Source organism: Cebidichthys violaceus, unplaced genomic scaffold, assembly GCF_023349555.1.
Source record: "Cebidichthys violaceus isolate CVI_PGR_0920_01 unplaced genomic scaffold, fCebVio1.0.p SCAF_11, whole genome shotgun sequence".
NCBI classification, from domain to species: domain Eukaryota; kingdom Metazoa; phylum Chordata; class Actinopteri; order Perciformes; family Stichaeidae; genus Cebidichthys; species Cebidichthys violaceus.
Window position 1 is genome coordinate 9788286 of NW_027176274.1, and position 120029 is coordinate 9908314.

At 39.5% G+C, this 120029-nt stretch overlaps 4 protein-coding genes across 11 annotated transcripts; 1 reads left to right on the plus strand and 3 right to left on the minus strand.

The window, feature by feature from the left end:
- Positions 1–35625: 35625 nt before the first annotated feature.
- On the minus strand, positions 35626–64694 carry grb14 (growth factor receptor-bound protein 14). Of its 5 annotated transcripts, none has more exons than XM_068704044.1 (15): positions 64605–64694; positions 59479–59693; positions 58057–58186; positions 44195–44351; positions 42380–42501; positions 42140–42214; positions 41860–41997; positions 40685–40795; positions 40481–40576; positions 40059–40121; positions 38289–38405; positions 37927–37996; positions 37755–37842; positions 37176–37269; positions 35626–37033 (listed from the first exon to the last, which is right to left on the minus strand). In XM_068704044.1, the coding sequence occupies exons 2-15, from the start codon at positions 59664–59666 to the stop codon at positions 36887–36889; spliced, it is 1596 nt and encodes a 531-aa protein (XP_068560145.1). In that variant the 5' UTR covers positions 59667–59693; positions 64605–64694; the 3' UTR covers positions 35626–36886. The 5 variants fall into 5 exon arrangements, with proteins under 5 accessions (XP_068560145.1, XP_068560161.1, XP_068560152.1 ...); XM_068704060.1 differs by lacking the exon at positions 64605–64694 and adding an exon at positions 60106–60191; XM_068704051.1 differs by lacking the exon at positions 64605–64694 and having other exon boundaries at positions 59479–59877.
- Positions 64695–64878: 184 nt separating this feature from the next.
- On the minus strand, positions 64879–84334 carry cobll1b (cordon-bleu WH2 repeat protein-like 1b). 3 transcript variants are annotated; one of them, XM_068704088.1, is made up of 14 exons: positions 83890–84173; positions 83587–83667; positions 72150–72338; positions 70983–71187; positions 70653–70878; positions 70487–70531; positions 70305–70399; positions 69892–70128; positions 69638–69767; positions 67783–68005; positions 67599–67687; positions 66075–67513; positions 65453–65602; positions 64879–65362 (listed from the first exon to the last, which is right to left on the minus strand). In XM_068704088.1, the coding sequence occupies exons 1-13, from the start codon at positions 83928–83930 to the stop codon at positions 65489–65491; spliced, it is 3114 nt and encodes a 1037-aa protein (XP_068560189.1). In that variant the 5' UTR covers positions 83931–84173; the 3' UTR covers positions 64879–65362; positions 65453–65488. The 3 variants fall into 3 exon arrangements, with proteins under 3 accessions (XP_068560189.1, XP_068560206.1, XP_068560198.1); XM_068704105.1 differs by lacking the exons at positions 83587–83667; positions 83890–84173 and adding an exon at positions 84186–84334; XM_068704097.1 differs by lacking the exon at positions 83587–83667.
- Positions 84335–84405: 71 nt separating this feature from the next.
- On the minus strand, positions 84406–89270 carry slc38a11 (solute carrier family 38 member 11). The gene is made up of 12 exons (XM_068704149.1): positions 89191–89270; positions 88982–89102; positions 88472–88546; positions 88248–88382; positions 87962–88027; positions 87726–87832; positions 87566–87645; positions 87326–87396; positions 86323–86484; positions 86112–86224; positions 85711–85842; positions 84406–85615 (listed from the first exon to the last, which is right to left on the minus strand). The coding sequence occupies exons 1-12, from the start codon at positions 89200–89202 to the stop codon at positions 85376–85378; spliced, it is 1314 nt and encodes a 437-aa protein (XP_068560250.1). The 5' UTR covers positions 89203–89270; the 3' UTR covers positions 84406–85375.
- A 2778-nt stretch (positions 89271–92048) lies between these two features.
- On the plus strand, positions 92049–118870 carry scn1laa (sodium channel, voltage-gated, type I-like, alpha). 2 transcript variants are annotated; one of them, XM_068704127.1, is made up of 27 exons: positions 92049–92349; positions 95617–95932; positions 96307–96425; positions 96609–96698; positions 96793–96921; positions 98664–98755; positions 100090–100323; positions 100978–101041; positions 101186–101327; positions 102208–102414; positions 103337–103606; positions 104724–105095; positions 106512–106638; positions 106757–106995; positions 107093–107266; positions 107359–107715; positions 107863–108342; positions 110401–110533; positions 110635–110789; positions 111077–111250; positions 111357–111479; positions 112528–112800; positions 112940–112996; positions 114889–115026; positions 115174–115278; positions 115385–115655; positions 115776–118870. In XM_068704127.1, exons 2-27 carry the CDS (start codon positions 95669–95671, stop codon positions 116966–116968), a joined length of 5982 nt encoding a protein of 1993 aa, XP_068560228.1. In that variant the 5' UTR covers positions 92049–92349; positions 95617–95668; the 3' UTR covers positions 116969–118870. The 2 variants fall into 2 exon arrangements, with proteins under 2 accessions (XP_068560228.1, XP_068560220.1); XM_068704119.1 differs by lacking the exons at positions 92049–92349; positions 95617–95932; positions 96307–96425; positions 104724–105095 and having other exon boundaries at positions 96615–96698.
- The last annotated feature ends 1159 nt before the right edge of the window (positions 118871–120029 follow it).

Sequence of the window (120029 nt, forward strand, 5' to 3'; positions counted from 1 at the left end):
TAAATCACCAGGAAGTCCCACTGTTGGCTTAAAACTAGAACTTGTTCAGTTGCAATTCTGCATTTGTCCCTCTTTAATGTGTATGGAAGTGGATTTAGCAGTAATCTGTCAGTGATTGATTAGGTGTGGCCAAATCCCCTCTCCGTTCTCCTCTACTGGCTCACCGTTCAGCCACAGCTGTGTATTTACAGAAGATGGCTGTATTAGGGAAGAGGCTGCCTTATTTACCTGCAACATAAACATAGGTACTTCCACTTGGGCGACTATACACACAGGATGACCACCAGTAAACAAGAAACAAGAAGTGACATGTTCTCGTTCGTGCTGAATTCATGCACCAATGGATAAACAAACAGGCTTATAGACCCATGACGGTTTTGTTTTGGGAAGGAGAAATCACATCTTAAGCTGTCGCCCAAGTTTTTAACGGTCAGCAATCACACCAATGTGAAGTGTGGACAGCAGAAAAGGAGCACTAATATCTTAATGCAACACAATAACCCTTTATCCTGTGGAGAAAAAAATTAAATGTATTTAACTATGAAAACATTTTTATTTTGTATGTGACACAAGAGGTTGAAAAAGCAATTTAGACAGGGTGCTGGATATTGATCACACTTACCAGCAGATCCATTTTAATTAAATATTAAGAGAGTGTGCTGCATTGATAGCAACTGAGCAGCCAGCGGTTCTTACTTTTCTTTTGCCATCATTTAAAAAAAAAAGAAGATACAAACTAAAAGAGAAGACATGCTTTAATAACACTCACATATAATTAGACTTGAAGTATTAAAGCAGGGCTGGGTTTTATCCAATGAATTTTGCATTCAAAGAATATTTTAGTTATTTAAAAAAAAAAAAAAAAAAGGTCTGAGTATGAACATCCGTGCATGAATTTTAATGGAGATACTTAAATGGTAATTATTCCACTCAGGCTCAAACGTAGGTAACAAATGGAATTCAATCAGTGTCCATGCATAATGATGGTCATTAGGAGAAAGAAAATAATAATGACATCCTATCTGCATTAAACCTGCAGACACTTTACACAATGATCCTGCAGCCATTATTGATCTCCATGGAGATAAGCAATTGTCACTTTTCAGCATTGTGCCTGAATGTTAAATACAGCTCATTTTGTTTTTCTGCAAACTATTTCAGGCAACTCTAAATTTTCATTTAATTTACTTCCCTACTTGAAATCCCTGGGCTCCTTCCATGTGATTGTAATTTTGGCTCATTGTCACAGCTAACTACTTTTTTTCCTCAGATTCAAGGTTTCATAAGGCTCGCACAAAATGAACAGCAAACCTGAATGTGTCTGAAGAGATGGTTTATGAGCTATATGTAATGCAATATAGTCATCAAGACATTAATGCACACATTGTAATGTCTATAGCTTATCTTCCTAATCACTGCATATGTTTCACAGTCTCAAACTGAAGGCAAACACCATTAGCTCATGAATTGATATGAAAGCCACAGAGAAAATAAAATGTTCAGTCTTCAGCCAGATATTTCATCTATACTCCAAAGACACATTGTCTTAGTTTTCATCTTTTTGTGTAACTCATTATTAGTTGAATATTGTAACAGTTGCTTACGCATATTGTACAGTAGGCAGCTTGTATTGAGTCTTCTCCAACATGGCCACTTGGTTGAATAATTAAATAAGATCTCCAATCAAATGATCCATGATTTGCATGCCTTCTGTTGCCAAGTAGCTCCATCTGTTTGGTTTTGAGAGCTCTGACACAGTGGCTCGTGTGAGTGAAACAGCAATAATGTAATTGTGGATGTGACAGATACACCAGATGATGCAGAGACTGTTCGAAAGTCTGGTCCAAGGCATACTGTACAGCACGGTGTCATATGGTCTGCAAGAAAGCATGACAAAAACTTTTTCGGAAAGGCTCTCTACTGGCTCCTCGTCACGATTAACTTTGCAGTGACAACGCTCATTCATTTAAACGCATGCTCCTGATGCTGGGAGGGTGTTAAAAGCATCTCTCGAAGCATGCGTCACAAGTTAATGTATCTTAATTGAATAGCAGGCTTCAGAGCTTGGTGGGTGAAGGACAATAGTAACAGGGCCAGTTTGGCCGGGTGCCAGTGGACAATGCGGAGCAGGCCTCAGCTCTCCGCAGCAGGCAGAGCCCATGCCGGAGTCCACAACAGGAGAGACAGCCTCCGCTGCTTTGATGGATCTGTCATAGCAGCCAGTGTCTGCCCTCAGCTGGGGTTCAGGTATTCACCACCAATAACGCGTTACTATTGCAGGTTAGAGTCTGAGTGTATTTTCTCTCATTTGTCTCCCTTTCCTGATGTGTCTGGAGGACAATGTAGTATCTCTGATCATTTTATTTTTAAGATAACATATCAGTAAGTTGTTGAAATTATTGTTTAATCACAGTACATTTTTAGAAGTTAGCATTAAGTTTCAAACTTCAGCATAATTTGCTTTACAGCTGAAGACACTCAATATGACTTGTTAATCTCCAATAACTTCCTTTATTCAGCTTTCTAGTTAACAATTAAACATTATTTGGGCCTACAATAAACAGCATTCAAGATCCGGTCAAAGATCTAAATGTAAAAATTGCCACTAAGACACAATTTTCTCGAGTTGTCGGATTTTTATATAGAAGTTCACCTGCTTATTAAAACCAGTAATGCCAAGGTCATTTAATTAATGTCTCTCCCTTTTATCAGCTCCAGTAGCTCCACATTAACTGAGTGCCACTTTGCCCATCACACTCAAGTGCTTTAGTGCCAAAGACTGAAGCCCACTACGATCACACAACATATTTTTTATAAATGCCTGTTGATGAAAATAGAGAGAAATAATGAAGATATCTGGAAAATATTTCTTTCTTTTGTACTAAGTGAGTATTATTTTATTGGGTATAATCACCATTCGTATCAGCAATGATAACACTTTAATTACCTTGGTGAACTGTAGAGATAATGGGTCACAGAGACACTGCTGCATACAGCTTTATAACAAAGTAAGTTTTAGTATACAGTTTATTTCAGTTATGAAAACATGAAATAAAAGGTAAACATTAAAAGTCATTGTCCAAATTGATTATTTTCATGTCCAGCTTCTTCTTTGTTTAACTGTGACACTGTACTTGTAATAGCTGTGTGTGCATACAGGAGCACACATTATGCACAACCTTATTGCAGTGACCACAAGACCATTGAGTATCCTGTGTTTAACACAGAACAATATAAGTCAAATATAATAGGCCACATTGAAAGGTAGCAGTAGGTTTGAAAAGTAAAGTTTGTAAGTTGAAAGTACACATTTTTGACATTTGATTGAAACATAAATAAATCACAGAAATGTGTTGTGATTAATTATTTGAATAACTATATTCCAAAAGTTCACAAGCAATGTTTAAATTTGTGTTGAACATGTTACCCTAGGTACCCCATGAATTTAAGAGTTAAAAGCTATGTGACACCCCCATATCTCAGCCATGGAATCAGCAAGTAAAATATGTTCATAACAATTAGAAATTAAAATAAGAAGCAAGTTACAAAAATTCATTAATACGAATAAAACATTAACACTCTATGTGGGAAACATCACCTTATATGTGCTGAGCTTCATTCACAACAGCCTAGTATAGAACAGACAAATGTGAGAGGGGCTTGTGAAACACAGTCCTGCAGTTGGATTCATTTTGCAAGGCAATGCTTTTCCAAACAGCTCCAAGACTTCCTGATCGGCTGTAATCCCCAGCTTTCACACATAAGTCATTGAGAGCGATGGAGTCCCCTCTGTTTACTCACTCCAAACCAAATGATCTTTCACAAGTAGACCACTTCAGATGTGAAATGGAATTTGCCAGGCTGTTCTATCCCAAGTCTATTTCTCTGTACGCTTTACCAATTCCCAAATAGGGTTCAGTCGCTCACAGGTAATGTCTGTGAGGATTGAGCTCGGCTTCTCTGCTGTTTTAATGGCCCACGGGAAAAGGTATTTGACGGAGGTAAAGAAGTACTCTTAAGCACATACACAGCACTGAATTTCATTTTGTTTTAGTTGCTGTAATGCATTTGTTCATTGGACAGGGGAAGTCTATAACAGTGTGTGAATGATTTAACATTATAGTGGTTGCACTAAAATTACCTGTATTATTTCATTCAGATTCAATGCCAAAATGCATACAACTCATCCAGTTAAAAACCTGGGAAAAAAAGAGGATGGGTATTTATATTTCAGTAGATGACTTAAAATATGGTATGATATAAAATATAATTTCTTATCAGCATTAGATGCTTCCTCTGTCATAAGCTTACACGTGAGAGTTTAAAGAGCGTAGCTGATGGCTTTATCTTTCCAGTGGTTGACAGTGTTACTGCTTTGGTATGTAGTTATGATAAATGGTTGTTTTAAGAGGGCTGCATTTACTTTGTAGAGTCATTATGAGAATATTATGTATGAGAAAACAGTCATTAATATTCATTATAATTGCAACCTACTGAGCTGAATGCTGATGGAGTGTGTTCGGATACCAGCACAGGGCCGCCTTTTCTAATGCATCTCCTCGTTGCATCTGTGCAGCAATAAATGTTGGTATTTAGGAGGGTGTCTGTAACATGATTGGACTTTTACTAATTTTTCCACTCAATCAGTAAGCTCATGACATCCTTGTGAGACATAGAGATTAACATACAACGGTAATACCATGTTCTAACAGAACAAACCTCACTAAGATATAAATTTAGAATTTTGACCTATGAAATGCCTCACTCAATGTGTATTTCACTTTTGTAGAATTCAGTGCATAAGCTGCCTCGTAGTCTCCAAAGGATACAGTGTTCCTATTCCATTTGATAAGGGCTCCAATTTTGTTTGTCTCTGGTAATTGGAGCGATGTTGAAGTGAGGAGCACTGATACATTTCCCAGTCTATGTGTGAATGAGGCTGGCTATGGAAGGGAAAGGTCAGGCCCTAGACTTGCCTTTCTCCCCCAGGGCCCTCAGCAGTAGGGGCCGGAGAACACCACAAACAATTAAACATGTTGCTTCTCAGGGTAGAGCAGCCGCACTCCTGTTGGTTAGAGAAGTTTTTACCTTAGTGGGTTGCTGTTGGTCACTCTTCAGAGCAATAATCTGCAGGTCTGAGCAATCAATACAGCCACGACAGCTTCAGCTTCCATTAGCGCGGACATCTCTGGAGTGCCTGTGCATGAGCAGGGGAGCACAGAGAAGGCATCAACTAACACATCCGCACGCACACACATACACATACAAACAGATGTATTCAAGCTCATGCACAGAATCCCCCATTCACACATGCACACGGATATTGACACATATATGTGCAAGGATACCCAGTCATACATGACACATGGACTGACATAGAACACACAAACACTACCTTACACTTTCACACAAATATATTTAACTATAAGAAGTAACGGTTTAATATTGTGTTGATTCATTATATTTGACCTCTGTCTCAGTTCTTCTATCTCAACCACGTCTCCTAAAAAATATGTTTATGTGTACTACTAATATGCAGCAGCAAGTACATTTATTTCATCAAAATATTTCATAAACATTTTAATTAACTTATCTGCCATGTCTTCAAATATTCCTATCTAAACGTATCTGCAAAGCAACAACACATTTAACATTTTCATGGTTATGTTTAGGCTCAAAGCTCTTGGTTAAGGTTAGAGAAAAAATCACTGTCTTGAATAAAGTAAAAAAAAAAAAAGCATGAGACAGGATTTACAAGAGAAGTTTAGTTTAACCTTTACCAAAGTTAACTATACCACACACGGGACTGTGAACCCCTGTTCCCAGTATCAAGTTCTGCACTTTGTATGACCCCAATCATGTACACAAATTACACTACTCAGGTATTTACTAATCACTAATACATACACCAAACATCCATTAATCTACATAAAACCGTTTTCTGTTTTACATAACATATACATTTCTTTATGAATATAGTCATCCGCTGAACATCCCAAGACTTGCAGAATTTGTGGGCATACACACGTAGGCAGAAGTACGATGACAGAACCAGATTTCAACAATGTAAGGATACTGAGCAGCACCTTACTGTGAGCTACATGGTAGTCATCTGTAGTTTCAGTCATCTGGGCCTCGGAGACAGCACTGTGTGCGCTGGGGCTAGTCCGTCTATGCGCTCTTGCTTGCGTTTAGAGCTAGCAGAGTAATTCACTCAACAAGTGAAACACCATTGGCATACCTCCAACAAGACATCGCCCCGAGGAAGGCAATGCTACAGCTTAACAATTACACAAACAAAGAGATACTTCACTAAATGCTTTCCAGAAAATCACAACATTGATATTTTTTTCAATTAATCCTTGATGTGAAAAACACTAATTGGTTCCCTTGCCTATTGTTTGTCATCACCAACGCTAGATAATTGCATTGTCTTAGTCAAAGCTCTTAGCCAGAATACTACTTGATTATTTTGAATTAATATATGGACAATGAAAAAAAAAATGTGCAGAGAAAGATTTTTTTCTAATGCACACACATGTATGCCTTTTCATATTTTGCTTTCTATTATTGTGTGCAATGTGAAGAGCACAGCACATCAATGCTGAAAAAAAACAGTAGAATTAATTTCCTCCTGTTTGTAAAGTTTCTGCCATGATGGTAGGAGAGTAATCCTGTGTGAAAAATACTCAAGGTTGGTTTAAAAGAAGGCTTTTTTTGCATTCTTATCATCAATAGCTTTATCGCTCCACTGACAACACAGTGCCGAATAGCCCTGTGGGAAGGTGAATCACAATCTGGATACACACCACAAAATTACATGCTTTGGTACTGTAGAGCAGATAATGATTAATAAAAGGTTCTGTGTAGTTTAATCCAATCCAGAAACACTTTACACATCTATTGTTGCAGAGTAGAGGTCTGATCGCAGCTTCCAGAGAAGACAGCTCTCTATTTTATGATAATTTTATGTGCTTTTCTGTCCTTTTTTTGGACAGGAATCTGCAACAGGACCTGTAACTCTTGAAACATGGGGTACACTGATACTGTTGTATCACAAGAGAAAGATAGAGAGAGAGAGAGAGAGAGAGAGAGAGAGAGAGAGAGAGAGAGAGAGAGAGAGAGAGAGAGAGAATGATTGGTGTTCCTGCCGTTATCATTTCTCCCCTTTTCATCCATTTGCGAGAAATACACAACTTTTTGTTTGCATAGAGTAGGTTCATGTTTGTGCTTTTTTTCTGTGAGCTGTGTGCTGTCACAGTTCCCTACAGGTTCAATTTCTCTTAATTGTTAAGTGACCTTTCTATATACCCTTAGCAATTATCTGATGAGTTTGTCTGTGCTGAGGGTCAGTATCATTGGGTTGTAATCAACTCAAACACAAGGATAGCTCAGAAGAGCTTGGCTTGCCATTCAAGGACCCTTACCTTACTACATTTTATTAATTACAAAATAATAATCAGATGGTCTTTGATGAAGGGGAGGCACAAAAACAAATGTTTGCCACTGAGACTGTACATGTGTGTAATATTAAGTGTGCATCACAAGTCTTTTAGTGAAAGGACTTGTTGGATAAAAAAGTAATTTTGCAGGTGTTTAGTTTTGGAAATGTTTTTACCTATGGTGGCTTTAAAAGAAAAGAGAGGGAGACATAATCTGGGAACTGTGAATGTCATTGCAATCCTTGTTGGCATTTCAGTCTGCACCAAAATTGTGAACTGTCATGCCACTAATGTGGCTAAAAATTAAAAACACACATCTTGTGCTTCAATTCAACATCTCTGTTCAGTATTTAACCAAGATGACCATATTTTCCTATCCTGCTTGATATTGTACAGAAACCAGATGTAAGACATCATCGGTGAACATTGTGTAATTGTGTATCTTTGCTGATACATTCATTCAAAATGTAATTTCTTAGAGACAGATCATTTTTAGAAAACAATTTTATCGTTATTTTCTAATTCATAATTAGATGTCCCATTTGTGTTCTGTGAAATTTCTTTTTCATGTGCTTTGTCCAACATTGTTGTGTTTTGCACCCTTAGGCAACTGCATGGGCCCATGGGCAGAAATAAAGAGGGAGAGCGAACAACAGACCAACAAACAACAGCCTGCACTCATTATTGTCTAAACCAGCAGTTAGGGTTAGGGGTTTGTGTACGATAGAGTTGAACAGCTTTATTTAAATCAAAGGTTTGGCAGTGGAATGTTAGTGATAATGGCTTCCAGATTTCCTCTCTGTGGTTCTGCACACATACTGTCACCATGCAGGCACTAGCATAGTCCTACTTTGAGGGCAGACCCATTGGGGGCGTCAGCACCAGAGAACACTGTTGTGGTCTTGGTCAGCGAGTGAGGAAGTCATTATTGCGTTTCCATGGAAGAGATGTGTCACAAACACAGTTTTAACACGGGGTGCACTGAGCTACTGTAACTGGGCCATATTGCAGCACTGCTCCATAGCTTGTTAAATGAATTCCTCGAGAACAAAATATCACTGCCTTTCCACAATCCACAAAAAAGCAGTCGAATATCGTCATCAATATAGTGTTCATATAGAGGTTAATGGCAATTAGATGCACAAAGATGTTTGCTAACATGACACACTGTGATCAAATACACCCGCTGTTCTCCCACCACCTGAGTTGTGATATTCCTTTAAAGCTGCAATTATCAGAAGATTATCAAGTTCATGCTGCTACGACAGGATGCTGTGAGAGTGAATTTTGGTTCCAAGAGCACTTGGCCGTTTGCCATCGCTGAAGGTGACAGAAATCTTGCCGATCTTGCACGACAGTGAAGGGGGATGGACGGGGGCGGCTGGGTGGAGCTTGTGAATCTGAAAGTCATTGCTGTTTGGGCTTCCACCCTGCCCTTACTGCCCCAGTCCACCAGATCAGCTTTACTCAGCAGATTCCTCCCTGGTGGGAAGCAGTGGAGAGGCAGCAGGCGGCTGAATGCAGTCTAACCAAGCACGTGGCAGAAGCCCCCACTGTCCTGATGCTAATTATTGATCAGATGATTAAGGCAGATGAAGAGATGTTTTTTTCTTTTAAAGTGAAAGCTGTGATTGTGCATCTCCGACTTGTCTGGAGAGAGAGCTGCCAAAAGATCAATACTTTCAATCACGCCAGAGAGCTCTTCTGTCTGTCACGCTGAGTAAGGTGATTACAATTGAGTCTTAAGACAATGAAGAACTTCGCGGGGCTTCCTCAGACACACTCAGTCTCCTCGCAGGGAGTCTAATGAAGTCAGACCTTCTAAATAGGCCTACAAGCCACTTCAGTGCAGATCTTGAGAGCTCTCACCTGTGAGCACACATGTAGACAAAAAGACTCACCAGGAACAGCAAAACTGTGACCTATCATTATAAAAGACAGAGAAACAGCACTGCACCGAATCCATGCATGGAGGCCTTATACAAATCATTCTTCCTTGTGTGAGAAGTTTGGAATGGGAAGTAATGTGTAAGCAGGAGGTTACATGGTCAGAATCAGCAGTGAAATCGGGCAGAATGATGGCTTTTCCTTCAGTATATAGCACAGTCAAAGCAACCATTGCCTTTCCTCCTTTTTAACAAATTGATTAGTCAAGGATGGTGTGTTTTTGTACACATTTCAAACTCATTACAGGTGTGTTATAATGTTTAACCTTATTTTAAACACAGAAATTATGACAATTCTTGCCTTGCAGAGAATAACTACATGATAATGCTAAGATTGTCATATCAAAGATTAAAGCTGGTAAAATACTTTCTTTTCAATTCCACCTGTCAGAGAACAGGAGAGAGGAATTCAGCTGAAAACATGGGCTCTATTTAAAGCATTTTTATGAAAAATATGCAGTAAAGTTAACGCAATTATTTAACAGTGGCAGAATAAATATAGAACCCTACAGCAAGATGTCACCTACCATTGTAGAATCGCACTAAAGACACTGAGAGGTATAGCCCGACATCTTGATTGCAGTATCATGTTGATTAAAGATTCCTGCAACACAAACAAAATCTAAGATTTCAGTAGTTTTGTGTTGGGGATGTTTCTCTGTCTTTAACAGGCAGCATGTAGCTGCATCCATCCCTCTGTGGCTGACACCAGCCTTTCAGGGAGCAGGTGACTTGTTAGTACTCTAAGCAACAACGGGAACAGATGTGTCCCTGACAGTGGATGGATGGTCAGGGTCCATCTGGTCAGTGCAGCCCTGGACAGGAATGATGAATACAGCTTCATCAGTGAATAGCTGTCATCAATCGCATGGCGTGGCGATGGCCACTGACAGCCACACGCCAGCCCCGGGGCCCCAGGTGTGGTGAGCAGAGAGCGGGCTGGCTCTGGAATGCAGGTCAATCAGGCAAGTCCGAGCCGTCGAGTATATCGCAATGTAAAGTGCATGCATTACAAAGCAGGCAGAGTGCCTTGCTTAGTCTGGGTGCAAAGAATCTGCTGGTTCTTTGATACAGGCACAGACTGGGTAACAGATTTATTTCAACACGGGGCTGTTACTAAGCCGACGTGCTAAGGACAAGCACCAGGCGTCTAGACAAGTCATGGCTCTACATTGTCTTCCCCGGCGGCCCCAAATGAAATGTGCTGCATCCTTGTCAGCTTCAGTGCATAGACATGGAGAGGTACTAAAACACTGACCTTGCTCTGGACCATTCTGTATATGTTATGGCTCCCGATTCCCTTGAACTGTCACAACTTTAAATTGACCACTTGTAATGGTTTCATACACTATGCAGTGATCATTATGCAGGATTTTCCACCACCTCTTTGTCCTGCTTCGAAACAATAATATCCAACTAGAAATCATATTGTACATCCCATTAAATGCTTTTATTTATTTATTGTTGAAAGAAACTACAAATTGATAATTGCTGCAAAGTCTATCTGTCCTAATGGTCAGGCAGGCCATGGTGGGTGTGTTCCAAGACCCCGCCGTCGGTGAAAACAGGTCGCTATAGTCTGGGAAAATAAATGTCTTACAAATAGACAATGTCTTTGCCAAATGTATTATTTACATTAAGTACCAAAACCTCCTTTCTCTTTAATCATTAAAAAAAATTACAAGTGAAAGAGGAAATGCATGCAGCACAATGTTAGACATAAGAGGAGCATCTTAAACATTAATTTATGTCAAGCAGCATAGAACCAGATCCCCCATCACAGCAGCCTGAATTTTTTTTTTAATATACTTTTTTGATCAATTGCAGATTAATAGTCATCTCTACACAGCTGTCACTGGTGTCATCCAGACCTCAGTGTCAGGATAAAAATAGCTTGGCCATGTGGCACACTATCAAGGAGAGGGCCTAAACACAAGTGCACATATGACCTATTAAAGAGGAAAGTCTAATACATATTTATTGTCACATTTCAGCTCTCTTGCTGCATTTGAGTCCAGGTCACTTCTAATCCTTTCAAATCCATATTATTTGACAATTGAATTTAAAGGTAATCAAATTAGTTTAAATTACACATAAAATGGGTCTTTTATGTTCATCAATTAAAAAATAAACCTGTCTTACCTCAGTCTTTTCAAATATTGCTGATGTAAATAACCGTTTTTTCTATATGTATGTATCTAATCTAAATAATATATATATATATATATATGTATATATTCTATATATATTATGTGTGTGTATATATACATATATAAAAAAAATGTATTTTTTATAATTGATAATTAATAATTAAATTGATGCATTGTGTTTTGGGGTAGTAGAGCTGAGTTTATTTGCATGACAGTGGAGAGGATTGCTTGTCAGTGTTTTATTCCTTTGGCTTAGTTCAGGCATTTTCTCTATAAGCAGAGAAAGGTGGTCTTAGCCAGCAGAGAGCTGGTTTTGTACATTTTTGCTGCCCTGTCGTTTTCTCAGCAGGGTGTCTCTTGGGAAAATCAAGTGGAAGGGAAGGCCATGGGGGGAGGGTCTGGCAGAAATCACACACACACACACACACATACACACACACACACACACACACACACACACACAAACACAGGCATCATATCTCCAAAACACATCGAGGTGTCGGCTGTCTGATGCCGCTTACATGTGATTAAGCTTCTGCCTCTAAACAGGCTACGTCTGATGACCCTGCTGGTGTGTGTATCAAATGTGTTGTAGTGCTAGCTCTCACCCTCTCTCTCCCTCTATCCCCACTCTGTTTTTCTCTCCCCCCCGACAGATGCTGCAGATGACCGTCTCAACAAGAATCACTCTTGTGTTCGAAGCTACACTTTGCTTTGTGAGGCTCCCTGAAACTGACATTAATCCACTTTTTCCTCTATAGACTGACAAGAGCATTGAATGGAGGTGTCACACTTTCAGGCAGTGCAGGGGGCAGTTGGGCTTTGACGGCCCTGCTAAAGCACTGCTGCTGCCTGTAACAGTCAGAGCACTGCAAATTGGAAATCCAGAGGAGATCATCTGTAAAGAACACGTCTACCATTGCTGCGTAGAATACAACCAAGGCAGAGAGGGGAGAAAAAGACAAAGAAAAGCTTTCCCGTCATTCCAGCAGAATGTAACCAGGGAATTTTAGGGAAAAAAAATTCCAAACGACACGCACATTCTGCTTACCATTACCCCATGAGACATTACCAGGAGAATGTAACATAATACAGGTAACATATTGTGTCATGTGTGTGGTTCACATCTTGCTGATCTTCAAACAAAAACTCTTCATCTCTCTGACATCTTCTGGGATCTTGAGTTATACCAGGTTCGCTTAGTATTTATTAGAACATGTGGGGCAAATTGCATTACCTGAAAGGATTTGACCAGGTCAGATGCAAAGATTAACTGCATCTATTAAAGTAATATTTTTATATGGAAGGAACATATTGGCTTCTTAGCAGGAAAACCTAGTTATGAGTTCATTCCATCACAAACCAATATGTTGGTATTTCCGAGGCTATTACTTTATTCTCTCACACAATATAAGCTTGTTGGAAGTATTGATAAAAGGATCAAAATTGTTGCTTGTACGTGGGTCAGTTATACGCCTGATTATATCGTTATACGTTTCCACGATTATCAGCTGTAACCATCATATGAGTGCAGTGCAGAGCGGTGATTGTGAGCTAGCCAGTAAGGGAACGCTCACATGCACTAACATGTACTAAAAGACATGCAGGGCTGGCCCGGCTATCTCAACAAATCTAGAAGAAGCTCGGATTACAACACACAGTATTACTTATCAACTGCTCAGGCATTACTCCACTATATCTTCACATACAGATCATTGCTGCTAGATCAATGCTTTGAATATGACATAGAGAGATGTTAAATGGTGCAAGTTTTTTGAATAGCAACTGTTTAATTCCAATGTTAAATTTATGGCAATATTGTGTTTTTATCTTGTGAAGCACCAGCTGCAGCGACGTCTTTTCTCTGTGATCTAGGTCGAGATCTTTGCTGTTGGGTGGAATCAGTTGAGTTATTTGGATGCCTTGCTTATCTAATGGTTTGGTGATGGCAGAAGCGTTCAGCTTGCATTAAAGTAAACATCAGCCCATGAGAGAGAGTGGCCCGAGAGAGAGAACTACAGTACAAACTAACAATGGCAGCTCCAGTTTTTTTTATATTTATAGCGCCCAGCAGGTGTCAGCCACAGCAGTCTCTCTGCCCCCTTTGACACCCCATGGCTGCTCGGCTCCACTGTATGAAAGAAAAGCGAGGGGGAGGGGGGGCAGCTGCCGCCTGGGATTAGGTACCTGAATCCAATCTTGAGGAGCAGTGGGTTCCAGTGGCGTTAAAGTGTTTTCTGGAGAATTTCTCATGTTCCCCACTAGCTGATTATTTCCAGATTTTAGTTCTGCCTCAGCGGAGATGAGCTCCACACAGTTTTGCCAGTCGTGGTTAAGATGTAGCTTGACACTCACCGGCCACACTCAGATGAGTTGTATAATCCCATTCAGAGGAGCACATCCCACAGGCAAATTATAATTCCCACAAACTGATATTAGCGTTTGTATTTTATTTTTTTACCATTCAACCATCAAAAACAAAGCCATTCCCTTTTCACCTCTCCTTGCCGTCTTCTTTCACCAGTGTCAGCACTGCTCAGTCTGCTCTGGCTCATTAACCTTGCTTGTTCTTCCACTTCATAGCCCTGCTACCCCCCCCCCCCCCCCCCCCCCCCCCCCCCCCATGTAACTGCACAGCGATTGGCTTCCAGCCGTAATCAATTCAAAAATATAAGCTTTAAATTAACAGGCTAATTCAGCCAAAACTATCTGCAAATATATGTGCATGTGAAGTAACTGTTGTGATCTGTGGTTTCTGGGTAAATTGTTTTATATTGACAAATAAGCTATATCGTATTGTCAAGTTTGAATTATAGATGAAAAGTAGTACCATTTTTTTATTTCTCGGTCAATCATTGAGTTAAAGGCAGGGATGCTAGATGTTGTTCTGTTGTTAGAAGATGCAGACCTGTTAAATAGTATATATAGGTCCATGACCGTAGTGATTTTTTTAACTTTTGAATATTTTTACATTGAATAAGCTGACGCAGCAGTGACAGGATTCTCTTCATTGGAAGGATTTTGTAAAAAGACTTTCAGGTGAAATCTATAGTGGCCTCGAGAGCAGAATGCACCACAAATTAAGAAAACACATGCAAAAACAAGCAAATGAAGAAACATTTTTACCAATTTGACAACATATGCGCAGCATCTAGAAAAAAGCACCGCAAAAACAAAAAGCGCATTGCAAGAAGTTCACAACACAATAGAAACAATTTCCAGGGGATACTAAAAAGGGATGCACACGGCTAGGACACACTTGTTGTTGTTGCCATGTTTGTGGATTATGAAGCTATTGAATTTAGCTATCCGTCATTGTGATTGCATGATTCAGATAATATAATAATAAGCAAAAGGCTATCGTTAGGTTAACTGCAAAGATCTGTAATAAACTCAGAATCATGATGTCACATTCTGAAAATAACACAAAAAACATTTTAGATCATTTTCCGAAACCACTGACTCAAAAACTTCATAATCCATAAACAGCAACAACAAGCGTCTCCCAGCCTTGTGCATCACTTTTTCCCCTGGAAACATGTTTCGATTTGTTGTAAGCTTCTTGCAGTGCCTTTTCCAGATGCTGCACATATTTGTTTTTGTGTGTCGTTAAGTTGGTGAAGATGTTTCTTTGTTTGCTTCTATTGCGTCTATTTTTTCAAGTGTTTTCTTAATTTGCAGTGAGTTTAGCTCTAAGGCAAATATATAATTTTGCTCACAGTGCCAAAACTGTTTCATCAAGTTAAGCTGTTGTAAAAACTAAATTGAATCCAAAAACAATTACAGGTGATTAATACAAAATTCATAGCATAACAGTGCCTCCACAGGGCTCTCCACAGGGCTCTCAACATGGCGACGGCTGAGTATGTGGCTCAGAAGCATGTCTATGTTCCCTCAGCCCTGTGTTCCATCTGATCAGCACCACTGCTGGTGTCATGTATTGTTCTGACGGCCCATTATTTTGAAACCCCAACAGTCTAAAAATTGTCACATTAGACAAAAAGTCCATTTGTCTGACAACCTGTTATCTTGAAAACAAACGTCCTTTGTTCCGCAAATACAACAAACCGAAGCACATGGCTAATAATTATGCAGAAAGAGATCACTGGACCTTTCTAGTCATTTTTTCTCCTACTATGGCAAAGGCATGATCCTCCCTATACTCTGCCTCTAATTGGCTTACCCTGATATATTTATCCAATCTCACTCCTCATGCCTAAACCTAACCAACCTAATCAACAAAGGCAGCAAATACTAGCCACACTGTCTGTCCCTTCTTTGATACTGTTAGCACGATATCTCAAAACGTTATTGATACATTTTAACATGGGCCAAGGATGATGCTGAGGTAACATGGGGCTAAAGGAACATTGCCTGACCCTGGTGTAAGCTAGTCAGTGGGTGATGCTCACATGCGCTAACATGAAATGAAATGCACGTGTGTTCTGTCAGCAAAGCACAGAGAAGATCGGATGACGACACACACAGAGAGGGAGAGCATTACTTTACTATATATTTACATAGTAAATAGTTGTTTGCTGCTATATTGATGCTCTGAGTGTCGTACAGTAAAAGTAAAACAAACTTGAAGTTTAATTGAACAAAAAAGAATGCAGAAGGTAAAGGTGAAGTGGTGAAGATGAAGTTCCTCCAAACATTGAAATGATGCCTTTAGAACAAGGATCACTTCATTGTTGATGAGTTTTCAGTATTGGTTTAGTAGATGTACCTACTTGCTGCTACTGAGAGATCACACTTAAAAATGTAGATCACAAGTCTTGGCAGTTGACGTGACTACAGCTGCAGCTCAACAAGATTTGCATTTGTATAATGTGAGTGTAATGTTTCATACAGGTTTTATTTTACAATGAAATGCAACATGGTCTGTAAATTATGCATTATTATTAATGATTCTCCAACAAAATGCTGATGTCGCCCTGCTGTAAATGAACTCAAACCAACAGGTACACAGTTTAACTAAAGGCTTCAAATGTTTGACCAGTGCAATTGTCCTATAGTACAAGTTTTCCTCTTTGAAATGCACAGTTTAAGTTGACTTGAGTGGGTGTTGATACAAAAGAATGCAATTAGTAAGTGATAATTTAAGAACGACGTATTGGTGAAAGTCATAATGACTCAGATTAATGAGTCAGAAACCGGAATCCAAAGGACCACGACTTCTGGGCAGAGCTTTAAGTCTTAGCTTAAACATCAAGCGTAAAAAAACAAAGAATTAAAGCTCTTTGATGTCACTATTCATTGCAAGATGATGGAACATTCAGAACAGTAAAAACCTCAGTGTTCCTGCTAATGATGACAGAGGAGGCCAATATGGCAGCAAGATCCAGGGGAATTCAACAAAAATGCTCATTAAAAGGTCTAATAATTAAAATATTGATTAATTAGTCTTACATTGATTTACAGTCACACTTTATCAAAGCGTGAGGCTCTAATTACCGTGCCATTATGCCAAAGGCTGACCTACTCATTTTTTGTCACATGTAATGAAAAAGAACATTTCTTTAACTGCCTTTTAAATTTTTGACCTGTAAAATTTTAATGGGGAGTACAGTGGGTGTCGAATCTGGATTGGCAGCAAAGTCATGGGTGGCTAATGTCTGTGAGTCTGGTTAAGTGGCTGTACACACCGGGAGCTGGAACACCTCTCTAGAGGGATTGGTCAGGGTTACTCTCTTTAAACAAAAGTGCATTCACCAGCCTCAGCAAAGGCACAGTGAATAATTACACAAAACTTGACTTTTCTAGTGTTTCTGTGCACTTTTTACAAAGCATTAAAACATCTGTGAAATGCCCCCCAAACTGTTTTTAAGAAGCATGGAAATGCACTTATCAAAGTTCTTTGATACAAGCACTTTTTGTGGCTGGCATTTGGTGGTTAGTTAATGAAGAGGTGTTGAGCAGGAATTGAATCCTATTTTCCACTCCATAGAGTCAGAAAATGGTACTTCAGACACTCAGGAATCCCAATTTTCCTCCTGAAATTGGAAATGTGTAGACATGAGAGTGAGGTGCAAATCATCAACAAAGTTTTGGCTGACCAGTGGCATTGCTGGATTTGACTGTCTACACGTCTCTCTCTGTCTATCACTATGTAACAAATTCTCGCACATAGGCCTGCAGTATTTTATAAAATGAAAATGTCAGTGCAGCTGTGGTTGTTAAAAAGAGGACTCTACTGATTTAGCGTTGCACAATGGACAGTTACAAAAGAATCAGAGCAGGCAGACCATGGATATTGTCCTTTTTATTCAACGCATTTTTCTTCCTCGTTGCAACTTGGCAGCAGAAAGTTCCAGATTCATGCGTGTTATGCGAGTTGCCTCGAGCCGCTAGCCTCAAGCAGAGATCAGAAAGCTGCAGAGGTCTGGTGAACTCACTTCTTTCTAACTCCACACCCCCCAGATTTTCTTTTAACCATTTTCAGACTTGTAGTTTGATGTTTCCTTGAGTGACCTTCTTCGATAAGATAATCACTTGGCTCACCAAGACCATCAAGATCACACAGCAAACCAAACACGCATCAGTCCTGCAAAAGAGAATCCCCACTAAAGAGAGATATTTAGGCTTTAAGACTTCCCACTGTAGACCTCATTGTTTGTGAACAGAAAACATTTCAAAGAGTGTTTATTTTCCGTAATGCCACAGATGAGCACATGCTAGAAGGAATGGAAATGATACAAGTAATAACTGGTTAATATAATGCATAACGCATAATGGAGCACTTTTCATAAATTGCCTTCACACAATCACTTAAAGCCTCCCACCAACCTCCCACCCGATTTCAAATGCTTCTCAGTGGCCCATTTATAAGATCTGCTATTTGAACGTAGTGATTACCTCAACATTCTGTAGATAGATAGATAGATAGATAGATAGATAGATAGATAGATAGATAGATAGATAGATAGATAGATAGATGGAAATGACACTCTAAAAATGTCAAATCCCATCATAATCACAGCAAATCCATTAATTAAAGGTTGAGGAAACATAGCTGATGTCTTTCATATTTAAATAACATGTGAACACTACTACACCTCCATGATTTTGCTGCATCAGAACCTATATCCACCCCACCTTTGTTTGCACCCTGTATTTGCATTTCAAAGGGAGCCCGGGAAGCCACTTTGCATATTTACATCTTATTAACAACTTTAAATTAACATGTCAAAATCTCAAAATTGTTGATCACTGGCATAGAGAGGACCATGCTTATAACATGTAACGTAAGAAAACGCTGAACACAAACTGTGATTAGAACGACATCGTCACAGTGAATTAAAAGATCTTGTTAATATCATATTTTCAGGGGAACATTTTTATTGTCAAGTATTTTGCACACGGGCAAAAGAGAATAATTCAATTGAAAGGGAAAAATAATGTATTGCTTCCACTGGCCACTTTTTATAAACCCCAAATAAAACTGATAACTAAACTATTTCATGTTTGAAAAAGTCTTAAATGGTCAAAAACTGGTTCTAAAGCAAAGCTTTACTGTTTTAGGTATAGGTCTCATTTCATGGTGTGACAGACTCATTCAAATTTCATGACCATCCCTTAGTGGTCCCATTATTATATATCTTTTTTTACACATCCTGCAAATAATAGGGAATTAAAAGGAGGGTGAAAGATTGGTCAAGCTACCACATCATTAAAATAAATCCCAAATTCTAGTGTTTGGAGGGAAAGAAAACAATGTTCACAGAGTTAAAGTAAAGCTTGGTCATGGTAGGAAAAAAAACAGGCTATAAATTTCTGATCGAGGCTTTGTTCTGCTGAGCTCTCTCTAAGATATAAAATATGAACTAACTATGTGATTATTAATTGGGCCCATTGTAATTTGAGGATTCCGGGCTGCATATTGTTGGCAGCTCTCCACGGGGTCTGTCTGTGCAGGAACGTGTCGAGGGGGTACCAGCCAGGATGCCTCAGCCATTTAGAGAGCAGCTTGCCAGTCGCGCATCGGCATACCAATGAGAGGGGTTAAAAAGGCACGGCTCCTCTCAGAGACAGCCCTCCTTCTCCAGCTCGGCTCCAAAGGGTCTCCACGGACTAATTTCCAAAACCACCTCTTAATGTAGGCTTGTGTCAATCACCTGAACAGACAGCTTCATCCCCTGATATGGAGAAGTCACAGAGTAGAGCCAGGCAGACCAAAGGAAATGCAATAGTGCTTTACAGCAGCAGCTATCTGACAAATACTAAAGAAAGCTCTTTAATACCACATATATTATTATCATTAATAGCTGAAAAATTTTCATATTTACACTACATTGGTAAAGCCTGAATCCAATGAATAGTATCATAATAAATCCAATTTATTTTCTTAAAGTCTTCTGGAAACTTTAATTACAAATTTATGATTACATTTTTTTGTAAATTATCTTTAATTCAAATATTTTTTACATACAACAATATAAGGACAGATTATTGCATTTTTACAAATACAGGTGCATAAAACATGTCCATACATGAATGTGTAATGGATAGAAACGTACAGATGAATGGATATGTACAAAATGTCTGTTTTCTAAAATGCCTTTTTTGTATGCGGTATTAATTAATAAACACTTCTTTCTACACTAATTATAAATAATTCAGGACATGTTTGTGTGTGAATGTAGTATAATTAATTAGTGAAATGCATATTATAGCCGATGAATAATCTTGTGCGCAGTATCAGGGTCACAGAAGAACTTGGCAGCTGTATTACTAAACATTTGGTAGTTTTTTATTTCATAATTAGCCTAATTGGTAGATAGCAATAATGTTGATGGGCTCTGGTGCCTTCTCAATAAAGAATACAGATTCAAAAGCTATATACTATATATACTGTAAAATTACCAAGGACAAAAGATAAAACAGACATTCAAACAGGATAACATGAGGTTCACTGTAGCTGCTGTGTAGCTTAAATAGAGATGCAGCTGTCATTTCTGATCCACAAACAACCACACACTCCACTTAACTCCTAAACACAACTTATCTCACACTTCTTCTGAAATCCTTTCACGCTCTGACTTCTCTGAACATTGAATAGCTGAGAAACCATCCCTCATACTGAGTTTTAGCTTTTTGTGTTACAATCCAAGATGACATACGACACGAGAAATGATGAGAAAACTGTGGGGAGGCTTCCAGTAGATTGATTCTCCCATCGCTTCATTCTTTTCTAGTTAGCCTTTTATTGGCTACAAAGGTAGAGTCGTTGTGAAGCCGAGTAAGAGAGGAGTGAACCAGCCTGCCCTGTTTAATCCACGGGGCATTGAAGGAGGGTGATCACTTCTTAAGAGCACAAAGGCCTACAAGGAAATCAGTGCAGTCTATGAGATCCCAAAGCTGATTTAAAGGAGAGATGTCCCAGCTTGGGCTCCAGGCCTTTAACGGGAATAAGGCCATCCTGTACAATAGCAATCAAAGGCTCCAGAGGAAAGCACTATTCATGGTCAAATAAAATCTCAAGTTTGGATGGAAACACTGTGTCCCTTATAGAAATAAAGACATATGCTTCTTACTGAAATAAAAAGTGAAATATGAATTATTCAACCAATGCATTACACACTTTAATTCCAGATTTATGTAATCATGTAAAAGTAATTTATGATGTAGATCTACTGTGTATATCATACTTTTCCAATTACATGTACTGAATGCACTCTTACAGGCAAGAAGGAAAGCCTGTTCTTTGTTTCTCTTACGGGCAGATCAAGTCCATCTTTATCCAAAACCCTAATCATAGCAGAACAGCATCGAAATGAAAACCCACATCTTCCATTTAGCCACAAAGAGGGAACTGAAGATAAGGATATTAGTTATTTGACTGTATGTTTTACTGAAATACAAAGCCATCAGATGTAAAAAGATTTGACAGTTGGCTAGACAGCCAGGGGCAAATTTTTGGAGATAATCAGTGTTCTGGGTTTTCCTGTGGCTTTGTCATCTTTATTTCAAAGGCATTGATTGCACTTATCAGCTCTTATCTACATGATGATGAGCATTCATTCACACAATGTTAACATTATCCCAAGCTAGCAGTTAAAGTTTATGTAATTTATTGAAAATAACCTGTGTGGACGGATGCGGCTTTGTTACCAACACAGGCTGAGAAACAGAATTATTGTGCTTAAGCGTGAGAGCAAAATGAATGAAGGGGAACTCTGACTTTTAGTCAATGCAAAAATGTCATTAATGTTATTATTCAGTCACCTATGGTCCTGAATTTATATCATAGGGACCTCATGTGTTGAATCCTGATTGCATGTATTTCCATTTCTTCAACATTAGGCGACTCTGAGAGCTGAGAGAGAGAGACACCTGGGATGCTCTGTATGACATTAGTGTATCTGAGTGCTAAAGATCTTTTCTTTGTGTGATACTTATACCCATAAAAGCCATTCATTTATCTGTACATTTTAATTTGTCACATTACTTCATCTTATAATAATGTGTTTGATAAGGAGGAGTCATATATCTTTTACATTACGTCTTTGATGGGTTATAATACAACAGTATACAATTCTTAAGGCAGCTTTTATATTCTAATATGGCTTCAAGTACATTTTTAAACAGGTTTCAAAATTAATATCTTTAGAAATATTAATTTGCTCGTCCATTCTGTGTCTATGTCACATTAAAGATTTAAATGTGCTATAAAATTAAAACAGGAAAATTATTTTAGGGCAGATCCATGGTGACATTTGTATATGACAGCTGAAAACAAACAGACTGCCATATTGCTCGACATGTTGACATTTGGTATTGTATTGAAATGCATTAGTGCCTACTTAGCACTGGCGACCTCAATAGGTAATATCATTTGATGGGATGATTATATGGGAATCTATAAAGACACACTTTGAGGTCTAGGAACAAATAGAATGAAAAAGCCATTTGAATATACAGCACAGTAGTATTGAGTATAACCTGCCACTGGATTGTGAGTATTCCTATTAAATCAATGGTGTTCTTCAGATACATTTGTCATTGATCTTCCTCCAATGTGATCACGGACAAACACTTCCAGGCATTGTCTCCTCAGAAGACAACCACTTTTGTATAAAAGCCCCTTGGCCTTCAGCATTCCTCCGCCGTCGCTGCTTCCTCTTTCGAATGTTTTATCTTCACCAGGAGTGAAAGTAGATTGAATTTCTTGGTACTACTACCCCAACCTTCATCACTTCATATTGTTGTCCTCCCATCCCAGCTGCAGCCAATGCAGTTTTAATATATAAAATTGAACAGTTAAAATAGATAAAATGTTTGTCATGGGTCCTGAAGTAAAGTACGACACGCTATCGGGGGGGCTGGGGGGTCATCTGTTTGACCGGACATATTTGTCATTTAACTTGGAATATCAGACAGTCAGCTGCGGAAGAAGTTGACGTTTGCCTGCAGTTGACCAATACCAAGACTTGGAAAGGTAGCAGGCACAGACTAAAATCCTGCACATCTGTGCTGGGCACAAACACATCTACACTGGAACATTTTAGAGGCAATGACGCAAACGATGGTGCTCTCATGTGCTCCTCGGATTGTCCCTTTTCCAGAGTTGGGAAGTCGTTCTTGTGACTCCTGTGTGTTCATGAGCTTTAATCGGTAATGTGTAAACAACATGAACGCAACAAAGAAGATGTGTTGTATTCTACTGCTTAAACAACATGGTAGCTGTTTTTGAGTTGTTGTTCTGACTTTAATGTTCCGAGTCGAAGGTATGATTGCAGCACAAGTGTCCTGTCTCGCAATGTCAATGAAAGTAAAACACACTGTAATGCATGTACAAGCAAACAGACAAACTGAGCCGAAAAAATAAAACCTCCTTTCCGGAGGTAATTAAATGTATGTTGACCTAACGTTAGCAGATGTGTTTTCTTGTTGGAATCATTAAAACAAATCACGATAACTGATTAATAAAGATTTTTCCAAAAGACCAGATGATCAACATATTGATCATAATGGCCAATACTCAAACTATATCTCCCCAAAAAGTTACGTTAACTAAGGTTATTGTAGCTCCCATTGTACATGTATTGAGAGAACAAACAACAACACTGTACACTTAATATGATTCCCTCATTTCTTTTCTCCGTGAATCATTTCAGTGTAACAGCTTGGTAACAGCTCAAACATTAGCAGCAACCTGCAACTACAGCTGCACAACTCAACCCATATCATTTGCTCATCTGGCATTGTATATAATGGTAACTGCTGGGCTTTGCCTTGTTTTCAGCTTGGCCATACACAACTGCACAGCCTGATCTGGACTTTTACTATATCTAGTTTACATGACCATATTAGGTGTCTCTATGTGCTCTAAATTAAACTAAATATTTACATGTCAGGTGTATGTAAGTATGGTTGGCCAAGATGCTATATTTGTTTATTATGTAAATTAATTACTTGAAGACTGGTTTGTTCATATGAAAATTAGGTTGCACATCTTTTGTCTGCTGCTACACCACCATAATTTGAATTAGAACATAGCACACATAAATTAAATTAGACATTGAGCCTCTTATTGTGAAAGGAATGTTAACTTAAAAAAAAAAGATATTTGATTAATTTATAAGATACAGTAGAGCAGCATCATAAAGCTCATTTGACACTTGTCAAATGGACTGAATCAGCCAGAGGACAAACAGTTGGGTCATATATCTTTTGACCTAATGAGAGGATTACAGACTACGCTGTGTGCTGGTAAAAATCTGACAGACAACAACGTACAGTAGACACAAAGACTAAAATCACAATGCTTCACTCAATGACATCTCCACTTTTAGCTCCTATGAAGCTTCTCTGTATTCCAGTTTACAAATCATTGAATTATATATTAATCATCATTTGAAAATGTTTGACTTTGCTTATTACAGCAATATAATGAATCAAAGTATTTGTTAAAATTAGGTGTGCACATACACAACATACCAATTTATTTACTTATTTAGATGACAACGGCTTATTTCTGGCTCTAATCATCAAAAAGGAGATATCACGGTGAGGTAAGACGTCAATGTGTTTATGTGCCTTTTGTCATTTAAGCCATCATTCAGAAGTCTTTCAGTGAGCAGTATATAACTGTTTATATTTTAATTGAGTGGTAAGACTCAGTGAAGATTAAACACACCCTGACAACAGTGAAAATATTTAGAACTGGTGGAAATTTGTAAGTGAAATACATGCTTTTACTTTGGGGAAATGGTCCTCTGCCAATTGTGCTGAAATGGTGCTATCCTCATCTCAAGTACTGCTTCACTGAGGAGCAGCCTGCTTTGCAAAAAAGTAAAAAAAATTACAATGTCAAATCTTTGCAATTTCAATTTCCTGTGTCAAGGCTCTCCAATCCATGGAAAAACGGGTGGCTGTTTTTGAAGTGGGTATACAGTACTTAGATGGAGAAGGAAGATACAAGGTTATGCAGTTATGCTTGTATCACCCTTGAGGTCGATGAGATGGTATATTAACAAAATACAAAAAAAATAAGCAACAGAAATACATCTCAAAATATAACAGTTTACATCATGAATACACATTATAGTGCATCTTCTAAATAACTTTTTTGCCCACAGCTTTATTTACATGTTTGCCCATTGTTTATACACTATTGATAGAGATAGAGTTTCTACAGTAGCTATACTGTACACAGAGTAAAATGCAGTGTCATTTATAGCAGTAGGGAATGATTTACCAGGCAACATAGTGAATGCTACATTCAGACACTGCATGTTGTATATCAGATTACATAACAAAATTAGCTGACCATACACATGGTCAGTTAAAATGCTTTGGCTGCTGCACGACCATTACAGGCTGTGTCTTGGCTCTTGTCAATGTCTGTCTTTGGCTGATTTTGGCTCAGCAGAAGAAAGGCAGAAGTCCTCCTCAGGACGCATTTTTAAACAAACAAGGTTAATTAGCGAGCTTTCAAGATGCTAAAGGCAGATTTTGGCAAATTTAGCCAGAGCCAGGCTAGCTGTTTCCCCCTGTTTCCAGTCTTTTTGCTAAGCTAAGCTAACTGGCCGTAGCTTCAGATTTAACAGAGATATGAGGTTGCTATCAATCTTAAGAAAGCAAATAAGCATATTTCCAAAAAAATATTTTTAGATAAAAGTGGATGGTGCAACACAGCTAACAAAATACAATTGTCACGATATTGGTTTTGGTTTAGTTTGTTTCCTGATTTATTTTGAAATTCCCTGCCTCCTTGCCTCCTTTGTTTCCCACCTTTGTGGTCTCCCCTCCTTTTTTTGGGCAGCAGTCGTGTTTGTCATGTCTCCTCCTGTTCCCTAGTTAAGTATTTTTGTCATTTCAGTATTTCCTGTTTTATGTTGTGTTACTCATCTCTCCTCTCATATCAGATCTCTTCACTTCCTGCCTTTGTATGTTTTCCCACCATTGTAATTGTCTGTCCCGCCCCTGATTGAATTCACCTGTGTCTAATCACCAAATTTTTTGTGTCGGTTTGTCTGCTATGTTCGAATCCCTCGTGCACAGTCTGATCTAACTGATCCTGTTTCGTGTTGTTCTGCCTGTTCTAGTTTCTTGGAGTTGCTACTTTTGTACTGACTTGGCATGTAAGTTTTGTCTTGGTGATTTCTTTATTAAAATCACCATTTATTATCCTTCTGATCCCCGTGTCTATCTGCATTTGGGTACATCCACAAGTAGTCTTTTTGCCTGACCGTGACAACAATAGCGTCTTCAATTTTGGAATCTCCGGCTCTGTTCCCAAAGGTCAGCAATATCGGAATAGAGCAAAGTTAGCATTTATTTGGAGTCGTGTTTCTTATAGTTTGGTTCTGGACTGTTGGCTGTTAAATACTACACTATGTTATCCTGCTATAGTTGCTTACTATGACTATCATGTTGTGTGAAGATAGTCATTTGGAGCTTCCGAGGTCTTCCGATCCATTTTAATTTTAAGTAGATCGTAAAGGTGCATGTCTTCGCATATATGCGAATGCTCATGTGCTGATGATCCTTTGTGCACCAAAAAAAACCTGCTGTCCACCACTGTTGTTTACACACAGGGACACACAAATATGTGGGCTACACAGAGACTACAGCTAGTAAATTCTTATTGCCATGTTTCAGTCGATGAAGAAATATCAACACCGTGTGAGATGACCACCTCTACAAACCATTACACATAAATATGTTGTGATCCCTGTGTACAACAGTCTGTTATGGACAAAGATGCATTCATTTCTTTTTAGTGTTCAGTCGTGTCTGAGGTCATGGTCATTTTGTCCATATCCTATTTCTTGGTTCATCTTTATCAAACCAACCAAACCATGTGTGGTAGCTCAGAATGAAGTCTTTCTCTGTTGTTGGTATGTGGGTCAAAGAGGACTCTTTTGAAAACTGGAAGATAGGAATACTGCCCATCACTAAATGAAAGGGGTTTAGAAAGCTAGAACTATTCTCTTAAATGTCTGACCAGAGCAAACTGATATGTAGTTGAAATACTCTAAGTGCAAATATTGCTACACCCGCTCCATCACTTTTGTACCTTTTTATACACACAGAAGCATCTGGATGGCTCTGGACTGGGATTCAATTAACTTGTGTTATAATAAGGGGCAAAGACTGGCAGTTAGCAGCACACAACTGAGGTCCAGAGGTATGATTGACGTTAGCCTTCATTCAACCTCAGCCTGAAAGGAAGCGCTAAGTAAACAAATAGCATGCTCTCAAAACATTTTCTGTGTATTAAATCGTCCAAAAACCCTCATATTTTTTTGGTAACATCAAATGGAGTTTGCACACGGGTTACTGTATAAGGTACCATTGCTGTCTACCAGATCACTGCTGGAATGTGTATGCATTGTGGGTTGTTGATGAATTTAATAAGTCTGTGAGCTGTGCTGTAAATCTCTGAGTTGAAGGACGAACTATATCTCATACTGGCCTCTATCTGAGGGAAGAGAAAGCCTGTGGGCAATGATAGAGAGGTAGAGGGGACTGTAGAGGGACAATTGGTAATTTAAACAGTATCTTATTTTGAACATTTACTTCGCAAGAATAATAATGTCTTTGTTATCTTTGCTTTTTTTTGTGTGAAATTTATTATCTTTATCAAAAAATGGCAACCAATACTGATTGGTTGGGGTGGGCTTGCTTAGTACTTTGCACTGTACTTGTGTTGGTATATTTCATTGCAGATAATAATGTAAGTTCCTGTGTTAAATGGGTTTTTTTTGTGCTGAATGAATGACAGTGTCAGATCCTGTCTTCAACCTTTTATGTTTCACTTCACTGCACATTTCAGTCTTTCTCCTTCCTTGCAATAGCCACAGAATATATATTAGTCCTGTTGTTGTGGAGCTTGGTCATGTTGGGGAGACATGTAGTGTAAACTAAACACACACCTGATTAAAGAGGCAAACACTTTCAAGAGGCATGCCATGTTCACTGCAACATATCCGCACAAGCTTAAGCAGGAATGTGGGGTTTGTGGTGAAACACCGGCAAAAATATCAGGGCTCATGAAGTAAGCTACGAAGAGCAGATTTGTGTGGGTTCCTGTGCTGTGAGGCACTTTTTGGTGCTTGTGTGGTTGAGTCAAGAAGCTTTCAGAGTGAGCAAGCAACTGCATAAAGGCATTAAATTAATGCATAGACGCATGACAACCAGAAGAAACTGTTGAACATATTTTGGCAAAGAGCCAGGGAATGTTAAAATATTAAAATTATATGTCACTTGCAATAGTCACTAAAATGTCTTTTAAAAAGCTTAAGCTGCAATGTCTAGCAGTAATCATTATTCAAATTGAAAACATTTATTCACGACTATTAATAATTAGCATGAGAGAGGATTTTCTGCCGTAAATGACACAGCCAGCCGGAGCCGCAACAGGTTGTGCGCAGAGAGCCTGAGAGTCTCAAATGGACTCCTTTTGGACAAATGTGATTCAGTGCCATTCGTGAGGACCTAGATTAAAGCAGGACATTGTCTCTCCCCTTCTTGGTTAACAGGACAGAAATGAGACGAAGCCAAGTCAAGGTGTGTAGAGAGAGAGAGAGAGAGAGAGAGAGAGAGAGAGAGAGAGAGAGAGAGAGAGAGAGGAGTGTGGATTCTGTGGTGGAGCATAGATAAAATAAGATTATCCTTTATTAGTCCCAGCATACAGTATAGTGCAAACAAGAGACATAATAAAAAAAAAAACAAGATCAAAACAAGTATCATAAATAGGTAAATAAGTAACAAAATGGTACAGAATATTAAATAAGTAAAAAATCCACAGTACCTAATATATACAGACAGAATAATTGTTGTATTGCACAGCGTATTGTATTTATATTACACAGATTTTTAGTGTTGTGTGGTCTACTAGGTGTTGCGTTTTGTGAGTGGCCTTGACAATATTAGCCTTAGTGACGTGTGAGCAAAGCGTGTTTAGCCTATTTACTAGCCTTGGCTTGAATCCATGAAATCTTGTAGGCTGTAAGTGCAATTTTATCACATTTTGTAGATGCTTTCATGTTTGGTAATCCTCTCAAAAAGATGCTTGAGACCCTGAAAGCCTGTTCTTGACCAGGTACAATCCCTTCCGAATAACATGTGGGAAGCAAAAAAAAAATGGCGTCCTTGATAAGCCATGTTAGTCATTTTCTTTCTAATTGCTCCATGTTAAATCGATAGATTATTTTTTTTACCAGTGGTTTATAACAATATCACACTACTGGTGAGCTCCAAGGTGTTTAATCTAAAAAAAAAAGAGGCAGATTTTTAAATGTGTACTGTAGATTAGAAAATAATCCACATTGTTCATGGTGAGCGAAGTTACTAGCATCTTCTTTAAAAACACTAACTTCTGCCAACTACAAGCAAACCATGACAGCAGTACTTGGCAAATAGCCAACCCTCTTGGCATCAAATTTGTTCCGTCCACATTCATTGCCAAAGGCTTTGGGCATGCGCATTGTTGTGTTCCCACACTCAGGCCACTTGATATTGCAGCGTGAGCCTAACGCTAGAGATTTGGCCGCTATGTTAAGATAAGCTATCCCCACATAGTGGCCTCATCTAGCCAAGCACATTTAAAATGCCACTTTGGAAGTTTTATCGACACTGACCTTAAATTGTAGAATAATGATAAATAATAGCAGCATCATTTACCAGCATTTATGTCATGCATTAATCCAGAATGATATTGATTTCCACAGTAAATTGTGTGGCCTCTGTGTGTAGTTTGTGTGTGCTACTCTTATTCCTCAATGTTGCGGTGGAATTTACGGGACAGTATCCACCACAACAAACATCGATCAGCATATTAGAGAGCTGATTAGTCAGCAAAGTCTCAGCTCTGCAGAGTGAAGACACAACACTGTGTTTTATAACTGATGGCATGGCTATTATTTTGGAGTTTTAGATTTGTTATACTTTCAAAATTTCCTTTTATATTTCATTTTGAAACTTCTCACACTACCTCCTTTTGATTCTATTTGTTAGAGAGAAAAAACATTTTAATTGAAATCTTTGTTTGGATGAAATTATACGTGAAAACGTATTGTACTAAATACTTATCTGCATAGATCAGTGACAATATTGTCCTTTCACTGTTTCTGATTGAAAGCTATTTTAGATTCTTTATTTCCTGTTTTTGTCTTCATTACAACTGACATTTTAGATTTCTCAAAATGTACAGCTTGATTTCAACCCTTGTATAAACATTTTTTCTGTCAATCCTTTATAATAATATGTAATATATGAGATATATACAGCTGTTATTTAACAACACTCTTATTACTTATAATTTACTTCACTCTAATTGCATAAAGACCATAAAACCAATTTAAAACACCTACAGTAAATAGTGAGTAGCTCTGGCAGCTGTCTGTACAACAACGGCACATTCCTATAAAAATGTGTATCCTCTTAGTAGAAATTCTGTAGGCAAATTATTAGTAGGAATTATAAATGCATTACGTTGTGTCTGTTTGGATTCTTTCTGCCCTCTTGTGGTGGTAGCCCAATTTCACATCAGCTCATTAGTAAGTGAGCAGATATTAAATGATTTGCAACAATTATATAGATAAATGTAAAATAACAAAACAATGAAATAATAATAATAAAGTTGTTGATGCATATTCAGTACTTTTATGAAACCTAAATGAAATAGAAATAAATACTTCTGGATTGCATTAAAAATGATACAAGCAACTGTCTTTTAGTATTCATGTCAAATTCAATGTTTAGCTTTTTGTTTTGTTAAATTTGCAGTATACCACCTCAACCAAAGATTAAAACAAAAGATTTTAATAAAGGCATCAAAGTGAATGTACAAGCAGAATAGATTAACATAATTTAGAGTCGACTGCATGGTACAGTAACACAGACCCTGACTCCGAGCCAGATTAGACGCAGAGTGAATCTCTTCACAAATGCCCAGCAAAAGGTCAGCACGGTATTGAATTTTTTCAAATATTTTTCAAAATACCTCCTGGCATTGCAAATATTTTTGACGACTGCGTAATACTGTGGGGAAGGATGAATCCCCTCTCTCTTGCACGCATACACACAGCTACCACTGCACAATGCCTGCCAATCTGCGCCGAAAAAACACTGCTCTGGGTTATTCATCGATTGACCATTCAAATCCCAGCATATGCTGCTCTGCTTCTATTCTACTGTGTACTCAGAAATGGACCATTTCCTAATTCTTCCACAAGGCTTCCTAACCTGTTCAGGAGTCACTCGCATACCATGTAAATGAGACCAAAAAAAAGTGGGCAGGAATGTAAATTGATCCAATACGTGTGTAAATGTGCTTTGCACATGCCCACATGTTTATCCATTTGTGCCACTGTGAACACTTTGACCTATTTTGCAGAGAAATCATAGGGCAATATGTCATCCTAATCTCTGTTCTGCAACCTTTAAGTAAATTGCCCCATTATTTACTGTATACGTTTTTTGGGGGGGAGTTTCTTCTCCCAACGACATGTTATGGTGTCTGAAGGATAGCGATCACAAGAAAGTGAATCTGAGAGTTTGGGTCTACTTTTACTATGCGATAATATTCACCCCAAGTGCCGCACTGTCAAACATCTCAGCTTTACTTTGCTTTTCTTGTACTTTCTACCTTCAAAGTCCAAAATGTTTTCCTCTTCAAGACCCCCTCCCGGTGCCACCCCTGTAGTTTTCCTTTTCTTATCCATCCTTTTGATCACCTAAAACATCAGTCCATCACCACCAGAAGCTGTGGTTTATGTCTCCCTGCTGTCCATAGCTCACTGTCTGCCTTCCAGTGAGAGCTCCTCCCCGCTGAGCCGCTGCCCGTTTGCCAAACTGGAGTGTTTGTGGGAGAAGTGAGCAGGTTTTACATGGAGGACTGCCTTAATGTTGTTCAGTTGGTGGGCAGCCACACAGGGCGCTGCACTTCAGATTCACTGTTTGTTCATCTGTACAGGGCCAATCCTCCCTTTCTTTCTCTCTGTCTCTCTCTCTGTCTCTGTGTGTGTGTGTGTGTGTGTGTGTCTCTCAATACCTCACACACACACACACACACACACACACACACACACACACACACACACACACACACACATTCTAGGTTACACACAATCAACCCATATCTATCACAAAGAGAAAATGGCTGTAATAAATAACTTAAAAGAAATGAAATGTTTTATGTCTTTATATATCGTGTAAACACTTGGCTTGCTGGATGTTACTATTTCGTCTGAGCAGTAGAGGTATGCCTTTCAACTGGGGATTAGGAGGGGACGTGGCCTCTATAGGGCTCCCTCAGAGCAAAGCCAGTCCTCCCATGTTAATTTCTCAAGGTCAAGAAGAACCTCTGCAATGTTTCAGCTTTGAAGGTGGACACGAAAATACAATAACAGGAACCCTGCTGTATGGGAGAAAAAAAAGAGCACACTGATTCTATACCACTACATCTACCTGTTTGCCAAGATCAAAGAGGCCAGTTACAGAGGTGTTTCCGGCCCAACAACAGCAGACACATATGTATGCTTTATGTGAGTTCATACAGGACTTGGTTAAACTTCTGGCTTCGACATAATAAAAGTAGTAACTCATGTTAAAGAAAAAAAACAAGCTGATCTGCAGTATTATTGCAACAGAGCATCTTTCCACTCTTGTCCTTGTTGGCTCAGTTCCTGTAGGAATAGGCATTAATTTGATCATTCATCACTCACTGTCTTTAACAGTTATTTTACAAGCAGCTCTGTCGAGGTGTAATTGAGCTACTTTACATTGTAACAAGGCAACAAAATGCACCGGATTGAAGCAGACCCTGTTCCCTTATGTATTCAAAAATAGGGCTTTGGAAACATTGCGTGCGTCTCGCCTTTTGAGATTTAATGACTATCCTGTGACTCCACAGAGAATTACTGCCAGTAATTGATTATTAAAACTTCAAATTGCAAACCACATCCATTATTTGACGAGTTTATGTGTTATCCTTGTAATTAACAAAGCTTGGCACTTACTGATTGCCAGTTCCAAGACCCCCAGAAAAAAATATATATCAGAGGTTAGAAAGGCGATTTATGGAGCAAGCACCGTCTGGGCAATTATCTGAGACATAATACATTACCAAAGATGCTCAAATACACCAAGAATATTCCCCTTCACACACCACGGCACAACTACGGTCTTGAAAAATCTCATGCATTGTGTGAAAAGGCATTCATTGTGTGGTAGCTGTTTACAAGAAATGTATCACTATTACTGCTGTTGTTTAAAACTCCATCTGTGTAAAATGAACGCTTATTATGAAGCATAGAAGTACTTTTAACTGCGTATGACCTCGAGGTTTCAGCCCCTAAAAACCTTGCTGTTACAGTGTACATAATGAAAGGTTGAGAAAATCTTGAATATCAAGCAATGTGCAATTGCTTGTATCTGTTATTCATCATGAACGACTACATTTTTCTTTTTAGCAATTCATTTAAAGCGACACATAGAGAATGTACTTTAAGGCTTTTAAAATATCAACGCAACCAAGACCCATAATGCCCTCACTGTATCAATTTCAATTATTTAATATAATACAGATTTACATCATACATAAAGACATAATCAGCACAGTGGCTGGCTTTGCATTTGTCTGCACTGTACCTGCATGACTTCCCCTTCTGTTCTATAATCTATCAAGACAAGATGCTTGTTATAGTTTGTTTGACCAGTGACGGTTTTTACAAAAAATTTAGCAAAAACAGCACTACAACTGTGCAATGTAGACCAATGTTATCACAGTTCATCTATGATTCAATATAATTAGTTCAACACCATGTGTGAAAAGAGGAAACATTTACGTATTTAATATTTCTTTCTTCTCGACCTGCAATAATCTTTGCTCCACTCCTCTGTGGCCACTGTATCTACAGTAAAGAGCTGTTGGATTTGCTTTTGGCTTTAGATACTCCTGATGGGAGAGCCCTTTGCAAAGGAACAGTTAAAGCCTCTAACCTTCACTAAAGCTCATCCCCTAAACAAACCTAGCTTAATTTCCTCATATACTCTGCCTAGACTCATACTCAAGCCCAAATAATGTACCTCTGAGGATCAACAGCAAAGCAAACAGCAAAGTCTTCACTTCATTAGAGATACAGTAATCAGTAATTGGTTAAAGACAGCGTAGCCAGATAATTGAATGCAGACTGGGGGAATACAACGAGAGGGGCATTTTAGAACAGAGTGAAGTTGACAACTCTGAGGTGGAAAATCTGAAGTCATAAGAGTGAGAGTGCAGCCAGGAGTAAATCCAAAGTAGTGGTGAGAAGTGTTATGAACAGTGGTGGTTGTCCATGAGGGCCAGAGATAGAGCGGAGACAGGGTCTTTATTTACTGGGAGAAATGTTGTATCCACAGGCCGTTTGGGCTGGATAGAGCTGGATGAATTCATTAAAGGAAGCGCAGTCTCTCCCAGCTGCCATCTCTCCCCCTGCAGCCAGACTCCGATCAATGGCAGGAATACATCCAAAACAACATTTAGCACAAGACCTCGGAAGCAGGGGTGCATTTAAGACTTCTCTGTGTGCGCACATCTCCCCTGGATGTTAGCACTGTTTCAAAATGTGCTATTGAAGTAGAGGAGGGGAGGAGGTATAGGGGCAATGTGTTTGTACCACAACAGAGAAGATTGTTCAACACGAATGTTCAAGACAAGACGTTCTTCCGTTTACTATTATGTAGGGAATAATCATATCCTTTAGTGTTTTTTTTCATATTTCATATCCGATGGAGCTCAGTTGTAAATGAAAATAAGTTTACCTTCAATTCACTACTTGCACCAGTAATATTACATTACTTAATATCAGAGAAACAACAGGCACACAGGGGGTATCATCCTAATATACACTGACTCATTGCAATACATTCGATATACTGTACGTGTTTCTTGGTATAATCGCAGCATTTGCATATACAATCTTAGATGCTCAATACCAGTGAAGTCTTAACTGCACAACTTTTATACAACAACTTTTTGAAGTCAACGTAAACTTAACTTGCATCTATGACACATTTTATATGTATTATGTCATTTAAATTGCATAAGACACAAATATTTCAAACATAAACCTGGACAAGTAGTACCATCTAGTGGTTATAAAAATGATTTATGAGGAGGATATAAGTGTATGTACACGTATACACATGCTGCCCACAAAATTCATTAAATCATACTTGACAATGTTAGGCTAATGTGTCCCATACATATGCTATATAGTGCTGCTAAATTTAACTATGTGCTGGATCTTATTAGAAAATCATGTAAAAATCTTTCTGAGCAAAGAAGCGCCCCACTGTGTGCTAAAGAGATGGTTCAGGGGAACGTTTCATTGCATTTGTATCATAACCTATTTTTCATACAAACACTAAGCAGTATACTATTTTATATAATAAAGAGATGTAGTCATCTATTGCTCCACACTGTCCCAGATCTCATCTGGGCTTTATAGTTAAGAGTTTACCGTGCTGCGTATTTAACTACAGCAATTGCTGGCAGCTTTTAAACATCATTGAAACCTACTTGCTTTAACTAACAGTGTGTTTATCTTGCAGCTTATCATTAAATGTAACAATAAATCATACAAATCATACATTACAAACAGACTTTGTTTATATAAAACTATGCAGTCCATGACATTTATTGATCAATGCACTGTTGTCCAGCTGAATAAAAAAAATGAAACTAACAGAAGATGGACATTTCAATTATGTCACTGATTGAAAATGCCTTGTTCTTAAAAGCTGATGTATCATTGGCTTATTGAAAACAAATAATATCTGAAACAATATTTATCCACAGCAGTGGCAAACTGTATACCTGAATCTTTGGAAAATATAAAACCTAAATTTCAACACAACTGAATTTAGATATGATCAAAATCAGTCACACAGTATTTCGGATTTCCATCTTAATCTAAAATTAGTGAAATATATATGTTCACCGTTCTCGCTGTAGAGCAAGCTCACAACTTATTTCATGTAATACAAACATCTCATTTAATCACAATCGTTTACAATGAATGTACAGTGCAGGTTGTGTGCCATTTCTCTCCACCCGTACATTACCTCTCCGTTTCTCTCTACAGCAGTCTCAGTCCAGCTTACAGGGCATGCACAGTGACACCTCCTGATAGGTTCTTTAAGCACTCAAATAGAAAACAATCATTTTCTTTTTTTAAAAATACCTGAATGCTTAGAAATACAATGACAATGAAAAAGTAAGATAGCTTAGTTTTACACAAATTTAACATGACAGAGGTGTTGTGTACTACAAGTCCAAGAATGATATGGTTTCAAATAAAAATGAATGACAGGTTTATGTTTATGAAATTACTGTATACATATCGCAGAAGACATTCGATTGAAATTTCTTCAGTGAAAACTCAAATGCAAGCTACTGTATGTATACGAGTAATAAAATACTTTCTTTCACTGATGTCATGATGTTAGAATCACAAGCTGTTCGCAGTACACGTTCAGCTCTACGACACAGTACAATAAGTCATGTTTGGACTTTGCACAATGGATTTACGGCCACACATGGGCACATTACAGCGCCAAAGATTAACGTTCAACAAAAAAAAACTGCACATCATCTTCAGCACATGTAGTCAGTTATCATACAGTCTATTGTCAAATTCAACTTTTTCTGAAATATAAAAATAAGGAGGAACCACGTAGCAAAGTATGAAGGAGGCGATAGTGCATGATAACAGTGGTTTCAGTTAGCACGGCTGTTAAGTCTGTATATCTCTCTTCTTCAAGGCACAAGAACACAGGGAGTGTATGTCCTGAAAGGCCCTGGAGTTAAGGTGCATGTGGGCCCTCGGGGGTCTCTTGGGTCCCTCGTTCACAGGGTGATCCGGGCACAGTGGTGTTTGAGCTTGCAGGGCAACACCCCTCGGTTTAGCTGGTAAAAGTCCACCAACTGGATCAAGTCAGAGAACCGCGTGTGACAGTCATCCAGACTGTAGAATGACTCCCCTTCGTCGTCCATCTGCAGTGGAGTATGCACACATACGTGCACAACCACACACAAAGGAATCACGAACAAGAGATAGATGACTTACTAAACGTCAGGCTCAAATTGGGAAGATTAATAAAAAACATTGTATGTCCAAACAGTGGATTGTACTCACAGGTAAGATCTGAAAGTGTTTGATTTTCTGCATGTGGCACAGCGAGAGTACAAATGTCTTCGGGTTGCTTTGGCTGTCTCTCAGAAGAAATACTCTGAAAACAAGAAGAACGCTTTTAAATGTTCTCACTGCAACCATATTTAAGATTTCCCCAAAAAATATATTAATGTTGTCTCTTGAAGTCCAGTCATTATGGCTCACTAGAGAATATTGTTGTAAAGATACATTCAGATGTTATGATGATATAATAATTCAAACGTTTCATGCGTCTTCTTAAAATAATCTCTACAATTATTACATTTTGTAACTACCCACCACACAATTGCACAAATGTATTGTCAACAGAAATGTATTTGTTCAATTTAAATGTGACTCACATTAAAAGGTATTTTACAGGAAAATCACCCTATAATAACAAAACTACCACGCTTGTCCTTTAGAAAAGTGGATATAGCAAAAAAGCCTCACTGTTGAGGATCATGAACCAAATGCTGTAAACCCAGAGGTCTACCTACTACCTATAAACCTAATGTCTTTAATGACATAATGTAACGACAAAAAAGCACTATAACTGCTTACCCATCGATAAGACCCTGTTGAGTGATTAGACGCTGAGCCTCGTCCCGAGACAGTTTGCCGTGGAACCAGGACTGAGTCAAGTGGATGGCTGAAGCACAAAGAGAAACAACATATTGCAAATTATCCATTTCACTTATGTACAAAAATAATTTTAAAAAAGCGTCGCACAAACCTATGACTGACACTGAGCTCTGTGATGTGGAGGGGCTCCCATGGCTGCTCAGACGGTGGCAGCTCTTCCGCTACAGGAGAAATGAGTTATAGTCACAATGTAAGTTGAAGCAATGTTAACTTATCCTATTATAATCACAACTTATGAGGTGCTTACAACTGTTGACTTAATAAGCTTTATTTTGTTGTATTATGTGTATGAATATACTGTTGAATATTAAAAAGCACTATGTTAATTCTTAATAACTCTTGTTACCCTGGACATTAACAGATTTGATGTTTGTCATTTGTCAGAGCTCATAATAACATTTGAATGATTTGTTTTTATTCTAGAGATTTTCACCAGGTGATACCCAGACTTACCCTCCATGACAGGCCTTCCTCTACAGCCACAGACAGCGCCTCAGATGGGTTCTCAATAACCCGACTCTTTTGGCCAGAAAAGTCCATCGCCACCAGTGAATTCTCTGAGATACTTCTCTGAAATTGTACACATACGTTGAAATGTTATTTTTGTACTGACCGTATGACTTATTTTTGTTCAAATTATTCCCCTGTTGTTGTTTATTTTGCTTTATTTTCTCATAAAAATTAAAAAAAAAAAAATACTGTATAAAGATATGTATTTTATTCTACAAAATACCCAAACGTTTTCCTTTTTGGGTTTGATTTCCTTTGTATACTGTGGAAGAGGAGTGGACTGACTTTTGCTGTCTCATGGTATTGTATTGCCATCTAGTGTTTGAGTAAGGACTCCATTTTTATCATTTCTAGATGATGTAGACAGAAAACTCCATTGAAAAGGGATTAGAGTGGCTTTGAAAAGAATGACACATGGGCACATTTTAGTCCTTTAAGCTGCCATATAGTGAGTGGCTCACTGCACACACTCAAGAAAATTCTTCTTATCAGGATTACCAAGAAGCTTTTAATATTACCACATTTGTTCCTCTACCACCTACTAAGCTTAGAATATAAATGAGTGGTTAAAACAAAGTGAGCAGTGTTTATTTGAGCATAGAGGCATTCCCGTCTGTCTTATTCACTCTGCCCCAATTCCAATGATGTAAAGATACCCATCATTGTGCATATATATCTTACTTAATATTGTATACGATTGCAGCTTTTTATTACTTTTCAGTGATCATATGAAGCAGTTTTCTCAAGGTAGCATGTTTAGCTAAATCTGTCAAGTATAGCCCAGGAGATTCAGCAGCCTGACCGTGCATTTTGGCAGATTCATGTACTCTCCTATCTTTCTAGCTAATCCTCTTGGCGAGGCTGTTGCTCACATATGACCCTCCGACAGCAGAGAAGAGGTGATGAGTTGTTAAATCTGAGAGCAGCTGATCACTGTGTATTTTTAGAAAGTGGAGGGTTCGTGAACATGTCCAAAAGCCATAAATAGATTGTGTTCACTGCCACGAAAATACTCCCAGTAGAGTCTGAGGCTATTCTGAGACACCAAACCCACATGAACACACTGAAGGTGCCTCATTTGTCCTATGCAATTATATTACAACACTGCTATGTGTTGGCCTGTGTATTGGCCCAACACATTTTTAACGCATGAAAACGGATCTTTAAAGCTGCATTAATGGATTTTCTTTGGTCACCTGGGAGCAGTGCAACAAGCTAGAAAAACAACAGACATTGTACTACCTTATAAAGTTGATATGGCAAACTTGTTCACAAACATTTAACTATACAATGTCCCATTTTCACTTTCCTGGTCTCAAACCAACTCCTGAGTAAAATATTTTTTTTAGCCGCTTAATGCTCTACCATGTTCTCCAGCTAGTTGCGAACATTATCAGTCTGCCATTTGGTGCTTGGCAGGTATTATAAGTGGGTATAGAAGAGCTTTATGGTTGAAATACGTTGCCTGCTTGGGTTTGAAACAAGGTTGGTGAGGACAGTATGTGGGCTGAAACACCAACAAGCTAATGCTGACCCAACCAGGTGAAGTTAAGGCAAACTGCAGATTTTCTGTTAACTGTGTGAGCTTTATCACAATCTTTTGATCCACTGTTGATATAAAGCTTACCAAAGTACATTTTTAATGTGAGGATATAAGCTTTTAAGGCATTTTCAAGTGAGTTGCAGGACATAAAAATAAGACCTTCAGCTTACCATTGGCGAAGCTTTTTGTTTCTGGTGTGGCTGAATGAAGTTTTGGTAGAGTTCCATCCCATACTGGAACACACAAAAAAAGTCAGCATTTTAAATTCTAATCTCAAATATCTATTACATCTTAACTTTAAAATACTTTCAGTATCGCTGGAGAGTAGTGATGAAAAGGGACAGATACAAATAAAGAGTGTTAAGCTTTACTGTATATTATTTATAGACCAGCAGGAGAGTGACTAATGCTCTTAAGTGTATCCATCAGATATCCAGACAATGAACACATGCTGCTTCTATAAAGGCTACGAGTGCTAATCCAGCATCACTCAGTAGTTTCCCTTGACCTCCTCCCAAAGCTAAATCTGATTCTAGCACTGACTCAGCATTCCTCCTCTTAGACATCACCAGTTAGTGATCAGAGAGCCAACCTTTAACAAGCGCATGGCTGTGATCCAGCAGGTCCTGGTCTGCTCATCATCCGCACAAAGCAGCTTCAAGTCCCGGGCTGAACTACACTTTGTGGACTGGAGAAAGAAGTTACAAGGAGACAAAAGGAGTTCAGCATGCTGAGAATCAATACTCTACTTCTGCTCCTTTGGTGCAGTTTGCGCATTTCTAGAAAGTGATGGTACCTTGACACAGAAGCCATAATCTGTAGGGGCTCCATGGAGTTTTTTGGCTGACAACACTGTGTAGACATCACTGTCACTGAAATCGGCAATGAACTGGAGATGCCTTGGTTCCTGTGTAAAAAAAGAGGAAGTCATTATAAAACAAAAGCACAGAAAGAACTTTCATGCAACTTCAAATCAAAGTTTTGGTTCTATTATTCAACTCTGCGACATGTTTGTAAATCTGCCGCGTGAGTGATGGAGACACATGTAAGGTCTGTGTTTGTGTGTGTGCGTGAGTCTTGCCTCTTCAATACATTTTATGATGTGGTCACTAATGTGAAGAACACAGTAATTTACTTTAGTAAATGAATTGGACATGAAGCATGCATGCTTCTGTTAGAAATCCATAACTGAACAGTGGTAATTTTTTTCGCAGAAGGAACATAATAAAATGATAGGAGCTGTAACGAGACAGTATCAGTGCCCACATTGTGCCAAAGAAAAACATTTCAAAGAAAGAAAAAGGCACAAAGATTACCATTGTTCTGCTTTCATGTGACGCAGCGGCCCTACTTCCTTATTTAAAGTAATGCCTCAGCCGTTAGCGACTGTGCTGACTGACTAGCAATGTGTCCGACCACAGATGAATGGTAAACCTGCTAGAGTAAAAGTGGGCGCCATAGCAAAGCCTCCCTGCACACGAAAACAAAAGGTCTACTGTTGTAGGAAATGAAAGCAGTTGAGAAATGGTTGTGTTGGCACGCCGTGTGCCTAGGTATAAGCTTCACTTGTCAGCAGCTTTGAGAATCCTGTTTCTGCCTGGATGACATGCCAGCTGACCTAAGGAAAATCAAGCTCAACCTGTTCCACTGCCCTCTCCAAGCACGAGTGAGATATATACAGAGGATGAACTGTTGACCCCACAGTGTACCAACAGTAGTCTTTTCCAATTTTATCAAAAATATTACAACGCAACTACAGTATGTGCATTAAATTCAAGCAAGGGCTCCAGACCAATGTAATGCAACAACATATAAATATCCAAATAGGATATCAAATAGGATTGCGTGCAACAGAATGGTTTTAATTATATGCAACAAATAACCCATGTTGTATTCCGCTTCTTATTTTGCTCTTAGAATTTCGCAAAATGCAGAAAATGTTCTGTAGCCGAGTCATTTTGTTTTACTGACCTTGGAAGTTCCCTTGTTGGAGAAATAAAGCCCCGACCTCCGCAGGACAAAATAAAACTTCTTCCAAGACTTCCTGCTTTGCTCTTTGGCATGGAGGTGTCCATGTATCTCTGGACAAGTGCTGGAGTTGAGAAAGGTCTGTGTTGGGTAGAGAGATATGTGTCCATAGATGGGTGTGTACACTCTTAACGTAAAAACACATTTAGACAGGAGTTTGAGAGCCTCACAATTGGCACTCAATGGGGAAGAGAGTGCAGCATAAACAGAAAGAACTTAATACCTGTATGAGCTGAGAGTGATCCACCACCCCATTGGTTTCACTGGATATGGAGACCATGTGCTCCGGGAAAAAGTCCTACCAATATGAAAGCAACATCATTTGTTACAACACTCTTTAGTCTCCTCAACCCACACAGCAGTCGGAATACAGGTGGTTGGTTCAAAGAGAGACTGCCCAGAGGCAAAAATCATGTGTATGAACTCCTCACCATACCCACAGCATAACGCTATCAAAACTCACCAGGGGTTTCCTGAAGAATTCATATTTAGCATAATTCTTCCTAAAATACAGCCGGCAGTCTGTGTCCATTCCCCAGCCTGACAGCACCTCCATAACGGACTCGTGGTCTTCAATGGTTCTCTCTAGTGAGACCAGGAGGACAAGAAAAAGAAAATCAATGAAAATGAAAATCAATTTTTTCCACTTCTCTATCGACAAAAGATGGAGATGGAATAGAATCAGCTGTAATGCCAAACCAAAGATAAATACATACGTTTAAATGGTCTAATCATAATGCAAAGATGTTTGTAAATTATTTCCTGACAAGAGATTATTGCTTTACATGGAGGCACACAGTTTGATTATCAACCTTATATCAATGTGTAACCTCTGGACGAGAGCAGAGGTCTCAAGAGAATCAGTAGAACATAAATATGAATTATTTCCCAGAACACAAATGTTTTCCCCCGATTCAACAGAGACACGAGAAGCAGCTCTCAACTTTGAACAAACAATCAGGGCAAATACGTCATCAGACAACAAGTAACTATTCATGATTTACATGGCTGATAATATGATTGTGAGAAATTACATAGTGTATGCCTTGCTTTGTTCACAATATGATTTAATAAGCATTTATAGATATGAACTTTGAGTGGTCTGCAAAAAAGCAGGAAAACAGACTACTGCCTTAATTCAGTGAAAACAATACATCTCATTTCATCTGTCAGTTTATCTGAAAAAGTAAAATAACAAATATCTATATACATGTTTTTCACAATAAAGCAATACGTGGCTTTGATGAAAGAAAACATTGATGACTGGAACAGAACAGATGGATGAATTATGTAATGTGTGCAATAGTGTGAAAATGCAGCAGAGAAATCTTGTATGCAGTCATACTGTCCCTCAGCAGATCAGTGTTATTATATCAATGACAGATATGTGTGTGTTTTTCACTGTTGGCTTATTAAGAACTATATTCAATGTCAGTCATACACCATTCTTGAATGCAAATGGTAAAGTGCCTTTGATAAACAAATACTTCTGTTACAGTACATGTTACATAAATGGTTACAACTAACAGCAAATTATTCAATGCTGTGCATCACTTCCAATGTTCCCTAACAGTATCTAAAGCACGCCATTTCTGTAATAACATGAAACCCTTACCCACACCTAACACCTTTAAACAGTTGTATGGCCTTTAAAGTGCTTTAAATTAAAATGTATCAAATTAGCAGCAGCAGGTAATGTGGCTTAAACATGTAGACCTCACGGCAACCTCACAACAGAATATGCAGACAATACTGGTCGGGATGTAAATTGTACAAGTGAGAGAAAATCTCCATACCCCATTGAAGACAGTCTTCATACATGCATTGCACTACCTCTCTTCTAATGCAAAGCCAATGGAGGAAAATAAATTATCTTCTATACAAGGAAGATATAGAATTGATGCCTCGCAGTGATAAAGACACAATCAGTACCAAATATTAGCCCTCCTCACATTCTACACAATGTAATTGGGCACTAAACTTTGAACAAAAACACAGGGCAGTGCTCTGTTCCACTCACACATATCGCCAAGTCACCTGCCCACCACCCCCACTTCCTACCGCCACTCCCATCAAATCAAGCAAACCTCGCCCCTAGTACCAACAACATTTACCATCACATGGTGAATACCAGTACATAATATCAAATGTGTGTATAGTTTGATCAACAACACTTAACCTGAGCTGCCTCTACATAATATCTAATACTATTTGATTAGGATAATGATCATGCATGATTTTTTACATAATGCTATTTATACAGAAAACAATATTTTACCTATTCCCAGATGAGAGACGTGTTCAAAAAGGGTCCAGCTGTGGTCATCAATGCAGTGGTTCTTCAAGACAAACAGCTGGCATATGTCCCGGGCAGTGATGTCACTGGGAACCTCCACTGCCCTGCTGGTGTTATCTTCACTATAAACTTTGATTACCTGAAAACAGAAGCATAGAATCAACAACCACTTCAACCTCTCAGCAGGATGAGATACTTTTTACCTTTGAGGAGCACAAGCAGAGAGTGTTTTTTGACTTGAAGTAATGCAATGAAAAGTATTAAAAGTGAGGCAAAGTATCAGACAAATTACTCAGGTTGACCATCAAACACCAGTTCGGTAGCCCGTTTCCTATTGCAGCAACAACTTATTTAGAAAATTAGCGTTGATAAAGGACATTACAAAGTAGAGAACAATGTGAAAAGCATGTTCCAGGATGTAAACAATTGAGCTTGTGAAGTGTATTAATCTTGCAACACCACAGTGAGACATCAAACACTTAAAAAATGAATCCATCTGAAAGAAGAACTTACCCCCCTGTTTGGAGCCAAGCAGTGTTCTGAGTTTGTACAAGATCTGTAGCCTATGCATGGCTGAGTACACAGCATTGCAAAAGAGAGCTAAGAAACATAAAAACACACGTCTGACAGCACTGCGAGCGTCAGCTGGGAAGGACCGAGACTCTCTCTCTAGCTCTCTCTCTCTATCTCTCCCCCTCTCTCTCTCTCTCTCTATCTCTCGCTCTCCCTCCCTCCCTCTCTCGCTCTGTGCTGCAGTGGAGCTGAAAGGAGGCAATTAAGCAAAACTGCCTCTTAGCACAGCGCTGTCCCAACTCCACCTACTGTATCTGTATTGCTAGGGGTGGATACCAAATCACCTGCTACCTTTCACCACCACTAAGCGTCAAGAAGCAAGAGACCAATCTGCTCATTAACTAGAGTCCCTTTCAGAAATGCACCACACTAGGTCGGATCTTAAACCATCTACGTATCACTTTTCACATAGCACTAGTCTGAATTGAGAGAGAAAGTCAGATTACGTTATGTCTATGTCTGCATCGCCTATTCACAAAATCTATTTTAATAAACTAGGAAATACTGTAAGAGAGTCCATTTTAAGATGTTGAGGAGATCAATTTTCTCATAGCAGATCAGTCTTAAAACTCAAAAACTATTTTTCTCTTTGCGGTAATTAAGGTCTCCTGCCGTAAGGAACATTAACCTAAAAGTCAGAATGACAAAATGCCATAACTTTACAGATAGATGAAGCCAGTAATCCTATTCAATGTCTGAAAATGGCTTAGAGGAGGAGAGAGACTGAGAGCCATAAGGCTCCAACCCCCTCTCCATTCTCATTCACACACCTATGGCAAGCAGAAGTCCAGCATAATGCCCTGTAAGAGCCCACAGAGCAATTACAAAGGTGCTGATTAAATGAAATGCTAGTTGGGTCAACTCTGTCTAAAGTTGACATAGTGCAGAGACGGGGTATGGAGGGGAGCAAAGTAAAGACCAAATGACTGTCTTTTTGTTTTCTTTCTATGAGCGCTATTGGTAGTTCAAAGCTGGGCAGGGCCAGCCTGATTCCTTTTGTGGAGAGAAAAGAGGTCAGCGCTCTCCAGCAGGGCTGAGGTTTGAGCCCTCAAGGAGCCATCAGCAAATAGGAGCCTTCAGCTATGACATCATCTCTCAGCGTAAACCATTTAGTGTTTAATCAACCCACTTGGAGCTTGACAAAGACAGATATCTTTGCTTGTGGATGTCTCACAAAGACGAGGGCGTACGCTAAACAGATTACTCCAGCAGCCCGTGTTTTAATATAGTTAACAATGCAGGTTAATTATCAAACCTCTTTTAAACCACATCAGAGACAAAGACAACTACAGCTGAGAACAGTACAAAATCATATTCATTTAAAATAAACAAACCCCAGATCATAAAAAAAGGTATGAATTTGCTGAACTGCTGATCATAACTGCATCTAGCCTGCACTCTTGTTTAGCTGCTGTGAGGAAGCAGCTTCCTGAGAGTTGGCCAAATCAAATCATTCAGGCATCACATTTCACCAGGGACAGGGTAGGGTTTGTCAGAGGGTGAGGAAACCTTTTTGGGGCATTAGCATTGCAGATGTACTGAATGTTTGCAGTACTTAACACACACCGACTGAGAGGGAGGAGGTGACATTTTTTTAGTTTGGATGTCGAGAAAACACGCGTCCACAATGAATGAAAATTAAATTACATGAATCCATTCCATCACTCAGACCACATCCAATAGCCACTTACATGACCCCTTTACAAGAGGAGGAAGGGAGACAACACAGGGTTGCAGAGCAGGATTTTATGTTATAAATCACTTATTGAAGTTTTGTAAAGACCTCTGGCAACTCTGAGTCAGCTGGTGTTACAAACTGTTGCTTCAGGACCGTGTGGCAAACAGAAAGCCAGAAATATTCACACAAACAAATGTAGGTTCTATTTTTTTACTTCCTTTATACTAAACATTTTACACTGTTTAAACAATGTAAATTATGTTCATGTTAAATTAGAAAATAGAACTTAGAGGCATGATGGAGTGTGGAAGTGTCCTGATGTGAAACCTGGTTCTTGTGACAATATCTATGAAACTAACTCCTAAAGATTGATTTTTTGGGGGGAGGTGCTTTATCACCATGTTACTTCTGAGGGCGCTACATCTGAAGCACACAAGCAGAGCAGTTTCCTGTGCTGTCTCCATGGTTACGGTGATAGTATTATTTTATTTTTTTGCATAATTATCACAAATGATTTGATGTCAGATAGTGGGTGTTAGGCCTAAGGCACCAAAATGGTGCTCACATGGTTTGGCATCAAAAGCATTTAAAAGTGAGGATTTTAATTAGGGATTCTGCTCTGCAGGTTAATTTAGATTCACCAATTAACTTAGCAGATGTCTGAGTCATGAAAATATGCTGTTGGTTGTTTTCCAAACATTGAAAATATTCCATGTTGAATCACAAAGACAGATTTAAATAAAACATAAAGATTTTACATTAGATGTGGTAGTGCAGTGGCATGTTGTATTCAAACTTTCAACAAAATATAAAGTGAAATGACAACTCGCCAATGACATCATCAGATGAGAAATATGCATATTTGCATAAATCCATACTACATAGTGTGTGTTGTTCATAATATCAACAGATAGGTCAACTAATGTAATTGCACAACCCAAACTGTTATTACTTTTACTTCCTAAAACAACTTACTGGATCATTATGCATCATTTCTCATTCGTAACATTGAGTGGAAGATACTGTTAATCATTGGTTAAGAGTTTCTAATGAATGGCCAGGCAAGGTAGCATGCTGTGTGCTCGGCTGCTGTCTTTATCAGTGAACACAGAGCTGCATTCATCAGCCAAGTAACCCTGATCCAAATGTAAACATGCTTTCACCTGAATAGCATTCATGTACGCCTACGTCATGTCAATCAAGTACACCTTTTATGTTGCAACGTCTCCGTTAAGATTATTGTTCCTCACATTAAAAGGGCAAAAGAGCAAACTGGTTTCAGCTGTTCCAACTAAAGATACAAGTTGTTTTTGTAAAAACTTGGTTGCAGCCATGCCAAAACAAGAGGTCACCTTTAAGGCTCACTGGGGTGAGATGTTGGACAGCAATTCAATGTCTCAAAACGGCATAAAGTGAATAGTTTAATTTTGAGCTGATTGTGAATGATATATGCATCATAGGGATCATTCCGTTGGCTTAGTTTGGTGCTAGCTAGGTTGGTTGTGCTTGATATTGGTCTGTAACTTTATTGTAAAATACTTTAAAGCTCATCACCCAGATAAAAAAATGCTGAATGGTTAAATTCACCACTGTCAACATTAAATTATTTTCACAATTTCCACACACTACAGTATTATTAGCTTAGTCAAAACCAAAGCAGAGCAAACATTCAAAAATGTCCTCCAACTCAAAGAGGCAGTCAAACGTGCAGTCTAAATGTTTAAACTGGTTGGTGACAATGTCTCCTGCTGTGGCCAGAAACTTTTTAAAAGCAGTCATTCATGAAAGGATCCAGTACTTAATATTAGTCAGTTAAAAAAAAATCACAAAATATTGTTTTTTCAACATGAACGCAAAAACATAAAACTATAAGTACGCTTGAAAAATACAGACCTCCATTAAGGACATGCCCTATTTCCAGTGACGTGCGGTGAGGTTCGTGTCTGCTGAGGCACTGACACTACATAAGTCAGGTTTACAAATATATGAACCCAATAGAGTAGCTTAATTCACCATTCAATTGGCAGCCTGCACATTGACTACTGGTTGTGTTACATATTTCATATCAGCATTCTTCACACACACACACACACACACACACACACACACACACACACACACACACACACACACACACACACACACACACACAGGTAAGGTACATATTTGATTCCACAGATTCAGAAGCGGAGCACTCGCGGACGCCACCACCCGCGAAAATCGTGAGATTCCGCGATAATCTGCGTAACAACCACGGATGTATAAAGAGAACAACAAACACATAAAAGATTACTTTACCTGTCTGATGTTGAATTGCTGTTGATTTGGTCATATTTCCCTGTCTTTTGAGACATTTTTAAGCTTGGACATATTGACCATTTTTGTGGTCAAAGCAAAATAGAAGAAGAAGAAGAGAAGTGTAGAAGAAGAGCAACGACAGAACAAGCATAAACCCGACCCGTGGGCTCTCGCACGCCCTCTTCTTTGAGGCAGAGTAGTGTTTGCCCCTCTGTGCTTTTTCACTGCGGTTTCTGTCAGATCAGCAACACTAAATATGTTCTACACAGACGTGAAATACATTTCCTATTCTATGGAAAGAAAGGACATATAATAAAAGTGTCTACAAATATTACAGTGGTGACAAACAATGAGAAAGCAAAAGGCACGCGCTCAACCCAGTTTGTGAGGGATTGCGCAATCTGAGGTGAGGCACAGCTCGTCGCTGCCTCACCTCACGTGTCTCCTCTGTTTGAACAGGACATGCGCTAATTCAGAGATTTTGATTATAAAAATGCTTGAAATTATTGGAATCATACAGAAATTACAATTACATTTATAGCACAGATCAGTAGAGAAATATTAATATTTATTTTAGCACTATTTGCTATTTACTTTTCATGATGACATCCCCTGACCGCACGTCCCTGCCTATTTCACAATCTAAGCCGTGATTCAGGCCTGCTCCAGAACTTGGCTCATGCTGCACTCTTCCACTAAGATTCATAAAAATTGGGCCAGTAGTTTTTACTAATCCTGCTGACAAACCGAACTGAAAACATAACTTCCTTGGTGGCGGTGATAAGAATACCATAAGTTTATAAATTACAGAATCATGACCAAGATGTATATAGTCAGATACTTTAAAGTTGGAAAAATAAACTAAATTAATTTCTAAATTAAGGCAATCTTTTTTTGTGATAGTCATCAGCCAACGTACGGTGAGGAGCGAAGCAGAGGGTGAGGCAAAAGAACATATCGTGCTGTGTTACAAAGAACCTTCAATGAAAAGCCTTGTCTGGACAAGGCAGAATAAATCCAGACATTGACTATGTAGCACGACATATAGTCTTGTTGAACATAAACTCTATTAGACCTTCTTATCTCAAGGACAGCACAGTGTGAGACATTTTGGCAATTAGACCGCTTTGGTTTAACCTTGAACTGCACTCTCACAGCTGCAGCTCTATCATGTAGTGGTGGTGAGGAGGTGGCCTCCAGCCTCGTCTATCTAAGAAACCATTAGGAAATGTCCTCACAGTCTGATCCTCATTTCCCTCAAACCCTAACCCTAACCCTATAGCTCATGGCTCCCAAATATTAGCTAAGCACTGGTTCTCTGGGTGCTGAAACAGAAATGGACCAAATGGAAAAACAAATCAAAAGCCAGGATATGGTTTGCTTTACAGAGCATCCAGCGTGCACCAATGAGTAGATGAATTGCAACAGCAGACAAATGTTATCAGGCTACACAGATAAACACGCTGGAAAGCTAGTAGCTACTTTAAACAAAAAAAAAGACTGCTGAGCTGCTGCGGTCTTATCTAAAAAAATAATTTAAATTATTTGGTCGAATTTCTATTCTTCAGAGTTTGTTGGTATTGGATTTTCACAACATATTTGACACAGAGATAGGATGTAAAAGACACTTGAGGTGGCTTGATGAATAAGACAGATTTACTATCATTAGAACATTGCAGATGTGCCTCTTTATAAACACCATATTCATCTTATACCACCTACTGTATATGGTTCACGAGAAGGTGCCATATCTATCACACAGTTCCACATTTCATTGTACGTTTCAGCTTGGCAGATTCCAGGCTTGCCTGTCTGATATCATATGAAATACAAATCGACATCCCCGCGTCAATGTAAACAATAGGAGCAAGACATCAGAAGACGGAAGGCAAGAATCTATAAATCCATAAGGAATAATAGAGCAGGATTAAAAGGGGAGCAGGCCGGAGTTTAAGAATTAACATTATTTTGTTGTTGGAAAGTCCTACCAATGCAAAGCGCTGCTCCACAGACAATATATTAAAAAAAACACTGTATATGAATACTGTGACTTTACGTGTGGGCTTGCTTTGTTCCGATCAGATTTTACATTGTAGAATATTTCCAGAGTCCAGAGAAGCTACTCTCTGAGTTTAAAACACCATCTTTTGCCATCAAATGACACATTGCATCTGTGTCAAAGATTCATTCCAAGAACGTGCTTCCCACTAATGAAAGCTAACATTTTTTAAGAACCCAGTGTGAATCCCGGTGAAAGTTCAGATTGAGCAAGTAACAACAGCACAGAGAAATGATTGTTAATATAACATACTTATGAAGACAAACCCTTGTTGTACACATAGTGAGCCCTTTTAGAGTGCTCACATGATGTTGGATCCAGCGGCATTTAAAAAGACAGCTCCAATTTAGAACGATCTTCACAAATACAGAGGAACATTTTTTTTAAAGAGAGAGTAGAGAAGAGATGCGTGTAAGATTCCTACCCGCTTCTGCAGACAAAGTGGTGTGATGGCAGGCAAGGTGACTCTTCTTGCATGGAAATTCATGATTCTGCCTTAGATACACAATTAACTGCGTGATACGTACATAGTAACTGAAAATAAGGATAATGTACCAATTGTAGTTGTAAGGATAATTAATAATATATTATACAGCACTTAATACTATATGGTAACCCGTTTGAAAGCTGTTAGGATGACATCCCTCACAATGAAAGTGTGAGAAACTCAGTCATGTCGCCTACCCACAACACAAACTCCTCCTTTGTCCTTGGGATTGTAAAAGGTTTTCCTTTTCTCTCTTTTTAGAAAGGCAGTTCCAATAAACACAGAAAAAAAAAGGATTTTCTCATGAATTACAAAGCTACTGTTAAATACTTGGGATCAAAGCAATGCATTCTGCCTGGCAATACTATGAAAAACAAAGCAAATAAGCTGATGATTTCCAAAAGAGTCCATGTGTCATGTTTTTTCTTACTTTGTAGCCAGACACTAGACAGCTATTTTTAGTCTCAGAAGTAAAATAGATTTCACCAAACAAACATTCACAAGCATTTTCATGAAAATCTCGCATTGTAATATGTTGTATGATCTATGTGTTTAGATAATTACAAACTGAAGAGTGTAATGGGGAAATCTGCAGATCATCCATTTATTGTCTTAATTACTTTTACTTATTCAATTATCATTAGTATTTACAATGTTCTGAAGATACTGTAGTTTTTGTTGATATTCATACACTGCTTTGGCACTACTGTATCTAATATGATCATGCCATTTGGGCCCCTTTGAGAGAGAGTGTGAGAGAGAGAGAGAGAGAGAGAGAGAGAGAGAGAGAGAGAGAGAGAGAGAGAATCCAAAATAGCCCACAGCCTCAATTCACAACCCACATCTGTTTTACTGTAAGACTAGACAAAGAGGCCTTGTAAATATGAGTGTGCCATCTTTACAAGACACTAGCATTTTCAAGCCTCAGTCTTAACCAAATCAATGTCAAATAGAACACATTTTTTAAAAAGGTATACAGTAGTTTAGGTCAAACAGATTTGTGAATTATTTGCCCCTAGTTTAACATATTAAAATGCACCTCACTTTCCACTGTTACTACTATAATAAAGTAGTCTTTTCAGAAATGACATGAGCACAAGTATGAACAAGTGCTTGCGCAAAAGATACCAGATGCTGTGGAGGGAGGGGATGCCATTTCAATAAAACTATGAGTGCACTTATAAGGGAGAGACATTCGCAGACCACAAGGAGCCTGAAATAGTTCTCTAATAAAGACCACACACATACAAACTCATTCGGCCCTGCTATGGTAATACTGTACTATATATCTGACGCATTTTAGGACAATGTGTAGGTTAGTATACTGTATATTTGTTGTGGTGTGAAAGCTCTCAGGATGTGAATACTTTGGTTCACTCAGTAAGATAGAAATGCCTCCCAGAGAGGTAAAGCAGCCATGTTGCAAATCTTCTTGTCACCAACACTTTGCGAAGCTACAGTAACAAAAATCTGTACAGTGCATTTCAAAATGTGCATGGGTCTATTTATTTTATCTCCTCACCAGCACCAATCATTGTCCTCCATTTCAACTCATGAGAACCTCCCACAACAGGCTTCATGTTTATCTGGAAACACAGCACACTGGCTTGTGAGAGCGCAGACAAGCAGACGCTGCTAGTTATCACACAGCTAAAATGAATTGGAATTAATGGAGCCAGAATGATAACAGAGTCTCCACAACTCCCATAACAAAGCCAGACACATTGTCCTTGACCACAGTTGATTCAGTGAAGACCCCTTGCAGGCTCTGTCAAAGTAACAAGACGGCAACCAGAGTAGCAGTGGAGCATACATGTAGGTATGGAGTGTACAAACACCTTTGACCGGGGAGATTCACAGTGTACCCATCAAAGAACAGCCAGAGATATAGAGCAGCATTTGTCTTGAGGAAGGCCGCAGCCAGTCATGCTACAATCTTATCTTCTGTAAACTTTTGTTCCCTGAATTTAGCCTTTGAGGCAATGCCTCCTGCTCTAAAAATGGCACCTAGCCTGGAAAGAAGCAAAATCTTTAGCAAATACTGGGGGAAAGAAGTCCCTAAAATAATTGTAGCTATCGTCCACACACGTAACCGCCGAGAGGACGCTTCCAAAGCACTGACTTTAAATTATTTTTGTAGATGTTATTGCTAAACAATGAAATGAAAATAAATGTAGATGTTACTGCTGTTGTGCTTTTGTACACGGTGGAAATGCGAGTCGGACACCAGTGACTACTGTTGTTGGACTTCTAGTCCACTTGTGCTCAGGACGCCACTCAGTCCCCTTACTGTACTGTATGTCTATGTCTTTTCATGTATTACCATTTGCCTTGCTGTAAAACCAATTGCCCTTCAAGGACACAAATAAAGTTGAAAGCACATAATAAAACTGAGCACCATGAAACTGACAACTACAAGCCAAGTTATGGTAGAGGGAGAATGATGATGAGTTAGACGTGTTGTAAGTACAAGGCACTACAACGGCGGCCATAGCCACGCAAGGATTCACAAGTATTGTTGATGATGTGCCACTCAAACTACTGTTACAGATTTGAAATCCTGAAAGTGTAAAGTAGCATAAAAAGGAAATAGTAGTTCAGTACAGGAATTTGAGTAAATGTCTTGTGTGGCACCAGAGTCCCTCTCTGGTGCCACACAATCCAAAGCATACTAACTGTACTTGAGGTGTGCTGTGACATAAACAGTTAACTATGCCAACCTTCAGTGAGGTGAGGGATGCCTTTTTGTTCACACTACTAAATGTTTGACTGAACAAATTCAACTAAGATAAACATTACTAAACATTTTTAGGTGTATTCACATGATATGTAGCGCTGTTTGGATTTGGTAAGATCAGAAAAGAGGGTTAGAGGGAGAGAGTTGCTTCTTGTGTTTGACAGAAACAAACATTCTGCGTTTGGTCTATTCATATCAGACTATATATATATATATATATATATATATATATATATATATATATATATATATATATATATATATATATATATATATCACATACTCTGTTAGGCACAAGGAAGGAAAGCTTTGTTAAGAGATTACAGCATGACACTTAATTCTAACTCCTCTGATGCTCACATTTATCTATTGCATTATCAATGACATACTTAATGTTGATAGAGTTTATAAATGTCAAATGATACATGCAGTGTGGCTTCTGTTTGGTCAGTATAAGCAGCTGTCTGACAAATGATTAAGTAGCTGAATGGAGAGAACATGAATCAATGTTTTATATTGTATTAAGTGTGACCCTGGGGAGCCTATTACATCTGCTGTAGAGGAGAGGCTGAAACTCAAGAATGAAGAATGCAGACATGGTGCATGTTGCATCTGAAATAACATCTCTATAGGGGCAGGCATTTCCTCTGAGTCATATGGCTGAACTGAAAACTCAACACCGTCTGGAAGCAGACTGCCTGTGCGCTTCTGGTTTCTGGTACGAGCCCAAGCATGACTGCCCACTATATTCCTGGAGAGTGTAGGCTTTGCCAGATATCATGAAGATTTGCTGTTTCGTCCATGATGTTACGCTCAAGGTCACCTTACGTTGCCCTAATCCACAATATCAACATGGAATTATCTTCATAATGACCAACTTGTAGCATGACACACTTCTCTCTCCAACATATATTTATAGCATCATCAGGTAATGCTACATGTTGCGTATTTGCAGTGGTATTGTGCTGTGGCTTGGCCAATAGTCTTAGAAGCTGAGGTCCAACTCAAAAGTGCCGGGGGATTTTATTCCACAAAGTAAATCGACAAATGTCTGGGCTGTATGTCTGAAACAGCTGAGGTAGTTTAGGACACATTCTGACATATTCACCATGCAAACCGATCACAGTTGTCTTAACCTATTGTATGCAGAACAATGTATTTTGGCTGTTGTGGTGACAGTAAATCCAAGTTTCTCAATGACGTAATGTGTCAGTGGTGACCTAGTGGTGTTGTTATGGAAATGCTCCATGAAACTGCAAACACAGGGCTAACAGGGGGCTCGGATAAACCAGTTTCTCAGCAGTGAAATATCTTTAATGCCTGTGTAAAACACCAATGTCATGCAAAGGGTATTGCCACAATTCAGCAAAGCCAATCAAATCAACTGCAGTAACATTTTAAAACATGGTCAGCCAGACACTGACGGGCAAATTCACTAAGAATGAAATGCAGCAGCTGCTAATTGCAATTATCCACGTGCCAAATAATACATGTTGCATTTGTGCCATGAGCACGATAGGAAACAAGAACAATGCCAGAGAGAAAGATAAAGGGACGAGGTGCAGAGGCATTCCTTAAAACTTTAGCCAACCAATTTAAACATGACAGAGAGAAAGCGACTTTCGGATTTAATTCCAAGTCCGCCACTATTTTTTACCACCAACTCTTTAGATACGTGCAAATAGCAGAGGAGCAACATTTGTCTACAGTAGCCTGCTCATTATATAATCTAAGCCTGTCTTTAGTAGAAAATTATTATTTTCAAATAGTTGAAATTACTACCCAAAAAGAGCCACTGGGAAGCTAAATGATCTATTTTCCTTGTAGAAAGTTAGGAGAGTAAGAGGGAATCAGTGCTGCACAGTTGGAACAATGATGTCATTGGTTTCTTGAGTGCTACTGAAAGAAGGTCATAACCCCTGTGACATGAGGATTGTGACACAAAAACAGCTGTTCACTCTGACATACTCCCTTTGTCTTGCCGGTACTGCTGCTGAAAAGACTAAGTAAGAGGCTGCCAGGCCCATGAGGTGAAGGCACAGGCCTCATCAGCGAGATACATGAGGAGCACTTTAAGATTTGCTCACAAGGAAGCCACATTGTTGCAGAGTGATGTCAACAGGGTGTCATATTGCTCCTTCACTGAGAGGCTTGAGGATAATTCTCTCATTTATCAAAGAAAATGACGAATCTGTGGAAATCCCTGTTCTTCACAATCGGCTGGTGAGAGCACAGGATAATTGGCACACGATGCCAATCACACATATACTGCTAGTACAATGGAGGCACAACTTTCCATATGTATTTTTTTTCATTCTCAGGATTAAAGCTACACATGAGCACAGAATATTCTTACATTGCTGATTGTCCTTGGTAACTGATGAGCTCTGTAATTTCAAGCTTTCCTATGAGTCATTGCTTTGAGGTGCCCCCTGCTGCTACACACACACACACACACACACACACACACACACACACACACCGCAAAGATACAGAAAAACTTGAAATCAACTTCAGCATACAGTCTATGGATCCTCATCCAGGAAATATCTAGTGGTTGACAGACCAGACTAATTTAACAGCCCTGGAAAATGTATAGACAAAATCCATTTAGAAACCCAGGCTCTTTTGAAGCAGACCCATAATTGTTAGCTTTCCAATGTAATGAATGTGCTCTCTTTTTAGAATTTGGCAGTGAGTTCTGTATAAACGTACAATCAACAACAGATCACAGTCATATTAAGTAATATTTTGTAGTGCATGATAATACATTTTCTCCTGACTTGCACTGATTAGTAGTTATATGATGTTAAAAGGACAGTAATAAATGCATATGCAGATCCCACTGTTCTGATAAAAATAGTACTCAGCTATCAGCAATGCATATGGTGGTGTGTTCATGTCAACTGTCAACATGACAGTTTTCCAAAAATCACATTTTAATAAATCACAATATATCACTTAGCTTACAGTATTGCAATACATCACAATATATATATAAATATATATCGTGATGCTTTTTCATGATGTGTATTGCATCGCCAGATTATTGCCAATACACAGCCCTATTAACCACCTACTTGATGTGGGGTTATAATTCAATTCTCCATTCAGGACGAACACATCCACTTTGTGGGAGCCAATAAGCTACATATACTACATACAGTATATGATAATTTAGGGTAAGTCTCTTTATTTGGTTTTGTGAAGTATACAGACCCCTTTACAAGTCTGCTAGCATCATTTGCTAGCAATGAGAAGTCTTTAACTACTTCTGTGTGAAATCAAAAACCCATTGTTTGTAAAGTAACTATACATTTTGTGTGGTAAATCTGGCACTGTTATCTTTTGTCAACCATGCTGGACCGGAAAGAGTAGACGTAGTAACTAAGAGGGGTGGGGCTTAGTGAATGGTCAGTTGGTGACCAACGTAAGAAATAAAAACTTAACTCAAGATCTAGATTGGAGTGAAAGCTTTGCCAGTAACAGCGGGTACTTCCCCACATCCAGTGCATTACGAATCACACACCCTAAAACAAATGCAGTGTCAACTGAGTGGCTGTTGGTCACTAAGCCAGGTATTTCCTGGGTAAACCAAACAGTTATAATCAAATTTCAAACGCAATGTTTACAGGTGGGGTCACACGTCACATGTATTGCCTGTTTTTATGTTAATTAGTTGCCACTGTATGTAGGACTCTCAAAAAGTAGCACCATTGCACGTTTGGATTTTCTGAGTATGCTGACTTTTATCTCGTCACTTTTATCTGTTCGCTGTAACCAATTACATACTCACACACCATGTGCCCTGAGGTTTCAGATAAATCACAAGACAAACATGTCCTGCAGTTGTTTTTCTGGCATTTGTTCCAATTAAAGTTAATAATGCATAACTATACTGCCTGAGGTAGCACATTGAAAATGTTACAAAAGGCCTTTTTTTTTCTTTCTTTTAAATAAAATGCCTCTTTGTGCCAAAAACACCCTCTAGTGCTGTAAATGGAACACTCACCTGAGTTGCACTACTTTTGGTCCATGGTAATAAACATTCAGAGACAAGGGGGGAGAGGGTTGAGGTGATAAGCTCAGGGAGAGGGTTTGGAACAGGGGAAGGGAATGACTCCTCTTCCTCTTGATTGCTCCTGAAGGGCAAAAAAAAACAAACAGGCACAGAGAGAGAAAGAAGCAGATGCTGCATAAAATGTGGCGAGCATTGTTCACAGCTTATTCCAAAATATATGAGATCCCATCGTTTCAGAAAGAAACAAGTATGTCAGGCTGAATGTTTGTGCATTGTGAAGAAAATGATGCACACATCTACAATATTCTATTTGATCATCCACTTAAAGATACAGAAGGTTCAGTAAAATGTTGGATCAAGCAGATACAGAATGAAGTTTTGTGTGATATTGTAAGAAACTGGGAGAAAGTGCGTTAGAAAATCAAGCTTTTTTAAAGATTAATACAAATAATGGAGTGGATCACTTGTCCCCCTATTTGGCCTGTCAGAGTCAGTCCAGACTGTAAAATCATAATGATGTATTACACTTAATGCAAGACTGATTTTGCAACCTGTAGCTCAGAGAGCTACAGGTTTGCTGGCTTCTCTGTTGCGCGTGTCCCATGTAGTTGAATGGGGAGTATAAATGAAGCAGGTGATAAGCATACACAAGGCTGTCTCTGCATGGACTCCTCCTGCTCTCAACTACTGACTACGACACACCGCACCATCCATCAGACTTTTGATAAGTTAGAGCACATGTGAGCTGCCCCTGATTAAGCAGCTAGCAGACACACAAAACACTTGAACTGGTGGCTGGAGGAAAATAAGCCACATTACAATAAAAAAGTTGCATGATCAATACATATTTTTTGTCATAATCTGTATTATAATTGAGTGTCACTCATCACAACCCCTAAGGGATGCATCTGCAAATGTTTGGTAGTATAGTAGCCAGGATATTTTGTTCTTTCCTTGTATCATCACGATCAGATAAGAGTTAGCTTTCAGCACACTTGGAGATGAGAGGGCCTCAGTTTCTGAAAGCGGCTGATGTCTAACTGACACTTTCTTTACTGCTCTGTAAACACAGCAGTTACTGAGTTACTAATTATCTCCCACAAACTAACAGGTGCTTGATATGATTCCAGGTCTTTAACTGCACTTTTGGAATAAAACATTATACTCCATTGACAGCTGCGTTTGGGTCAAGCTCATTGTGTTTACAGGTACAAAGTCTACCCTACGGCTTTCCAATAGGAGCTTGTGTCTCACTCCTGCCAATACAAAGAGTGTACTATTCTTCTGTGGGGGCAGCTAACATTGCAAAGAGTAGAAAACAGTACTTTCAGTTTTAGTGCAACAGAATATTATTTTTAATTGAATCTTAAAAACAGACTGGTGTCATTCATGGCAAAGAGAAATGAGTCTAACCTGTTCCCCCCGCTGAGCGTAGTCCTGATCTTCTGGGCATTTGGTGTTGGTAAAAGAGCTTGAGTAGGGATGAGGGCTGGGCTGGGAAAGCCACTCGCATTACCCTTACCACTCTGAAAAATCTCTGCTTTCTCTCCGAGGCTTCCAGAAGTGTGTATTCCATCCAACGTGTTATTCATATCACTCATGTGGGCCGGCTAAATCCACGGCATCATCTGGAGCAGAGACAAGAGACGAGCTGTTGGACCGGAGTGTGCAGAGCACCGTTCGAGCAAGCTGGCTGGCGGGGCTCCTCTGCTTACAGCTCAGCAGAGCACACACACACACACACACACACACACACACACACACACACACACACACACACACTCTCACACACACACACACACACACACACACTCTCTCTCTCTGGCTCATCTGCTGCCCACGAGGCTGGCCCAGTGGGGCAAAATGATCCCTCCTACCCAAACCTGATCCACCACAATAAAAGATATTTTTAACACAATGACTCCCAAAACAGCCATGCCCACCCTGACACAGTAGTGTACAAATAATCGCCTAATTTATTCCGCCTTACGTCTTTTTGTTAATATCGTGCTTTAATTTCCCTGCATTTGTTTTAGTTACCTTTGCGAGCTGGAAGCAGAACATATGCATACGAAGCACACTTACACAAAGGGGGTGTCTTTAGCTCAGTAATGAGTCTGTGTGGGCCACCGGTACTATAACACTTTTGTCATGGACTTCGCACAGTGATTTTAATTGCACTTTAAACTCAGTCCATTATTAGAAGACGTGGTTGTACAGAGTAGCCAGCCAAGCGGATTGGTTGTGTTGTGGGCTGTGTCATTCAGTGACAGGCTCCATGTGGGGGATGGTTGGGATGATAACATCTTTCTGAGAGGTAATGTGTAACAGAGTCTGACCAGGGGAGGATAGGCTACTGGAGATACAGGCTAACAGGCAGCAGAGGGTTAAAGCAATACCTCACTACATTAACAGAAGGCACGGCTAACTTGATTACTTTGGTAAATATGGTGCTGGTGCAGTGGTCCAACCCCAGTTGTTTTTACCTTCAGAAGCAATAAATACAAATTAAGGAAACAGTGAAACATTGCATCTCAGAATGATAAAAGCTCATGAATTTCATCTTCCTAAATGCGTATCTTTAGTGTGGTTAGCTGTATTCTCAAAAGGAAAAAGTTTTCAACTGGTAAACCGGTAGACTGACACAAGGACAAGAAACCTCAGGCAGCATGAGAGGGCCAGAAATAACTCATAGCCTGGAACACATTCTTTTGGTATCAGTCAATGCAAATGCTAATTACATTGGTGTACGATGAACGCCAAATTTATTTTAGGAACTTAATAATAGTGTTTCACAGAACTGTAAGACACAGTTTTTAAAAAAGTTTTTAATGGTTCCACCAAGAGTTACTGCTTAGAAAGACCTGGCCAACTTACTGACAGACACGCAGGTTTAATTGTTGTAGTTCTTCTACTGCATCAGTTACATTCCCTCATATTAATGACTGATGATTGATTGTCCTTGTCCACACAACGTCATTTACGTGCAGCATGCAACATTGTTTCAGCCTCCTTGTTTTCTCTATTGCACACATGCTATAGTATAACACGATGCAGAAACTAAACAAAAAAAGAAGAAAGTTGCCTGATCATGGCTAATATATATGGACCACTTAGTTTTAATTATTTTTGCACTGTAATACATTTTGGCTTTAAATTTTACACATTGGGTTTCTTTAGATGCCGTTTTTTTGGGTACAAAACTCTAAAAAGAAAATAATTAAATTATGAATCATTAAGTTAATTTATTTAGTTTTTTAATGATCCGTAGATCATGTTTTAATATAATTTATGAAATATTTTTTTTAGGAATTCCCCTCTGTTGGACATTGAATGACAGGAGCAGTTTTGGCTAAGTGCCAAATATGACATCATGGACACAGACTAATTGGTCTAATGACGCTCTGCCTGCTGCCAATTAACTCTTATCAGCTCCACTTCCAGTGCCACGGTCCCAAGAGTGACCCCACTTAGTTAGCTGTCGTGCCAGAGTGCTGATTGCCAGGTTTGCAAGGTGTTAATAGTAAGGACAGTATTTCCACTGTTGTTCTGAAATACAGTTCAGATAAAAAGAAATGTGGGGTAACAACTCATCCATGCCTAATCCCTCTTCTCCAGTCTTGGAGTCACATCCATCCTGCAGGTCACCCCTAAGCAGAGCATGGACAAGGAGATGGTGGAAACTGGATATTCCACCTTCGTAACGCAATGGTGGCCAACAACCTGCAGCGTCTGGGTGTGTCCCTATCACTGCTGTAACAACAAGTAAGACCTCTGTTTCAGCCAAGAGGTTAGATCTGGTGAAGATGAACAACCTCGTCTGCCTCAGGCTATGTTATGGCAGATAAGTTGCATAAGTGTCATAAGTGTCAACTGTCATTGTCAGCAAACATTTCATTCGTTACACGCTCCTGCAGATTCCTGCTCTACAACATCAGGAGGATTCGTCCCTTCCTGACTGACGAGACGGCGCAGGTTCTCATCCAGGCTCTTGTCATCTCCCGCCTGGACTACTGCAACTCTCTACTCGCCGGAGCCCCGGCGTCGGCCATCAGACCTCTGGAGCTTGTCCAGAAAGCCGCAGCTCGCCTGGTGTTCAATCGCCCCAAGTTCTCCCACACAACTTCCTTTCTCCGTTCTCTACACTGGCTCCCTGTAAGAGCTCGCATCCAGTTTAAGACTCTGGTGCTAGCCTACAGGGCAGTGAAAGGAACAGCTCCTTCCTATCTCCAGGCCATGGTCAAGCCCTACACCCCTGCCCGACCACTTCGCTCTGCTGCCTCGGGGCGACTGGTTGCCCCGTCACTCAGAGGTCCTGGCAGCCGATCGACCCGGTCACGGCTGTTTTCTGTCCTGGCCCCACAGTGGTGGAATGAACTTCCCACTGACGTCAGGACAGCAGAGTCGCTGCCCATCTTTCGGCGCAGGCTGAAAACCCACCTCTTCAGGAAGTGCTACCCTGAGCCTTCCACTTAGCACTTATTGTAGTCATACTAGCTTGTTGCACTTATTGTATTCGTATTACTTATAGCACTAACTGTTTTTCTTGTTTCTGCCCTGTACTTTGGCTCTGAGTTATGCTCTGCTTCATGCTCTTAGATGCTTGTTTGGAAAAGGAGATGTACTCATGACTTCTGGTGACTAGTAGTTCTTTTGATTACCAATGTTGAATGCACTTATTGTAAGTCGCTTTGGATAAAAGCGTCTGCTAAATGACTGTAATGTCATGTAATATAAGTTCCCTCCACCATAAGGACATTTGAAAAATATCCTGGGTGCTCCATTGGTACTATAAAGTACTCATTAGAGCGTCCATCTCCCTCAGAAGCCACCTTTATCTACTCCTACGTTTTCCTGTCCTTCTACCAGCTTTTGAAGAGAAAGAAAGAGATTTGCTTCCAATCTATCCCCACCATAGCTCATACCCCCAGAGCACCCTGTGGCTGATGCTCTCCCACTCTGTCCACCAAAGTCTAGGGATCCCATTACCACCTTGTCTCTGCCTGGGGATGTTCTTAATCCACAAAGATATAGCAGGAGGGGTTGAATCACTGGCTTGGTGAGCCTCAGAGTAGACGAAGGTGGAACTGCTAGGGGCTCATACTGCAGCATTCTTGTATGGTCATTTTGGCTGTAATCGCAACTTAAAGCAGAAATGCCTGACAGTTCTTCAGTACTAGGAAGAACCGTTAGAATATAGTAGGGCTTTCTGGGTGAAAGGCATGGTTGACATTGTCTCTGTGGCTTCAAGAGTGAAAAGTTGTGCTGTGGGTCCACCAATCGATCTTGAGTAGTACAACTCAGACATATTTGTTCATTGCTAAATAACATCATGAGTTCAAGTGAAGCCACAGCTGTCCAGTTCAGTTCCATGCACCCTGTCCATCTAATGAAATGGAAAGGTTACTACATTTGTGCACTCTTGGCGCAAACGGTTGGCTTAGGTGGAATGCAACGGAGTGATGCATAGCAGCTGTTGGAAACTACAGGGAGAGGGTGGTTGGATTAACACTTGTGCTGCAGCAGCTTCTTTACAGACAATAGCCACACTAGCCCATTCATAATGCCAGACAGCAGTGGTCATGTCACTTCTCTCCGCAGCAATTATTGAGTGTGTTATGAATTGCTGCTACTAGTTGCCATTTCTCACTTGAATTCATTGCATCATTTCTAGCATGTTGTAAAAGTTGTGGAGAAGCCATTGCGGCACAGTAACAATGTGGCGTTTTTTTTTTTTTTCTTCCAGTTTTGAAAACAGCAGTAGTTTTGAAGCAGGCCCCTTGACATGACATCTAATTTAAAAAGTTGAATCATTCCCTTTTCAATAGCATACTGCCTAAGGTCACGACGTCCTCTTGTCACTGACAATACTGTAGAAAGGGAGTTCAGTCAATGCCAAATTCATTCATGTCCTTGCAACTAGCAGTGGGAGCTATTGTAGAACTATGGCATAAAAACAAAGAAGTGTTCATCTTCATCTTTATAGCAAACTGGTATTCTATTACAAACAATGATGGTGTCGAATTCAACACTTTGGTTGACGCTGTTATAGTGATGTGTATGTTATGGTATTTGGTATGAATAATGGACAGTTTGAAAATGTTGACATTAAATTAGTTTTAGAAAGATGAATGTTTTGAGTATATAAATCCCGGGGATTGCATTGGGAAACGTGTCGGAGAAAGCAAGGACTTGATAAGAACTGTTCGCTTATCATTGCTAAGATTGAGAAACGCTAAAATCAGGGAAAAGGGAAGTTGAAGCTGCGCACAGTCCCGCCGGTGCACAGATAATTTCAAACACATCCGGGCTGTAATTAACTTATGGTTGCATTTTGCGGTACTGCTTCATAGTAATGACTGATTTCCATAACTAATCAATGACGTTAATACGAAGATAAACATTTTACACGGTGCAAAATGAATCCGTCACACAGTCCTCCATGCTCCCTCTACACCAGCTTGAACCGACTAACAGCCCAACGCGGCCGTCACAACGCACGCGTTTAAAATGTGGACCTTTTTTAACGGTGTTCTTACCTTGTGCCTCTTAAAGTGGAGTTCCCAATTCAAACCTAGTAACCTGGTCTTCATATCGCTGCTCCCGTGTGGACTGAAACTCACTGTTGGCCCGTGTGGCACAGGTGCTCTACTGAAACGTGCCCTATGTCACACACACCGTGAACACGTTTTACCTGTTGTGAATAGCAGGCTGTATTCAACAGGATCCGAGTTAAGCAGTTTAAGGGGAAAAAAAATAACAATCTGCATCATTTATGCACTTACTGAAGGCAATGACTTTAATAAAGACATCTGCAATGATAAAAGCTTTATTCATATCAACACTGCTTGACAGAACAACGTGTGCTGTGCACATCAGTGTATTTCTGGATATTGCTTAATCAAAACTCTGTAACTTAAATATAGATTTTATGTATAATCTAAGGGGCATTTAAGTACCATAGGTCAGACATGGTCTGGTCCTACAAATCCAGTATTATTTAGATAATAGATTTCCTAATAATTTATAGAATTGTTCTCATTTAACATTCTTGTTCACACAACAGTCATGCATTAAATGCATGATGATCATCACACTAAATAAAACAGAAGCATTAAAATATGCAGGTCAGCGCCAGGGATATTACTTAATGACAAAATACAGCAATTATTAATTATCAAAATACATAATTTACACTGTTGGAGACTACCAAAAGAGGTAAAACAAGACAGGTCCTGCTTCTGTGTCACGGGATGAAGGGTTCTGGATAACTCAAAGTAGACAGGATAAGCTCCTCCTGGAAGAAAAAACAAATACACCGGTTCATGCATGTGTTGTGGAAACATTGTTATATCATATTACAATGTGTGTGTAAAATTTTGCTTACAGTAGATGATATATTGTCAGAAGAATTAAGGCACTGCTATGGACTGCTCTTTTCTTCTATAGGAGCAATACCAATTAAAGATGGTGGTTCCACCTCTACCTGCTGCAGAGTGGAGTCTTTGTCATCATCCACCACTCTATTTTCACCATCCTGTGATGTTCAAGAGAGACACAATGTATGCAATTACCAAAGACTTACTGTGTCAGACAAAACAAAGAAGCAAAGAAAAGACTGCATTATATTGCTATACCTACGACAAGGTATTCTACTACTTATAAGATCGTACATTGTTCATGAGTCAATAACTCACCACTAGTCAGTGTAAATGGCTGATACAGCACCAAAATGAAGCACCACAGTTGCAAAAGTGGTTCTAGTTTTTAAACCAACTAAAGCAGTAGTGGGATAAGTCACACTCTTCTCCACTTCTAGGTGACTCTTTTAAGGGAAAACCAAAAAAAATGCCTTGCTCAGCAGTGCAAAGTGCTCTTCTAGTCAAGCATTAATCTTTTTTTTTTTTTAAAAGCTATGACCAGCGGCATTGGTCTCATGAGTAGTCATTTGCAGGTTTCATCTTTATTTAGATATTTAAATCTAAGTATGCAATGCTATCACAACTCACCTTGAGCTCAGATAATCCTTCTGACTCTATGACTGATGAGCGACTTGAGCTTGGGGAGAAGGGTGGTGAAACAGGCAAGTTAGGCGATGTTGGCCCGTGGGATAAGGAGTTGCTCCTTCTCACCGCAGAAGACACTGCCTGGGCAAAGCGGGATGGGGTTGCAGGTGAATAGGGCCTAGGGGCTGCAAAGCTCCTTAATTTTTCCAAGCTTAACCCTATGCTTGGCTCTTTAGATGGCAAACTACTTTGCCTGGTCATTCGCATTAATGCTACATTCTTATCATCCCCCTTAGGGCTCAGCTCAACATTAGCAGCCCCTGTTGTCTCCTCTTGACACTGCACAGGAGGTGGAAAAGGAGGGGGTGGTAAATTTGCTCTCTCTGCACTTCTTTGAGCCTCCCTCTGGCCAGACCCAGGACTGGCGCTGAGATTCTTTTCTGCTGCTGAGGTTACATAATACCCAGGTGTTTTTTTGTGCTGTGCCAAACGGAAAGAACCAGGCTTAGGTTTAGTCGCAGGTGGAATTTTCATCTCCTTGACCTCTGCTGCTGAACCTGCTTGAGATGCCCCATTAGCAAAGGATGAGATCTTGTCATCTGTTTTAGGTGAACTTGTTGGTGACGAGGAATGAATGGATTCAGGTATATTTCCATTAACAGTGTCTTGGGTAGTAGTAGTGCTAGTCAGTAAGTCTTCCCTGGGTATAGTGGAGTGGAGCTCACTTTTTGCTTTTGAGACTTCCGTCTGTCCCCTCGGTGCTGTGCTCTCCTCCAGCTGAAGAGACCCAATATTAAGTCCCCCTTCTGGAGCTTCAGGAGGCGGCTCCAATGTCAGTGCAACTTCAAAATATCTCAGCTTCTCCAGAGATTTCTGTGGCACGATAGTATACGTTGTCATCCCCACCTTGGGGATGTAGTCCCTTGTAAGCTCGTTGGAAGGCTTGGGCTTTGGCTCAGAGTTTGTGGCATAAATAGATGGTGCCTTTGTTGTGGCAGGAGCACTTGGTGTTGAGTCTTGGCATGATAAGGTCTCTGAGGTGTGGGATAAGGCATGTTTGAGATCAGGCGAGTTCACTTCCTCCGTTACAGCGGCCATATCTTTCTTTGCTGCTGATTCAAAGGCAGGTGCATTAGCTGAAGAAGGAACTTTTTCCATGTGTTGTTGTGGAGGCACAGGTGGTGGTGTGAAATCTGTTTGCACTTGAGGATCTTCTCCAGTGAGGCGTGATGTGCTGGTGGCCACCGGGCTCTCCAACCTGTCTGTCTGCTCCCGGAGGGTTACAGTGTTTGCCTGAAGAGAAGCCTGCATTTCCGCATCCTGTGTCACAAGCGGAGGGAGGCTGCTGGGTACAGTGCTGCAATCACCCTCGACACTTTGAGGTGTAGACTCTTCACAGATCGGGTGTTGGCTTACATTTTCAACTGGACGTGGACCACTATCTGTACAGAAAATAAATACATTAGTAGGTGCAAGATATCTGCAGGACATATGAACAATACCACTATAATACAAGTGCAAACCCACTAGTATCTGCCAGTTCAGATGAGTCTGTGCCATCAGTTGTCCTCACATCACTCAGAGTTACAGAATCATTCACTGTGCTCTGCAGTTGACTGTAAAAGTTAAGCAAAGAGAAGGAATTAAAAGCATTGCTAATACTAATGTTAAAACACGGCTGAGAGTGGAGAAGTAATTCTGGAGTTCGTACTTGCCATCTGAGGACAGATCACAAGACTGATCTTCCCCATTTCTCTCCATGGACATCGTGGCCAGTATCTCAGTATCTGGGGACGGGGAATGCAATGAAACATCAGCAGACGTGTTGAGGCTGCAGTCCTCTCCCTGGGTATCACTAGTAGTTGCAGACATTACAGAAGCAGTGGTCTCCTCTTGTTCCATAATCTCCTCCAGTGTGTTAGCAGCTGCAACTCCTGTAAAACGTCATCATAAAGAAGACAGGTAAAATCAATCACATTTACCATACCTGGCATTATAAGTAAAATGTTGCTAGGTTATCAGTGGTGCAGCCAACATTTAATTTTTTTAAGGACATGTGCTGGCTGTAATGTTAAAACAAATCGTATGACAATCTTACAAAATTGGAGAAAAAAAATTCAAAAGTCCCTTAACTGCTTTTAAGTTATTGTTTTTGTTGTATTTTTCCAACTATTTATTTCAGTGCTCATACACAGACATTCACCCTTTCCAATAAAATCATGTTCTACTGACTAAATCATCTTTTACATCTCAGTTTCTCTTGTCTAGTTCTTAATTTAGCACTCAAAGGAAGCACATAACAGAGGAGCAGAGAGCTAAAGGAATTTCAAGGCTACTTAAACAAAACTGCAGCTTCTCACTGATCTCGGCCTCTGATCTCTACCGAGCAGCACCGGGCTGTTGGGGAAACAGCAGAGGAAATGATCTCTCTCTGCGAACTTAAGTGTTTGAAAAGTGGGAGGACGGAAATGGTGGTGTATACATGTAGACAGCAGTAGTAAACAGTCTGTGATGATTGCACTTTCTATTAATGAGGTCTGGGTAATAGAGAAGGCCGCTAGTCAAGGGACTATGGGTAATAAAAGGAGTTGTGAGATTTTGTGAGCAACACAGTAAAAGTAAAAAAAGTAGAAAGAAAACAAGAAAAAGAAAGACAGTGATATAAAACAGTAATTTAAGGGAAAGTAAGCAAGGACGAAAATTGCTTTAGTTATGGGGTGTGGAATATACAAGACACTAGTTTCTGCAATGTTTTATCAGAATACATTTGATGGAGTGAAGTGAGTTTTGTTTGTGGTGCTGAATCTAGTTAATAAACTCCGCAGACACACTATCCTGATTACTTGGGGAAACCTGAACCTTTCTGTTGATAGTTTTCAGAATTGTTCTACTGTGGATTGTCCATAGAAAGTAAAAATATATTGTTTTTGAAATGTAATATCAATACTGTGTGCGCCACACCTTCCACTCACAATCACAGCTAAATGCATGACTAACTGCCTTTGTAAAGTCTTTGTATGTGGGAACTCATTCTCAAAAAAATAAAATAAATATACAATCTAATTTTCAAGGCTGTATTTCTCCCATATTTTGGGATATTCTTTGTTTTTGCTTTAAATTGCTTTGTATACAGGACGGGTGGAGCTTCCCTCAGAGGACAATCCAGTGAGGGTCAGATGTGTCTACACAATCACAGGAAAGTATGTCAAAGCAAGTTAATTATACTCATCCAAGGAAAAATACCATGGAAATTAAAACCTACAATAACCTGGAATGTAGCAAAAATTACTATGTTTTCTCATAACCTAACAGGGCTGTAGTTTTTCAAATGAGCCACTGTTCAATAATGACCACTAGGAGGCACAAGAGTCATAACAATTTTAGTCTCGGGCTGCAAAGTTAAATCTTTGTCTTTGAGGCCAAAGTACACAAGACAAATCATCACAGTACAGGCTATATTTTATTTTCAACGCAGCAGTGAAACAATCTAAATGTATGTTGAAATAAAAAACATAGCCGTCCCACTGAGTAATGATAAAAATTCATAAATGTAAACAGAGACAAACCTTGCAAACTTTCATCCAGAGGAACTGTTTCTTGGACAACAGCACTAGGGGATGTGGGGGGTGGAGGAGCTTTGCGTTTGGTTCTCTTTAATGAAGACTCTGCTGAGGACCCACGACTTAAACCAGCCATCTATGGTACATCAAGATTTTATATTAGTTATATAATCAATGTACCTGAACACAGAGATCATAAGGCTGTCATTTTACCATAACTATGCTGACACGTCAGAGCTTCTGTGTTAATATTCACCCACCTGGTCACTGTCCAGTTGGGCAGTAGGTTCAGAATGAAGTCTCTGGCGAGTGCTGATGTCCGAGGGGCAGCTCTGGGACACCACAATTGGGGGTTGGGGTGCACGTCTCTTCTTTGGCACATCGATGGATAGTGTAGGGGAGCTGAGCGGAGACGAATTGGAGCTAGGTAAGGCCATGCTGAGAGGTCGAGGCTTGCTCACTAGCACAGGAGAAGCTGGGGCACTGGCTGTCGTTGCCTTTAAAGAACAAACATCCAATCAGAACACGATAAGAGGCCTGTTCCCAAACAACATAGTGCACGTCAACCAATGGCAAACCAAAGTCAACAAACCTCCCTCTGAACATTTGAAGTTACTTTATAATATAGCTGTATATTTGCATAATCAGTACACGAAAAGAAATACTGCATTACCTCGTTAGATTTCTTCTTGCTTTTTCTAAACTTGCTGAAGAGCCCTTTGTTTTCTTTCTCTTTCTGATTTTTATCTTTGCCGGGCGTCACTGCTCCTGAAAAAAAGACAGTTGCAAGATAACATTGGTCACAAATATGACAGCTCTGTTAATATCAACCATGCAGTTTACAAAGTGAAATACCTGCATGCGTTGGTGAGGCTGGACACACGGGGGAAGCAGGTTGTCCTGCAAAGCCAACAAGCATGAGACTTAGCACAATAACAAGTGAGCTGATGAGGTACAGTATGAAACAGTATGGTTGATTTGCTAAAATCTTATGCTATATGCAGCAAGGTTTGATTCTTACCTTTAGTGTCTCTTGCATAAACTTCCCTTATTGCATAATCATTTAGAGAGCTGGACAAGTCCAAAGGGGCCAGTGATTGAACATCTCTCCACAGAACGGTAGTCTCAATGTCAAATTCACATTTCTCACAGATGGCTGGTAAGTGGTCAGCCAGGGGAACGCGAGGATTAACTCGTAGTATAGTTTTCTGAGTCTTTCTGTAGTTTATCACCATCCGAACAGTTGCCTAGGGAATAAAAAAATGTGCCACTTTGATCAAATCTGTTAACTCACCATGAAGAGCAAAATGTTTGCTGCATGTGCCAACATGGTGTCATGTCTTTAATGTACCTCGGGCATCTGAGGACCTGTCTTCTTATTTTTATCCTCCCCTTTAAGTTTAAGTATGATCTTCTCTGCATCCAAAGTTCCTATGAGGGCATTGGGCTTGAGTTTGGTGTTGTTCTTGTTGGCGGTGACCAGTTCTAAGGTGTGGCTTGATGGGTTGAGGTGATACTTTGCACAAAGTGTCACTAATAGATCCATCAGGGGTTTGCTGAAAGACATGAAGGACAGGATAAAACAAAAACAAAATAATTTGTTTGGCATAAGAGGGGAGACGTGAGATGAGATCTGGTTAAGTGACAGTTACACAATGCAAAGTAGAACATTATGATTAAAGCAATTTTGAAATCAAGGAAAAATATGTATGAGTTGACGCCACGACCAAATCAATTGACTAATCAATGCAGCTCTTATTGTTTAGAGAAAATAAGACATAAAATAAAAGTTTAAAATTTAAAAAAAGCTGTTGAAACAATAGAAAGCAAATGTACAGTAATTTACAGTAGCAATAGTAGTCGCATGGAGCTTTCTTGACACTGATAATACAGTTTAAACTTAATCCTCAAAATAAAGCGTTAACTCTGTTGTGTGGGCACTTAGAAAGGGGTTAGAGGAGGAAAAGAAGGTAAAGAATTCAGCGCTTAATCCATTCATATTGGATTGGTCTCGGTCATTTCTCAAGAGGCCAAGGTGCAAAAGACACCCAGAAAAGAACATTGTGAGAACGATACTGATATCTTAAGTAAACTCTGTTGATGGAAAGACTCATAGAAGGACACACAGACCTTTTGCTAAAAACGTTGACGTACTGGTGTGTTGGCACGTTGACCTGAATAGGTTGTGCGGACCTAGTTTAAGAATTGAAGAGTAAGATTTGTGTGTTCTTATTGCACCATAGCATGCAATCAGGAGATAATATTCAGAATTTGAGATGAAAAATGTATTTAATCATGTCTTACATCATTTGGTGAGAAGACAAGAATGAAACAATTTAATAAATGTAATTCCCAGTACAAATATTAACTAAAACCACACATTCAACTACTCCACCTATCTGACTCAGTCTGACTGGAACTGCACTTAATGTGATGAATTAATCAGATATCATGATGTTGTGTTGAAATATAATATTGAAATTGTTTAGTATGAAAAAATACAGTGCTCTAACTGTACCTTCCATGGACTGTGGTCATTTCTTCTACTCCGCCAGGCAGAACCACGACCAGAGAGAGGTCTGCATCAATAAGGTTCTCCTTCTGGTCCATGGTTAAATGAAGGGTTCCTGGGTACCACTGGGAGAGACCTGGGGAATCCAGCTTTTTCAGTCCTGGTGGGGATGGTGCTTTGCTTTTGGTCGACACCCTGTAGTTAGACAAGAGAGTGTCAATTATTCTCAGAGTTGCTTCAGCATTAGTTTAATAGTCAGACTATTGCTATGACACAAGCCAGACAAATTAATACTTTTGAGATGACCGGGAATGGTTTTCCACTCACATGCATGTGTGTGCATTTATAAAAATTGTCTCTGCTATCTCAGACAATACTCTGATTGAAAATCAAAGTGCAGCAGACAGCATGAAAGGAATCCTTTCTTTTTAGAAAGCAGTGAGGCTATTACATGTGGGATGTTCAAGTCCACTTTGCAAACAAGTCACAAGACAACCAAGTGGACAGATTTACTCATTGAGCCTGAAGAAATGGCTGTGAATGGACAGACATGTGAGAGATAATAAGAGTTTCTTAAACTGTAGACTGGGTTTTTCTTGCCTATGTTGTAGTCAAATTGATTCATAGTGTAATGTATGTTCTTTTTAGTGTAGAGGCAACACCCCCATGCATTGGTGAACATCACTTGGTGTGCTAAGATTTTGTTTTCAGTGTGACTTTGTGGCGTTTTTGAGTGTTTGTCTTGGCTCAACATTCCTGGAAACTGTGTCAATACAGTGTGGGAGAGAGCAGTCGTGTGAGAGTTACAGACTGACCAGGTATGCCACACAAATAAAAATCACTGCTCAAGATATTTTATATAACACTGATTTCATTCATCCCAAGATTTTCTGTAAGCTGGCCATCAGTTGGACAATGATGCACAGTAAATCTGTGACGCATCAGATAATTACACCGTTGTCATAATGCTCCTGAGAGATGGTGAATAATACAAACCTGCTGTCTGTAAACAAAAGAACAGATTTGATTTGAACAGGGTCGTCATTATAAGATTTTAAGGCAAGCTGTCACACATTTTGTTTCGTGTTAACGTTCGCTTGAAATGAAAAGCTACAGATGGTATGACAACAAACCAAAGCAAACACAAGTTCACATCAAGTCAGCTAAGTTATCTATGGTACCAAGTTGTTCAGTGGGCCAAGGAATCAACAACCTTAGAGACATTCAAGTGTCACATCATTCGGTCTGCACAGAGATAAAACAGGCATTTGCAGACCCACTGCCTTGAATTATAGCCTGTAAAGTCTCTGGTGGGGGCACAAACAGAGGAATCCAAGCAATGCAAGGTCACAGGCTCCACTGAGGCACGTCTAGCGAAGGATTATTAGTCTTGCTATGGGGCGGCTGTCCTTAAACACAGGACATAAATGAAAAAACACACACAAACACTGTTTTAATGCAGTATGTCTATGTCATACATAGAATCAAATTCCTTGTAAATGTATGCATACATGTCCAATAAAGCTGATTCTGATTATTAAGTACAAAATTGCATTTGCACAACCCTACAAGCAATTTATCGTGTGCTTTCTTGTCTTGTTCCGTTTGCTGAAAAGGTATTTTTTAAAGATCATGGATTGTGTCTTGTGCCAATATAATAGTTTTGTTTTGTAGAAACATGTCTAGCGTAGCATTAATGCTACGCTAGACATGTTTTGACAAATCACTAAATAACTTTGGAACAGTTTATGTTCCAATAAACGTGTTAAAACAGAAAAAAAGGTGCATTTGCACACAACCTCACATGGAGCTCCAAAGCCCCTAAATACAACTTGGTGATTATGGAGTTTTTCAACAAATATGGTATGCTCACACCAAGGTGTAGAAACTACATGACAGGCTTTGAAATCCATACCTGTGTCTGAGCAATGTGTACCGTTTTATCTGACAATAAGGGTTGGCCAGACAATAGGCAGCACAATGACCTGAGATAACAAAAAAAATAAACAAACAAGCAACAAGCAGTGGGAGACAACAGAAACAAACTTGTTTATCTGTTCATCTTTAATAATAATAGTGCCAGTAGCCAGGATGATAAAGCCACACGATCTAGCACAGACATTAACAAACAAACCCAAATAATATACTGTGAACTGTTTATGTTTGTTGATTCTGTTCTGGTGTGTGTGTGTGTGTGTGTGTGTGTGTGTGTGTGTGTGTGTGTGTGTGTGTGTGTGTGTGTGTGTGTGTGTGTGTGTGTGTGTGTGTGTGTGTGTGTGTGTGTGACAGAAACCACTTTCTTGAAAAAATAAATCAAAAGAAACAAATGCAAAGTGAACCAAGGAAGAGAGTTCAACCGCACACCTCTCTCCTAGGGACCCCTGGATTGAGCTGTGCCAGCTTTTCCAAAATCCAATATATGTACAACTTGGGGTTCAGTGTCTTGCTCACACTTGAGATGTCCTGTTATAGTATTTGAGATATCCCCCAAGATCTGCATTGTATAAAGTTAGCATTATGCTTACAGCATTATTAATCAGATGACTCATTTGAAAGGAGTCAGGCATTGGGTGTGACCAGATGTCAGCTGCTAAGTTGTGTAAAGAGTGCATCCTCTGGGACTCTACTTACCTTCTACAGGTTACACCTAAGCTATCGGGGCAAAGGAAGAACTCTACAAAGGTAAATAAGAACAGCAAGGTTCAGCAAGTCTTTTGTTCCTTCAGCGATTTGTTAAATGAGAGGGATAGTGTAAAAAACGGGATAGGATTCAATGGTATTTTGGTCAAAGCTATGTGGAATGGTAATCCTTAAGCAATATTTGTATGGAACAACATATTTATTAGTTAAATATAATGTTGATACAGAGTTTGTTTCTCAGGGATCATGTAGCCCACTCATATCAAGTATTTATTTGTCTCTATATTAGTTTGTGTTAGAATGTTGTGTGTACTTCTGCTGCTCGACCACCAGAATTTCCCTATTTAGGACAATACAGTTTACCTTGACATAGACTATCACCTACTTATGTAGCAGAGGTGTTTGAAGCTTCTTAGTACATTTTAGCTTATTGTTTTGGTGGTATTATCCACAAATGTATTGTATGGTTCAGTTTTACCGCTCCCATCAACCAGGTTTCCAGCAGCAGCTGCTTTTAAGCAAAGACAAACTAAATCCACTGCCAATCCGACAGCAAACAAAGTTAACCAGCTGGTGAGGACAGACGAACATCGAGTAAGCAAATGTAAGAGATTGTTGTAAGGAGTTGCTGGAGACCAACTAGAGTTAGAAGTAAATAATGAACTTAATATTTCTCATGTGGCAAACAAACGCCAAGAAAGCATATCTGTATGCTGACATTTTAGCCATAACAACGTTAAAAGGGCAGGTTCTCTTGATACGTCTATTTTCAGGGCTGTCTGTGTCTATCAGCTTGTTTTGGAGTTCATCTGTTTTCAAGTGGATGAAATCTCGATTGAATTTTGCTTTTCAATGTAACTGATCTGGATGACTGAAATGAAGAGCAAATACCTCTATCTGCCTGTCATAATTTCCATCAAAGAAAACTAACAGTCTGAATGCCGCTGCAAGATCATCAACTTTGTCCAATAAAAAACTGAAAGAGAAGAAAGAATTGCCATGACATCTGCCTGCTGATATTAATCGTCCACAGAAGATAAAAAGTATTGATAATACCACACAATAAGATGTCCACTTCACACATGGAAATTGTATAATATAATAAACTGATTTCCATAGCATTTGCAAACTACACAGATGCTCCCGAGAACAGTACAATGATGCAAAATGTTTAGGCCCCTGAATGATCTAATAACCAATAAATTGTCAGTATGTTGTTCATTTAATCCAAAACAATCATACAGTAGTATGGCAGGTAACTCTACCACTGTAATTGTATCACTGCCACCTATAAGAATCAGCAGCGGTGCTTTTATATACTGATGTGTTGAAAAGTAAACCTTCTGAACCCCAACTGGTCAGTTTAGAAGGGTGCAGAGAAGTAGTGTTGGATTAATAATAATACACAGATTACACATTGCGGGTGTGGAACCACCATGACCATGAATGATGCCATGAATTCCCTTATGTCAATAGACTAGCTAAAAACAGGCATTTACACTGTGGTCTCTAGTGGGTACAAAGTCCTGGTTTCATGGCTGTTTTTTTGGCAATGGGATTGTAATCCTTTAGCACAGTGTCTAAAATCTTTTACACATGCTCCAAAACAGAGCATTGCAAGTTGATTTATCTAATTGATGCAACTGCCATGTCATTCTTTGAATTAAAATGTGATTTTTTTTTTTTTTGCCATGTAATATTTGAATAAGCTAGAATGGCAAAAAATACACAATAGCGGTGCCTCAGTCACAGGGTCAGCCCAGTTTATACAGCTCTGTCATCAGTGATTTTATCAAGACACCTCGAGCAGGTGACAGACACGGACACACAGGACGGTTTGTTTGTGCCATCCAGGCCTTTTTTTCAGAAGCACAGGGTACTGCTGAATGAGGAGAGACGTGTTGAAGCTTGACTCCGCTGATGCCTCATTCACAGGGTTTCCCCTTGGAGGTCTGACACTCACAAACAAGCCCATTCAATACCAGAGGGCATGCTTAAAAGACGTGATCACAGACGACCATGAAATAACAGAGCCGCTGTCATTGTGCCATTTGTTACGTTTCATAATTAATGCAAACAAATGGACTCTGAAACAAATATGCACTCTGATATAGAAGTACTGCATGCTATGATGGTATGTAGAACAGATAGTCTTGGTTTAACTGTATCTCTCAATTGATTTGTGATGTGAATATGTGAAACGCTTCAAACAGACGTCTGGTGCTCTTGTTCACACCTGAGGAAAATGTGCAGGATAACTTGACACAGTAGGCGAGGAATGCTAAAATCAGCTCGATTAGGTTTTAACTTAACTTCAACTGACAAACCTCAAAATGATAAAGGAAAACAAAAGGCCAGTATAATATCCAGATGCTGCTCCTTGTGAGAAAGTACTTCAAATACTTTTGTGCTTATGTGTGAAAAAGACATATAAGACACATGTGTGACTGGGAATGACAGAGGGACACAGGTGAGAGAGAAAGTTGGACGAATGATGGGAATACATATCTGTCCTTAAAAGCGACCAAAAGCGAAAAGATAATCGTAATATCAGCAGCAGTCAACCAGCTGAAGGAGGGAATATCCAAATTCCCTACATTCCATTACATTTTGTTCCAGCTGGCATGACTGTTACCAGAAACATTTCAGTCAAAATCGATTTCCACCCTGTCAATTAAAAGCCCTTCAGGCATATCTTGGATCAAATGTAGCAATGAGCAGGTGGGAGCAGCCCAGAGAAGAAACCAGACTAAAGTATTGGTAGAAGTTTGTTTTTTCTTTGAGGTTCTGAGGAGGTGGAGGATTAGCAGAAATGACGAATGTGGTATGTTAGCAGCTGCTGGGTAGCAGGACGGCACACACTGGAATGGTGAGTTCATGTACAACGAAACAAACAAGAGACCCTTCTGCTCAGTCACACTTCCAGACAACACCCACAATTATTTTAAGAAACAAAAGCAACAATTAAATGCTCCTATGACAAAACACTCCCAGAACTCTACCAGCAGCTGTTTACTAGCTAGCTGTATAGTCAAATGTACATGCTCAAACATGCCCAACACACCTTCCACTTCAGGGCAAAACACATAGACTGTGAGTGGTCTGAATAAAAACATTCGGTACACAAAAATACTTCAAGGACCTCACCAGTACTTTTAGAGTGAGTCAGTGAGAGCTCTGCTGTGCTGTACAGATGACACTATAAAGACTATTACTAAGAGAAAGAACCAGAAATATAAAGAGCAGGTGTGGCAGACCTGCTTTTCCTCTCAGTTTGCCAACATTTCCCTCCATGCTCTTACCTCTTAGCCGAAGGTTGTCTCAGCTCAAATAATTCCCATTCTGCTGTGTACCTCCCATGTGTATTCAGACAGACTAAACTCTACCAGCACAGCTTGCAAAAGGCCCACCTTTATGCCACGCCCAAGCTGTGACATCAAAAATCTGTCCCCTCTACCTAAATCCTGTCTAACTCCTCGCTGCGTCTCTGAAAGCTCCAGCTCACAGTGTGTAAGTGGCACTCCCCCCTGGTCATGAGCAGAAAGGTAAGCAGCTTTGCCTCCCTGTGCAGACATGAACCTGTGGGTGGGGCCAGTGGAGCAAGAGCACACTGAAACACCCTGCAGCATGCCGCTCACTTTGGTAGCTCAGGAACTTAGACAAGAGTGATTTGTTTTAATCATACATGATACTTGTAATCATGCTGGTGATGATGTGATCATCAAGGTAAAACAGCAAGAGGAGTCTGACAAACTAAAGCACTTCTCCCCATCCCCTAATTTAATCAAGTACTTCACCTGTGTTTGCTTTTCATTACGATAAACACTGGCAACTCTTCACAACCACACCTTACTTCAACAGCGCTGACTCATCCGATAATTATGCTAGAAGGCTTGTCAGTTGAGCCTAATGACAAAAGGCATGAAATAGCATATACATGTCTAAACAGTAAGCAGTCCCTCACATTTGGATTGTGATGATCTATTTTTCCTCCGTCATTAAACTCCTGGTAAAATTCTTCAATCATTTCAGACATGCTTTAACTCAGAAACAAAAGAAGAACTGTGACTAACATAATATTCTTAAGTCAATAAAACATATTCATGGAAACAGTTAGTAAAATCTGTCAAAAGAGGCTGTCAGCACTTTGCACTTAACTCCAGGCAGAGAAAGCACAGCCTTTTCGTATTATTAAGTTAATCAACACTTTCAATCTAAAATAGCAAAGCTAACGGTACACCGACTGGTACGGAAGCAATAACTTTTGACTTTCCATTGTGAAATAAGTGCTCATTGCCATCACGTTATCAGTAGCCCTACACTTTCACTTAAGAATGTGCAACCCATTCTACAAACACCACCAACGAATTCCACCAGACGATAAGGAGGTGGAGTGGTGAATGGAGATGTTAGTGTGTAGGAGCAGGTCGGGGTGGGTGGAGTTAAAGAAGGGGGGGGGGGTGTCCCTGAGGAAAGACAAAACACAGGGCCACAGCTGAATAATTTGGTGAGAGGTCACTCACAGTAAACACAAGCTTTTTAAAGAGGGTCTGGAAAGGCCATTACTACATAAGCAGTGTGGGATGGAAGGAGATTAGGGAGGAAAAGAGCACAGGGACCATATGAGAACTTCCCACTTCCTATGTGTATTGTTTATTATTGCAGGCAAAACAAAAACTTTTTTCCCACAGCACAGGCCTGGTCACACTCAAACTCTCCGGGCATCTTTAACATCATTCTGACATTATTAGCTTATCAATGCAGCGTGTAATATCCGTTTGTAGGGATTCTTTCAGTATTATTACTCCCTGTGGTGTGGTGAGATTACATGGGGTGATCTCTCAGTTCCTTAAACAATGCCCCCAAACAGCAGATGTCAGTGAACTGGGGTCCGCTATGGTACATTACCCTCACCTTATCTCAGAGCAGCTCAAATATGTTTACTCTAAACATTGCACTGAACCAAACATATGTTTCTGCATAGAATAAAAAGCATGCATGAATAATATGCACAAAAAAGATAAGGTAATTATCTCTGTAGCTTCTGGTAACGTCACCAAATGTGTGCTTTTTGAAGTAAGACCAACAAAATAACTTGGTGAGAGAGAAAGCTCCCCCTTGAGTCATCATTATAACTCTCACACTGCATGCTTTCATGTGAAACAATGCAGTATTGTCTGCAGTGGGGCATCTTTCGAAAGGCACAGCAGCATGCTCTACCTCTTCTGCTCATCACATGAACTGAAGTTTCTAAAGGGAATGAAAACAGTAATTCTGCACTAAAACAGGCACATGCAGTATCTAATTTCATTGCTAATAGTGTAAACAGAATATTTCGTTGTTGCACAAACCGCAACTTCATTCCATCCTAATGTCTAAGAGTTACACCCAGTCTCACACACAATCTCAAGGCAAGAACAACATAACCGTGCTGATCTTTCAATGTCATATTTCCTTTAAGTAAAGACTAAGTGGTCTATTACTTGAGAAAAGTTGTGTGTACTTCTGTTCCTCTGTTCAGCATGAACTCAATTCTGAAGATCAATCGCAAATGTAACAAAAAGCAGCAACAGAGGCATGGTTGATAATGAAATACAGCCGGAATAGAAACAAAGTCACTATATCTTTTATATAAAGTAGTTCTGCTTGCTTTACTTACTGTATTAGCGTGAATAATTTTCCTTCTGATGCCAAAACTATCAATCACTCAATGGGATTATCTTGGATAAATAAAAGGTTAAATAAATAAAAATAAAAAATATGCTCACTGAAAGTGTTGGCCGCTGTTTTGTTAGTGTCATGCCGGGGTTCATTAGCTTGCTACATTGTATGTTAGGAGATGATAAGGTATATTATATCAGCTCGCTACCATTCTGATATTATGAAAATTGAACACTGTAGCGCTATCGTACCAATACGCACAAACACCTGGGTGGATACAATAGGAACATATGCACAGTGATAGTGCCATCTAGAGCACCATCTCAAGGTGTGCAATGTTGTGTCATACCTGGCCTTTGTTCCTTTATATTGGCTTAAACTTGGATTTATGATTCGTCATGATTTGATAATTTGACAGCTTGCCATGGTCTTGTTAAACAGGCCTGTAGTAAACTCAAACAATGCCATTCATGACTGGCCCGGCCTTTTCCTATAAATATCTCATCTAAACAAGACAAACACTGATAATGGAGGTCAAGAAAATCAAAGCAACTTGTTCCTTTGTCACATTTAACGTTTAAATGTTATTGGAGATAAGTAAAAGTTCCTATTGAGAACACACAAAGGACTAATTCATGTTGGGTCATTCTGAATGTTACACAGGCTGAGAGTGGGAGGCATCCAACTGTTATGCCCTGGAAGAGTGAGTAACAGAAACAAAGAGGGCTCAGGACTCTTTGTGCAGCAGATCTATTCAAACAGGCTGCTGTGCAAAACAGCAATATTATATAAATACATAATCATGTCTACTGCAGAGATAAATAAGAAGAAACAAAACAATAACAACCGACAAACTATGTTTTATAATCCAGTGAGAGCTATTCACTGGTATGCACGGTCAGTGCGTTGGCCTCAGTGTGGTAACAAAGGCAACCCATTATTCCGTGCCCTGGATGTTAGCCATATTGTCTGTTTTAGCCCTGTGAGGCAGAAAGCTTCCATAAAACATCGCAGAATTCAAAGACAAACCAGCTCATTGGCAGGACAAGCTTGCTGGGCAATAATGCTGATTTTCCTCTCGCCTTTAGCATCTAGTGGGTGGATATCTTTGAATGACATCCATTATCTTGCTTTTCGAGCACTGAAGATCTGAGTGGGCTCCCTGAAGGCAGCATGGTGTAGATTAAATTATAGGTTTTTCTGTATGAAGAAAGCCTTGTTATTTTGAGGAGAATACGCTGTGTTTATGCTTTAGTGTACTTGGAGGCCTTGTGATTTGTCTATCTTGTCTGTGGCGTCACACTAGTTGTTGTGAAATGTTTAGTCACAGCAAAACCAAGTGACTGTCACTATGTTTCAATTTGACATGCCCACTTGCTTCGAGTGTCTACGTTTGGCCAGCAATGATTTTCATCTGTAGACTCATGAGAGCAGCTGTGCCCTTGAACTGCCTGCATATCTGGAAACAGCTGTGGGGATTCTCAATACCTTAACTAAATCCACATTCTGCCCTGAGGAAAGCCAGCCATGTGAGATCATGGTTTAAGGTGTGTCCAATTAGCGGGGCCAGCTTTCAGCAGCACACTGTTAGATTGAGGAGTGAATTGATAGGATTTACAATGAATTGTTGTTGTTTATTCTGATTATTGCATTGAAAAAAAAAGCTTCTTAAAACTACTTCTCCAATGACCATAGCAAAACAGAAAAAAAGAAACGCTTTGTAATTTTGTTAAGACTACCGTGTGTTAAATACTGACCCGTGTGTGTTGGCGACGTCTCTGCTTGGAGAACAGCCAGCCCAGTGATTCTAGCAGATTCAGTATTTGGATAACAAATGTAGCATAGCTTAGAGAGTCACGTGAAGTCTTCACATATGACTGCATTTGAAAAAGTGAGAAGTTCACTGGCTCCACATATAAGAAGCCACAAATAAGGCAGGGAACATGTGCTTTCCCCCCGTGCCCCAGCAACTTATGGAAGAGTGCGGCTTACTTTTCCAAATAATAGTCAAACCACAGAGAGATTTAGGTTGTCTGCTGCTCTCCATTGCCAAGGAGTGTGGCTGTGCTCCTAGATTACACAATGCTTATGAAATATGATTATTAGTCACACCAAGAGAGTGGTTTTTTTTGTAGACTGCACATGATGGTGTGTCTGAATGCTATTTTTACAAACGGGAAACTACAATATGCAGGAAAGGACTGGAAACTTTGCATATAGCTACCATGAAATACTGGATTGGAAACTGTCATATGTTCAAATTCTCCATCTCATCTTTAATTTAAATCTCAAAAACTCAACAGATCTCCTCTGGATGCCAAAGGAGTGAGTGGTGACTGCGTAAAAAAGCTCTGGAAACTCACTCCCCCCTTTTTTCAATTATTCCATCCACTGAAATTCAAGCAGCTGACATCATCTCTGAGTCCCTGAACCAAAACTGATTCCATCATGTCATATACTCACAGAGCTTTTTAATATGATTTTCTCTGACTATTGGACATGACGAATTGGTATTTTATAGAATATCAGTTTCAAGCCCGGTGTACACTTGATTTCTACAAGAAAAACGATCAAAAGGCTCATCACAGAGTCAGAATGTTTTGCCTGCAAAATACTTCCCATGACCTCTACATATGGTCAAGGCAAATTCTCAGTGCAACCCTGAGAGCAGGAAATGAGGAGAGTTCAAAGGTTGAAACGTCTGCAACAACTGTGATTTCACAGAGATGTACTGAGTGGGAAGAACGCTATTTGAAAGATGCATTATTTACATGGTTGGCATTATACTTATACCTTTCACAGATAGGTCAGAAAAAAAGCTGGTTGCCTGCAAGCAATTATTGTGGCCAGCGCCACAGGGTGTCATAGGTGGAAGAACTTAACATTCTGGTGGCATTTTATTGGTGCACAATGAAAAAAACAAGGCCTTTGTTACTATGTTTTGTACTTTAGCTGTTTTATAATTATATTTCCCTAACAATACTTTTAGGACCATGGAGGTGTGGCTCAAATAAAGATAAACTACGAATATTTGTTCTAAAAAAAATAGCTACTGGACACACATGTTCCTGGTAGGTCGAACGGGGTTTCTCCGTCATTGACAAATAAAACACATAGTTATGACAGCTGGTAATCTACATACCTCAGACCAGAGCTCCGTGGATGGGGCTGGGATCCATGATCATCCATGACTAAACTCATTGGTTTAACAAAATCGCTCCGACTAGTCAAACACAAACAAAAGGCACAATTCATTTGAGTAACAGTTCACATACTAAATGTTAGAAAGGCTACTCTAACCTGCTGCTTTCAAGTGATGCAAACTGGCAAATACTGAAATATGGGCGAATCCCACATGAGGTCATCAGTTTTTCAATCATATGAACCGTTTTTCCTTCTTTTCTACTGGAAAAACGTCCCACCGAATAAACCGATCATGTCTTACCATGGACGTTGTTGGTTTTCGACGCAGTTGTCAACTTCCATAAGTCTTTACATAGAAAAAAACTGATTTTGTTTCGATAAATGATCCATTACTCCGCTCTGAAGTTCCGTTTTTTGCGCGTTTTACGCAAACCACTCCGGTGCAGTTAAATATCTCCCCCCTCCTTATAAACTACAAAGTCCGGCATATCTAAAGTATTTTGTCAGCGACACTCTGCCAACTTTTCTCTTCACATCCAAAACACTCCATCGCAACATTGAGCTGTAAAAGTGGGGCGTCTCTCAGATCCAGTTTACCTTCCCTCCAGGATCCTGATGAAGCGCTGGCCATAACGTTATCCAGCCCAGCTTTACATCTTGACCAGAACATTCAAAACAACAACCCAACAAAACCTTGAAAAACACAGGCAAAGCCCCTATTTCATATGGTTTGAAATACGCTGTATCAAAACACATCACCGTTGTTGTTTTGTACTTCCTTTTAGTTAATAAACGTTTTGTATTGTATACAGCGACATCATGTGGCTGAATATGGAAACGACTATTTCCCCTTCAGCGTGATACAAATAATTCTGATTCATGAATATCAAAACAGACAATTGATTTAAAGAGAAAAACAACAAATTAAACACATCCATGTAAAATATCTCATCAAAAGTATGTAGAAACCTCAACATTACACTCATAGTGGTGTAGTGGTCGTTGACGAGGTGGGTGTTACTACTAGGTAGATGGGTAGGCAATAATATAATTTGCTTTTATTTATCCAAAAGAACATTAGTGAAGTCTGGCACTTTTGTTGGGCTATAACACCTGGTTCACAGTAAACGTTCCAGTTCATCTTACAGGCGTTAATGAGCTCAGGGCTCTGTGCAGGTCAGTCAAGTTCTTGCACATCAAACTCAATAACACATTTCTTTATGGACCTGCTTTGTGCACAGGGACATTATCATGTTGACAGAGGAAAGGATCTTCCCCAAGCTGTTTCTCAAAAGTTGGAAACGTGCTTTTTTCTAAAATATCATTGCATGGTGTAACATTAAAGGGGACATATCATGAAAAACTCACCCTTTCAGTACTTGAGCACATACATTTGGGTATCAGGAGTGCAAACTCACAAACCGTGAAATAAGACAGCCCAGTCCGTTTTTTTGTGGGCTGCCTATCAGAAAACATGTGATTCAACAAGCCATTCAGATTTGGCCCCCCTTCCTATGTCACATGCCATGTATGCCATAAGTCACATCTTGAAGAGACAGGCACTAAAACAGAGCGTTTCAGACAGAGGTCTGATACAAGTATGAACCTGAAAATGAACATGATATGTCCCTTGACGTCCCTTAATTGGAACTAAGGAGACTACAGCCCAAACCATGAAAAAGAGCCCCAGATCGAGTACATAAAGGTATGCGGACAAGCTTGTCCACATTTTGTCTCTTAAGTGTTGCTTAAAAAAAGGTTTAAGAGAATCAAATATTTGTTGGATTTCATGCAGGTGGTACAGTGCCAGAAACATTGGCATCTGCACAGTAGAACATCTCCACGCCGTGTGAGCAATCCTGAGGGTAGAGGCCCGTCATGGTCAAACCGGTGATCATAACAAACAAGCCAATTAATATCAAGATGGTGGGTATCAAGTTTTCACCCTGGACCCAGCGGCCGGGGGAAAGTTTGAGGAAGCACGCAGATGGAATGATGAAGATCAGAGGCGTGGCGCTCAGAACACCCTGGATGGTAGAAGAGAACACCATTAAGGTAAAATTCAACACTCATACACACTAACCAAAATGAAAATGCAGATGGCTGAGTTTATATCACTCACATTCAGCACCAAAACAACTCCCAGACAATCATAGGCCAAAGATATTGATGCGCAAACTGCAACTATGAGAAACGTTATTGCCACATGTTCCAATTTTGAAAGATCCCGACTGCAAAAGACCTTGGATAACACCTGAGAAGATAAACAAGAGAGAGGGGGTTGTAATGCACACATTTTTTCACATGCCTGCGGAGGACCTGGGGAAAAGCCTCTACAGCTGACTGTCACCCACTGAGCGGCTCTACAAGAGCCATTGGGAGTGAAGCGGCAAGCTTTCCTTTTGTTCATCTAGTCACAAAGCCACGCCTCGGGCTCAAACCCTCAGAATACCACTTTCCCTCACATATGCAAACGTTTAACTATTAAATTCTTAAGTTGGAGTACGAGAAAGGATCACTTACCTCTCGTGTAACAAAACACTCCAGTGGAAATGTGGTCATAATGCTGAGGCCAAAACAGAAGCGACCAAATGTTGCCAGGTTATCATTTCTGCAGTAGTTCTCAAATACGTCGCCTAAAAAAGGTGGAAATATGAGATCATAAACATACATTTGTGATATGAAAAAGAAATAACTGTAGAGTCGTGTAGTTTGCTATTTCTAATATCGCTACCTTGTGTGTAGCCGGTGAAGGTGGTATAGCCAGCAACGGCAAACGCAGCGCTGATTATTAACGCAGAGCCTACAGACACGTGGGTGACCAGTGACCAGTGAGCTAGCGTGGGCTGCTCCAGAGAACCATAGATGAGAAAGCTGTTGTGGTGGCATATGAATGCTAAAGAGACACACAGGGGCACAACATAGACATACCATTAACACATAATAACAACACTCAAAAATATTGCTCATAACAACAGTGAAGTGCTTTCCTTTTTTGCTACACTAGTTACTTGGTACCTTGTCTGAACCTTGCCTCTTTCCTCTCTGCAGAATGGATTTGATGGTGAACTGATCATATCCAACCTTTTTAAGACTGAGAGACTGCCAACAACGCCTGTCTTAGTTCAAGTTACACAGCACTGTATTCCCCATCTAAATGACTTCCTTTGTAGCAGTAGTAGCCATTATTGTCAAGCCAGTTGATTCAAGGCCAACATTTTCCCCACAATGTGTGTAAAGGCCTTGGACTAGACTCACTCACTTATGGACATAGTCTCATTCAGAAGGAGATGACAACAGGCCTTATGCTCAATGGGTAAGACTGTGTATTGTCAGGCCTTTGGTTCTGACCGTGTGGTAGCATCGGTTTGATCAGAGCTCCGGAAAACTGCTGGAAACAGGATTTTAACCATAAAGTAAATGTATAGGTTATGAAACCAAGATAATGAGCTACATGTACATGCTTCACACCCCTTCTGTGCTGGTGTACAACGTACTGACCTCTCTCTGGTGTATGGCGGTGCAGATGTCTTTTCCCAGTTAAGGGGATAGGACCCCTTTCATCCTGCATGCGTTCTGGGTTTTGTGAGTAATCAGCCTTCGTTTACTTGTTTCTAACAGAAAAATGTGTTTTGCAGCCATCTTGGCTCGTGTTTCTGTACTTTTTGTCTAGTAACAACATGAAGCTAAAAAGATTCTAAGACGCTCAGTCATCAGCATCATGCAGACAAACTCACCAAAAGACATCACACCAACTGCCTGAATTGCATTCCACTTTGCAAATACCCATGCATTCTCTGTCGGGAGGCTAGAGAGTGATATTCACAGTCAGTCATCAAGGAACACAGAAACATATGATTATGTTTGTATAATAGCATTTCAGTTTGAATTCTTAAAACAAAACAGTGGTTCACACACAGGAATCATTTCAAGTAAAATCACTATGGACTAGCAAACTGCTGAATATTCATTCATACATTTGGGGTCCAAAGGTAGCTGCTCTGATGATTACAATGATGAGGATGGTAAATGTCAGCACCATTGACAAGAAGGACACCTGGTAACACACACAGACGTTTTACAGGCAGCTTTAAAGTCACTAAATGACACTGACAACCGTGTAATAATCAAACTTACCTTCCCAAGTTTCTCTATGTTTCGATAAAGCGAGAGAGGCAGTGTGAATGCAAGGGTTGATAGCAAGATCACAAAGTGACGCTCTGCAAGTATGTGATCTGGACCAACTGGCACAATACATGACAACATATACTTGAATCGTATAGATGCACAGAATATGTTCAAATGTGGGATTTACTGCAGGTATGGTGTGGTTTGTCTTTTATCTAAGGTGGAATAAACTACATGCAGCATACCTCCTGGTATTCTCTGAAATACTTTGGTCAGTGTGTCACCAGTTGTGATGTTGTAGCTAATCATAGCTGAGGAAGAAAACAGAGGTGAAGCATCATTATAGTATTCATGTCTGCAGTATTATTTAGACTGAACCCAAAGTCAACAGTTATAGAAAATAAATAGTAAAAATAGATTAAATAGTAAACCGTTATTATTCGTCAGACCACACTGGAACTTACACATAAAATGTGCTATTCCATTATGTAATATTCAACTTTGGATTATTGCATACATTTAACAACTCACCAATGAAAGGATAAAGGAACTGCAGCCCAGATAAAATCAGAAATCCAGGAAAACCAAATGTGCTGTGCACCAGTGACTGATAACTGTTTGTCCCGGACAGGTTGCCTCCTTTAATTAGCAAGATGATTGAGTAGTCTGCCATTAAATGCAAACATAATGTTATTAGTTTGCACATAAATCCATGCCTCCATATTTTTTCAAAATGACACCTTTCATATACCCACCAGTGATGAACCCAACAACTACCAACAGCAGAAGGCCAAAGGGGAGTCCAGCCTGGTTCAATGCATATGGTAAACCTGGTCAAACAAGATATGCATAAACATATACAGAACTGCAACTAAAGAGTTTAACTCATTGTTTTGTTTTTTAAAGCAAAAAAGTGTTATAGTTAGAATCAATACTAAGTCTTTAAAATGCCATGCTGATGCTCTGCTGTTCTGTGTTTTTCATGATAATGACTCAGGCATTTTTTTGAGGATGAAAGGGTTAAAGGGGAGAATGGGGGGCAACAGGCGCCAGTCATATGATATGAAGGGTTTACCACTGCAGGGCTAGAATGGTATGAAAGCTGCTCTTTGTTGCACAAAAAAATACTATTCAAGTATTGAACTGAATAATCACAGGATTAAGAGTGATAGAGCAACAGTTTTCATCCATATAATCGATTGTACATAATCAAATTATAAGTTTCGCAGGCAATATTGGCTACTTGAATTGTGATATGGATTTACCTATTATTCCAGATCCTATTATGGAATTGATGAAATTAAAAGACGCCGATATCATTGAACTTTTTGGCCCTCCAGGAGCTTTTTGTGGGTGAATCAATGTTGCCCCTTCTTCATTGTTTAGCTAGAAAATAATAAAAACGGAACAGTAATTAGAAACAACAAAAACTGTCCGCCTGCTGTTCGTGTCCTACAACAATAGCGTCACTTACCTCCTGAGCCATTTTGAGCACCTGCTGTTCGCTGGTTCCTCTTTGTCCACGTCTCCTCGGTGTTTAACTCTCACATGTTTGCGGTGTGGCTGAACAAGGCAGAGTTTATATATACTTATATAAAAAATAAAAAAAAAAACCTGTTAATTCCACTCAACCAAAGTCTTGAAACATCTCAACAGCGCCCCTGGTCGGTCGTAGGACCATTCTCTAGGGTTACATTGGGCCGCAGCCATGCAGAGCTGAGCTCCTCCCCCTGAAGTCCAGAAAGCACCCTCGCATCGGCACCATTCAGACACTGTCCTACACCGTCTAACCAAACGCAGAGCAGACTTCACAAAAGTTTCCTGTGGAGAATCTCAATTGTTTTCTTCTTCTGAGGTGTCAAGTGGATTATTAGCTGCTGGGAGTTTTCAGTTATTCTGCTTCGATGCATCAATACTTGCAGTATGGCATTACAACAAGCATGCGACATATGAAGATACTCATGAAAACACAAGTTATTGTACTTTGCCTATAAGTTACTGTAGATACTGAGGTTGCCTTAGTGCAAAGACGTGTCTATTTGTATGCACGGACATGACTGTCCATGTATTTCATGGACCATAAATTCAACGAAGCAAAACAAAAATGCCAGTGTTTATTTTTGTAATATTGTCGAGGGCTGAGCTGGCCATAGGGGATAGGTCGACGGGTTTGGGCTGGTCCAATACCGGCCCACCTCCATCACCAACCGACCATCGCCGGCCACGACTATATTTTATATTCTACCCGTTACATTTACTCTAACACCTTAAATCAATAATCACTGACAAACATTAGTACTCCTGCTCGCGATCTGTATTCACTCCTCGCGATCTGTATTCACACTCATGGTTTCTATCTTCTTTACTCATCTAATCTCTTCCGTCAGTCTAACTTTGTTTTAGTTGTTATTAAATGTCAATCACTCTAGCCTACTCAACACTTGCGTCACTCGCTCGCAGACGAAGCCGTTTTAGAGCGCGAGCCGACAGCATAGCACCGGCACCAAAACGTAAATCCGTTTAAGGTGGAGCTGAAACTGGTCGATACGTTCGATGCATTGAGTGGGTAACGCGCCGTGTATTGAGTGGGCTGGTCTGACAGTAACTCCCGGGCCACTTTTTTCCCCTAGTCCTGCCCCTGATATTGTCTGTTGGGACTTCACAGTACTTCAAGAAGCTGAATGGAAATGTAGGTGAATGGAATTTATTGCGTTGCATTCAAATTTACATTTAATTAAAAAAAAAAAAATCAGAAACCATGCCATTGCTACTCTGGAGAATGAACACCAACAGGACACTTTATACTGAAGAAATAGTCCCTATGAAAAATGTAAACTGTGCCCTAACCCTTTGACAAGGGCTAATCAGCAGATGTGTAATACACACTGACTTTTGACGTAGCCTATCATTTTAACACTGCATCAGTTGTTGACAGGTGCTTAACTTCTGGGGAATTGGTTGTACTTTGGCAGTTGATGCCAAAATATGTCTTGACACACACAGAAATTAGGAATTAAAGGATTTTTCTGCAAAGCTGACTGTTAGAAAGGGCCCTTTGTCCAGGGACGGAAACAATTAAAGAAAAAGGAAAGAATTGGAGATATAATGTATGTTAAGAAATAAAGAACTGTTTCTCAAGTTGAGAATTGTGGACATTTATTGGTGATTTTCAGTCAGTTTAGGTCAGATGTTTTGTCTGTTTTTCTTAAAATAAAAAAGCATATTCATGTTGCATAGACCACCATCAAAAATATGACTGCTGTTATTTATGTGGATATGTGGTTTTAATGCCTTTGTAGGCCCACTTTTCCCACACATAGATTTATGAAAATAGCAAGATACACAAGCAGACATTGGTTAAGTATTATGATTCTATGTAGTAGTGAGTATTCGATACACTGTTTATAACTGCTTATCACAGTTGTAATCAGATATACGGCCATTTGAGGTGTTTATTAATGTACAGTATTTGTTATACTACCTATTCATTAATTCATTGTTATATATATAGGGTACACAAATCATTTGAGCTTATTAAAACTGTTGAATATTGAAAGAATTCTGTCCAAAACGTATAATGGTTTCGTTATTATTATTTGTATTATTTATTATATGAATTTGCTCTACATCTCAATACATGATCATGCGATACAAAAACGATGCAGTTAACCATGTAAGGATTCTGTACAGTTCTTAGCACGTCCATACGATCCAATTCAAGCTCCCATTCGATCGGATTTAACTTAATTCACAGTATTCTCATGACGTGTCGTATATTCCCTAAACCAATATAAACATTCGTTGGGTGTTTTCCACTCTGGCAACTTTGTGATATCCCACTTTGCACTTTATTATCAAAGTCAATACCGTCTGCATCCACCAGGTGGTATCAGACTCAAGGTGAATGTCCTGCTCACAGTCAAGTCACCCACCCAACTTCAGAAAATGAATTATTACTTATATGCAAAACACAAGGAAGATACACCTATGTGATCCGCTTATGCTGCAATGTGATGGGTTCTTTTCTCGCTGACTGTGGGGCAGTGACAGGCAGTCGGTGTAATGATCCAATACTTTCTTTGACGTTTGAATAACTGATAGCTCCTACAAAACTCTGACCACCTCACACACACGCACACACACACACACACACACACACACACACACACACACACACACACACACACAGAGAATTTTGCAACACAATCTGATTCAAAGTTGTGGCTTTAGCTTTTAGTTTCGGATACACTCCGAATCGACAGCATCTGTATTCCCGACAATTACGCACGATAATGTCCACCACATTATCATCTCTACTGCCGTTCTGTGATCTCTGCCCTCACTTGGTACCCAGGAACATCCGGAAGCACAGCAGTACAGTAGCCTACTCTGTCTGTGCCGCGTGGAGGGGCGGATGCAACCAACTATCTCTCTCTTTCTCTCTCTCTCTCTCTCTCTCTCTTTCTCTCTCTCTCTCATGGTTTTGCAGTTGAAATCGTGGAAATTAGCAGTTCTGTATTGGAAGAAGCGTCAAAACACCTTAAACGGACGGACGGACGGGTTTATTTTATACAACATTTAGGCTCTTCCACGCCAATTTTATCGTTCACCTGTCGAGGAGGGAACACTAAAAGTGAGTTACCAGAATATCTTAAAGTTGTTTCTGAGTGCCTGAGTTCGAGAGAAATTGGTCTGAAATTGACAGAAAAGTAAAAAGTCTGTTGTAGAGAATACAACTTGTAACTTTGCATTTCTATCTATCTATCTATCTATCTATCTATCTATCTATCTATCTATCTGTCTGTCTGTCTGTCTGTCTGTCTGTCTATCTATCTATCTATCTATCTATCTATCTATCTATCTATCTGTCTATCTATCTATCTATCTATCTATCTATCTATCAAATACATGGATTAATATGTCTGTTTTGTGTCTATGTCATTATGTTTAGAGAACTGTGCCGAAAGAGTTTCACACTTAGGAGGAAGCCTCTTTGTATCACATTCTATCAAATTGTGATGTCATCTTTTACGATGTGTTGATGGCCTGTATGGGAAAAAAAACATGATTGATCTAATGTACTTCATGTTCGCAAAGACTAGAGTGCAAATGATGGGCTACAATATATAACAGAACTTAATGGGTATGGCAGCAATTATTAGCCCACACATCTTCTGCTTCCTGCTTGCATGACTGTCAACATCATTATTAGATTGCTGTCAATTAGAGATTAGACCATCCTGTTTTCTTTCTATCCAGACTGCACACACAAACACACACAAACACACACACACACACATGGAGAGAGAGAGAGCATCAGTTTGTATGTAAAACCGGAAATTTATGACAGGGAACTATGTTCTCACAGCTCTTCATCATCAGCTAGTTCGCCAACGCCCTGGATGAGCGAGATCTAGTCCCTGATCCTGTAGTCTGTGAGAGGCAGCAGCAAGCATTAGTTGTGTGCTATTAGGAGCTTTAAGCGTGTTGGTCCCTTGGGAGTCCATAGATACTGAATTGTGATCACTCTGTATAAGTCTGCCTTGCTTATGTGATTTTTGTTGTGAAGAAAGCCTTGTGGACAGTAACAGTGACTGAGCGGTTTAAAAAAATGCAGAGATTCTTCTGGAATATCGTACTACACCTTATGTCTCTTTTTTGACCTTTGTAAAGGTCTGCTTGTCTTTATTTTGTAATGCAGGCTGGTTTGAAGTCTGCTTTCAATAATCAATTTCAAGATGTGGGCAATTCTGAAGGCACAATACTGAAGGTAGAAGCACTAGAATGTGGCGATAACGTAGGCCGCTTTGATGTGCAGAGCAAACACACTGTAGCATGCCATGCTTTAGTTTATTCATCACAATGATATTCCTGTTTTGGAAAATGCTTTTTCTTTAACTGTATAACCAAAATATATATGATTTAACCCAAATTAATGTCAATGGAATTGTGTTTTTATACATCTGTCAGACAGTAGCTTTACCCAGCAATAGTTATTTTATCTGGATGTCTAGAAGCAATAGGCTACAGTCTGTCACAAATATTTGACCTATTCAAAGTACTGAGAAGTCTTTTGAGGTCAACAAAATTAAGTTTTGCAATAAGAAGTAATGTACATGAAATGTTCAAGCTGAGCTTCTGTTTGTTACTGTGTGAGCGTTTAATATGCTTAAAGGTGTATCAGGTGGTCAGTCATCATTTAAAGCTCATCAGCAGGACACAGTTCAATGTATGGCGAATAGCAAACACCGAACTAATGTGTTGACATTGTGTTCCAGTGAGAGTTGAGGGAAACAAATGTATCCATTTTAATCTAGTCGGCACAAGGTCACGATGCTGACAGGTTGCAGATAAATTAAAGTGGGACTATCTGAAGCTTCAAAGTGGCAGCTCATATCTCAAGTTGTGTGTAATGAGTTGGGAATAGATTGACAGAATGATGCATGCCTCTTTAGAGGTTAGTCGCCACAGGTTGACCTTGTTAGGTTAACATCAAACCAAGGTTTATTTTATTTAATGAGACGTTATAAGAGGGTTGTCTTGTTGTTTCAGTGTCGCTCCTCAATTGTTTAGCTGTTACTTTGTACTAAGACTAGATTGTATTCCTCTAAGAGTTCTAGGCTTAAGTTAGCCGTGAGCCCGTGACTATGCTTATGGAGTTATATGGAGCATTGGAGACAGTTGTCTTTTAAGATCATGAACATCACAGGTACGTCACTCGATGCTTTAGGCTCAGTACTTACTGTACCTTACATTACAGTATGCAAACAACATGTGGTGCCCTGTAAAAAAGGGCTACACTTCTAACACTAAACTGTAATGGAATATACTTGCATCACATGTATTTGTTATTCACTCATAAAGACCACAGCAGAGCAGAGTAGTGCCACCAACAATAACAACAACAACAATAACAACAACAACAACAACTAAGTAGAATGTTATCCTAAAATGATTTAAAGAAACAGCACTCAGCTATACAATACAATCACTTCATGAGAAACATTAACCAGTATTTTATGTGAAATGTGACTGGAAATGATATTGAACTCTGGTCCTAAATGGTTCACTTTTATTTCAAAAATGTAAGATTAGAAAGCACACATGTCATTGCTGTTTTGTGTCTGTTGTTTCTCTCAGTGTAAACCTGACCTTGAAGTAGACTTGCAAACAATGCATACAGACATATATTAAAAGTCAAGCTTTTTTTTTTTTTTGTTGGGCTTTCCTTTGTTGTTGCAATTACGTCACACATGTATAACCCAGTGCTGTGGGCAGTTGATTGACCACTGTGTTTATGATTGATTTCTTGCATCACAGACACACTGGGTGGAAGTATTCTATTACACTGTTACATTCAGATCAGACAAATGCTCTCAGTAGCAGGGCACCCAGAGAGATGCAGTGCAGTCGGTAGTGCATTCATATTTAATACTGCATAGGTCTGCCTAACACATCATACCAGTCAGGCCTATTAGTGGGATTAATCTATTCTCCCCTGTCTTAGTGCTCTAAGGGGAAAGTAGACTCTTTTGATTTTGAAGGATGGCATAGAGGAGCAAGAATCTCACCTGGAATTGATCATTGTCATGTCAAATCTTAATTTTATCTGCAGATAATTAGATCTAATTTTACCATAGCTGGCATGAATGTAGTTGTATGACACCCATATGTAGGCACATTACAGCCTGCCACTTCCTGAGGTGATGATCTCTGGCCAAATAACAGAACCACACCCACCTTCCTCTCCTCTCCATTTAAAGCAGTTATAATCTGCCAGTAAAAATTTGCTGCCAGAAATACTTAAAAAGTTTTTTTCAAAAAACAATAACATTGCATATTGGATATAACTCAGTTGTTAACCTCCAATCAGAGCTAATTATCTGTTCTGACCCCTCAGGCCTTTCTCATGTTAGAGGCTAGCTGTTCACTCTGAAAGCGCAGGATGAAAGATGGCACAGCTGCTTGTACCACCAGGTCCAGACAGCTTCCGCCCCTTTAGCCGTGAGTCCCTCAAAGCCATCGAGGGACGTATCACGGAGGAGAACGCCAAGAAGCCCAAGGCAGAGAAGAAGAAACGCAAAGATGAGAATGCGCTCAAGCCCAGTCGTGAGCTGGAGGCGAGCAAAACCATCCCTTTTCTGTATGGGGACACTCCTAAAGGCATGGTGTCGACACCGCTGGAGGACCTGGATCCCTACTACTGCAATCAGAAAGTAGGTCTGCTTGATTTCAAACTTGAGCATGAAGTCTAAAGACACACATTTAGCTTTTTCTTAACTGTGTTAAGACGTAGATATTATATGATGCACTGAAATGAGGATTCGCTCATCTGGCACTGCATGCAGCTGCAAGCGGCTTTGAATTTTAGATAACAGGACAACCAGGCCAGTAAAAAGGATTTCTGTGACGTTCGTCAGCAATATACAAAATGTGATCAGTGATTTCTACAGTGAAATGTGTTCTGTAAGTCATCAATTACTCTTTGATTAGTAGTTGGAAGTAGCCATATGATACTATCATTTATTATTTGTGCAAACTATAATGAGATATTGCAAGTATTTTATACACATCCCTCTTTTTCTGTCAGACTTTTATAGTAGTAAACAAAGGAAATGTCATCTTCCGCTTCAACGCCGCTCCTGCCTTGTACCTCCTGAGCCCCTTCAACCTTCTTAGAAGAATATCAATAAAGATTTTGGTACACTCATATCCTTTAATGTAGATATTAATCTGATAAGCATGAATCATGTTTATGTTGAGCCCATACTACTATCCTATTCTATATGAACTGTATACATTGCCAACTTGTGTGAGATTATGATAAATATTTTTTTTTTTAAAGTGTTAATTCCCCAATAAAAAAGTGGCTTCCTTGACAACTGACTGCAAATTGTTCAGTATGTTGATCATGTGCACTATCCTCGCTAACTGTGCAGTTATGACACTGAGTGGACCGCCTGACTGGGCAAAGAATGTAGAGTGAGTTTCCCACGAATTACACATTGAATTCAATGCTCAGGTTATATAAATATAAAAATGCATTTTGGTTTAACTATACATTTTTTTCCAACAGGTACACATTCACCACAATCTATACGCTTGAATCCGTCATTAAAATTTTAGCTCGAGGATTCTGCATAGGGAAGTTCACCTTTCTTAGAGATCCCTGGAACTGGCTGGATTTCAGTGTAATTGTCATGGCGTAAGTACATTTACAATAATGTTTGAACACTTGTTCCTTTCCCCATATGTTCCTTTGTTTAGACAACAAACAAGTTGAATGTTTTACTGGTTTCACTGTTGGTAACAAAAGCAAAAGTTTTGTCAAAATGTGTTCCTATTTGTTCCAACTCACAAAGGCTCTGCCCTCTACTGAATAAAGGGTAACACTCTCCTCCAATCACGAGCACTCATTTTCCTACTGAAAATATGCACAAGCGTAGCTGGCCAATCAGGACATGCCTACCCAAATGTGTGCGAACCCCACAGTATACAAGACACCCCTGTCTGCCATCGCACTCTACACGCAGGGTTGCCGGTTTTGCTCAGTGGGGTGAGTGTCAAGGGCATATGTACGCCGATGTCGTGGTCGAAAAAGATTCGGGGTTAGACCTAAAATGTTCCTGGCTAAAGCCCGATGCTGACATCGCCACTGCTTGTCAGATCATACGGTTCTATCTCTTGAACAGGACTGGCTCATTTTCAGGGTCTGTACTTGCTTGAACGACACAGGACTGGTGAACTGGTGGGTGGGTGTCAGTCAACATGTCCCCGTGCTCTTTGATGAACCAGGCAATGTTGTGTGCAGCGTGTCTGCTGCTTGTCTTTTGACCTCTGCAGGGTTAGGCCATGGCTCTTCCCAGTTTAGTTGCATACTACCTGGGCTGGATGGGCCCCTCTAGTTCTCCGCTGTGGCGACCTATATTATAAACACGAAGGGCTGTGGCCACTTACCTTTAGTCGAGCACGATCAGTGTGGTTAGGTCAATGTAATGTTACATCAGAGCGTGCATTCAACAGGTTTCACCCCCTGTACCCATAGAGTCTAGTAGAGGGCGGAGCACGTGTGTTAGAACACAGGTTACGATATTGTAACCCTAGTTCTATAAGCACAAATGGAGCTCTCTACTAAAGGGGCCCTGCCACTTTTACACTACTCGCTGAAGATGGTGTAAGATAGTTTGGCTGCAAGGTGTGCTGCATTATATACTGTGGGATTTTCTGGTAGGCGCGTCTTGATTGGCCAGCTACACAATTTTCAATGACCAAATGCGTGCTTGTGATTGAAGTGATTGAGTTTTACCCATAGAGTCCAGCACTGGGCTCTGCCTGTGCTTACAGAACTAAGGTTACAATATTATAACTTTCATTACTTATTATTTATATATATATTACCAGTTATCATTGAGTTCAAAGCAATTTGTTAGGTCTTCTTCTATATATTTCTTACAGTAAACAAATCACAAACCAATACCTGTCTGTGGCACTCAGCAACAAGCCCATTTGTTCCTAAGAAGTAATTGGTTTTAAAACAACTCACAAATATATTGTTTCATTTTTAAAACAAGCTATATAATTTCCTAAAACAGCTGGACACAAATATGTCTTAAACAGAAGTGGATAGTGGAGTTGTTTGACAGCACTATACATTTTGTTGAAAAAGGTCTATGGCACAAAGGAAATTGTTGGTTTTGGTCTTTTTTGGGGATTTGTCGACAATAAGAACAAAAAAGAATATCACCAGACTTATCCTTTAAGTTTGTATCACAACTGTAACCTCATTATCATTTTAATTGTATCCAATGTGCATGCCTCAGTGTATAGTGTTTCTGCTTCATCTGATACTGTTTGTACAAAAATGTAATTAACATTGTTGGCTTCAATCTATGTTACATGTATTTTATCTCAGTCAATATTTCATATTAATTCTAAGTTTCCCTGCAGGTATGCAACAGAGTTTTTAAGCCTAGGCAATTTTTCAGCGCTTCGCACATTCAGAGTGCTAAGAGCTTTTAAAGCTATTTCAGTTATCCCAGGTAAGCAGTGGGAGCAAGTGCATGTTAGCTTCTTGCACGATTTTCTCCGGCTGCCTCTCAACCTCCCCTCTTCCAATTTCCGCCCCTCCTGCTGCAAATGCCATGACATGTAGGCTGGATGCTGCCGCGACCCCACCTTTCCACCTCCTTATCACAGATATGTCACAAAGTTGTTTCAGCAAACTGAACATCCACAATCCTAAAAACTATCTTGGGCATCCCAGGTGAGAGCTAGTTCAAATGGTTGTGTCAGATCTTCAGGCCTTTAATGGATCAGTTTCTGAGTCCAGCTGTTTGACTCTTATGTACAGTGTAGCCACTGAAATCCAAAATCTTAAACAAGCAGCAAAATTCAAGAAATGTTCTTGTGTGTTTTCCCACCGTGGGATCTACAGGTTTATACCATATTTAGTTTGCATAGTAACTCTGTGAGATCTGTGCCATTTGCTTATGTGTTTCTTGTACTATTCCTTATTAGCCATTCGCTTCTCTTTGCTTGTGGTTAATGAAGGCATCTGTGGTGAGGGTGTGTCCTATTATTGTTGCATGTACATCATTGCTTACATGCATGATCCTAATTTTCTGTGTTACTGTCTGATTACCACATTGAGCCTCCATGGTTCCAAAAAAAGGGGGTGGCTAAAGAATTTATTTCCTGCATTTCTATGTTTGCTATTAAAACATCAAATAGCCTAGTTGTGAAGGATCTTTATCTCATGGCTTAAATTATAGTGGAAATAATAATAAGAGATGAATGTTTTACTTCAAAGGAGAACTCCTACTTTTTTATACATTAAAGTATGTTTACAGGTCTTGAGGAGTACTATACAATATGTGAAAAAGCTACATAAAGCCTATTGTGGCTACATAGGGAAAGGCGCAGAGTTTGATAAATTGCTTCAAGTGTTGTCATTTGAGTTATCACTGGGGCTAATGACTACAAGTTTGAAAATAAAAAAATGTGGAAGTGTGGAGTTAGAAATAAGTGAGCATACCAGATCTCTGTAGGCCTGACGCCTGCAGCTTGAGCTCACATTAGTTGCCAATAGCATAACACACCCAAATCTCTAACAGAACTGTTCAATTGCATTGTGGGTGATGAAGGCACCAGATTTTGAAAAGGAAGATGCCTGGAATAAATAAACAATGTCTGCTTCAATTACCTTTTTTATTCAAATGTTCCATTGTCAGTACATTGATAAATCGGTAGAGTACTCTTTTAAAGACAGAGCTGGCATCACTTGTTATTGTTTGCATGCCTGTATGCCTGCTGTTGATGTTGACAGTGGATTTTATTGACTACTTAGAGTAACAAGTGATACTGTATCTGGCAGGCCTGAAGACCATCGTTGGTGCATTGTTCCAGTCAGTGAAGAAGCTTGCAGATGTGATGATTCTCACCGTCTTCTGCTTAAGCGTCTTTGCCCTCATAGGGTTGCAACTGTTTATGGGTCTTTTAAAGCATAAGTGTGTACGGACAATTGATAATTCAACCTCATTCAATGAAACTGACACGAATGGAACAGAAACAAGCACATTCGACTGGAAAGAGTACACGCTTAATACCAGTGAGTATTTTACTTTCCTCTGTTCTACTTTGTGTTGGTGTTAACTTGATCCTGCACAAAAAACAGCAACACAAAAATCATCAAATATATTACCTATGTAAAAGGATAATTGAGAAGTTACGTAATTTACATTTTCTTTCAAATGTCACCACTTTATTAGGTAAACCTCTTAAATTGAATGCTGTCAAGTATCCCCTTAAATATATTCCATCTATGAGAGGCTTTTCATATTTAGTTTTTCTTGACATTGCGTCAGACCTACATTACATTTATGAGGCTATATTTAATGATACTGTTACAGTATTGGACTGCATGATATTGAGAGATGTAATATTTTGTTATCCTCATTGGGGTTGAAAAAACATTAGAAACTCTAGAAACACTATTCATTATAATGCCTCCTACTTCAACAACACCACTAAACAGCCTCAAAAATGGCCATAGAGTTGAATTGACACCTTTCTGGCCCAGTGTCTACTACAAGATTCACAGAGAGATTATTTTTGTAGCGCTCTTCTACTGGATTGCTTTAGATTGTGGAAGTGTACCCATTAAAATTATAATCATATAATATTATGATTCATTGCTGATCTTGGACCTTTTTGCAACCCCTGCTGACAACGAAATGTGTGAATGTCCTTCTTTTCTCATCAGGTAATTATTATTACCTTCCAAACAAACGAGATCCATTGCTTTGTGGAAACGGCAGTGAAGCGGGGTAAGCGCATTCCCAACTTGATACAACATAGAATGTATATAATCCTTGTATGATGCATCTGTTTCTGCATTAACATTACCATACAGTGTGTATAGGGTGAAGTACAATTCCGTCTGACCTTTACAAACTCTCTGTTTGTTGCAGGCAGTGTCCAGAGGGGTTCACTTGCATCAGAGCGGGAAAGAACCCAGACTATGATTACACCAGTTTTGACTCATTTGGTTGGGCATTCCTCTCTCTGTTTAGACTGATGACACAGGATTACTGGGAAAACCTTTACCAGCAGGTAGGCAGTGGGTCTTTTTTTTGTCAGTCAATTTAAAGATCACTCGCATCTGTCATTCAATGAGTGAGTAGTGTGACGATGAGCAACCTCTGTAAGGCTAACTCCAAAAAGTGCTTGATTCCATTTGTGTCATCACTAAAAAAATACTGAGCCCTGATATTTTTAACAGATATTTTAGATTACTAAGTAAAATCCTTGATTTCATCAATGAAATTTTTATTTAGTGCAGAGCTTCCTGTATAGCTCTGTTTTGTATAAAGCTAACTACTTAACCTTGTGTGTCTTTCTTGGTCTTTTGGTTGCTCGGTGACCCTGTTAGAAGAGCGGTGGCTTGTTTAATGGCAGGTTGATGAAATGTTTGACCTCATGTATGGTGGAGGATGCTGTATTTGTATGGTCCGCTTCTCTAAATACATAAAGAGGCAGTGCTTGCTGTGTTAAGGTGGGGCTCTGTAAAAGACAAAGCATTCTCACATTACAATGTTGGTATTAAAAGTGTTCAAACAAACCTCTAAATGAAGTGCAGGTGCATCTTGGTCAGAAGGAACAACGACGAGTCTGTGACTCAGGCAAACATAACGTGAATGGCCTTCAAGGCAAATAGGTGTCCCCTGAATAGGCTTGTAGTATCAGTAAGTAAAGCAAACAGTAATACAACACTGCACTGTATGTAATTGTATGACCTGTTTGGTACAACAAGCTATTTTATGTCGGTGTCTCTTGGTTATATGGATCAGTGATTATTTTTTTTTGTCACTACAGCAAAGTTCACAGGGTATTTAATCTATTTAATTTAATGTTATTAAATTTGAAGTAGGTTTTAGGATAAAAGAAAAGTTAATAAGTAAGTAAGTATACTGCTACATTGTTTTCCTTCCAGACATTGCGGGCAGCTGGGAAGCCCTACATGATCTTTTTTGTGCTGGTGATATTCCTTGGTTCCTTCTACCTGATCAACCTGATCTTGGCAGTAGTAGCTATGGCCTACGAGGAGCAGAGCCAGGCCACCATAAAGGAGGCGATCGAGAAGGAGGAAGAGTTTAAGGCCATGCTTGAGCAGCTGAAACGGCAGCAAGAGGAAGCTCAGGTACAGGACAATCAAATATTCCGACTGATTCCATTTAAAGAACATAAAGTTAGGATCCATTTGACTTTCTAAAATTTAAAATGGCTGATTCCAGTATTTCTAGACTTTAAATCAGACGATGATTTCAGACCAATAATTAGATAAATATGATTATATGATAATAGTGATTCAGCATTTCTTCACCAGAATTTCAGGCTTCAGACCTTAATGTTGGGAAATCAATATTACATAATAAATATTGACTACAAAATAGTAAATTAACTTTGTACTTCATAACTAAAAACATTTCCAGACGGGATGGGCTGGGGGTCTTTAAATCCTGGCTACAGCCCTGACTATTATATTGCTGGAATATTTTTGCTGATGCATTAATATGTAAATGGTATTTTATTGTTGTGGTTGATTGTGGTGGAACTAATTAAGCTATTTTGAATGTACAATTTGAATCTGTATATTACTAATATAGTAACTAAAGCTGCCAAATAAATATAGTGGAGTAAAAACTAAAAAATTTCCCTCTGAACTCTAGTGGAGTAGAGGCAGCAGAACATGGAACTACTGAACTAATTTTAATTTGTACTACATTCCACATTTTCCGCGGTTGCCAATTGCCAATCAATTTTGAAAGTTGCTGGACCAAAGACACTTTTTTGTTTGGATTTGGTTATGAATCTGCATCCTGTAATTTACCCCCCTCAGACCTACAGGATTGTCATTTTAATGCTTTCTTCCAAATGCTACCCAGCCATTGTGTGATTTTTATAACAGTAAGATATATTCTGTTTCCTTCTGATTCCAGAAAGATATGTCAGTCTGCAGATTGCAGTTGAACTTGCCTTTTTGACAATGTTGTCATCAAAAACTGAAGAATGTATCATACGATTCTCAGTTGGTATTTATTGCCCTCTCTTTCCTCTTCTAGGCAGCAGCAACAGCAGCTGCAGCAGAGAGTGGGGAGGCCAGCGATAAAGTCACTGGCCCTGAGAGCTCCTCTGACACCTCCAAGCTTAGCTCCAAAAGTGCCAAAGAGAGACGCAACAGACGAAAAAAAAAAAAGGAGGAGGAGGGCAAAGGGGCTGATGAGAAGGTTCCTAAATCCGAGTCACAGGACAGTATGAGGAAAGGTCGCTGTCGCTTCACTGTGGATGCAAACCAGCTCAACTATGACATGAAATGCTCATCCGCACATCAGGTTCAGTATTATCTATCAGTATGAAAACAGCGATATTCCGCTACCTATGTATTGTGAACTGTTGCCCTGCTTTCAGCGTATATGTCCCCAACCCTAAAGACAATATTCTGCAGTGCTTTTCCCATAATTTTTTACTTGTGTATCTACATTACGGTAATTCTGAATCGGTCAAGAATACAATTTCAATAATTCAAAATTTCATCTTAATACCTAAAGTATTTTTTCCGTTTACAATTGCACCAAATGGAGAAATACTGACTCATCTACTGACAGACAGTAGCAGTGCTTGAAATTCATGGTTCCTCAAGTGACAACAAAAACAAAATGGGATAGCATCAGGAGAGATCAAAACTCCAGTCTGTGATTACTGTTCTGGCAGATGTGTTCAACGTTCTTTCAATAAAACAACTCGCTGGCTTTTGCCAAGCTCTTTCCAGAGCTCTGAAAATGAGTGACAAGCGAGGAGAAGCAAATGGATAGATAATGTGATTATTACGCTTACATTACAGCCGTCAATAGTTGTGAGCAATTCCAATGTCATACCAAGTGTTGGATTATAGAACATCCATTATGTGAAATTCAACATATTTGCTAACTTTTCTAATCCTTCATGAGTTGCTTACAAATTTAACTTAGCAATACTTCCATGCATGCAATTAAGACCAATGCAACGTTTTTCTTTTCATCATTGGTATCGTCATTGACATCATTATCATCATCATTATCATCATAATCATCTTCTTCTTTGTCATCATCAACTTCTTGTACCAATCATCATCAAGATGCTTTTTTTATTTAACAATGTTCTTCTTTACATTGCTTATCAGTATCCTGAACACCATCATCATCATCTATTCACTTTTTCTTCTTCATCACCATCATGATCATCATCCTTACCATTCTTAGTCATCACCAACATGTATTTTTAATTTTGCAGTTGCCTTTCAGCCCTCACCGGCATCATTATGACCATCATCATCCTTATCAGACCATTTTATCATCACCTCATGGCAGAAATCCCTTTAAAGTCATTTGCACATATGACGATCGCTGTCATCTCCGTTCTCTCCTCTTTGCGATCAGCATGTATCCACTGAAGAATATCTTTTTCTTCTAGTCCTTTCTGAGTTTTCGTGGACCCCTCTTCTCATCCAGACGGAACAGCAGGACCAGTCTTTTCAGCTTCCGAAGCCAAGCGCAGGACATAGGCTCAGAAAATGAGTTTGCCGATGATGAGAACAGCATTTTTGAGGACAACCTGAGTCGGAGGGGCTCTTTGTTTCTTCCCAGGAGTTGTGATCGACGCAGCAGCAGTATGAGCCAACGCAGTTACTTGTCGCATCTCCTACTTTCACCCAATGGGATCAGGCACAGCTCTGTAGACTGCAATGGCGTTGTTTCTCTGGTGGGTGGGAATTCACTCCCATCGTCACCTGTGGGGCTCCTTCTGCCTAAAGTGACGGTAGATATGGCCTCCACTGGAGACAATGTAAGAAAGGCTTGTCTATCCCCAATAGCCCTATTTAATTTCCTTTAGCCAAATCCGTAGCTCTATTTATTTAATTTTTTACTTGTTTTTCTTTGTCCTTTTCTCACACTGTGCTTTGTACTGTGTTCTATAATGTGGAGGATATTGTAATAGTAGCAAAGCACCAAAGTCCATTACCATGCATGCAATAGTTGTCGAGATTTTTCACTAAAAGACAAAAATGCAGCTAGCGTAAAATATAAGCAACTTGAAGGGTGCGGTCAGTAGAGTGCAGAACCCCGCCAGGTGTGCACATCTCAGCTCCGTCTCAGCTTCGTCTCAGCTCCTGTTCGCAGGCGTCACCGCGACTTGAAGCATTTATTTAGGCTTCAAGTCTTCTGAGCAAACTGTTTTCTACCACTGTGTATCTGGCTGCAGAGCACAGCTGAGGGGTACTCAACGGTTTGTGTACGGGTAGTTCAATTAGCGCAAACGCATCATCCAAAACAATAAAGGTGAGCAAACTGTTTTCCCCGGCTGTGTCTCTGGCCGCAGAGAAGCGGCTGAGCGGCAGCGACGCACTCAACTGTATGATCATTTGCGGCCCCTATAGGCCACGGGCCAGTTAAGAGTAGTGAGTGAGGAGTCAGCAGTGAGCGGCCAATATATGGCAGTATCACACAGGCAATAAAAGGTAAACTATGAAAAGTGTGAGTCACTGCAACCACCTGCAGTCCTTGAGCATGCAGCCCAAAACATTATGCAGTTTACTGCAGTGGTATGCAATATTAGCCATGGACAGACTCACTCCAGCACACACTGACACACGCACACATGATCAATCTCATGAACCTCCTGGAGGAGATTGAAGACATTTTCAAACTTTGGGGATGAATTGGTTGGTATTTTAACTCAACTATATACTATTACTATATATTTGATAAAGTGGAGCGAAATTTCCGTGACACACTGGAGGGGGAGTGGTACACAAGGCTTCTCTCCACCCTTATTAGACACGAGAGCTTTGGTGGATGCTAAAGATAACTTTTATGTGGTAATGCTGTTTTTAATGGTCAGAAATGACAAAAGCTATTACTAGTCTTACCGTTACACTTTTGTTTATTGAGCTACGCTGGTTGTCAAGCATAACTGTGGCTTCTGACCATCTGACAGGCTGCCATTTTTGTACTAAAGTTATCACGTACTGTAGGGCTTAACTGTACAATTTCCTTTTTGGAGTCAACCTTGTGTAGAAATAAATTACTTTTTAATGCACAATTCCCTTTGATTGTTTCTTCCTTTTACTTGTACAGCTTTGCATTGTAATTCAAAACACTGACACTTGCATTCACGTTTGTAGCTACTGTATATTCATGGTAACATGTAACTTATTTTTTGTAGCACAGTATCATCTGTAACAATCATTTCTATCTCCAGGCGGACACCACTGACACAGAGTACAGACAGGCCAGTGGAGACCAGGAGTTTATGGACTTCCTCGAGGGCCCAGAGGCCAGACAGAGAGCTCACAGTATAGCTAGTGTCATAACCAGCACCATGGAGGGTAGGTGTGGTACATCATGGCATGAGTATCCCATTTTGAGATTATCTTTGGTATTGAAAAAAAAAAGTTATTTTCAGTTAAAAATATATTTTGTTTTTCCATCACTTGTGTGCATCAGAGCTTGAAGAATCGAAGCAAAGGTGTCCTCCTTGCTGGATTGATTTTGCCCACACCTTCCTCATCTGGGAATGTTGTCCAGCATGGCTGAAGATCAAGAGGGTGGTTAAACTAATTATGATGGATCCATTTGTGGACCTAACCATTACCATCTGCATTGTACTCAACACATTGTTTATGGCCATGGAGCATTCTCCAATGTCCGACGGTTTCATCAATATGCTGTTTGTGGGCAATGTGGTGAGTGGATTGTAATTGTAGAGTACAATTTTTTTTTTTGCAAAATAGTTATGATGTTTGTTAATGATCAGCATTTCTGATTTCTGTTTTTATAAAGATATTCACTGGCATCTTCACGGCTGAAATGGTCCTCAAGATCATTGCTTTGGACCCATACTATTACTTCCAGGAGAGATGGAATATTTTTGATGGAATCATTGTCAGTGTAAGCGTGGTGGAGATTTGCCTGGACGGAGGGGGTAGCATGTCTGTTCTGAGGTCATTCAGATTGGTAAGTCTATATGTGTCATATAGCCAATATGTTCCGGTGCATTTTGTGTGCCGAAAGATTTAAAATGATGTGTTTTCCTTTTGTTTTTACAGCTGAGAGTATTCAAGTTGGCTAAATCGTGGCCCACACTTAACACACTGATCAAAATAATTGGTAATTCAGTGGGAGCTTTGGGCAACCTGACGATTGTGTTGGCCATTATCGTCTTCATCTTTGCTGTGGTTGGCATGCAGCTGTTTGGAAAATACTACAAGGACTGTGTGTGTAAAATCTCTAAGGATTGCACTATGCCCCGTTGGCACATGAATGACTTCTTTCATTCATTCCTCATTGTGTTCCGAGTGCTTTGTGGAGAGTGGATAGAGACCATGTGGGACTGTATGGAGGTGGCTGGGACCCACATGTGCATCACTGTCTACATGATGGTCATGGTTATTGGAAACCTTGTGGTACATCATCATCTCTTATGGTCAATTCATGAGTCCAACTTGTCCAATCCATGATTCAGTTTTATAACTACACACATTTTGTTGTTATCATAAAGTACAATAGCTAAAAGATGCAGTCTTACATGAAGTCATGTCGTTATCTGATAGGTGCTGAACCTGTTCCTGGCCCTGCTGCTGAGTTCATTCAGTGCTGATAATCTGGCAGCGCCGGATGATGACAAGGACATGAACAACTTGCAGATTGCCATTGGACGGATTCACAAAGGCTTTGCCTATGTCAGGTCCCTGCTTCGAAGTAGATGCAACAGTGTCTGTCTCAGGAGGAAGAAGAAATGGAAGGGTGAGGACAAATCTCTGGATGAGCTCCACAAACCTTTAGGACCGAATGGTGTCCCCAACCATACCATCAAAGACTATCCTAAGAATGGAAATGGGGATGTGACTGGAGTGGACAAAAATGGAGACAAGTACATAGTCAGCAGCAAGAGTGATGATTCTATAATGTCTTTCATCAACAATCCCAGTCTGACTGTCACAGTTCCTATTGCTGTGGGAGAGTCTGACTTTGAAAACCTCAACACTGAGGACTTCAGCAGTGCCTCGTCTGATGCAGCAGGATGCCATATGGTAAGGATGCTGTTGTGAATTGGTCCAATTGGTCTCTCAAAGTGCCTTTATGGTAAGAAATAAGTTGCTCATTTAAGACCTTTAAAGACTTTTCAGCTATGTTAATGATGTGTGATAGACTACAAAGGATTTCAGAGTTGGTTGTGGTTCTTGACAAACATATTTGTTGTTCTGGCTGAGTGATTTGATCTGTCGCAGTAGTCACGTTGAAGCACTTTGCCCATAGTCCACGACGATGAGGTATGAGCGTGTTAGGGGGCATTTCCCTGAATATCCTATATACCATGAGAGGCCATATAGACAGGAAAGCGTAGATTACATTATGTGCCATTTAAGTCTGAGTGCTTGGGAGCTGAATCCTCCTCTTAGGGGGTCTCTTTGTGCTTCGCATTGGAGGAAAGCTCACAGTGTGAAAGAAAAAAGAAACACACTGTCTGTCCATATGATTCTTGTTGCTTTACTTTGTAATTTTTCTTTTTAAAATTGTGTCTCAACTATCAATCATTGTTGCCTGCAGGCAGAATTTTATGTGAAGATTTGTCAGCAAAGTCGTTGCTGCTTGCTTGCTGCTGCTTTACATGCTCTCAATGTTTTAGAAGACTCGTAAGAACACTTTACTCTACATTTCATTTTTTTTCACTTTTTAACAGAACACACATTCTTTTATGACCTTACTTCATTCACTCTGCAGTCCTGAATTTGTATTTCATTCGATGCTGGAATATTTTCATGTTTTTATATTCAAACATCAGTAAAAGTCAATTTCATTTAAATACAATTTATTTTAGTTTTGTTTCATTCTCTGGGGTTATGAGATATTTGTGATTTTGCATCATGCCATCAAATCCATTTAACTGCAATGAGGCATTGCCCAACCAGGATATTTGTCATTGTAAAATAACATAGTGGTTTTCTAATTGCAGCCCATTCATACAAAGGCTTTCTGCAAACCATGTTATAGATATTTAAATCACACTAAAGGAATCACAGTTTACTCTTGAATTTGCTGAAGTGCATCTGACAGAAATAGAATGGATGGATTGAAGCACAAACCATCAACACATTGACTTTAGTGTTCGCAGTATATCGCACTAACATGCTTACATCATTCCCTGCAAGACATCAGCTGGTCCCAGGACAGCCAAGTGCTCCTGCATTCTCCAGGAAGGCATTCAAGCTGGTTTCATCTATCAGCTATTAGGAGACACACCCTGTAAAAAGCAATACAACAGCAGACTGAGGGAGAGACCATGTGGCTACTGTACAACACTGCCAGTCTGTAAATCTCCTATGATATTTAGATCATTCTGCATTATTAAATGTATTTATTTTTTATTTTTCATAGAACTGGCTGTAAACAACAAGTACTGTGCAAATCTTGTGTGTCTCTAATTGGCTAAGCAAACATTTGACAAGTGATGCTGGCAGACAGTTGTAGTGTGCTCTTATCTTTTTACCCTTGTTTATCTAAATGAATAACATCAACGATATAATTTTAGAAATGTAAAATGATAGTGACTAATCAGTGTCACCATCACCTTTGGTATAATGTCCTGTCTTTGAGAGTCTGGTATCCTCTATGAGAGACAACACTAGCAGCTGTAATGTAGACTTTTAATTGCTTTCTCTGTTGACAAGCACTCAACTGGTGTTCTTCTGTTAAGTCAATGATGATGTTTTTATTTAATCATTATTATTATTTAGACATGCAGATGCTTTTTCATTTCAACATTTAAACATAAGACTTGAGAAATTGATTTATGCATGCTCTTTATTTCATCCATCTTACATTTGAATCAAACTTAAACTAAGTGCATGTCAGTGATCCTTGTGAAGACCAACAACCTTAAACAAGACAAACAGCAGACATCAAATGTCTTGTGCAAGTCTCCTGGTATTTTATGAATATTTTTGGATGAAAATAACTTAATTTTAAAGAGATATGGAGTGCATGAATTGTGTGGACAGACAGGTGCTCAGCATGTCAGCCTCTTACATTTGCCATGGCTCTGTTATGTTTGCTCATCGAACACCGGTTTTACTTGGCTTCATCCACAGATTGTAGATGACGATGGCCAGCTCAGCTCCTCTGAGGGCAGCACAATAGACTGTGGGCCAGGCGGGGAGGGAGGAGAGTCTGTGGACTTTGAATTGGAAGAATCGATGGAACCTGACGCCTGCTTTCCTGATGGTAAATACTACTACAACCACCACTTAACCTATGGCCTTGGTGTTAATCTAATATTTAATATTACACTGGTAAATTACCATCTCTCCTTTATCTCTGCTCAGGCTGTGTGCAAAAGTTCAAGTGTTGTCAGGTAAATGCAGAAGTGGGCTGGTGGAAGGTGTGGTGGATGCTTAGGAGGACCTGTTACCGGATCGTGGAGCACAACTGGTTTGAGAGCTTCATCATCTTCATGATCCTGCTAAGCAGTGGAGCACTGGTAAGACAGGAAGATAAATGTCGATAAAGTTGCTTTTGAACACCTTATTCATTTGGGTGCTCTCATGTATTTACATATTGTATCTGGCATCTCTCGTCAGGCAGTAGATTCTAAAACTGTTGTAATTAAAGAGCATTTTGATTTCTTTGAGTTAGCGCAGTCTAATCTTACAAATATAGAACAGTTCTCGTTCTCTGTAAAATAAGGTCAGGATATTGAATAAGATGTATTTACTTTATTTGTATTCATATTTACAATGAATTACTCGCTGTCATTTACACATCCAGGCATTTGAGGATGTCAACATTGAGAAGATGAAGACCATTAAAATAGTGTTGGAATTTGCAGACAAAATCTTCACCTACATCTTCATTCTGGAGATGTTACTGAAGTGGGTGGCATATGGATATGCCAAGTATTTTACAAATGCCTGGTGCTGGCTGGACTTCCTCATTGTTGATGTAGGTTGAAACACCTCTGCTTACACAGAAATACTTGTACACTTACTTTTTCAAACAATTCTTAGGTTGCTGTTTCTTAAGACATTTGTTTGTGCATGTGTTCTAGGTCTCACTGGTCAGTATGGTAGCCAATGCCATGGGATATTCTGAACTCGGTGCCATCAAGTCTCTGAGAACCCTGCGAGCTCTGAGGCCACTGAGAGCCCTGTCACGGTTCGAAGGCATGAGGGTAAGAGTCACTGGATTTACACTGTCACCAGCTCACTGCACTCTGCAGTCTGGTAAAGAGCAGCATAAAGCTCTATAACTTTGCAAAACCTAGTAAGCTGATAACATGTGTTGCTTGTAAATGAAGCATTCCTGTCCTTCCCTAATCCTCTTTCTCCAGCTGTTTGTCCTCAGGTTGACTCTGTTTGTCATTTATCTTTCTTTCAATTTAACATGTAATTATGCGCCACTGATTTTTGATTAAAGGAATAGTTTTGCATTTTGTAGAATGCGCTTATTTGCTTTTATGCCGAGAGTTCGATGAGAAGTCATATGAAGTCATATGAGCTGACCACCTTCTGGCTCCAGCTTCATATATCAGATATCAGATAGATATAATCTGTTAAATATCAAACTTTAACTTATAAATTTAGCCATATCTGTTGTAACATCTCATACCATTACAATATCTTTCTGTGCAATGCACAAATCCTGGTCTAAACAGGGTTTGCCCACTTATGCAACCTAAAGGGGAGTGTGTCAGCTTCTGAAATCAATGTGGCATGTATTGATTGTTGCTTTCATGTTGTGGTGTTTTAGCTCTTTACAGCAGTGTTAAGACGATGGTCTTTCCTCATGTAGTAGCTAATGAATTTCCTCATTTGCATGAACAGCTTTTCATGTGCACCAGAAGTGCTTTATTAATTTCCAATATAATTTCACCGTACAGTAAGCAAATGTTGTGGTGTTATCATGCCTCTAGAAGGTGTTCTTTTTCAGTGTTTCTCTAAAATGTAGTTGTAAGCACTGATGCAACTTTTAGAGACAGTAGAGAAATGCGTTGGTTTCCTGCCTCTCCTCCTAACTCTTTTCCCACCTGCATGCACAATCATTGTATTTGAGCTGTTGGTCATAGCTGTGATGAGCTCATGCTGATGTGTATGTTGGTACTGAAACATTCACTCTTGTGTTTTCCTATTCTTACCATTACTCAAGTAGTGTTGTGCGTCAATTCTACATCCTGTGATTTCTGCTGTTCAGATGGATTATGTTTATGTGTTGCTGTGCAGGTGGTTGTCAATGCCCTGCTTGGAGCCATTCCTTCCATCTTCAATGTGCTGCTGGTATGTCTCATCTTCTGGCTCATCTTCAGCATCATGGGAGTCAACCTATTTGCAGGAAAGTACGGCCATTGTGTCAACAGAACCTCAAATAAGGATTTCCCTCGAACAGAGGTGAAAAACATGACAGAGTGTAACAATTTGGGCAAAGCGGCACGCTGGAAGATTGTCAAGATCAACTTTGACAATGTTGGCATGGGTTACCTTGCGTTGCTGCAAGTGGTAAGTAACTGAGCACAAGACAATTGGTGATTTAAGCTTGTAAATACATTATTTGCTGTATTGGTGGAAAACGGGAAGCTATGTAAAGATCAAAGGGCTAATACAATATTTTTTGTGGATATCGTTAATTTCTATAAAGGCTACATTCAAGGGCTGGATGGACATCATGTATGCTGCTGTGGACTCTGGAAACAAGGTAATACAATTTTTGTGTAGCCCATCCTGTTTGTTACTTTTTATAATCGCTCTTATAATATCACAATACTTTAATAAATTATAATACTTGATCCGTAATTATCTATCTAAGTAAGGAAGATTGAAAATAGCTAAACATAAATAGATATTTAAAAATGAATACAATACACAGTGTTGCTATCTGACAAAATATATTTGCTTCTTGTCTTTTAATGAATTACTTGTTTTTCACTCTGACATTAATTTAGTTTTTTATTTTGAGATTGTCCATGCAAAATTGAATAACAATCAACATATTCAACACATTTCATGCGCTCGTCAAATATGGCAGCTTGCTTTCTTCAAACTAAGATGCTCTACGCAACCTGCAAGCGTCAGTTTTGAACGTGTCAATTTCCGCTTGTCTGCACTGCAATGCACTGTCTTTTCAAAATGATCTTCCGTGTTCCCAGGAAACAACTTGGTTAGGTTTGAGTAGTGGCGGTCCGTGCATTTTATACCTGGGCCTTCACTGCTGTCCTCCAATTGAACCATCTCCTAATAACCTCATTATGACGCCACAGCTACTCTTATTATTTGTTTTGTGTAAAAATGAAGCTCAACACCTACAAATACACTAACCGCAGAGTGCAGATACATGAATACGCAGAGTGTGTGTCTCCTCTCTTCTCTGACTGCAGCTGTGACTGCTGCGCGAGGCTACTGTGAGACTAACCAGCTGTAAGTGCTTTGGGGCGGCTCACGGCAGCACCCGCTGGTCATTCACGACAGTAACTGCAGAACGATACGTGCTTTCACGTCAGAGTCAAAACACCAGAAAAGTCTCCAATAACAACACCAGAAAAAGTCGCTAGATTAGTCGATTTATGGACGCCAGTGATGACTGTCAAGTCTCCCCAGTTGTACTTCTTGAATACGTTTTAATGCATTTGAGGGCTGAAAATGTCCGCTCGACAGAGGCAGTAGATATTGGGATTGTCACCGCCCAACATGTCATGCTAGCCCACTGACCGATCACGTACTTGTAGGCCAGCTAGAAGGCTCTGGCATGTCAAAGAATATGCCCAACATGTCAAACTAAAAATCTGATTGGTTGAAGACTATAACAATCAACAATATCGTCCCCATTTACTTAAACTACAAAGGGATTCACTTGTGAGTCTGAAGGCCTCTGGCCTCTCTTCATAGAGACATAGAGGTGAAATCTGATTGGATAAAAAATAAACAAGCTGCATCCAAAGCAGAGCAACAGAGGAAGACAGTAGCTGTGCAATGAGAAAATAAGCTAATGGGAAAAAAATTCTAATACATGTAGTGTATTTATGAAAAATAATGAAATTATAAAATAGCTATAACTTTGTGATTCTGTCTAGGCCATCAGAGAAGGCTTTGCTGGCCCTGACGGCCCACCACTGGGTTTGAGCAACAAAAGTACTTAGTTAGGTTTAAAAAAAAAGGTTGTAGTTTGTTTTTTACTTTACATTAAGTAGGCTACGGTTTGCAGCTGAAGTAGAGTTACGTAGCATTTTAACCAAACACCCCAGCTCCTTTACTTGTAAATCAAATAAGTAAATAAATACATTTTTATTGTCGCACATACACTGCATAGCACACAGTGAATTTTTAATCCATACTAGTATTAGGAGCAGTGGGCAACTATTATACAGCACCAGCAAGAAGCGACAAACCCTTAATCATATCCCAGTTTCAATTGTCATTATTAACTTATTTATTACAACAACATGAGTTTGTTTGGCTTCACTGTAAACAAATACACGACAGGTGTGGTCCATAAGTGTTCAATGTATGTATGAAATCGCACTTGCTGTAAGCACCAGTTGCCAAATCAATGTAATAATGTACTAATGTCTCCATTATCTGTCACTATTATAGGCAGGAGACCAACCAGAATATGAGATCAACCTGAAAATGTACTGGTATTTTGTAATTTTCATCATATTCGGAGCCTTCTTCACACTCAATCTCTTTATTGGTGTCATCATTGACAATTTCAACCAGCAAAAGAAAAAGATAAGTATCAAATCTGCTGTCTACATTTTTTGGTATTTATTACTTGGTATTCTGACACAAATGCAATATTTAATAGTATTACTTTTAGTTTTTCTTTCTCCTCATCACCTTTGCTGTGATTTAACATTTCTCGCATCCCATGTTTACTTTGGAGGCCAAGACATCTTCATGACTGAAGAACAGAAGAAATACTACAATGCCATGAAAAAGCTGGGATCAAAGAAACCACAAAAGCCTATTCCTAGACCATCAGTATGTAACTTTAATCATGACTGCATCTAATCTGTATTACAAATCCAATCCTTGTTTCATAGCACCCAACATGTACTTGTGTTTCTCTGCCTTGTGTCTATTTCAGAACAAACTTCAAGGATACATCTTTGACTTCACCACAAAACAAGCATTTGACATAATAATAATGGTTCTAATATGGCTTAATATGGTAACCATGATGGTGGAAAGTGAAGATCAGTCTCCTGAAAAGGACAAAATTCTCCACGACATTAATGTAGTATTCATTATCATTTTCACTGGAGAGTGTTTGTTGAAGATGATCGCACTTCGCCATTACTTTTTCACAAATGGTTGGAATGTATTTGATTTCATCGTCGTCGTCCTGTCAATCATTGGTATGACTCGCCTGTTCACTGCAGTGCTCAAATAAATTCACATCATTCACTTTGTCAGTATATGTCTGTGTATTGTTTACAATCAATTTTAATAGTTTTTTTCTTGCTTTCTTTCCTTAGGTATGTGTCTCTCAAACATAATCGAGAAGTATTTTGTTTCACCAACCTTGTTCCGAGTCATCCGCTTGGCCCGGATTGGCCGCGTCCTCCGCCTTATTAAAGGTGCCAAAGGAATCCGCACACTCCTGTTTGCCTTGATGATGTCACTTCCTGCCTTGTTCAACATTGGTCTCTTACTCTTCTTGGTGATGTTTATCTATGCCATCTTTGGCATGTCAAACTTTGCTTACGTCAAGAGGGAATCAGGCATCGACGACCTTTTCAATTTTGAGACATTTGGCAACAGCATGATCTGTTTGTTCCAGATCACCACTTCAGGAGGGTGGGATGGTCTACTTGCTCCCATTCTCAACAAACATGAAGATGATTGTGACAATAGCACAGAGCATCCTGGTAGTAAAGTTAAGGGAGACTGTGGGAATCCTCCTGTGGGCATCACCTTCTTTGTGAGCTACATCATCATCTGTTTCCTGATCGTGATCAATATGTACATTGCAGTTATCCTAGAAAACTTCAGTGTGGCCACTGAGGAGAGCGCGGACCCACTAAGTGAGGATGATTTTGAAACGTTTTATGAGGTCTGGGAAAGGTTTGATCCTCATGCAACGCAGTTCATGGAGTACAATAAACTGTCAGATTTTGCAAATGCTCTGGACCCACCATTACGCATAGCCATACCTAACAAGATGGAACTGATCTCTATGGATCTACCCATGGTGAGCGGGGAACGCATTCACTGCCTGGACATCCTGTTTGCGTTTACAAAACGTGTTCTGGGCGAGGGTGGGGAGATGGACATTCTAAGGGGGCAGATGGAGGAGCGATTCATGGCCTCCAATCCTTCTAAATTGTCCTACGAACCCATCACTACCACCCTCCGCCGCAAACAGGAGGACACATCAGCCACTATCATCCAGAGAGCATTCAGGGAGTATGCAAAGAAACATGCTGCAACGAATCCCTCTGACAGATCCAGTGATTACATTCAAAAGGATGAAACACACATTGATAAAGGGGATCTTGTCACAGGCAAACCTCAAGACATTTCTAGTGCCGATAAAAGTGAACTGACACCTTCAACAGACCCTCAACCTTCATGTAACAATGTGACAACAAACGGAAAAAACAAATATGAAAAAGACAAAAGTGAAAAGGAGGTTGAGGGCAAAGATGTCGGAGAGCAATATAAGTAAAATAATGCTGGAGATGCAACAAAGACATTTTAATTAATGACAAAATGTTTACAACCTTTGAAAGTGACTAAGTCATCCATAGACTCCCCTCCTTAGTCTGGATATCTATGCCAAACTGACCATGCTTACTTGAGTCTAAAAGTTATAGTGTAAAGTGGCTCATACAGACTGTAGTTGGACAACTTTGGCTGTGTTCAGGAGCAAGGATGCCTTTTGGCTGTATGTGCTGCAGTGTTCTGAAAGAAACAGTAGTTAATGCTTTAACTTCTATTGCAGCTAGTTCTGCTATCCAGTGTCTTGAATTATTGTTATATCACTGACTGTTGTATTACTTTACCTACCTTTTATTCAGGCAGAGAAAAAAAACAGTTTTTATGTTATTACTTTAAGAATTCATAGTTTGATTAATTTAATTTTTATACACTTTTTTTTTTTACTTTTCAAAAGGGTTGTTTCTTCCAGGGTAGTCTTTACAACAAGCAGCACTGCCTCAAGGCTAGTCTTGCTTGATGCTTAGAATACTTGACAAATCCAAGAGACCATGTTGGAGTTGCTGCAGTTAACTGGATATGTAGACCTGCATGAATGTTTCTCCATGATTATGCATGCCAGAGTGTACTATTTTCATCTTCTGCTTCATTGTGTGAAAAATACAGACACGACATGGCTGTTTTTTTAAACATTACAGAAACATGAGATTATTCTACAGTCCAAACTAATCTGGTTGAGTATGTTTGATTATCAGTGTCAGAGCAGTAACACTTGGCAGAAATACTTTGCACATTCAGTTTGTTGAATCATCAAAATCATTCACATACGTCATCTTAGCCTGCTGTGTGCTGTGTACCATTTACAATATTACTTATTATGTACAGATTTGATATGTAACTGTGCTAAAAAAGGGTTAGCATTTCAAAGCTGGCGATTTAAGAAAAAGCATGTTGTTTTCACACTGTAACTGACCCTGTTATAAATTTCCTCGCTCAACCACACATTTACGTCAGTGTGCTCCAGGAGGAGGTCGTCTATGATATTGTCTATTTGTAGGACAGCAGCATCACTTCAAATTTTTGACTTCAAAATACAGGTCACCTCCATGTGTCTACCTTTTCCTCATTGTGTCTGATTTCTTTCATAGTTGTTTTCCATGAAGAAATTATAGAATGTATGGAAGAATTACTATTTATCACCTGTGATATGAAACCAAATATATTCTCCATGATCTGCTGTATTCATGCAGACAGAGATACTATACATTTAGCAGGAGCTGTGAGGGGGAAAATGTAAATGGATGGTACTTTAACTTCATAAGACAAAGCTCTATGTTTGATTACAGGTGATGTTATATGACTGTGTTGTCTAAGCTTTACTTTACTTTTCAACCTTTAACTGCATTTTTTTCTTTGGAAATGGTGACCTGTACGTTTTTTTGTGCTTTGTAAACTGTTTTTTCACAGTTTACTTCTCAATCTTTATCATGATAAATATCTAAGTTGAATGAAAGACAGCTCAGAATATTCTGAATGATTGTCTCAAGGACATGGCATCACACATCTCATGTTTCCTACTTCTGTTTACATTTTATATTGGCAGTTTTGTCACATTTGTTAGCTTCTCCCATAGCTATGACAACCCCCCTAGACTGTACCACAACCTCATCTGTTGTTCCATGTTATCAAAGTATAATTCCATTAATGTAAGTATATTTTGCATGTAAATAAAACGTCCACTACTTACACTATACTTTATGCATAACAAAAGAATGTTTTGATGACATAGAATTTAACATCTCCCATCATTTATATGCATAATGCTTGTAGTGTATAAATAAACTGCATGCAAGGCACTGCTATAACCCATTTCAGTGAAATGCCAAAAGAATAAAGATGACATGTACCTCAAGTATGCCTAAAACATTCATTTATTTTCTTTATATAAAAGACATTTCTACATGGTTTTATGTATGAAAGGTCCTTCATTTAATTACTGACTGTGAGAGGGGGTAGGGGTTGATTATAGGTCAAATATTCGCCCAGAGTGAGGCTAATCGCCCATAGGTTGGGCTTTTTTTCATTAAGAATGACCCTGTTATCATCCATGTTCTGGTGAAACTGTGTACTGTCTCTTTAAATATCCTGTTGTAGTAATAACTGTTCTGTTTTATCATATGACATTCAGCAACAATTACAGTACATGAGGGAGCAGCGAGTGTTTAGGAGCTTTATAATTTAGGATTTCTTTCAAGTTTGAATTGACGTTCTTGTTCAAGCACTAAATGTGTGTATAATACATAATATGTGATATGCACATTTTTATTCTCAGGAAATCAACTGAACTGATGTAACATATTGTTTTTTAATTTATTTATTTTTCCACGCATTCTTCTTATTCTTTTTCCACAAACAGAGGTATTTTACCTTTTCATATTCTACATGCACATTAGCCTGTCTAGCTTCTCCTAGCTTTGTCTGACAATTCTGAATGTGCAATAATTAACATCTTTAAGCACACAAATCTACATGCATTCAAAATGTACTGTCAAAAACTGCCTCCTTCTCCCTGATATGCATGAATGAAAATGTGTCAGGTGACACAATATCCTTAGAGATTAATTCATGTTTCAGAGATTTTTGTTCAAAGACCAAATTTTTGGGTTCAGTGCTATGTTTAGGTGTTCCTAACAATCGTTGAAAAGTCTAAAAGTCTTATTAGAGATTACCAGAGCACACCTACAGAAAGTTTTTATTTCTTTGGATGAAACTAATGAGTAATGATCAGACTGTCGTGATAACTTCCAGTTGAGAGGGAGGACTTAATTCAAAAAAGTGGATCTAAAGTGCTCACCACAAACATTAAGCATCAGCTTTTACAGTTACAATAAGCTTAATGACTGTTACATTGCTGATAGCTACCAAACCACAATCAGCATTAGTGTCATTTCAGAACCTATAAAATGCTAGTCATCAGTGTGCAAAATGAGTGCTCAAACTGTAAATGGTTGAACTTATATTGATCTTTCTTTGGGATATTAAAAGCACTTATGAATGTGTGACTTTAAGCA

Bases quoted from the DNA above. Each gene is read 5' to 3' on its own strand.
- cobll1b (XM_068704088.1), bottom strand. From the start codon at position 83,930: ATGGAAGTTGACAACTGCGTCGAAAACCAACAACGTCCATG. The intron at 72,339-83,586 runs GTATGTAGATTA...GTCTAACTACAG, and splicing joins CCACGGAGCTCTGGTCTGAG to GGTGTCGACCAAAAGCAAAG. The intron at 69,768-69,891 runs GTGGGTGAATAT...GATGTACCATAG, and splicing joins CCCAACTGGACAGTGACCAG to ATGGCTGGTTTAAGTCGTGG.
- slc38a11 (XM_068704149.1), bottom strand. The intron at 87,646-87,725 runs GTAAGTTTGATT...GTGTGTTACCAG, and splicing joins ACATAGAGAAACTTGGGAAG to GTGTCCTTCTTGTCAATGGT. The intron at 86,225-86,322 runs GTAGCGATATTA...CACCTTTTTTAG, and splicing joins CTTCACCGGCTACACACAAG to GCGACGTATTTGAGAACTAC.
- scn1laa (XM_068704127.1), top strand. From the start codon at position 95,669: ATGGCACAGCTGCTTGTACCACCAGGTCCAGACAGCTTCCGCCCCTTT. The intron at 95,933-96,306 runs GTAGGTCTGCTT...TTTTTCTGTCAG, and splicing joins CCTACTACTGCAATCAGAAA to ACTTTTATAGTAGTAAACAA. The intron at 115,027-115,173 runs ATAAGTATCAAA...TCCCATGTTTAC, and splicing joins TCAACCAGCAAAAGAAAAAG to TTTGGAGGCCAAGACATCTT.
- grb14 (XM_068704044.1), bottom strand. From the start codon at position 59,666: ATGAGTGATATGAATAACACGTTGGATGGAATACACACTTCTGGAAGC. The intron at 58,187-59,478 runs GTTAGACTCATT...TTTGCCCTTCAG, and splicing joins ACGCTCAGCGGGGGGAACAG to GAGCAATCAAGAGGAAGAGG. The intron at 40,577-40,684 runs GTACCATCACTT...TTCTTTCTCCAG, and splicing joins ATTATGGCTTCTGTGTCAAG to TCCACAAAGTGTAGTTCAGC.